This window comes from Nelumbo nucifera, chromosome 1 (assembly GCF_055504915.1).
Source record: "Nelumbo nucifera cultivar China Antique chromosome 1, China Antique-T2T, whole genome shotgun sequence".
Lineage (NCBI taxonomy): Eukaryota > Viridiplantae > Streptophyta > Magnoliopsida > Proteales > Nelumbonaceae > Nelumbo > Nelumbo nucifera.
The window spans coordinates 100,202,207-100,334,889 of NC_142649.1; the positions used below are offsets into that span (position 1 = coordinate 100,202,207).

At 39.6% G+C, this 132,683-nt stretch overlaps 1 long non-coding RNA gene and 2 pseudogenes across 4 annotated transcripts; 2 read left to right on the forward strand and 1 right to left on the reverse strand.

Annotated features, from left to right (window-relative positions):
• Window positions 1-17,205: 17,205 nt before the first annotated feature.
• On the forward strand, window positions 17,206-17,317 carry LOC148803623 (U5 spliceosomal RNA; annotated as a pseudogene).
• Window positions 17,318-20,143: 2,826 nt separating this feature from the next.
• LOC148803624 (uncharacterized) lies at window positions 20,144-90,989 on the reverse strand. 4 transcript variants are annotated; one of them, XR_016077606.1, is made up of 6 exons: window positions 90,825-90,989; window positions 90,333-90,748; window positions 90,199-90,257; window positions 72,476-72,540; window positions 21,806-22,044; window positions 20,144-21,293 (listed from the first exon to the last, which is right to left on the reverse strand). It is a non-coding gene; the product is annotated as an uncharacterized LOC148803624 (long non-coding RNA). The 4 variants fall into 4 exon arrangements; XR_016077607.1 differs by lacking the exon at window positions 21,806-22,044 and having other exon boundaries at window positions 20,144-21,220; XR_016077605.1 differs by lacking the exon at window positions 21,806-22,044 and having other exon boundaries at window positions 90,825-90,988.
• A 36,994-nt stretch (window positions 90,990-127,983) lies between these two features.
• LOC148803625 (U5 spliceosomal RNA) lies at window positions 127,984-128,096 on the forward strand (annotated as a pseudogene).
• The last annotated feature ends 4,587 nt before the right edge of the window (window positions 128,097-132,683 follow it).

Here is a 132,683-nt window from a genome sequence, read left to right on the forward strand (position 1 = left end):
TCACAAGCTGAATACTGATCCTGTAGTTAGGCCCGTTAGATAGAAGAAACACAACCTAGCCCCGGAGCGGTGGAAAGCGGTCGACGAGGAGGTCGAGAAGCTCCTCACAGCTGACTTCATAAGAGAAGTCCACTACCCTAGCTGGGTGGCCAACCCCGTCCTGGTAAAGAAGGCCAACGGCAAGTGGCGCATGTGCGTTGGCTACACCGACCTGAATCGAGCTTGCCCAAAAGACTGCTTCCCGCTCCCTAGAATTGATCGCTTGGTGGACGCGACCTCAGAGCACGAGTTACTAAGTTTCTTAGACGCCTATTCGAGCTATAACCAAATCAAGATGGACCCGGTGGACGAAGAAAAGACTGCCTTCATCATGGAGTTCGGTCTATACTATTACAAGGTTATGCCCTTCGGGTAGAAAAACGTAGGGGCAACCTTCCAAAGACTTGTGAATAAGTTGTTTGCGCCATTAATTGGTAGAAAAATAGAATGTTGTGTAGACGACATGGTCGTCAAAATTCAATTTTCACATGAATTAATACAAGATTTGTATTCTGTTTTTGAAATTTTGCGCAAGTTTAATATGAGACTGAACTCAAACAAGTGTGTATTCGGTGTGACCTCGGGCAAGTTCCTAGGATACATCGTTAACCGACACGGCATTGAGGCCAACCCAGACAAAATTAAGGCCATCTTAGATATGAGACCACCCCGAAAGTTGAAGGAGGTTCAGAGGTTGAATGGCCGCATAGCCGCCCTGAGCCGCTTCATGTCCAAATCGGCGGACCGCTGTCTGCCGTTCTTTAAGGCAATCAAGAGCAAAAAGTTCGAATAGACCCAAGACTGTCAGCTCGCGTTTGACGAGCTCAAGAAATACCTTACTAGTATGCTGATCTTAACCCAACTTGAGGAGGGCGATGTTTTAGAACTGTACCTCTCGGCAAGCGACGGAGTAGTCAGTTCGGTACTAATAAAGGAAGTAGATCGGGTTCAATGACCCATCTATTATGTTAGTAAAGTGTTGTAGGGAGCTGAGACGAGATACCCAGAGATAGAAAAGATATGTAATTGCAGCTCGGAAGCTCCGCCCGTACTTCCAGGCTCACACTGTTATCGTTCTCATTGACAAACCTCTGAGGCAAGTCTTACTTAAGCCCGAGGTCTCTGGTCGGCTGACGAAGTGGGTCATTGAGCTCAGCGGGTACGACCTCCAGTACAAGTCACGGACTGCCATTAAGGCCCAAGCCTTAGCAGATTTCATCGCTAAGTGCACATTCAGCTCTGAAGTCCCCAGGCCGGTTGAGCAAGAGGCTCCCAGCTTGGGTGAGCCTGAAGCTCTCAGGCAGGTCGAGTCCGAGCTCCGTGAGGTAGCAGCCAGTGTGGCATCTCTCCTAGTTCGACCAAGCGCGAGCTGGGATGAGGAGCCCTGGATCCTTCACGTAGATGTCTCCTCGAACCAACAGGGCAGTGGAGCCGGAATAGTTATGCACGGCCCAAGTGGAATGAAACTGGAGTACGCTACGCTTCGAGTTCACGACATCTAACAATAAAGCGGAGTACGAAGCGTTGATAGCTGGATTAGCTCTAGCCAGAGAAGTAAAAGCCAAGCACATAGTTATCTGCAGCGACTCCCAACTCGTGCTCAACCAGGTCATCGGCGAGTACGAAGCTCGCGAGCCAACCATGATCGCCTACTTAGCCAACCAGTCACACTTTATTAGGAAAATCCCAAGGTCCGAGAACGCTGAGGCTGACGCCCTATCCAGATTAGCCAGCGCCAGGGACATCGCCATGAGAACCGTGTACATAGAGGACTTGCCTCGACCTAGCATTCTCGGGGGGCAAAGGAGGTCGCTCCCGTCGTTCAAGCAGAGCCGAGCAGGATTGACCCGCTCGCAAGCTTCTTGCTACACGGGACCCTCCCTGCAGATCGCAATGCAACCAGAAGGGTGCAGCGCCAGGCAACCAAATACGTCATGATAGACGAACGGCTGTACCGGTGATCCTACACGCTCCCCTACCTGCGTTGCTTGCGATCTATCGAAGCCGAGCTCGTACTCCGCGACACTCATGAGGGGTTGTGCGGCGGGCACTTGGGGGGCAGGGCCCTCGCCCAGAAGGCACTTCGACAGGGATATTATTGGCCAACAAAGAAGACAGACGCTATTGAGCTCGTCAGAAAATGTGATAAATGCCAGAGACATGCCAATTTTCACCACCAACCCGCTGCCGACCTCAAGTATCTCACCAGCCCGTGGCCCTTTGCACAGTGGGGCATCGATCTTCTCGGGCCATTCCCACCAGCAACGGGTGGGAGGAAGTTCTTAGTAGTAGTAGTGGACTACTTTATCAAGTGGGTAGAAGCCGAACCCCTTGTAACGATCACAATCCGAAATGTTCAAAACTTCTTTTGGAAGAACATCATGTGCCACTTCGGATTACCTCGGGTATTGATTTCTGACAACGGCAAGCAGTTCGAGGACATCAAATTTCAAGACTGGTGCCAAGACATGGGAATCCGACAAAAATTTACTTCAGTCACACACCCTCAAGCAAACAGCCAGGCAGAAGTTACGAATAGAGCCATCCTCCGCGGACTAAAGGCACGGTTGGACCGAGCTAAAGGATTATGGCTAGATGAACTACTCAATGTTCTATGGGCCTACTGGACCACGGAGAAGACCGCCACGGGAGAAACACCCTTCAATCTTACCTACGACACTGAAGCAGTGATCCCTGCAAAGATCGAAGTACCTACGCTGCGACTAGAAGCATAGAAATGAGCTACGTACCAACCTCGATCTACTCGACGAAGTAAGGGACCTTGCGTACATCAGGACCGCAGCCTACCAATAGAGAGTAGCTCGGTACTATAACGCCAGGGTCAAGAAGCGGAACCTCCGTGTGAGTGACCTGGTCCTTCGTAAAGTTATGGTACCGGAGCCCGGTGCTGGCAAGCTCGGGTCCAACTGGGAAGGTCCTTACCGAGTGAAACGAGTGCTCGGGGAAGGAACATACGAGCTTGAGACCCTTGAAGGGAAACAAGTACCTCGGGCATGGAATATGGTCAACTTAAGACAATACTATCTTTAAGAATTGGATAGGCCATGAGCCACTCCCAAAGCCTAAGGGACAGAATACTGAGCTAACATGACCTCGGCACAACAGGACCCAGTCGCTTCTATGGCATGGGCAGACTCCGAGAGAGGGCCACGAGCCACTCCTCCAGCCTAAGGGCTGAAACGCCAAGCTAATAAAGAAACCTCAGCAGCATACAAGACTTAGTTGCTCCATCAGCATGAACTAAGTACTTGTAGCGCCCAAGGTGCAGGCGGCTTGGGCACGAACCTTGTAACGAATAGCCCGCCCTGGCATGCAACGAGTTGAACCCGTTAAGGACAACTGATGGCAACCTACCCCGAGTGCAGACAGGTCGGGCATATACCCTACTATGTCACTCACCTCGGTGTACACAAGGCTACCCCTACTAAACAGTTCAGGACCACGATAGCAGTTAAGGAACACCTACTCCGGGAGTTCAACTCGGTAGATTAACAGCTTGGGGCGAGACAACCATTTCGGCAAAAATAAATTGCACAAACACTTGGCAAAAAATATTTCTTCATTACATAAATTTCATTAAAAAAGTCTTGATTACAAGAAAGAGAAAGGGATAAGACTAAGTTTGTAAATACAGGGACCAAGCTATTTTGGAAGCCCGTTGTCTTTGCTAGGGGCCTCCTCGGGGGCAATAACTGGGCCTGCATCCTCTGCTTCATCTTCAGCGCCTTCGTCCTCAGAATCTGGATCATCTTTTGACTGACGCACAATGTCGTCAGTGATCCGCGAAGTGGTGATGGCACTCGTATCCAGGTCGGGGTAGAGATGCCTGATTAGCCACCGACTGAGCTTGAAGCCCCTGCGATAGGCCTCGGTCATCACATCGTCAAACCTTGAAGATCTGACATAGTCGGTGATGGCCTGAGCTTTGGCCTCCTTGAGAGCATCCTCGAAGATCACGGCCTTCTCTTTAATTTCTTCTTGGAGGTACTCCACCTCGCGCTCCAGCTTCCCCTTTGCCTCCTTGAGGCCCTGCATGTCGAGCTTCAGGGCGTCCCGCTCAGCCTTGAGGCTGTCCACCTCGAGCCCCAAGGCCTCTTCGATGACCTTGAGCCCACTCACCTCGGCCCTCAACCTGTCCTTGTCTCGGGCCAGCTCGCCCTTCTCCGCCATTAGCACCTCGATGAAGCTCTTCTGAGCCAAGGCGTCACTCTCTAGGCGGTGGATCTGACCGCGAACTGCCCTCAGTTCGGTATGGGCTGCGCGGGGTGACTTCTCACCCTCCAGAGCCCGCCTCAGATGCCGATCTGATTGAAGGGTCAAGGCGCGAATGGCGGAGTTCATCCGCAAAAGGGAAATCAGTCAAAAGGGAAACCAGTAAAAAAACAAAACTCACCACCATAGTATGGGTGGCAGCTCGGGCCCCGAGCTGACTAGGAGTGAGATCAGCCCACTCGATGACCTCCCCCAGGTATGCAGCCAGCTTGCTCTTCTTCAGGCTGCATTGGGGATTCAAGACGGTTTGGCTCCCATGACCCTCCGAGCTGGACGCCGTCATCTCTACATCGCAAGTGGACTCCTCAGAAGCCTCAGCGGCAGCTTCAGCAGGATGAGCCCCGATAGCAGCCTCTGTAGCACAAGCCTCGGCAGCGCTTTCAGCAGCAGGTTCGGTGGGCTTAGCAGAGGGCTCTGCTACCACCTCGGGCCCCTGAGGCACCGCGTCTCCTTCTAGGTCGATGACAGGTGGAGTGCCTGGGAGCTCGGGCTCTAGAGCTGAAGCCTGCGGAGGTTGAGTCTCAGCTGAGGCCTGTGGAGACTCAACGTGTGCCTTCTTGGCTACGCGCTTCTTCCTCTTCATCTGGCGGAAGTCTTTGGTTGTCAATCTTCTTCGCCTCCATGGGACCTGCAGTGAAGTTCAACGTTAGCAATACCAAAGTAAACATACAAACAAAGGCCCGAAGTAAGGAAAAACCTACCTGAGCTCAAGCCGGCCTGGATGAGCTTCTCCTCGGATGTGAACTCCTTATAATTTAACCCGAGCTGAGCCAGCGACTGGAGCTCATTCTTGGTCTTCCCATCTAGCATGACGCCGGGCTCTTGAACGGCCACCCTCCAGTCAGTAGGGAAGGGTCACCCTCGAACTATGAAGTAGTCCCGCTTCCAGGCTGGGACTTTACTCGGGAGTCTGTGCATAAGCTTGAAACCCGGGCGGGGAGACAGGTAATAAGACCGTCTGTGCCCGGGGAGAGTGCCCGAAGCACTCTTCTTTATGGCCAAAATGGTGCTAAGAACGTCCAGGTTGATGAGGAGGGATCAGTCAAAGCAAAGAGAAATGGTCCCAACTATATTCCGTATGGAATTCGGGTGAAGTTGGTCTAAAGTAATGTTGAAGTGCACCAGCACCTCGGTAATTAAGTGGTGAAGAGGGAGTCGGAGTCCGGCTACTAACTGCTCCCTGAAGACCACGATCTCATCAGGACCATGCTCCCATGGGAAGTTGCCGGTAGGGAGACTGTATGAGTACTCCCTGGGAAGATGGAACCTTTGTATGAGGTCCTAGAGCCTCTCCGAGGTCATGAGGGAAGAGCTGAACTGGTCCGACACCCAACCTCGGTTGGAGGTGGATGCCAGATTACTCGAAGCCACCCGTGCATCGGGTGGTGGAGCAGCCGAAGAGCCAGCCTGGGCCGAGGTACCCACCTCGAGCTCATCGACTAAGCTACCTACGCTAGACGACAGGACAGGCAGAAAGGAAAGCAACGAACTGGAGGGAAAAAGGAAGCTTGGGAGAACTCACCAAAGGAACGCGATCGGACTGGGAGAACGGGACGAACTGGAAGACCCGAGCTAAGAGACCTCTAGTGCGAGCTCAAACACTGACGCTGAAGACTTTGTGGCAAAGAAATGGCTAAGGGTCCCCCCTATTTATAGCCACAGCTACGGGCTCCTCGAGGCGAAAACGGTTTAGCGCGCTTTTGACGTCCGCGAAGTCCAAATCGCGTGAGGTCTGCGCGTAAACTGGATGCGACTCGGGTCTCTCTTGATCAAGCCGGGCACTGGACCAATTTAGCTAGATGGGGCGCACGACGGAGTGGCATCAATGCCGACGCCAAATCCACCCGGCGCGTCATGACCTCCCCGCGCTGGGTCATCGCCGCCAGTGCAAGGAGTGGGGGCAATTGATGGAGGGTGATTTGGGCCGACCTCACAGCACGGGTACACGTGGGCATGACCTTGCTCAAACAGTGACTCAGCGTGACAGCGCAACAGATGCTACCCCAACTCGGAGGGAAGGTCCCGCCGAGTTCGGCTCGGCGACTGGGCGGATAAACTACTTGCCGGGAGCCACCTTACCTGCACCTCCTCCCCAGGGTTAAGGCACTCCGGGGTACCCCGAGTTCGGGGTACCCTGACCTCTCTTGATGCCCGAGCTCCCCCTAATGGACCTCGGGCCACTCCTAGACAGGAACGCACCGATCCATCTCTGGACACCCCGAGGCATAGACACCTCGAGTCAGCCAGTTCGGCATAACTTGCTACAAACAGCTCGTCACTCAAGAGACAACCCGACGCAAGGTAATTCATGGAAGGGTAGTTCAATATACCACGGGAAGGCTTCCTGCTCGACCACCGTACCCGAGAAATCTGAGACAACCGCCATGTCCCTTGTCAGATAGTGTTGTGCCTGCCACCTCTAGAAGGTGTCTTGTACCTGACAGGCACGTACCCTGTAGTGACGATCCCGTGCGTGCCACCTCAGCCCTGTCTGTAACAGCTGTGGCAGGTAGACAATGGCGGTTGTACCTGCCCTGTCAGAGGTCAGTGGGCCTGATGCAACGGAATTCTATTATAAGGGGCCTATTATCAGAGAACAGGGGTATCTTGAAATCTCTTGCGCTACCTCACTCTTAGCTTTTATCTTCTCTTTGCTTCTTACTCAGGATACTGACTTAATCATCAGAGCGTTCCCGCCGGGCGAACCCCCCGGGGATTCTTCTCCTTCCTCATCTCAGGTACCACTCGGGAGCCACGCGAGTGCCAGCTAGGAGTGACCGGATTGCGCACCATCAGTAACTAACTGTCGATTTATGTAGTGACATTGGTTTCTATTCATTCTGTTCTCCACATTTTTGACGGATACCCTTTTTGTTTTCATTGTGCAAGATGCGTGGTCGATTGTTCTTTCGGAAGTTTCAAGGTGTGGCTCGACCAACAAATGGCCACTCAACGTAGGTCCGTCAATGGGTTGGGTCCGACTCGAGTCTAGGAAGACGCATTCCCAAACTGGTTGTTAATCGGCCCACAAACATAGACCCAGAACCGTTCTTGGAAGAATAAAAGCTAAGTTCAAATAACCACCAAACCGATTATGCTAAAAACTATTAGTGCTCTATTTAACTAGGAACTTAAAATTTAAAAGTTTATAACATAACCTTAATAAAAATTGAAGGAGAAAGATTAAACTAGATATAAGCTAGGAAAACAAAAACTTTTAACTAGTATTATTATACATAAAATTTGACATTTTAAGTGTACAATATGATAAAATGAAAAGAATATTAACAATATATCACATATAATTAATACAACGAACGACTTTGGGTCCGAATCAGTTTGGGACTATTGAGAGCGAGAACCGACCCGATTCTTCGACAGGATAAACTTACTGAACCAGAACCGTTATTAATGGTTCGGTCTACGTGGATCCGTTGGGAAGACCCGACCCGTTGATAGCCCTAGTTCAAGAATAAGGTATGGGTGAAGACACGTACGATATCAACATCGGTTTTTCCTTTTCTTCCCCACTCGGATCTACTTATCTTGGTTAGGAGATTTGCAACCCCTAGTAAATGTTCAAGGTTTGGCTATTGCAAGGGATGATTCTAATGTAAGATGTTGATTATGGACTGACACATCTTAATGAGTGCTTCAAAAGCAATGTCGACCATGCCACTACAAGCACATTACTTGGAGCTCCTGTTGAAAGCTAAGGAACCAAGAGTGACTGCGATCATGTAAGTCCTCACATTCCTTTTACATGCAAAAGCTTTTTAGATTCAGGAATTTTATTTTGGTAATTGGTATTGTAAGGTATTTTCTTTTCTTGTTTTATAAAATTGTTCTTGGTTATCTCTAGGAATTGATACTGCTACAAGATTATTTAGCAAATACGATTCAAGTGTACGAAGTGGAGTACCAATGGGCCAATCAATGCACCCAAAATAACCCACTATACCCTGCATGTCCTGTTTTGTTTTCTAGAATTGTTTTTCTCCTATTTCTTACTCGATATTCTTGGGCAGGTCAATGCTTTGAACACGCAGAGACTTGGCCGTGATATAGATTTTGAATAGCCAATGTTATGTGCTAATTGAAAGTCTTTCACAATTTTTGACACTTCATCTCGAGATCATATATGGTAAACCCAGGTGTATCTAGAATAATCATCAATCATGGTAATGAAGTACTTATATCCAGCCTTAATGGGTAGAGTAACAGGGCCCCAACATCAAAATAAACAATATGAAATGGAAATCCAGATCTTTTATTTTGCAAAGGTAAAGAACTTCTACAATATTTACTCAATTGACATGTCTGACACTGTAACTGACTCACTAACAAGGACTCAAACAACTTTGGAAACATAACTTTTAATGACTCAAAAAAAAAATGACCTAGACGACTATGCCATAAATAGGCTTGACTCTCACTTGACAAACTCATGGACACTGTAGCCACAAGACCAACTTTATTCTCCAACACGTAGAGACCATCCACCATGCTTCCTCTACCAATCGTCTTCCCCGAGGCCAAATCCTGAAACACACATGAAGACGGAAAAAAAAGTGACTGAACAGTTCAAGGAATGAGTTATACTACTAATGGACAACAAATTAATAGGTAATTTCGGAACATGCAGTACATTAGGAAGGGTAAGGCCAAGTGGGAGAGGTATGGTACCTCGGCCTGCTATGGTAGAAAAAGAACCATCAGCTAGTCTCACCTTATCTCTCCCAGAGAGAAGGTTATATGTATGAAATAAATTTGACTTACCGGTCATGTGGTTTGAGGCTCCGGAGTCAATAACCCAAGGAGAATCAGTGGTATAAGATGACACATGGAAGGCAGTGGCAGCATTACCTGATGTAGACGCAAAGAGAGCAGAACGGGATGACATCAGCAATGGATAGACATTTCAGCTCTTGGTCGGACGCTCCTCGGCCTGCTCAGGAACCTCAGTAACACTACCCTCCTTGCCAGGCATAGGGGTATCGTATGGATCCAGACCCTCTGCAACTTCGACAGCAACAAGAAGTCGACACACAATCCTCTTTCGGCAAAGTTCGAACCCCCTCCTCCCAGGAACGAGAAGACCAATCGTCTAGTGAAAAACTGGTGGGCCTCCAAGGCCTTGTACTTGGTGACCCCTTCTTCCTCTACCCGGGCAACCTTCTCCTCGACCTCCTTCCTTAGGGCATCCCATTCCTCCTTCATCTTAGTGACGCAACCCTTTAGCTTGCGAACAATACCGTTCTGGTCATCGATTCCGCGCCTTGGTCCAGAATTCTTGGCCTCAGGCTCTGCAACCCGAGACCTCGACTGTTCAGCCTCAGCCTCAGCCTCCTGTGCCTCATAAAGGCGTCGCAATGTACAAAGGCGGTCAACCAGGCCAATGACCTAGCAAACATTCTGCAAGAAAAAGACGAACTATCGGTACAACAGAAGCAATAATCAACCGAAGTAAAGCGATCGAAGAAATAAGAAGACTTACCATCACGGCCTGCCGCAAAGCAACGCTCTCCAAGGAGCTGCTCATCATGTCAGAGACCTCCTGTTTGATGAAGGGCATCATCAGACCCCGAGCAAGCTCCTCAGGAACGTCCTCCGTTTCGAGCCCATGAGTCGAACCCTCCACTGCGACACATAGACGTCCGCAGCATCGCTCTTCAGCACTCTCTCCCTCGGCGGCGAGGGGTGATCAGCCCGAGCACCCTCCTCTGGGTCGACCACCACCACTTCTTCTGTCTACCTCAGCCTCTTCAGCTGTCGATGTGTGCGCTCCATAGATCTCAACTGCGGCTCAACAACCCAGGGTTGTGTGCCCTTGGCCCTTCCAGACCACGCTCTCTCTGTTGTGGCCCTCATATGACAATCTACCTCCTCGCTGCTAGCCATCTCAGAACTTGTGCAAGACAAACACCGAGTTAGTCACCAAGTAAAGAGCTCAAATACAAGAAGCCTGGAAAGATCAACATGACACACAGACCGATCTCACTCATCAACTGGTGCGGATTAATATCGAGAAGGACGTGCACTCCATCACGTCAATCCTCTCGATCAACCTAATCGACGCCTTCTCCTCCTTGGTGAGCTCAATCGCACTTGGCGCCTTCACCTTAGTCCTCAGATTTTGAGGCTCGACAAAGAGATGCCAGCCTCGAGGGCAGCACACAAAGAAGAACCTTCCCTTCTAGCGCTTCACTAAAGACGGGGCCCTGACCAACACCTTGTTATTCTACAGAGCCGAGAAGTAATAATACCCTTGCTGGTGATGCTTCAGTTGCAAGAATTAAACGAACATCGGCAGGGTAATCTCTAGGCCGTGGGCTGAGCAATAACATTAAAGAGTGACTACGTACCTAAAGGAGTTTGACATCAACTGAATGGGTAGGACCCAAAACCACCTAAACAGCGCGACGATCCCCTCACTTAACGGAAACCTCAACCCAACCATCAAGCTATGCTCGTATACACAAAGCTCACCTGGCCGAGCCAAGGTGGCTCTCTCACCATTGAAAGTTAGGCAGCATGGAGTGGTTCCTAACTGGTTGTCAGACCGTGGAGGGAGTTTGTCCCCCTCCTCAAACACTGCTTCGACTTCAGCCTCCTCGACTTTGGCCCCCCAGACCACAGACTCATCCAACTCTATGGTCTCAACCCTAAACTCGTTGACCTCGGCCCCCTGGCCATCGGCCTCATGGACAGAAGCGTGGTTGCCTCTACAAGAGAACTCGACTCAAACCCACTACTGGAGGAAGAAAAGGAAGAAGATGAGCAAGAAGAGTTAGTGGACGAGGAAGAAGACATCTTATCGGGTGAATAACGAAATTTTATACTGTAGAACTGAAGCAAAAACCGAGCCGAAGACTACTTCTCGCTGAGCTCTACAAGGATTCCCTTCGCAAATGACAAAGTGAAAATGCTCTTCACTCCCCTTTTATAGGGTTCCCAATGATCCAAATCAAGGCAAATCAACGACATAGACCAAACTATGCCCTCTTACAACTCGAGAAGATGAAACGACGCCACCACCCTTCGCACACGCGTAGCCTCGAGGAAACGAAACGACGCTTGTATTGGCTCGTCTCGAAAATGGTACGAGCATCAAACCGACCGGTTCACTCAAACTGGTTGCACCTCGAGTCATTCAGCTTGGAAAGAGATACACTTCAAAGAGTTCCTCAATTGAAGACCTAAGAGCTCTACCATGCCACACCGCGGTCGAGTGCTATACTCCTCGACTTTGGAACTGGGGGAGTGGTGTTTGGGTTATGGTTGAGTTGGCCCCAGGTGCCACGTGTCACCTTTGCAGCCATCTTATCACTTCGGCCACATCAGCACCACGTAAGATGAATAAGCACAACCAAGAAAGGAGAACCCCGTACGGATAAGGAGGACAGCTCTGTCGAGGATTAGGACTTATCCCGAAGACCTCAATGGACAACCTCATCCCGACTAACCCGGAAGCCTCATCTGAATAGGACATAGATCTTCCGCTATAAATAGGTAACCCCCACTCAAGGTAAGGGACTTTTGACTCTTCAGCCTTCATATTGTTACTCTGTCCCTGCTCGAACTAGCACGTTTCTCTCAACTGCTCGGCCCGACCACCCATCTTTCGTTATTGACTTGAGCGTCAAAGTGCCTACTCGGGTAACAACTCCTCGAGGCTCTGATCACTTTATTGTTTGATCTTGCTATGCGGCTTCATCCTTCCACCTCGGCTTTGCTAGTTGGCAAGATTATCAGACTGCAGTCTTGGTTCGAGATGCCTCAGATAAGACAACATCAGGAATGTTATTTTTGGAGGGAACATTCCACTTTAATACCCTAAACTTTGAGCATAGTGTCAAGTTAGTACCCTAACTTTCAAACATGTCATAGTATCTAAACTTTCAAAAAGTGTCAATTTGGTCCCTACCGTTAATCGACCGTCAGTTATCTATCGAAAATATCAATACTACCATTCAGAAGAAGACATTGACCATTGTCTTCTACCTTGAGACTGAACCGGTTGAGATGTTTGAGATTCTAGACTAATGAAGTCATTGTCTTCTACCTTTAGATCTGAAACACATTATTGTCTAGTTATTTCTTTGCTTTCAATTATTGTTTCCCTCTATCATATTTCATGTTTTTTCTCTCATTTTCTTTGAAGATAACCAATTCAATCTCAAGGTAGAAGACAATGAACAATGTCTTCTTTTGAAGGGTAGTTTTGACATTTTCAACAAAAAACTGGCATTTTTTGTAAGTTTGGGTACTAACTTGACACTACCCCCAAAGTTTAGGGTACTAATGTGAAATTTTCCCTATTTTTTAAGAAGGAAACATGTTATCTAGAAGAAGGGACATTGTTTGGTGCAATGGTAAAGCATCTAACTGAATTGATGGATAGCGAGAACTAACATTAAGAAATGAAAATTAGGTTAGTTTGCATACATTCCATCTATACCGAAACTAGGATAGCTAGGACCAACATTAGGAACTGGCACTTGTCCATGTTATACCAAATGTAGTTTTGAATGAATGGATACAATAAGATACCACTTGTATAAAAACTCAACAATAACTATAAAAAGGAAGAATGCAATAAAAAACAAGACAAGCTTGACTTCAATCAGACACACTTGTTTCCTATGCCAGCAGTCTGGATGAGCTATAATACAACTTAGTATGGCACACATTATGCAAAATGATATTGTGTATCTTTGCATGCAGTCTATATTAGTTGTATAACTTGGCAAGCATGTTTCCTAGGTGAGAAGCAATCTGCCATTTCCCACTTAAGGAAGTGAGTTTTGCAAGTTGAATGAGTTAAGAAAGGTTAGGGATAGACCAAAAAGAAAATGGATAGATATAGTAAGAAATGATTTAAGCACCAATAATGTAATAATTAATATGACATCAAATAGAATGGAATGGAAAAACAGGATTCATGTAGCCGGTCCCATATTGTGGATGATTGCTAGGTGGACATTTTCATATCAAGAAAACAAAAACAATTATCAAGAAAAGCCTCAAAAAGTAATCACTTCACTATAAATCAATGGTTTGGCACAATCAGATCATGGTTAGAATGACACCATGAATACATTTCTCAATCATTGCCATTGTCATTGATGTAAAAAAATAGAAAGAATGAGATTGATGAAGCATCGGAAATAGGCATCATTCTTTGCCTTAACCATTAGATTACCATGTTACAATTCAAGCTTTTGATTACCAAGCTGACTGAATAAGATAGTTGTATCCATCCATTGGATCATTGTAGGCACCAATGTTTTCGAACTATTGTTGACTCAGCATTATATATTTTATAAAATATATAATATGTATTTTATATATTATATAAAATATATAAATAATATATATTTATTAAAATATATATATTTATAATTTAATATGTACATTTTTTATTCTTTTCTTTATAATTTCTCTCTATCTCTCTCTCTCTCTCTCTCTCTCTCTCTCGGGATTTGTCAATATTAATTCTACTGATATTTTACTAATTTACCATCGGGTTTAGGGAATTATATGCAAATCCCGTCGCTTTCCCATCCCTAATTTGGAGTAAAAATATTTTTCCCCATCCCCACCTTGTCTCTTCCGCATCCTATTTAAGATTCGAGAAAACTTGCCCTGTTCGGGGTGGGGCATGGTATTATTTTTGTTTCATATACTAATTTTTAATATTTATTTATGTTTTATATACTATTTTTAAATGTTTTCAATATAAAAAATTGAATACTAAATCATATTTTAAACATTATTTAAAAAACAAAAAATAGAGTAAATAGCAAAATTCTATAGTAACTTTAATAAGAATATAAAATATAAATAAATGAAAAAATGAATATTATTGAAATAGTGGAAGTAGATTAAACTTATAGGTGTTAAAGCTTTTTATTAGTTATTTATAGTATTTTCGTTATAAATATATTTTTAGAAATTATGTATTTTCGCTATAATTTTTCAATAATTATTGGAGTTTAAACTATTGTTATTTGTTAGATATTGGACTATTAATTTAGTTGAAATTATGAGTGTTCACTAGGAAATTTAGTTCGGTTGGATTGTTTGGCTAGCCAAACTGATCTGGTCGGGTTAGGGAGTTGGTCACTCAACAATAATTTCAATAATTTTTGGAAATTATCATAAAACATTGTAATTGATTTTACTATTAGTTAATTAGTTATAGAAAATTATTAGAATTGTAGGGATGACAATTTTCCCTATAAAACTGAGGCCCTACCCTGCCCCACACCAAATAGGGCAAGTTTTCTCGAATTTTAAATAGTGATGGTGAAAAGATAGAGTTGTTAGGTTTGCATACATTCCACCCATACCGAACCTAGGATAGCTAGGACCAACATTAGGAAATGGCACTTGTACTATAAAAAGGAAGAATGCAATAAAAAACAAGACAATCTTGACTTCAATCAGACACACTTGTTTCCTATGCCGGTAGTGTGGAAGAGCTATTATAATATAACTCAGTATGGCACACGTTATGCAAAAGGATATTGTGTATCTTTGAATGCAGTCTATGTTAGTTGTATAACTTGGCAAGCATGTTTCCTAGGTGAGAAGCAATCTACCATTGCCCACTTAAGGAAGTGAGTTTTGCAAGTTGAATGAGTTAAGAAGGGTTAGGGATTGACCAAAAAGAAAATGGATAGATATAATAAGAAATGATTTAAGCACCAATAATGTAATAATGAATATGACATCAAGTAGAACGGAATGGAAAAACATGATTCATGTAGCCGGTCCCATATTGTTGATGATTGCTAGGTGGACATTTTCATACTAAGAAAACAAAAACAATTATAAAAAAAAAGCCTAAAAAAGTAATCACTGCATTATAAATCAATGGTTTGGCACATTCAGATCATGGATAGAATGACACCATGAATACATTTATCAATCATTGGCATCGTCAATGATGTAAAAAAATAGAAAGAATGAGATTGACAAAACATCGGAAATAGGCAGCACTCTTTGCCTTAACCTTTATATTACCATGTTACAATTCAAGCTTTTGATTACCAAGCTGACTGAATAAGATAGCTGTATCCATCCATTGGATCATTGTAGGCACCAATGTTTTCGAACTGTTGTTGACTCAGGTGGTCAAGCCGTTTGGCCTGGGAACCATTTAGGCAACCAATTCCGTTTTACCCCAAGCCCGACCCCTAACAATAAACCGTTGAATTGGTTAATGACCCAGGCGGTCAAACTATCGACCCATTCAACCTGTTCTAATAGTTTTTGACCTCTTTTATTTTAATTATTGTTTTTTTAATTTTTTAGAATCGGATGATCGAACCATCAACCCAGACCAGTGGTCATAACGGTTCCAGTTCCTGGTCATTTTTTTAAAACACTGGTAAGCACAATTGTTTCATAAGGGCAATCTCGAGAAAAAGCCAGTCTTCCCATACTTCTGTACTCTTTTTATGAAACTTTTGCACTTCTCCTGGCATTTCACACTCATCAGACCTAGCAAACCCCATATTAGAATAATCAACATCACTCGATATAGGAAAAGGAATTTAGTTTATACATTATACTATTTTAGTTATTGAATGGCATTTAAATTTGTTAAAAAACATTAATAGCATAACCTAAGAATTGTTTTTCTATGACCATTAATAAAAATGAGAATGGTCATTCTCATTTTCTTCAAACACATTGATTTTCTTACCCATTTTACCATTCAAGTGCGAAGTTATATTGAGTATATAACAATAAGAAAGAGTGTGCATATAAAAACGAAAATAAAAATTAATGCATGGTTTGGACACTCGACACAAACCACTGCATGTTTTGGACATTTGTGATAGATCAAATGTTAAGCGTTCTCCAATTCTTTTTTAGACGAAAATCAGAGGCTTATAATTTATAATTTTCTTTGAGTGATTTTCATAGATTTGGCAATGAGGATCATGGTGAAAGATCAACGTTTCCTCATGAACCAATTGTAGCTAAGTTGGTCTTTTTCTCGGCAAAGGCTTCCCGCCGTTATTGTGATATATATATACTGGGTTTGGAAGTCGCATGAAGCAAAATATATTCAGAGGGTCTTGGGTGCCAAAAGGCTAGGCCATTCGGAATTCTTAAGTCCCGCTTCTTTTAATTTCATTGCTTGTATCAAACTTTAAAATTACAATTTTTTTTTTGTTTAAACCACTTCTTCTTGAGTTGTGACATTGAACTTTTTATAAGGGATGGTTCTTTGTTTTTTTTTCTTATTTTTTGGTAGAACAATAGTATTTTGGAGATTAATTGTATAGATTACAGGTATGTGTGCTTATTTGCTCACTCTCTCTCTCTCTCTCTCTCTTACACACACATACAGACACACACGATGTGGAGTCCAATAACAACCAAACCAAATTATTTTGCATTTAAAGTCTACATACTGCACTAATCGAAAAATAATGGAGTAATTGTTAAATACTTGGTTTTAAAAATAATTAAAAATGAATTATAATTATTCTTTTTACCCTGTGCATTGCCTGGGCTTTTTACTAGTCTTTTATTAAAAAAGAAAAAACAAAATTGATTTGGTGTCATGTATTTCTGTAAAAGACTAATTATCTTATATGTGGTGGCTAGTGGATCCGTTTTGGTATTGATTCCCACCCTTTCACTTGGGAATCATGAGAGGAAGCCAAACTTCACCAAGTGTTGTGTTGGATTTCTCTCGGATTTACAATAGGAAGTGAACATTGTTGATATGGTTTTGGTATTCATTATTGGGTATTGAGCTATTGGATAGAGTCCCACATCGAAACAGTAGCAAACTTTCCAATAAATAAGCTCATGTAAAATTCCAATCAAAATTGATTCACAACACGCAACCATGCGGTAAGCACAGAGTGAACTATTCTTTTTGCCTTTTACTAAAGAATCCGTGTGCTCTTCGCTGACAGCGCCATATGCCTACTTTTGGAGGGTTTTCTCCAAACCGCACAATTCTAGAGGGGGTGCAAGATTTCCTCTAGAAGCAATAGGAGTTGCCACTTAACATGGCTTATCTCCTTTTTTTTCCACTTATTCTTATTAGGAAACTAACTATTCCCTACTTTCTCTTAAATTATCCCCATCTCTCCCTAATTTCTATTTATCTTCTAAATTATCTCTAATTCCTGTTTGTCCTCTCTCCCACTTTTCATTTATATCCATCTAAAGAAAGTTTCAATTAAAATATTTAACAATTATTTAAATATTATAGTGAAATTATGCTAATAACTTTAGAATATTTGTTAAAAACACAAAAAGTAATTATAATAGGTTTAATAATATTCATATTATTAATAGTTTTATATTTTTATGAAATTCATAAGAAAAATTGTAATAACAATACAAATTATAATTTTATGGATTATTCAATTTAATAACTAAATAATGTTTAGAAAATATAAATAAAAAATTATTTAAATAACAAAATATTAAAAACATCTAAATGATTATGTAACAAAATATTTACATTTACATAATAACTTTAAAGATATAAAATTTAAATAACAAAAATATTAAATATTTTACATATTCTTTAAATATTTAAATAATGAAATATTTAACATAACTACATGTTTAAATAGTTAAAATTTTGAAATTATGTAATAAATATTAAAAAAATTTCTTAAGAGTAGAATAATAATTATAATAGATTTCATAACTTTTGAATTCATAATAATTTTATATTTTACAAAATTAATAACAAAATTATGTAATAATAGTATAAATTTTAATTTCATGGATTATTAAATTTAATAAATAATTAATATTTTAAAATGTTAAATGATGGTATTATTTTATATTTAAATAATATTAATAACTAAATCATATCTTATATATTACTTCAAAAACAAAAAGTATATTAAATAACAAAATTATGTTATACTTTTAAAAATATCAAAAGCACAAAAGTAATTATAACTAGTAGGGCCCATGTGATGCACAAGATGTGGCACTCCTCCCTGTCCCTCGCCCCCATAGTTAAGACACTCTACCCCGTCCCCGTTTTGTCCCTGGTGGCGAGTTGTCAAGGATAGGGAATCCCCATATTTTCCCCACCTCGAGGTAGACCTGTTCATGGGCCGGGTAGCCTGATGCCCCGGCCCGGCCCAACTCGCACCCCGGCCGGACTAGGTCATGTAATTAGGCTCGCAGGCCTAACCTCGGGCCTAACATAGTAAGCCCGACTGTGTTTCGGTCCAGGCTAAGGATTTGTCAAAAAAGCCCGGCCCGACCCGACCCGACTCAACATTATATATTTTATAAAATATATAATATGTATTTTATATATCATATAAAATATATAAATAATATATATTTATAATTTAATATATACATATTTTATTCTTTTCTTTATAATTTCTCTCTCTCTCTCTCCCTCTCTCTCTATTCAACCGCTTCAGTAGTAGTAACAGTGTGGGCTAAATTTCGGGCTTGGGCCCAGGCTCGAGCTTTGGGCTTTTTATGAGGGCTGGGCTCGGGCCCAAGTTGTAGGCCCGATGGTCGGGTTGGGCTCGGGCTCGGGCCTTTGAAAAATCTGTTAATACAGAGTGAAAGCCCGACCTGAGCCCGGTTCGGCCCGGCCAGGCCCATGAACAGGTCTACCCCGAGGCAACCACCTAAAAATAATCTAATTTGTGGATATTTTATAAATAGGATTATAGGAATTTGGTGTATTTTAGGAATTTGATTTTGACAATTTGGGGGCATTTTATAAACGGAATTGTGAGATCCTAGGATTATAAGAATATGAGGAAAAACGAAAAACTTAGAGATATTTTAAAAGTCAATATTAATTTTACTGATATTTTACTAAATTACCATCGGGTTTGGGGAATTATATGCAAATCCTGTCCCTTCCCCATCCCTAATTTGGAGTAAAAATATTTTTCCCCGTCCCCACCTTGTCTCTTCCCCATCCTATTTAAGATTCGAGAAAACATGCCCTCTTCGGGGTGGGGTATTAATTATGTTTTATATACTAATTTTTAATAATTATTTATGTTTTATATACTATTTTAAAAGATTTCAATATACAAAAATGAATACTAAATCATATTTTAAACATTCTTTAAAAAACAAAAAATAGATTAAATAACAAAATTCTGTAGTAGGTTTAATAAGAATAAAAAATATAAATAAATGAAAAAATGAATATTATTGAAATAGTGGAAGTAGATTAAACTTATAGGTGTTAAAGCTTTTTATTAGTTATTTATTGTATTTTTGTTATAAATATATTTGCAGCAATTATGTATTTTCGCTGTAATTTTTCAATAATTATTGGAGTTTAAACTATTGTTATTTGTTAGGTATTAGACTATTAATTTAGTTGAAATTACGAGTATTCACTAGGAAATTCAGTTCGATTGGATTATTTGGCTAACCAAACTGATCTGGTCGGGTTAGGGAGTTAGTTGGTCACTCAACAATAATTTCAATAATTTTTGGAAATGTGGCACTCCTCCCTGTCCCTCACCCCCATAGTTAAGACACTCTACCCCGTCCCCGCTTCGTCCCTGGTGGCGAGTCGTTGAGGATAGGGAATCTCCAAATTTTCCCCACCCCGAGGTAGACCTGTTCATGGGCCGGGTAGCCTGATGGCCGGGCCTAGCCTGGCTCGCACCCCAGTCGGGGGTGCCTGACTGTGTTTTGGGCCGACTGTGTTTTGGGCCGGGCTCGGAATTTGTCAAAAAATCCTGGCCCGACCCGACCCAACTCAACATTATATATATTATAAAATCTGTAATTTGTATTTTATATATTATATAAAATATATAAATAATATAATATTTATTGAAATATATATTTATAAAACTACAAAATGGGAAAGATTGGATGCGAAAATAGGTCTGGGTCGGAATACCCGAAATCCGAACCGTTATAATTACCATCTTCACCCGGAATTGGGTTAGCGCGCATTTCCATTGCAACGGCCAACGGTCATATAAGATTTGATCATGTTCGTTTAGATTCGAAAAGATTTTCTCTTCCAATCATATCTAGGTCTTCAGTCTTTATGCAAACGAACGTTTCCAAGAACCGAACGGACCAGTTTGATGGACTATAGAAATGTGGGCGAAGCCTCCAGATACCACCACTCTGCTCTTCCCCGCCTGCAGAGGTAGAAAGATCAAGATCAAGAACGGTTAAGGCCTCCTGGAAGATTGCCCAACCGGAGCTTTTTCTCCTCCTCCGGAATGCCCAACCCTAGGTCTTCAGTCTTTATGCAACGAACGTTTCCAAGAACCGAACGGACCAGTTTGATGGACTATAGAAATGTGAGCGAAGCTTCCAGATACCACCACTCTGCTCTTCCCCGCCTGCAGAGGTAGAAAGATCAAGATCAAGAACGGTTAAGGCCTCCTGGAAGATTGCCCAACCGGAGCTTTTCTCCTCCTCTGGAATGCCCAACCCTAGGTCTTCAGTCTTTATGCAAACGAACGTTTCCAAGAACCGAACGGACCAGTTTGATAGACTATAGAAATGTGGGCGAAGCCTCCAGATACGACCACTCTGCTCTTCCCCGCCTGCAGAGGTAGAAAGATCAAGATCAAGAACGGTTAAGGCCTTTTGGAAGATTGCCCAACCGGAGCTTTTCTCCTCCTCCGGAATGCCCAACCGGAGCTTTTCGGGATTCCTTCTCATCTCTTGGAGAGACTTTCCAGTTCAGTTCACCTCTTCCTGTAACTCTCATCCAAGCTCTCCTGCTCCTCTCTGATTCAGTCAACTTTGTTTCGAACTCAAAAGTCTTGAAGCCGGTGGCAACCACTCGTCGTCTAAGCTTCATCGTCATCAAATAGGTAAACCAATTTCCTTTGCCGAACCAAGTTTTCCCTTTTGCAAAGCTCCTCTGTATGCATCATAGTGCAAGTTATCAAGGGAATCGTAGTATCAATCATACCATGCGAATTTTCTTCATGTAACTGTACATCAAAGACAAAAACTTAGCAATCACTATAGCCTCATAACATTCCTTAATTGAATCCAAGAACATGAAAAATGCCTTGCTTCCACGAACATCTTGGTTTTTTCATTGTTTAGGTGGATAATGCAATTGCAGTTTTTGGTCTTTCCTTTGTCTTTTAGGCTGTTCAATTTACAGCAAGTTAGCATCTCGCCTTTTATTATTCCTGGTCCATGTGATCATTGTTCTAAATTAGTTTTCTGTATCTTGTCACATTTTGGGCCCAATCAAGGTCCTTTTCTATGCATTATTTATATATTCTTGTTTTTATTTTATCATTTCTTGTTTTACCACTCGTCCATCTTATCAGTTATCATCTCCATCATGGGTGTGTGAATTTCAGGTTAGCATGAACCCATAAAACCCACTGTGGCCTAGGCTAGGGAAGAGTGGTCTAAGCTTAGTTGGGTTAACAGTTAACTCAAGTATCTACATTGCCCTAAACCTAAACTGATCTTGATCTGGCCTCACCCGTTTTACATTGCAATCAATCACTGGCACAGCCCCATACGTCCAAAATATCAATCAAGCTCCTTGAAGCTGACTCTGTCAGGCCATGGTGTAATCTAATGTCACATGTAGTTTGGATTAGGTGTATTCCGATGTCACCTCACCACCTGTTTAACTGAAGAGGACACAACCGCCAATTGCCAATTATGGAAAATGTCATACGTGGAGAGGTGCTCGAAGATCCTTACAGTTTTAGTGTACTGTGTAATAAAACAAAACAAGAAACCATACCATCAACACAACCAGAAAATGAAGGAAAAGAAAAGGTACCTGGTGTTCTCTAATGATATAATTTTTTTTGACAGATAGGTTGATAGATAATGATACCACAATAAATGTTTAAGATCTACCTGGCTACACCACAACAATGTTAGCTCTGAATTAATTAAGGCCTTTCCTCTACAACAATGCCTAAAGCTCCAGCCAAGTCACAGAAAATTTGGAATTCTTATACCATAATAGCTGAATAAACAATTAACAAAATGCCATGTTAAATTTGGTACCTTATTGTGTCATACACTTGAATTGTAGAAAGAAGGCCACGGAATTCAAAGATAAGATCAATTAACAGGAAAGTTGTTTTTTTGGTTTTGCTCAGCATACTGCTGTCTTGCTTTGGAAGCAAGTGATTGATGTTTTGAACTAGTTTGATGGGGTTAGATATCTTGCGTTACTGCTTCCCTCCTGCTTTGAGGGATTTTTTTTGTTGTTCTCTGTTTATGTCTGGATGAATGGAAAATGGCAGCTGAACATAGAATTCTAGAATTTTTCTGAAGCCTATACTTGGATACATATTTCTTTTTGCTAAGTGGATTTCTTATTGCTTTAATTGCTTTCACTTACTGCATGTTGTCCAAGGATGAGTTGTATTTTATTATATGAAGACGGATGAGGTGATCAAGTAGATAGCTTCTAATTGGATCTTATCCTCATTTCTCTGACATAATTCTTGAATTTGGATTGGTTAAGCTGATTGAACTGGAAAACCAAAAGTTGTTTCCTTCCAATTTTTAATCTTTGGATGTGGATAATACCTATAAAACAATGACAACAGCAAATATAGGCAAATATATTAACATTTCAAGAAACAAAGTAATTACTAATCTACATTACATCCAGAAGATGTACAGAAATGGAGAATGCTGCCAAAAAATGCTCATCATGGGTGAGGGAGAGGGAAAAACACATCTCTGCACACTCCCCCTCTTACTAACAAAATCCATAAAAAAGAGATAATGGTGACCATGGACTCCAGATCTGCTACAAATAAGACATTACATAACTGAATCCAGAGTTAAAAAAACAGCGATTCGTACAAGCGGCACCACTGTTAAAGTGGCACCATTATTGTGCCCTTTTTTTTTTTTTTGTAAAAGATTGCCATTCTTAGACTCAAACCTCATTCTTACACTTGTCATCCAAAGAAGTTGAAAAAAGTGGCCACTCTCATTTATTACATCTGAGAATTTCACATCCATGAGAAACCCACTCTGGGAATTTACCCATCTAGGATAGAGAAATTGGCAAGTCAAGTGCTAGATGCAGTGCACATGACAGTAAATCTAACTTTACATTTCGGAAGTCCTAAATTTTATTTTTAAGTTTTTTCAGTTAGATAAACTAACTGGGTAAAGTTTAAAATCCTCTTTTGAGAAAAGATTAGCAAACTGGACCTAATTAACCAATTTTGGAGATACTCCAACATTGAAATAGTTTTTTTTTTTTTTTTCTGAAAAAACTAGATGGAGCTGTCGTGGGGGAGCTGGAGGGGTGGGTTGTAGAATCAATACCACTTGAGAAATTCTCAGTAGCATGCTACTAAAATCTGCTGCTTCTTATAAAAAATTAAAAGAAAAAAATCTAGGTACTACTGAACCAGTTCAACTCAACTCAAATCAGCATTAATCCCAACTCAATTCAAATGTGTGAAGTGGAACAGCAATGGGCCTCGTCCATGCACCCAGAATAAGCCACTATAACCTGCATCTACCGGTTTGTTTTCTAGAACTATTTGTTTTTCTCCTATTTCTTATTCGATATTCTTGGGCAGGTCAATGCTTTGAACACACAGAGACATGGCCGTGATATAGATTCGGAATAGCCAATGTTATGTGCTAGTTGAAGATTGTCAGCAACACAAACTTGCTATAATTTTATGCACTCAACTTTGTTCTTTTTGTAGGTGGCCATCATATCCCCGGGACTTACAAGTGCAGCCACCAACGACGCTTGAATGGCAGGTTTGGTACGCAACTTCTCAAGCTATTGCTATAAAGAAGTTGCTCTCTCAACTCTATGTAAGCTCCTGCATTTACTAATTTGCTTGGGTAGCGTGCGTAGATGCAGATTCCACGACGTCTTGCCCGTCCGTGGAATGGAGTTCTTGACACTTCCACCATACAATTCTGACCGGTTCTTGTTGAAATCGTAAGTAAAAGGCATAACCTAAGCAGCACCTTTTTGTTTTCTTGTAGTACAGTACTTTTCATGGAATTTATGTGACTAAATAAGCGGGTAGAAAAATGATATATAGCTGCATTATGAACACTTTACCTCTGATTTTCATAGGATAGATGTGGTGCAAATGCCGATGTAGCCAGAAAGGAAGAAGTAGGGGTGGATTCAAGCCGAGGCGAGCCGAATAGTATGAGGCTCAAGCTCGGCTCAAGACTATTCTACAAGGCTCGAGCTCGGTTCGAGCCATATCCTTGAGTTGGAGCTCGGCTCGGCTTGGGTCTTTTTATATTTTATAAAAAATATTTTATTATAAAATATATATATTACATATATTTAATATCAACTATATGCATATATATACATATATTCGAGCCGGCTCGTGAGCCTCCCGAGCCAAGCTCTAGTAGGCTCGAGCTAGGCATGTTTAATAATCGAGCCACTGAATTGGGCTCGAGCTCGAGCTCAAGCTCGATTGAAACCGAGCCGAGCTCGAGCAGCTCGTGAAAAGCTTGACTCGTTGTCACCCCTAGGAAGAAGTCAACGGCCACCTTTTTCAGTGCTTTTGTTAGTTCTGATTTTGGCAAGGTAACTAACTGTCGATTTATGTGGTGATGTTGGTTTTTGTTCATTCTGTTTTGCTCATTTTTAACGGATACCATTTTGTTTTCATTGTGCAGGATGCGTGGTTGACTGTTCTTTCGGAAGTTTCACAGTGTGGCTCGACCAGCAAATGGCCACTCTACGTAGGTCTGTCAATGGGTTGGATCCGACTCGGGTCTAGGAAGAAGCATTCCCAAACCGGTTGTTAATCGGCCCAAAAACATAGACCAAGAACCGTTCTTGCAAAAATAAAAGCTAATTTCAAATAACAACCAACCCGCTTATGCTAAAAACTATTAGTACTCTATTTAACTAAGAACTTAAAATTTAAATTTTAAAAATGTGACCTTAATAAAAATTGAGGGAGAAAGATTAAACTAGAGATAAGCTAGGAAAACAAACACTTTTAACTAGTATTATACATAAAATTTGACATTTTAAGTGTACAATATGATAGAATGATAAGAATATTAACAATATATCACAAATATTTAATAAAGTGAACGATTTTCGGTCCGAATCGGTTTGGGAGAGTTGAGAGCAAGAACCGGCCCGATTCTTTATTCAGATAAACTTACTGAACCAGAACCGTTATTAATGGTTCGGTGTGCGAGGATCTGTTGGGAAGACCCGACCCGTTGATAGCCCGAATTCAAGAATAAGTTACGGGTGAAGACCCGTAAGACATCAACACCGGTATTTCCTTTCCTTCCCCACTCGGATCTACTTATATTGGTAAGGAGATTTGCAATCCGTAGTCAATGTTCAAGGTTTGTCTATCGCAAGGAATGATTCTAATGTGGGATGTTGATTTTGGACTGGCACGGCTGAATGAGTGCTCCAAAAGCAATGTCAATCGTGCCACTATAGGCACATTACTTGGAGCTCCCATTGAAAGCTAAGGTATCAAGAGTGACTGCGACCATGCAAGTCCTCACATACCTTTTACATGCAAAAGCTTTCTTAGATTCAGAAATTTAATTTTGGTACTTGGTATTGTAGGGTGTTTTCTTTTCTTGTCTTTAAAAACTGTTCTCGGTTATCTCCAGGAATCAGCGCTTCTACGAGAATATGTGGCAGAGACGATTCAAGTGTACAAAGTGGAGCACTAATGGGCCCAGTCAATGCACCCAAAATAAGCCACTATAACCTGCATCTCCTGTTTTGTTTTCTAGAATTGTTTGTTTTTCTCCCATTTCTTACTCGATATTCTTGGGTAGGTCAATGCTTTGGATACACAGAGACTTGGTTGTGATATATATTTGGAATAGTCAATGTTATGTGCTAGTTGAAGATTGTCAACAATGCAAACTAGCTATAATTTTAGGCACTCAACTTTGTTCTTTCTGCAGGTGTCCATCATATCCCTGGGACTTACAAGTGCAACCACCAACGATGCTTAAATTGCAGGTTTGGTACGCAACCTCTCAAGCTATTCATATAAAGAAGTTGCTCTCTCTACACCTCTACGTAAGCTCCTACATTTACTAATTTGCTTGGGTAGTGTGCGTAGATGCAGATTTCACGACGTCTTGCCCGTCCGTGGAATGGAGTTCTCGACTCTTCCACCATACAATTCTGACCGGTTCTTGTTGAAACCGTAAGTAAAAGGCAGAACCTAAGCAGTACCATTTTGTTTTCATGTAGTACAGTACTTTTCATGGAAATTGTGACTGAATAAGCGGGTAGACAAATGATATACAATTGCATTATGAACACTTTACCTCTGGTTTTCCTAGAATTGATTGGGTGAAAATGCCGATACAGCCAGAAAGGAAGAAGTCAATGGCCACCATTTTTTGTGTTTTTGTCTGTTCTAATTTTGGCAAGGTAATTAACTGTTGATTTATGTGGTGATGTTGGTTCTGTTCATTCAGTTCTGCACATTTTTAACAGATACCCCTTCTGTTTTATTTGTGCAGGACGCATGGTCGATGGTTCTTTCTTAAGTTTCAAGGTGTGGCTTGACCAGCAGATGGCCACTCAATGTAGGGCGGTCAATGGGTATGGTCCGGCTCAGGTCTAGGAAGAAGAATTCCCAAACCAGTTGTTAATCGGCCTAAAACCATAAACCCGTAACTGCTTTTGAATAATAAAAGTTTACTTCAAATAAAAACAAAACCGATTATTCTAAAAACTATTAGTGTATTATTTAACTAGCAACTTAAAATTTAAAATTTAATAATATAACCTTGATAAAAATTGAAGGAGAAAGATTAAACTAGAGATAAGATAGGAAAAAACAATTTTAACTAGTATTATACATAAAATTTAAAATCTTAAGTTTATAATATGATAGAATGAAAAGAATATTAACAACATATCATATATAATTAATAAAGCGAATGACTTTGGGTCCGAATCGGTTTGGGACAGTTGAGAGCAAGAACTGGCTCGATTCTACAGTCAGATAAACTTAATGACTAGAACCGTTATTAATGTTTCGGTCTACGAGGATGTGTTGGGAAGACCCGACCCGTTGATAGCCCTAGTTCAAGAATAAGTTACGGGTGAAGACCCGTATGACATCAACACCGGTATTTCCTTTCCTTCCCCACTTGGATCTACTTATCTTGGAAAGGAGATATGCAACCCCTAATCAATATTCAAGGTTTGGCTATTGCAAGGAAAGATTCTAACGTGGGATGTTGATTTTGGACTGGCACGGCTTAATGAGTGCTTCAAAAGCAATGTCGATCGTGCCACAACAAGCACATTATTTGCAGCTCCCGTTGAAAGCTAAGGTATCAAGAGTGACTGCGACCTTGTAAGTCCTCGCATTCCTTTTACATGCAAAAGTTTCCTTAGATTCAGAAATTTATTTTTGGTAATTGGTATTGTAGGGTATTTTCTTTTCTTGTTTTATAAAACTGTTCTCGGTTATCTATAAGAATTGGCACTTCTACGAGATTATGTGGCAGATACGATTCAAGTGTACTAAGTGGAGCACCAATGGTCCCAGTCAAAGCACGCAAAGTAAGCCACTATAACCTGCATCTCCCGTTTTGTTTTTTAGAATTGTTTGTTTTCTCCATTTCTTACTCGATATTCTTGGGCAGGTCAATGCTTTAGACACACAGAGACTTGGCCGTGAAATAGATTTGGAATAGCCAATGTTATGTGCTAGTTGAAGACTGTCAGTGATGCAAAATTGCTTAATTTTATGTACTCAACTTTGTTCTTTCTGCAGGTGTCCATCATATCCTCGGGACTTACAAGTGCAGCCACCAGCGAAACTTGAATTGCAGGTTTGGTATGCAACCTCTCAAGCTATTGCAATAAAGAAGTTGCTCTCTCTACTCCCTTATATAAGCTCCTGCATTTACTAATTTGCTTGGGTAGTTTGCGTAGATGCAGATTGCATGACGTCATGCCCGTTTGTGGAATGGGGCTCCCGACTCTTCCACCATACAATTCTGACAGGTTCTTGTTGAAATCGTAAGTAAAAGGCAGAACCTAAGCAGTACCTTTTTGTATAATTGTAGTACAATATTTTTCATGGAATTATTGTGACTGAATAAACAGAAAGAAAAATGATATACAGTTTCACTATGAACACTTTACCTCTAGTTTTCCTAGAACAGATGAGGTGCAAATGCCGATGCAACCAAAAAGGAAGAAGTCAACGGCCACCTTTTTCAGTGCTTTTGTTAGTTCTGATTTTGGCAAGGAAACTAACTGTCGATTTATGTAGTGACGTTGGTTTCTATTCATTTTGTTCTCCACATTTTTGACGGATACCCTTTTTGTTTTCATTGAGCAGATGCGTGGTCGATTTTTCTTTCGGAAGTTTCAAGGTGTGGCTCGACCAGCAAATGGCCACTCAACCGGTTGTGAATCATCCCACAAACATAGACCCAGAACCGTTCTTGGAAGAATAAAAGCTAAGTTCAAATAACAACCAAACCGATTATGCTAAAAACTATTAGCGCTCTATTTAACTAGGAACTTAAAATTTAAAAGTTTATAATATAACCTTAATAAAAACTGAAGGAGAAAGATTAAAGTAGAGATAAGATAGGAAAACAAAAACTTTTAACTAGTATTATACATAAAATTTGAAATTTTAAGTGTATAATATGATAAAATGAAAAGAATATTAACAATATATCACATGTAATTAACACAGCGAATGACTTTGGGTCCGAATCGGTTTGGGACTGTTGAGAGCGAGAACCGGCCCGATTCTTTGACCGCTCACCGAACCAGAACCGTTATTAATGGTTTGGTCTACGAGGATCCATTGGGAGGACCCGACCCGTTGAAAGCCCTAGTTCAAGAATAACGTATGGGTGAAGACACGTACGATATCAATATCGGTTTTTCCTTTTCTTCCCCACTCGGATCTACTTATCTTGGTTAGGAGATTTGCAACCCCTAGTCAATGTTCAAGGTTTGGCTATTGCGAGGAATGAATGTAACGTAAGATGTTGATTTTGGACTGACACATCTTAATGAGTGCTTCAAAAGCAATGTCGACCATGCCACTACAAGCACATTACTTGGAGCTCCCGTTGAAATCTAAGGAATCAAGAATACTGCGATCATGTAAGTCCTCACATTCCTTTTACATGCAAAAGCTTTCTTAGATTCTAGAATTTAATTTTGGTAATTGGTATTGTAAGGTATTTTCTTTTCTTGTTTTATAAAACTATTCTCGGTTATCTCTAGGAATCGGCACTTCTATGAGATTATCTAGCAAATACGATTCAAGTGTATGAAGTGAATAAGTAGATAGAAAAATGATATACAGTTGCACTACGAACACCTTACCTCTGGTTTTCCTATAATAGATGAGGTGCAAATGTCGATGCAGCAAGAAAGGAAAAAGTCAATGGCCACCTTTTTCGGTGCTTTTGTTAGTTCTAATTTTGGTAAGGTAACTAACTATCGATTTATGTGGTGATGTTGGTTTCTGTTCATTATGTTATGCTCATTTTTAACGGATACCATTTTGTTTTCATTGTGTAGGATGCATGGTTGACTGTTCTTTCGGAAGTTTCAAGGTGTGGCTCGACCAGCAAATGGCCACTCAACAAAGGTCCGTCAATGGGTTGGGTCTAACTCGGTTCTAGGAAGAAGCATTCCCAAACCGGTTGTTAATCGGCCCAAAAACATAGACCCTGAACCGTTCTTGGAAGAACAAAAACTAAGTTCAAATAACAACCAAACCGATTATGCTAAAAACTATTAGTGTTCTATTTAACTATGATCTTAAAATTTAAAAGTTAACGATATATCCTTAATAAAAATTGAAGGAGAAAGATTAAACTAGAGATAATCTAAGAAAACAAACAGTTTTAACTAGGATTATACATAAAATTTGACATTTTAAGTGTATAATAAGATAAAATGATAAGGAATATTAACAATATATCACATATAATTAATAAAACGAACGACTTTGGCTCCGAATCGGTTTGGGACTGCTGTGAGCGAGAACCGGCCTGATTCTTCGATCGGATAAACTTACCGAACTAGAACTGTTATTAATGGTTTGGTCTGCGAGGATCCGTTGGGAAGACCTGACCCGTTGATAGCCCTAGTTCAAGAATAAGGTACATGTGAAGAAACGTACGATATCAACATCGGTTTTTCCTTTTCTTCCCCACTCGGATCAACTTATCTTGGTAAGGAGATTTGCAACCGCTAGTCAATGTTCGAGGTTTGCCCATTGCAAGGAATGATTCTAACGTGAGATGTTGATTGTGGACTAACACCGCTTAATGAGTGCTTCAAAAGTAATGTCGATCATGCCACTACAAGCACATTACTTGGATCTCCCGTTGAAAGCTAAGGAATCAAGAGTGATTGCGATCATGTAAGTCCTCACATTCCTTTTACATGCAAAAGCTTTCTTAGATTCAGGAATTTAATTTTGGTAATTGCTATTGTAAAGTATTTTCTTTTCTTGTTTTATAAAACTGTTCTCGGTTATCTCTAGGAATTGGCACTTCTACGAGATTATCTAGCAAATACGATTCAAGTGTACGAAGTGGAGCACCAATGGGCCCAATCAATGCACCCAAAATAAGCCACTATACCCTGCATCTCCCGTTTTGTTTTGTAGAATTGTTTTTCTCCTATTTCTTACTCGATATTCTTGGGCAGGTCAATGCTTTGGACACACAGAGACTTGGCCGTGATATATATTTGGAATAGCCAATGTTATGTGCTAGTTGAAGATTGTCTGCGATGCAAACTCGCTATAAGTTTTTGCACTCAACTTTGTTCTTTCTTCAGGTGTCCATCAAATCCCCGAGACTTACAAGCGTAGCCACCAACGATGCTTGAATTGCAGGTTGCTCTCTCTACTCCTCTAATATAAGCTCCTGCATTTACTAATTTGCTTGGGTAGTGTGCGTAGATGCAGATTCAACGATGTCTTGACCGTTCGTGGAATGGGGTTCCTGACTCTAGAACCATACCATTCTGAACGGTTGTTGTTGAAACCGTAAGTAAGGGCAGAACCTAAGCAGTACCTTATTGTTTAACTGTAGTACAGTACTTTTCATGTCATTTATGTGACAGAATAAGCGGGTAGAAAAATGAGATACAATTGCATTATGAACACTTTACCTCTGGATTTCCTAGAATAAATGGGGTGCAAATGCCGATGCAGCCAGAAAGGAAGAAGTTGACGACCACATTTTTCAGTGCTTTTGTCAGTTCTGATTTTGGCAAGGTAACTAACTGTCGATTTATGCGGTGATGTTGGTTTCTGTTCATTCTATTATGCTCATTTTTAACGGATACCATTTTGTTTTCATAGTGCAGGATGCGTGGTTGACTGTTCTTTCGGAAGTTTCACGGTGTGGCTCTACCAGCAATTGGCCACTCTACGTAGGTCCGTCAATGGGTTAGGTCCGACTCGGGTTTAGGAAGAAGCATTCCCAAACCGGTTGTTAATCGGCCCAAAAACATAGACCAAGAACCGTTATCGGAAGAATAAAAGCTATTTTCAAATAACAACCAAACCGGTTATGCTAAAAACTATTTGTGATCTATTTAACTAAGAACTTAAAATTTAAAATTTAATAATGTAACCTTAATAAAAATGAGGGAGAAAGATTAAACTAGAGATAAGCTAGGAAAACAAACACTTTTAACTAGTATTATACATAAAATTTGACATTTTAAGTGTACAATATGATAGAATGATAAGAATGTTAACAATATATCACAAATATTTAATAGAGTGAACGATTTTCGGTCTGAATCGGTTTGGGAGAGTTGAGAGCAAGAACTGGCCCGATTCTTTATTCAGATAAACTTACTGAACCAGAACCGTTATTAATGGTTCGGTGAGCGAGGATCTGTTGGGAAGACCCGACCCGTTGATAGCCCTAATTCAAGAATAAGTTACGGGTGAAGACCCGTACGACATCAACACCGGTATTTCCTCTCCTTCCCCACTCGGATCTACTTATCTTGGTAAGGAGATATGCAGCCCTAATCAATATTCAAGGTTTGGCTATTACAAGGAATGATTCGAACGTGGGATGTTGATTTTGGACTGGCACGGCTTAATGAGTGCTTCAAAAGCAATGTCGAGCGTGCCACAACAGACACGTTATTTGGAGCTCCCGTTGAAAGCTAAGGTATCAAGAGTGACTGCGACCAGGTAAGTCCTCGTATTCCTTTTACATGCAAAAGTTTTCTTAGATACAGAAGATTATTTTTGGTAATCGGTATTGTAGGGTATTTTCTTTTCTTGTTTTATAAAACTGTTCTCGGTTATCTCCAGGAATTGGCCCTTCTATGAGATTATGTGGCAGATACGATTCAAGTGTACTAACTGGAGCACCAATGGAACCAGTCAAAGCACGCAAAGTAAGCCACTATAACCTGCATCTCCCGTTTTGTCTTCTAGAATCGTTTGTTTTTCTCCATTTTTACTCAATATTCTTGAGCAAGCCAATTCTTTTTTCATAATGAGACTTGGCCGTGAAATAGATTCGGAATTGCCAATTCTTTCTACTGGTGTCCATCATATCCTCGCGACTTACAAGTGCAGCCACCAACAATGCTTGAATTGCAGGTTTGGTACACATCCTCTCAAGCTATTGCAATAGAGAAGTTGCTCTCTCCACTCCTTTATATAAGCTCCTACATTTTCTAATTTGCTTGGGTAGTGTGCGTAGATGCAGATTCCACGACGTCATGTACGTCCGTGGAATGGGGATCCCGACTCTTCCACCTTACAATTCTGACCGGTTCTTGTCGAAACCGTTGGTAAAAGGCAGAACCTAAGCAGTACCTTTTTGTATGGTTATAGTACAGTACTTTTCATGGAATTTATGTGACTGAATAAGCAGATAGAAAAATGATATACAATTGCACTATGAACACCTTACCTCTGGTTTTCCTATAATAGATGAGGTGCAAATGCCGATGCAACAAGAAAGGAAGAAGTCAATGGCCACCTTTTTCGGTGGTTTTGTTAGTTCTAATTTTGGTAAGGTAACTAACTATCGATTTGTGTGGGGATGTTGGTTTCTGTTGATTCTGTTTTGCTCATTTTTAACGGATACCATTTTGTTTTCATTGTGCAGGATGCGTGGTTGACTGTTCTTTCGGAAGTTTCAAGGTGTGGCTCGACCAGCAAATGGCCACTCAACATAGGTCCGTCAATGGGTTGGGTCTAACTCGGTTCTTGGAAGAAGCATTCCCAAACCGGTTGTTAATCGGCCCAAAAACATAGACCTTGAACCGTTTTTGGAAGAATAAAAACTAAGTTCAAATAACAACCAAACCGATTATGCTAAAAACTATTAGTGTTCTATTTAACTATGAACTTAAAATTTAAAAGTTAACGATATATCCTTAATAAAAATTGAAGGAGAAAGATTAAATTAGAGATAAGCTAAGAAAACAAACACTTTTAACTAGTATTATACATAAAATTTGACATTTTAAGTGTATAATATGATAAAATGATAAGGAATATTAACAATTTATCACATATAATTAAAAAAGCGAATGACTTTGGCTCCGAATCGGTTTGGGACTGCTGTGAGCGACAACCGGCCTGATTCTTCGATTGGATAAACTTACCGAACTAGAACTGTTATTAATGGTTTGGTCTGCGAGGATCCGTTGGGAAGACCCGACCCGTTGATAGCCCTAGTTCAAGAATAAGGTACATGTGAAGACACGTACGATATCAACATCGGTTTTCCTTTTCTTCCCCACTCGGATCTACTTATTTTGGTAAGGAGATTTGCAACCCCTAGTCAATGTTCGAGGTTTGGCCATTGCAAGGAATGATTCTAACGTGAAATGTTGATTTTGGACTGACACCGCTTAATGAGTGCTTCAAAAGTAATGTCGATCATGCTAGTACAAGCACATTACTTGGAGCTCCCGTTGAAATGGTATTGTAAGGTATTTTCTTTTCTTGTTTTATAAAACTGTTCTCGGTTATCTCTAGGAATCAGCACTTCTACGAGATTATCTAGCAAATACGATTCAAGTGTACGAAGTTGAGCACCAATGGGCCCAATCAATGCACCCAAAATAAGCCACTATACCCTGCATCTCCCATTTTGTTTTCTAGAATTGTTTTTCTCCTATTTCTTACTCGATATTCTTGAGCAGGTCAAGGCTTTGGACACACAGAGACTTGGCTGTGATATATATTTGGAATAGCCAATGTTATGTGCTAGTTGAAGATTGTCTGCGATGCAAACTCGCTATAAGTTTTTGCACTCAACTTTGTTCATTCTTCAGGAGTCCATCATATCCCCGAGACTTACAAGCGCAGCCACCAACGATGCTTGAATTGCAGGTTCGGTACGCATCCTGTACAGGTTGCGTACTAATTTGCTTCTACTTTTACTAATTTGCTATTGCTATAAAGTAGTTGTACTCTCTACTCCTCTAATATAAGCTTCTGCATTTACTAATTTGCTTGAGTAGTGTGCGTAGATGCAGATTCAATGACGTCTTGACCGTTCGTGGAATGGGGTTCCCGACTCTAGAACCATACCATTATGACCGGTTTTGCTTAAACCGTAAGTAAAGGGCAGAACCCAAGCAGTACCTTATTGTTTAACTGTAGTACAGTACTTTTCATGTCATTTATGTGACAGAATAAGCGGGTAGAAAAATTAGATACAATTGCATTATGAACAGTTTACCTATGGTTTTCCTAGAATAAATGGGGTGCAAATGCCAATGCATCCAGAAAGGAAGAAGTCGACGACCACATTTTTCGGTGCTTTTGTCAGTTCTGATTTTGGCAAGGTAACTAACTGTCGATTTATGCGGTGATGTTGGTTTCTGTTCATTCTGTTTTGTTCATTTTTAACGGATACCATTTTCTTTTCATTGTGCAGGATGCGTGGTTGACTATTCTTTCGGAAGTTTCAAGGTGTGGCTCTCGACCAACAAATGGCCACTCAACGTAGGTCCGTCAATGGGTTGGGTCCGACTCGGGTCTAGGAAGAAGCATTCCCAAACCGGTTGTTAATCGGCCCAAAAACATAGACCCTGAACCGTTCTTGGAAGAATAAAAACTAAGTTCAAATAACAACCAAACCGATTATGCTAAAAACTATTAGTGTTTTATTTAACTATGAACTTAAAATTTAAAAGTTAGTGATATATCCTTAATAAAAATTGAAGGAGAAAGATTAAACTAGAGATAAGCTGAGAAAACAAACACTTTTAACGAGTATTATACATAAAATTTGACATTTTAAGTGTATAATATGATAAAATGATTAAGAATATTAACAATATATCACATATAATTAATAAAACGAACGACTTTGGCTCCGAATCGGTTTGGGACTGCTAAGAGCGAGAACCGGCCTGATTCTTCGATCGGATAAACTTACCGAACCAGATCAGTTATTAATGGTTTGGTCTGCGAGGATCCGTTGGGAAGACCCGACCCATTGATAGCCAGCCCTAGTTTAAGAATAAGGTACATGTGAAGACACGTACGATATCAACATCGGTTTTTCCTTTTCTTCCCCACTTGGATCTACTTATCTTGGTAAGGAGATTTGCAACCCCAAGTCAATGTTCGAGGTTTGGCTATTGCAAGAAATGATTCTAACGTGAGATGTTGATTTTGGACTGACACCGCTTAATGAGTGCTTCAAAAGTAATGTCGATCATGCCACTACAAGCACATTACTTGGAGATCCTGTTGAAAGCTAAGGAATCAAGAGTGACTGCGATCATGTAAGTCCTCACATTCCTTTTACATGCAAAATCTTTCATAGATTCAGGAATTTAATTTTGGTAATTGGTATTGTAAAGTATTTTCTTTTCTTGTTTTATAAAACTATTCTCGGTTATCTCTAGGAATCGGCACTTCTACGAGATTATCTAGCAAATATGATTCAAGTGTACGAAGTGGAGCACCAATGGGCCCAATCAATGCACCCAAAATAAGCCACTATACCCTGCATCTCCCATTTTGTTTTGTAGAATTGTTTTTCTCCTATTTTTTACTCGATATTCTTGGGCAGGTCAATGCTTTGGACACACAGAGACTTGGCCGTGATATATATTTGGAATAGCCAATGTTAAGTGCTAGTTGAAGATTGTCTGCGATGCAAACTCGCTAAAAGTTTTTTTACTCAACTTTGTTCTTTCTTCAGGTGTTCATCATATCCCCAAGACTTACATGTGCAGCCAGCAACGATGCTTGAATTGCAGGTTTGGTACGCAACTTCTAAAACTATTGCTATAAAGTAGTTGCTCTCTCTACTCCTCTATATAAGCTCCTGCATTTACTAATTTGCTTGGGTAGTGTGCGTAGATGCAGATTCAACGACGTTTTGACCGTTCGTGGAATGGGGTTCCCGACTGTAGAACCATACCATTCTGAACGGTTGTTGTTGAAACCGCAAGTAAAGGGCAGAACCTAAGCAGTACCGTATTGTTGAAACCGTTGATAGCCCTAATTCAAGAATAAGTTACGGGTGAAGACCCGTACGACATCAACACCGGTATTTCCTTTCCTTCTCCACTCGGATCTACTTATCTTGGTAAGGAGATATGCAGCCCCTAGTCAATATTCAAAGCTTGGCTATTACAAGGAATGATTCTAATGTGGGATGTTGATTTTGGACTGGCACGGCTTAATGAGTGCTTCAAAAGCAATGTCGAGCGTGCCACAACAGACACGTTATTTGGAGCTCCCGTTGAAAGCTTAGGTATCAAGAGTGACTGCGACCAGGTAAGTCCTCGTATTCCTTTTGCATGCAAAAGTTGTTCTTAGATATAGAAGATTATTTTTGGTAATCGGTATTGTAGGGTATTTTCTTTTCTTGTTTTATAAAACTGTTCTCGCTTATCTCCAGGAATTGGCCCTTCTATGAGATTATGTGGCAGATACGATTCAAGTGCACTAAGTGGAGCACCAATGGAACCAGTCAAAGCACGCAAAGTAAGCCACTATAACCTGCATCTCCCGTTTTGTCTTCTAGAATCGTTTGCTTTTCTCCATTTTTACTCGATATTCTTGAGCAGGCCAATTCTTTAGACATAAAGAGACTTGGCCGTGAAATAGATTCGGAATTGCCAATGTTATGTACTAGTTGAAGATTGAATCAGCGATGCAAACTCGCTATAATTTTATGTACTCAACTTTCTTCTTTCTATAGGTGTCCATCATATCCTTGCGACTTACAAGTGCAGCCACCAACGATGCTTGAATTGCTGGTTTGGTACACATCCTCTCAAGCTATTGCAATAGAGAAGTTGCTCTCTCCACTCCTTTATATTAGCTCCTGCATTTTCTAATTTGCTTGGGTAGTGTGCGTAGATGCAGATTCCACGACGTCATGCCCGTCCGTGGAACGGGGCTCCCGACTATTCCACCATACAATTCTGACCGGTTCTTGTCGAAACCGTTGGTAAAAGGCAGAACCTAAGTAGTACCTTTTTGTATGGTTATAGTACAGTACTTTTCATGGAATTTATGTGACTGAATAAGCAGATAGAAAAATGATATACAGTCGACTCTTCCACCATACAATTCTGACCGGTTCTTGTCGAAACCGTTGGTAAAAGGCAGAACCTAAGTAGTACCTTTTTGTATGGTTATAGTACAGTACTTTTCATGGAATTTATGTGACTGAATAAGCAGATAGAAAAATGATATACAGTTGCACTATGAACACCATTCCTCTGGTTTTCCTAGAATAGATGAGGTGCAAATGCCGATGCAGCAAGAAAGGAAGAAGTCAATGGCCACCTTTTTCGGTGCTTTTGTTAGTTCTAATTTTGGTAAGGTAACTAACTATCGATTTATGTGGTGATGTTGGTTTCTGTTCATTCTGTTTTGCTCATTTTTAACGGATACCATTTTGTTTTCATTGTGCAGGATGCGTGGTTGACTGTTCTTTCGGAAGTTTCAAGGTGTGGCTCGACCAGCAAATGGCCACTCAACGTAGGTCCGTCAATGGGTTGGGTCTGACTCAGTTCTAGGAAGAAGCATTCCCAAACCGGTTGTTAATCGGCCCAAAAACATAGACCCTGAACCGTTTTTGGAAGAATAAAAACTAAGTTCAAATAACAACCAAACCGATTATGCTAAAAACTATTAGTGTTCTATTTAACTATGAACTTAAAATTTAAAAGTTAACGATATATCCTTAATAAAAATTGAAGGAGAAAGATTAAACTTGAGATAAGCAAAGAAAACAAACACTCTTAACTAGTATTATACATAAAATTTGACATTTAAATGTATAATATGATAAAATGATAAGGAATATTAACAATATATCACATATAATTAATAAAGCGAACGACTTTGGATCCGAATCGGTTTGGGACTGCTGTGAGCGAGAACCAGCTTGATTCATCGATCGGATAAACATATCGAACTAGAACTATTATTAATGGTTTGGTCTGCGAGGATCCGTTGGGAAGACCCGACCCGTTGATAGCCCTAGTTCAAGAATAAGGTACAAGTAAAGACCCGTCCGATATCAACATCGGTCTTTCCTTATCTTCCCCACTCGGATCTACTTATCTTGGTAAGGAGATTTGCAACCCCTAGTCAATGTTCGAGGTTTGGCCGTGAAATTTATTTGGAATAGCCAATGTTAAGTGCTAGTTGAAGATTGTTTGCGATGCAAACTCGCTATAAGTTTTTGCACTCAACTTTGTTCTTTCTTCGAGTGTCCATCATATCCCCGAGACTTGCAAGTGCAGCCACCAACGATGCTTGAATTGCAGGTTTGATACGCAACCTCTAAAGCTATTACTATAAAGTAGTTGCTCTCTCTACTCCTCTATATAAGCTCCTGCATTTACTAATTTGCTTGGGTAGTTTGCGTAGATGCAGATTCAACGACGTTTTGACCGTTCGTGGAATGGGGTTCCCGACTCTAGAACCATACCATTCTGAACGTTTTGACAGTACAATACTTTTCAGGTCATTTATGTGACAGAATAAGCGGGAAGAAAAATGAGATACAATTGCATTATGAACACATTACCTCTGGTTTTCCTAAAATAAATGGGGTGCAAATGCCGATGCAGCCAGAAAGGAAGAAGTCGACGACCACTTTTTTCGGTGCTTTTGTCAGTTCTGATTTTGGCAAGGAAACTAATTGTCGATTTATGCGGTGATGTTGGTTTCTGTTCATTCTATAATGCTCATTTTTAACGGATACTATTTTGTTTTTGTAGTGTAGGATGCGTGGTTGACTGTTCTTCGGAAGTTTCACGGTGTGGCTCTACCAGCAATTGGTCACTCTACGTAGGTCCGTCAATGGGTTGGGTCCGACTCGGGTCTTGGAAGAAGCATTCCCAAACCGGTTGTTAATCGGCCCAAAAACATAGACCAAGAACCGTTATCGGAAGAATATAAGCTAATTTCAAATAACAACCAAACCGGTTATGCTAAAAACTATTTGTACTCTATTTAACTAAGAACTTAAAATTTAAAATAAAATAATGTAACCTTAATAAAAATTGAGGGAGAAAGATTAAACTAGAGACAAGTTAGGAAAACAAACACTTTTAACTAGTATTATACATAAAATTTGACATTTTAAGTGTACAATATGATAGAATGATAAGAATGTTAACAATATATCACAAATATTTTATAAAGTGAACGATTTTCGGTCCGAAACGGTTTGGGAGAGTTGAGAGCAAAAACCGGCCCGATTCATTATTCAGATAAACTTACTGAACCAGAACAGTTATTAATGGTTTGGTGAGCGAGGATCTGTTGGGAAGACCCGACCCGTTGATAGCCCTAATTCAAGAATATGTTACGGGTGAAGACCCGTACGACATCAACAACGGTATTACCTATCCTTCCCCACTCGGATCTACTTATCTTGGTAAGGAGATATGCCGCCCCTAGTCAATATTCAAGGCTTGGCTATTACAAGGAATGATTCTAACGTGGGATGTTGATTTTGGACTGGCACGGCTTAATGAGTGCTTCAAATGCAATGTCGAGCGTGCCACAACAGACACGTTATTTGGAGCTCCCGTTGAAAGCTAAGGTATCAAGAGTGACTGCGACCAGGTATGCACACTACCCGAGACTTACAAATGCAGCCACCAACGTTGGTTGAATTGCAGGTTTGGTACGCAACCTCTAAAGCTATTGCTATAAAGTAGTTGCTCTCTCTACACCTCTATATAAGCTCCTGCATTTACTAATTTGCTTGGGTAGTGTGCGTAGATGTAGATTCAACGACGTTTTGACCATTCGTGGAATGGGGTTCCCGACTCTAGAACCAAACCATTCTGAAGGGTTCTTGTTGAAACCGTAAGTAAAGGGCAAAACCTAAGCAGTACCTTATTGTTTAACTGTAGTACAGTACTTTATGTGATAGAATAAGCGGGTAGAAAAATGAGATACAATTGCATTATGAACAGTTTACCTCTGGTTTTCCTAGAATAAATGGGGTGCAAATGCCGATGCAGCCAGAAAGGAAGAAGTCGACGACCACATTTTTCAGTGCTTTTGTCAGTTCTGATTTTGGCAAGGTAACTAACTGTCGATTTATGTGGTGATGTTGGTTTCTGTTCATTCTATTATGCTCATTTTTAATGGATACTTGTTTTCATAGTGCAGGATGCGAGGTTGACTGTTCTTCGGAAGTTTCACGGTGTGGCTCTACCAGCAAATGGCCACTCTACGTAGGTCCGTCAATGGGTTGGGTCCGACTCGGGTCTAGGAAGAAGCATTCCCAAACCAGTTGTTAATCGGCCCAAAAACATAGACCAAGAACCGTTATCAGAAGAATATAAGCTAATTTCAAATAACAACCAAACCGGTTATGCTAAAAACCATTTGTACTCTATTTAACTAAGAACTAAAAATTGAAAATAAAATAATGTAACCTTAATAAAAATTTTGGGAGAAAATTTAAACTAGAGATAAGCTAGGAAAGCAAACATTTTTAACTAGTATTATACATAAAATTTGACATTTTAAGTCAACGATTTTCGGTCCGAATCGGTTTGGGAGAGTTGAGAGCAAGAACCGGCTCGATTCTTTATTCAGATAAACTTACTAAACCAGATATATTGTTAATGGTTCGGTGAGCGAGGATCTGTTGGGAAGACCCGACCCGTTGATAGCCCTAATTCAAGAATAAGTTACGGGTGAAGACCCGTATGACATCAACACCGGTATTTCCTTTCCTTCCCCACTCGGATCTACTTATCTTGGTAAGGAGATATGCAGCCCCTAGTCAATATTCAATGTTGGGCTATTACAAGGAATGATTCTAACGTGGGATGTTGATTTTGGACTGGCACGGCTTAATGAGTGCTTCAAAAGCAATGTCGAGCGTGCCACAACAGACACGTTATTTGGAGCTCCAGTTGAAAGCTAAGGTATCAAGAGTTACTGCGACCAGGTAAGTCCTCGTATTCCTTTTACATGCAAATGTTTTCTTAGATATAGAAGATTATTTTTGGTAATTGGTATTGTAGGGTATTTTCTTTTCTTGTTTTATAATACTGTTGTCGGTTATCTCCAAGAATTGGCCCTTCTATGAAATTATGTGGTAGATACAATTCAAATGTACTAAGTGGAGCACCAATGGAACATGTCAAAGCACGCAAAGTAAGCCACTATAACCTGCATCTCCCGTTTTGTCTTCTAGAATCGTTTGCTTTTCTCCATTTTTACTCGATATTCTTGAGCAGGCCAATTCTTTAGACATAAAGAGTCTTGGCCGTGAAATAGATTCGGAATTGCCAATGTTATGTGCTAGTTGAAGATTGTCAGCGATGCAAACTCGCTATAATTTTATGTACTCAACTTTGTTCTTTCTATAGGTGTCCAGCATATCCTTGCGACTTACAAGTGCAGCCACCAACGACGCTTGAATTGCAGGTTTGGTACACATCCTCTCAAGCTATTGCAATAGAGAAGTTGCTCTCTCCACTCCTTTATATAAGCTTCTACATTTTTTAACAATATATCACATATAATTAATAAAGCGAACGACTTTGGCTCCGAATCGGTTTGGGACTGCTGTGAGCGAGAACCGGCCCGATTCTTCGATCGGATAAAATTACCGAACTAGAACTGTTATTAATGGTTTGGTCTGCGGGGATCCGTTGGGAAGACCCGACCCGTTGATAGCCCTAGTTCAAGAATAAGGTACAAGTGAAGACACGTACGATATCAACATCGGTTTATCCTTTTCTTCCCCACTCGGATCTACTTATCTTGGTAAGGAGATTTGGAACCCCTAGTCAATGTTCATGGTTTGGCCATTGCAAGGAATCATTCTAACGTGAGACGTTGATTTTGGACTGACACCGCTTAATGAGTGCTTCAAAAGTAATGTCGATCATGCCACTACAAGCACATTACTTGGAGCTCCCGTTGAAAGCTAAGGAATCAAGATTGACTGCGATCATGCAAGTCCTCACATTCCTTTTACATGCAAAAGCTTTCTAAGATTCAGGAATTTAATTTTGGTAATTGGTATTGTAAGGTATTTTCTTTTATTGTTTTATAAAACTGTTCTCGGTTATCTTTAGGAATCAACACTTCTACGAGATTATCTAGCAAATACGATTCAAGTGTACGAAGTGGAGCACCAATGGGCCCAATCAATGTACCCAAAATAAGCCACTATACCCTGCATCTCCCGTTTTGTTTTCTAGAATTGTTTTTCTCCTATTTCTTACTCGATATTCTTGGGCAGGTCAATGCTTTGGACACACAGAGACTTGGCCGTGATATATATTTGGAATAGCCAATGTTAAGTGCTAGTTGAAGATTGTCTGCGATGCAAACTCGCTATAAGTTTTTGCACTCAACTTTGTTCTTTCTTCGGGTGTCCATCATATCCCCGAGACTTACAAGTACAGCCACCAACGATGCTTGAATTGCAGGTTTGATACGCAACCTCTAAAGCTATTGCTATAAAGTAGTTGCTCTCACTACTCCTCTATATAAGCTCCTGCATTTACTAATTTGCATGGGTAGTTTGCGTAGATGTAGATTCAACGACGTTTTGACCGTTCGTGGAATAGGGTTCCTGACTCTAGAACCATACCATTCTGAACGATTCTTGTTGAAACCGTAAGTAAAGGGCAGAACCTAAGCAGTACCTTATTGTTTAACTGTAGTACAATACTTTTCATGTCATTTATGTGACAGAATAAGCGAGAAGAAGAATGAGATACAATTGCATTATGAACACATTACCTCTGGTTTTCCTAGAATAAATGGGGTGCAAATGCCGATGCAGCCAGAAAGGAACAAGTCGACGACCACATTTTTCTGTGCTTTTGTCAGTTCTGATTTTGGCAAGGTAACTAATTGTCGATTTATGCGGTGATGTTGGTTTCTGTTCATTCTATTATGCTCATTTTTAACGGATACCATTTTGTTTTCATAGTGCAGGATGCGTGGTTGACTGTTCTTCGGAAGTTTCACGGTGTGCCTCTACCAGCAATTGGACACTCTACGTAGGTCTGTCAATGGGTTGGGTCCGACTCGGGTCTAGGAAGAAGCATTCCCAAACCGGTTGTTAATCGGCCCAAAAACATAGACCAAGAACCGTTATCGGAAGAATATAAGCTAATTTCAAATAACAACCAAACCGGTTATGCTAAAAACTATTTGTACTCTATTTAACTAAGAACTTAAAATTTAAAATAAAATAATGTAACCTTAATAAAAATTGAGGGAGAAAGAATAAACTAGAGATAAGCTAGGAAAACAAACACTTTTAACTAGTATTATACATAAAATTTGACATTTTAAGTGTACAATATGATAGAATGATAAGAATGTTAACAGTATATCACAAATATTTAATAAAGTGAACGATTTTCGGTCCGAATCGGTTTGGGAGAGTTGAGAGCAAGATCCGGCCCGATTCATTATTCAGATAAACTTACTGAACCAGAACCGTTATTAATGGTTTGGTGAGCGAGGATCTGTTGGGAAGACCCGACCCGTTGATAGCCCTAATTCAAGAATATGTTACGAGTGAAGACCCGTACGACATCAACACCGGTATTTCCTTTCCTTCCCCACTCGGATCTACTTATCTTGGTAAGGAGATATGCAGCCCCTAGTCAATATTCAAGGTTTGGCTATTACAAGGAATGATTCTAACGTGGGATGTTGATTTTGGACTGGCACGGCTTAATGAGTGCTTCAAAAGCAATGTCGAGCGTGCCACAACAGACACGTTATTTGGAGCTCCCGTTGAAAGCTAAGGTATCAAGAGTGACTGCAACCAGGTAAGTCCTCGTATTCTTTTACATGCAAAAGTTTTCTTAGATACAGAAAATTATTTTTGGTAATCGGTATTGTAGGGTATTTTCTTTTCTTGTTTTATAAAACTGTTCTCGGTTATCTCCAGTAATTGACCCTTCTATGAGATTATGCGGCAGATACGATTCAAGTGTACTAAGTGGAGCACCAATGGAACCAGTTAAAGCACGCAAAGTAAGCCACTATAACCTGCATCTCCCGTTTTGTCTTCTAGAATCGTTCGCTTTTCTCCATTTTTACTCGATTTTCTTGAGTAGGCCAATTCTTTAGACATAAAGAGACTTGGCCGTGAAATAGATTCGGAATTGCCAATGTTATGTGCTAGTTGAAGATTGTCAGCGATGCAAACTCGCTATAATTTTATGTACTCAACTTTGTTCTTTCTATAGGTGTCCATCCTATCCTCGCGAGTTACAAGTGCCGCCACCAATGATGCTTGAATTGCAGGTTTGGTACACATCCTCTCAAGCTATTGCAATAGAGAATTTGCCCTCTCCACTCCTTTATATAAGCTTCTGCATTTTCTAATTTGCTTGGGTAGTGTGCATAGATGCAGATTCCACGACGTCATGCCCGTCCGTGGAACGGGGCTCCCGACTCTTCCACCATACAATTCTGACCGGTTCTTGTCGAAACCGTTGGTAAAAGGCAGAACCTAAGCAGTACCTTTTTGTATGGTTATAGTACAGGAGTTTTCATGGAATTTATGTGATTGAATAAGCAGATAGAAAAATGATATACAGTTGCACTATGAACACCTTACCTCTGGTTTTCCTATAATAGATGAGGTGCAAATGCCGATGCAGCAAGAAAGGAAGAAGTCAAAGGCCACCTTTTTCGGTGCTTTTGTTGGTTCAAATTCTGGTAAGGTAACTAACTATCGATTTATGTGGTGATGTTGGTTTCTGTTCATTCTGTTTTGCTCATTTTTAACGGATACCATTTTGTTTTCATTGTGCAGGATGCGTGGTGGACTGTTCTTTCGGAAGTTTCATCGTGTGGCTCGACCAGCAAATGGCCACTCAACGTAGGTCCGTCAGTGGGTTGGGTCTGACCCGGTTCTAGGAAGAAGCATTCCCAAACCGGTTGTTAATCGGCCCAAAAACATAGACCCTGAACCGTTCTTGGAAGAATAAAAACTAAGTTCAAATAACAACCAAACCGATTATGCTAAAAACTATTAGTGTTCTATTTGACTATGAACTTAAAATTTAAAAGTTAACGATATATCCTTAATAAAAATTGTAGGAGATAGATTAAACTAAAGATACGCTATGAAAACAAACACTCTATACTAGTATTATACATAAAATTTGACATTTAAATGTATAATATGATAAAATGATAAGGAATATTAACAATATATCACAGATAATTAATAAAGCGAACGACTTTGGATCCGAATCGGTTTGGGACTGCTGTGAGCGAGAACCAGCTTGATTCATCGATCGGATAAACATATCGAACTAGAACTATTATTAATGGTTTGGTCTGCGAGGATCCGTTGGGAAGACCCGACCCGTTGATAGCCCTAGTTCAAGAATAAGGTACAAGTAAAGACCCGTCCGATATCAACATCGGTCTTTCCTTATCTTCCCCACTCGGATCTACTTATCTTGGTAAGGAGATTTGCAACCCCTAGTCAATGTTCGAGGTTTGGCCGTGAAATTTATTTGGAATAGCCAATGTTAAGTGCTAGTTGAAGATTGTTTGCGATGCAAACTCGCTATAAGTTTTTGCACTCAACTTTGTTCTTTCTTCGAGTGTCCATCATATCCCCGAGACTTGCAAGTGCAGCCACCAACGATGCTTGAATTGCAGGTTTGATACGCAACCTCTAAAGCTATTACTATAAAGTAGTTGCTCTCTCTACTCCTCTATATAAGCTCCTGCATTTACTAATTTGCTTGGGTAGTTTGCGTAGATGCAGATTCAACGACGTTTTGACCGTTCGTGGAATGGGGTTCCCGACTCTAGAACCATACCATTCTGAACGTTTTGACAGTACAATACTTTTCAGGTCATTTATGTGACAGAATAAGCGGGAAGAAAAATGAGATACAATTGCATTATGAACACATTACCTCTGGTTTTCCTAAAATAAATGGGGTGCAAATGCCGATGCAGCCAGAAAGGAAGAAGTCGACGACCACTTTTTTCGGTGCTTTTGTCAGTTCTGATTTTGGCAAGGAAACTAATTGTCGATTTATGCGGTGATGTTGGTTTCTGTTCATTCTATAATGCTCATTTTTAACGGATACTATTTTGTTTTTGTAGTGTAGGATGCGTGGTTGACTGTTCTTCGGAAGTTTCACGGTGTGGCTCTACCAGCAATTGGTCACTCTACGTAGGTCCGTCAATGGGTTGGGTCCGACTCGGGTCTTGGAAGAAGCATTCCCAAACCGGTTGTTAATCGGCCCAAAAACATAGACCAAGAACCGTTATCGGAAGAATATAAGCTAATTTCAAATAACAACCAAACCGGTTATGCTAAAAACTATTTGTACTCTATTTAACTAAGAACTTAAAATTTAAAATAAAATAATGTAACCTTAATAAAAATTGAGGGAGAAAGATTAAACTAGAGACAAGTTAGGAAAACAAACACTTTTAACTAGTATTATACATAAAATTTGACATTTTAAGTGTACAATATGATAGAATGATAAGAATGTTAACAATATATCACAAATATTTTATAAAGTGAACGATTTTCGGTCCGAAACGGTTTGGGAGAGTTGAGAGCAAAAACCGGCCCGATTCATTATTCAGATAAACTTACTGAACCAGAACAGTTATTAATGGTTTGGTGAGCGAGGATCTGTTGGGAAGACCCGACCCGTTGATAGCCCTAATTCAAGAATATGTTACGGGTGAAGACCCGTACGACATCAACAACGGTATTACCTATCCTTCCCCACTCGGATCTACTTATCTTGGTAAGGAGATATGCCGCCCCTAGTCAATATTCAAGGCTTGGCTATTACAAGGAATGATTCTAACGTGGGATGTTGATTTTGGACTGGCACGGCTTAATGAGTGCTTCAAATGCAATGTCGAGCGTGCCACAACAGACACGTTATTTGGAGCTCCCGTTGAAAGCTAAGGTATCAAGAGTGACTGCGACCAGGTATGCACACTACCCGAGACTTACAAATGCAGCCACCAACGTTGGTTGAATTGCAGGTTTGGTACGCAACCTCTAAAGCTATTGCTATAAAGTAGTTGCTCTCTCTACACCTCTATATAAGCTCCTGCATTTACTAATTTGCTTGGGTAGTGTGCGTAGATGTAGATTCAACGACGTTTTGACCATTCGTGGAATGGGGTTCCCGACTCTAGAACCAAACCATTCTGAAGGGTTCTTGTTGAAACCGTAAGTAAAGGGCAAAACCTAAGCAGTACCTTATTGTTTAACTGTAGTACAGTACTTTATGTGATAGAATAAGCGGGTAGAAAAATGAGATACAATTGCATTATGAACAGTTTACCTCTGGTTTTCCTAGAATAAATGGGGTGCAAATGCCGATGCAGCCAGAAAGGAAGAAGTCGACGACCACATTTTTCAGTGCTTTTGTCAGTTCTGATTTTGGCAAGGTAACTAACTGTCGATTTATGTGGTGATGTTGGTTTCTGTTCATTCTATTATGCTCATTTTTAATGGATACTTGTTTTCATAGTGCAGGATGCGAGGTTGACTGTTCTTCGGAAGTTTCACGGTGTGGCTCTACCAGCAAATGGCCACTCTACGTAGGTCCGTCAATGGGTTGGGTCCGACTCGGGTCTAGGAAGAAGCATTCCCAAACCAGTTGTTAATCGGCCCAAAAACATAGACCAAGAACCGTTATCAGAAGAATATAAGCTAATTTCAAATAACAACCAAACCGGTTATGCTAAAAACCATTTGTACTCTATTTAACTAAGAACTAAAAATTGAAAATAAAATAATGTAACCTTAATAAAAATTTTGGGAGAAAATTTAAACTAGAGATAAGCTAGGAAAGCAAACATTTTTAACTAGTATTATACATAAAATTTGACATTTTAAGTCAACGATTTTCGGTCCGAATCGGTTTGGGAGAGTTGAGAGCAAGAACCGGCTCGATTCTTTATTCAGATAAACTTACTAAACCAGATATATTGTTAATGGTTCGGTGAGCGAGGATCTGTTGGGAAGACCCGACCCGTTGATAGCCCTAATTCAAGAATAAGTTACGGGTGAAGACCCGTATGACATCAACACCGGTATTTCCTTTCCTTCCCCACTCGGATCTACTTATCTTGGTAAGGAGATATGCAGCCCCTAGTCAATATTCAATGTTGGGCTATTACAAGGAATGATTCTAACGTGGGATGTTGATTTTGGACTGGCACGGCTTAATGAGTGCTTCAAAAGCAATGTCGAGCGTGCCACAACAGACACGTTATTTGGAGCTCCAGTTGAAAGCTAAGGTATCAAGAGTTACTGCGACCAGGTAAGTCCTCGTATTCCTTTTACATGCAAATGTTTTCTTAGATATAGAAGATTATTTTTGGTAATTGGTATTGTAGGGTATTTTCTTTTCTTGTTTTATAATACTGTTGTCGGTTATCTCCAAGAATTGGCCCTTCTATGAAATTATGTGGTAGATACAATTCAAATGTACTAAGTGGAGCACCAATGGAACATGTCAAAGCACGCAAAGTAAGCCACTATAACCTGCATCTCCCGTTTTGTCTTCTAGAATCGTTTGCTTTTCTCCATTTTTACTCGATATTCTTGAGCAGGCCAATTCTTTAGACATAAAGAGTCTTGGCCGTGAAATAGATTCGGAATTGCCAATGTTATGTGCTAGTTGAAGATTGTCAGCGATGCAAACTCGCTATAATTTTATGTACTCAACTTTGTTCTTTCTATAGGTGTCCAGCATATCCTTGCGACTTACAAGTGCAGCCACCAACGACGCTTGAATTGCAGGTTTGGTACACATCCTCTCAAGCTATTGCAATAGAGAAGTTGCTCTCTCCACTCCTTTATATAAGCTTCTACATTTTTTAACAATATATCACATATAATTAATAAAGCGAACGACTTTGGCTCCGAATCGGTTTGGGACTGCTGTGAGCGAGAACCGGCCCGATTCTTCGATCGGATAAAATTACCGAACTAGAACTGTTATTAATGGTTTGGTCTGCGGGGATCCGTTGGGAAGACCCGACCCGTTGATAGCCCTAGTTCAAGAATAAGGTACAAGTGAAGACACGTACGATATCAACATCGGTTTATCCTTTTCTTCCCCACTCGGATCTACTTATCTTGGTAAGGAGATTTGGAACCCCTAGTCAATGTTCATGGTTTGGCCATTGCAAGGAATCATTCTAACGTGAGACGTTGATTTTGGACTGACACCGCTTAATGAGTGCTTCAAAAGTAATGTCGATCATGCCACTACAAGCACATTACTTGGAGCTCCCGTTGAAAGCTAAGGAATCAAGATTGACTGCGATCATGCAAGTCCTCACATTCCTTTTACATGCAAAAGCTTTCTAAGATTCAGGAATTTAATTTTGGTAATTGGTATTGTAAGGTATTTTCTTTTATTGTTTTATAAAACTGTTCTCGGTTATCTTTAGGAATCAACACTTCTACGAGATTATCTAGCAAATACGATTCAAGTGTACGAAGTGGAGCACCAATGGGCCCAATCAATGTACCCAAAATAAGCCACTATACCCTGCATCTCCCGTTTTGTTTTCTAGAATTGTTTTTCTCCTATTTCTTACTCGATATTCTTGGGCAGGTCAATGCTTTGGACACACAGAGACTTGGCCGTGATATATATTTGGAATAGCCAATGTTAAGTGCTAGTTGAAGATTGTCTGCGATGCAAACTCGCTATAAGTTTTTGCACTCAACTTTGTTCTTTCTTCGGGTGTCCATCATATCCCCGAGACTTACAAGTACAGCCACCAACGATGCTTGAATTGCAGGTTTGATACGCAACCTCTAAAGCTATTGCTATAAAGTAGTTGCTCTCACTACTCCTCTATATAAGCTCCTGCATTTACTAATTTGCATGGGTAGTTTGCGTAGATGTAGATTCAACGACGTTTTGACCGTTCGTGGAATAGGGTTCCTGACTCTAGAACCATACCATTCTGAACGATTCTTGTTGAAACCGTAAGTAAAGGGCAGAACCTAAGCAGTACCTTATTGTTTAACTGTAGTACAATACTTTTCATGTCATTTATGTGACAGAATAAGCGAGAAGAAGAATGAGATACAATTGCATTATGAACACATTACCTCTGGTTTTCCTAGAATAAATGGGGTGCAAATGCCGATGCAGCCAGAAAGGAACAAGTCGACGACCACATTTTTCTGTGCTTTTGTCAGTTCTGATTTTGGCAAGGTAACTAATTGTCGATTTATGCGGTGATGTTGGTTTCTGTTCATTCTATTATGCTCATTTTTAACGGATACCATTTTGTTTTCATAGTGCAGGATGCGTGGTTGACTGTTCTTCGGAAGTTTCACGGTGTGCCTCTACCAGCAATTGGACACTCTACGTAGGTCTGTCAATGGGTTGGGTCCGACTCGGGTCTAGGAAGAAGCATTCCCAAACCGGTTGTTAATCGGCCCAAAAACATAGACCAAGAACCGTTATCGGAAGAATATAAGCTAATTTCAAATAACAACCAAACCGGTTATGCTAAAAACTATTTGTACTCTATTTAACTAAGAACTTAAAATTTAAAATAAAATAATGTAACCTTAATAAAAATTGAGGGAGAAAGAATAAACTAGAGATAAGCTAGGAAAACAAACACTTTTAACTAGTATTATACATAAAATTTGACATTTTAAGTGTACAATATGATAGAATGATAAGAATGTTAACAGTATATCACAAATATTTAATAAAGTGAACGATTTTCGGTCCGAATCGGTTTGGGAGAGTTGAGAGCAAGATCCGGCCCGATTCATTATTCAGATAAACTTACTGAACCAGAACCGTTATTAATGGTTTGGTGAGCGAGGATCTGTTGGGAAGACCCGACCCGTTGATAGCCCTAATTCAAGAATATGTTACGAGTGAAGACCCGTACGACATCAACACCGGTATTTCCTTTCCTTCCCCACTCGGATCTACTTATCTTGGTAAGGAGATATGCAGCCCCTAGTCAATATTCAAGGTTTGGCTATTACAAGGAATGATTCTAACGTGGGATGTTGATTTTGGACTGGCACGGCTTAATGAGTGCTTCAAAAGCAATGTCGAGCGTGCCACAACAGACACGTTATTTGGAGCTCCCGTTGAAAGCTAAGGTATCAAGAGTGACTGCAACCAGGTAAGTCCTCGTATTCTTTTACATGCAAAAGTTTTCTTAGATACAGAAAATTATTTTTGGTAATCGGTATTGTAGGGTATTTTCTTTTCTTGTTTTATAAAACTGTTCTCGGTTATCTCCAGTAATTGACCCTTCTATGAGATTATGCGGCAGATACGATTCAAGTGTACTAAGTGGAGCACCAATGGAACCAGTTAAAGCACGCAAAGTAAGCCACTATAACCTGCATCTCCCGTTTTGTCTTCTAGAATCGTTCGCTTTTCTCCATTTTTACTCGATTTTCTTGAGTAGGCCAATTCTTTAGACATAAAGAGACTTGGCCGTGAAATAGATTCGGAATTGCCAATGTTATGTGCTAGTTGAAGATTGTCAGCGATGCAAACTCGCTATAATTTTATGTACTCAACTTTGTTCTTTCTATAGGTGTCCATCCTATCCTCGCGAGTTACAAGTGCCGCCACCAATGATGCTTGAATTGCAGGTTTGGTACACATCCTCTCAAGCTATTGCAATAGAGAATTTGCCCTCTCCACTCCTTTATATAAGCTTCTGCATTTTCTAATTTGCTTGGGTAGTGTGCATAGATGCAGATTCCACGACGTCATGCCCGTCCGTGGAACGGGGCTCCCGACTCTTCCACCATACAATTCTGACCGGTTCTTGTCGAAACCGTTGGTAAAAGGCAGAACCTAAGCAGTACCTTTTTGTATGGTTATAGTACAGGAGTTTTCATGGAATTTATGTGATTGAATAAGCAGATAGAAAAATGATATACAGTTGCACTATGAACACCTTACCTCTGGTTTTCCTATAATAGATGAGGTGCAAATGCCGATGCAGCAAGAAAGGAAGAAGTCAAAGGCCACCTTTTTCGGTGCTTTTGTTGGTTCAAATTCTGGTAAGGTAACTAACTATCGATTTATGTGGTGATGTTGGTTTCTGTTCATTCTGTTTTGCTCATTTTTAACGGATACCATTTTGTTTTCATTGTGCAGGATGCGTGGTGGACTGTTCTTTCGGAAGTTTCATCGTGTGGCTCGACCAGCAAATGGCCACTCAACGTAGGTCCGTCAGTGGGTTGGGTCTGACCCGGTTCTAGGAAGAAGCATTCCCAAACCGGTTGTTAATCGGCCCAAAAACATAGACCCTGAACCGTTCTTGGAAGAATAAAAACTAAGTTCAAATAACAACCAAACCGATTATGCTAAAAACTATTAGTGTTCTATTTGACTATGAACTTAAAATTTAAAAGTTAACGATATATCCTTAATAAAAATTGTAGGAGATAGATTAAACTAAAGATACGCTATGAAAACAAACACTCTATACTAGTATTATACATAAAATTTGACATTTAAATGTATAATATGATAAAATGATAAGGAATATTAACAATATATCACAGATAATTAATAAAGCGAACAACTTTAGCTCCGAATCGGTTTGGGACTGCTGTGAGCGAGAACTGGCCTGATTCTTCGATCGGATAAAATTACCGAACCAGAATTGTTATTAATGGTTTGGTCTGCGAGGATCCGTTGGGAAGACCTGACCCGTTGATAGCCCTAGTTCAAGAATAAGGTACAAGTGAAGACACGTACGATATCAACATCGGTTTTTCCTTTTCTTCCCCACTCGGATCTACTTATCTTGGTAAGGAGATTTGCAACCCCTAGTCAATGTTCGAGGTTTGGCCATTGCAAGGAATCATTCTAATGTGAGACATTGATTTTGGACTGACACCGTTTAATGAGTGCTTGAAAAGTAATGTCGATCATGCCACTACAAGCACATTACTTGGAGCTCCCGTTGAAAGCTAAGGAATCAAAAGTGACTGCGATCATGTAAGTCCTCACATTCCTTTTACATGCAAAAGCTTTCTTAGATTCAGGAATTTAATTTTGGTAATTGGTATTGTAAGGTATTTTCTTTTCTTGTTTTATAAAACTGTTCTCGGTTATCTTTAGGAATCAGCACTTCTACGAGATTATCTAGCAAATACGATTCAAGTGTACGAAGTGGAGCACCAATGGGTCCAATCAATGCACCCAAAATAAGCCACTATACCCTGCATCTCCCATTTTGTTTTCTAGAATTGTTTTTCTCTTATTTCTTACTCGATATTCTTGGGCAGGTCAATGCTTTGGACACACAGAGACTTGGCCGTGATATATATTTGGAATAGCCAATGTTAAGTGCTAGTTGAAGATTGTCTGCGATGCAAACTAGCTATAAGTTTTTGCACGCAACTTTGTTCTTTCTTCGGGTGTCCATCATATCCCCGAGACTTACAAGTGCAGCCACCAACGATGCTTGAAATGCAGGTTTGGTACGCAACCTCTAAAGCTATTGCTATAAAGTAGTTGCTCTCTCTACTCCTCTATATAAGCTCCTGCATTTACTAATTTGCTTGGGTAGTGTGCGTAGATATAGATTCAACGACGTTTTGACTGTTCGTCGAATGGGGTTCCCGACTCTAGAACCATACCGTTCTGAACGGTTCTTGTTGAAACCGTAAGTAAAGGGCAGAACCTAAGCAGTACCTTATTGTTTAACTGTAGTACAGTACTTTATGTGACAGAATAAGCGGGTAGAAAAATGAGATAGAATTGCATTATGAACAGTTTACCTCTGGTTTTCCTAGAATAAATGGGGTGCAAATGCCGAGGCAGCCAGAAAGGAAGAAGTCGACGACCACATTTTTCGGTGCTTTTGTCAGTTCTGATTTTGGCAAGGTAACTAACTGTCGATTTATGCGGTGATGTTGGTTTCTGTTCATTCCATTATGCTCATTTTTAACGGATACCATTTTGTTTTCATAGTGCAAGATGCGTGGTTGACTGTTCTTCAGAAGTTTCACGGTGTGGCTCTACCAGCAAATGGCCACTCTACGTAGGTCCGTCAATGGGTTGGGTCCGACTCGGGTCTAGGAAGAAGCATTCCCAAACCGGTTGTTAATCGGCCCAAAAACATAGACCAAGAACTGTTATCGGAAGAATATAAGCTAATTTCAAATAACAACCAAACCGGTTATGCTAAAAACTATTTGTACTCTATTTAACTAAGAACTTAAAATTTAAAATAAAATAATGTAACCTTAATAAAAATTGAGGGAGAAAGTTTAAACTAGAGATAAGCTAGGAAAACAAACACTTTTAACTAGTATTATACATAAAATTTGACATTTTAAGTGTACAATATGATAGAATGATAAGAATGTTAACAATATATCACAAATATTTATTAAAGTGAACGATTTTCGGTCCAAATCGGTTTGGGAGAGTTGAGAGCAAGAACCGGCCCGATTCTTTATTCAGATAAACTTACTGAACCAGAACCGTTATTAATGGTTTGGTGAGCGACGATCTGTTGGGAAGACCCGACCCGTTGATAGCCCTAATTCAAGAATATGTTACGGGTGAAGACCCATACGACATCAACACCGGTATTTCCTTTCCTTCCGCACTCGGATCTACTTATCTTGGTAAGGAGATATGCAGCCCCTAGTCAATATTCAAGGTTTGGCTAGTACAAGGAATGATTCTAACGTGGGATGTTGATTTTGGACTGGCACGGCTTAATGAGTGCTTCAAAAGCAATGTCGAGCGTGCCACAACAGACACGTTATTTGGAGCTCCCGTTGAAAGCTAAGGTATCAAGAGTAACTGCAACCAGGTAAGTCCTCGTATTCTTGTACATGTAAAAGTTTTCTTAGATACAGAAGATTATTTTTGGTAATCGGTATTGTAGGGTATTTTCTTTTCTTGTTTTATAAAACTATTCTCGGTTATCTCCAAGAATTGACCCTTCTATGAGATTATGCAGCAGATACAATTCAAGTGTACTAGGTGGAGCACCAATGGAACCAGTCAAAGCACGCAAAGTAAGCCACTATAACCTGCATCTCCCGTTTTGTCTTCTAGAATCGTTTGTTTTTCTCCATTTTTACTCGATATTCTTGAGCAGGCCAATTCTTTAGACATAAAGAGACTTGGCCGTGAAATAGATTCAGAATTGCCAATGTTATGTGCTAGTTGAAGATTGTCAGCGATGCAAACTCGCTATAATTTTATGTACTCAACTTTTTCTTTTTATAGGTGTCCATCATATCCTCGCGACTTACAAGTGCATCCACCAACGATGCTTGAATTGCAGGTTTGGTACACATCCTCTCAAACTATTGCAATAGAGAATTTGCTCTCTCCACTCCTTTATATAAGCTTCTGCATTTTCTAATTTGCTTGGGTAGTGTGCATAGATGCAGATTCCACGACGTCATGCCCGTCCATGGAACGGGGCTCCCGACTCTTCCACCATACAATTCTGATTGGTTCTTGTCAAAACCGTAAGTAAAGGGCAGAACCTAAGCAGTACCTTATTGTTTTACTATAGTACAGTACTTTATGTGACAGAATAAGCGGGTAGAAAAATGAGATATAATTCCATTATGAACAATTTACCTCTGGTTTTCCTAGAATCAATGGGGTGCAAATGCCGATGCAGCCAGAAAGGAAGAAGTCGACGACCACATTTTTCGGTGCTTTTGTCAGTTATGATTTTGGCAAGGTAACTAACTATCAATTTATGTGGTGATGTTTGTTTCTGTTCATTCTATTAAGCTCATTTTTAACGGATACCATTTTGTTTTCATAGTGCAGGATGCGTGGTTGACTGTTCCTTCGGAAGTTTCACAGTGTGGCTCTACCAGCAAATGGCCACACTACGTAGGTGCGTCAATGGGTTGCGTCCGACTCGGGTCTAGGAAGAAGCATTCCCAAACCGGTTGTTAATCGGCCCAAAAACATAGACCATGAACCGTTCTTGGAAGAATAAAAACTAAGTTCAAATAACAACCAAACCGATTATGCTAAAAACTATTAGTGTTTTATTTAACTATGAACTTAAAATTTAAAAGTTAGTGATATATCCTTAATAAAAATTGAAGGAGAAAGATTAAACTTGAGATAAGCTAAGAAAACAAACACTTTTAACTAGTATTATACATAAAATTTGACATTTTAAGTGTATAATATGATAAAATGATTAAGAATATTAACAATATATCACATATAATTAATAAAACGAACGACTTTGGCTCCGAATCGGTTTGGGACTGCTAAGAGCGAGAACCGGCCTGATTCTTCGATCGGATAAACTTACCGAACCAGATCTGTTATTAATGGTTTGGTCTGCGAGGATCCGTTGGAAAGACCCGACCCGTTCATAGCCCTAGTTTAAGAATAAGGTACATGTGAAGACACGTATGATATCAACATCGGTTTTTCCTTTTCTTCCCCACTCGGATCTACTTATCTTGGTAAGGAGATTTGCATCCCCAAGTCAATGTTCGAGGTTTGGCTATTGCAAGAAATGATTCTAACGTGAGATGTTGATTTTGGACTAACACCGCTTAATGAGTGCTTCAAAAGTAATGTCGATCATGCCACTACAAGCACATTACTTGGAGATCCCGTTGAAAGCTAAGGAATCAAGAGTGAATGCGATCATGTAAGTCCTCACATTCCATTTACATGCAAAATCTTTCATAGATTCAGGAATTTAATTTTGGTAATTGGTATTGTAAAGTATTTTCTTTTCTTGTTTTATAAAACTGTTCTCGGTTATCTCTAGGAATCGGCACTTCTACGAGATTATCTAGCAAATACGATTCAAGTGTACGAAGTGGAGCACCAATGGGCCCAATCAATGCACCCAAAATAAGCCACTATACCCTGCATCTCCCGTTTTGTTTTCTAGAATTTTTTTCTCCTATTTCTTACTCGATATTCTTGGGCAGGTCAATGCTTTGGACACACAGAGACTTGGCCTTGTTATATATTTGGAATACCAATGTTAAGTGCTAGTTGAAGATTGTCTGCGATGCAAACTCGCTATAAGTTTTTGCACTCAACTTTGTTCTTTCTTCAGGTGTCCATCATATCCCCGGGACTTACATGTGCAGCCACCAACAATGCTTGAATTGCAGGTTTGGTACGCAACTTCTAAAACTATTGCTATAAAGTAGTTGCTCTCTCTACTCCTCTATATAAGCTCCTGCATTTACTAATTTGCTTGGGTAGTGTGCGTAGAAGCAGATTCAACGACATTTTGACCGTTCGTGGAATGGGGTTCCCGACTGTAGAACCATACCATTCTGAACGGTTATTGTTGAAACCGTAAGTAAAGGGCAGAACCTAAGCAGTACTTTATTGTTGAAACCGTTGATAGCCTTAATTCAAGAATAAGTTACGGGTGAAGACCCGTACGACATCAACACCGGTATTTCCTTTCCTTCCCCACTCGGATCTACTTATCTTGGTAAGGAGATATGCAGCCCCTAGTCAATATTCAAAGCTTGGCTATTACAAGGAATGATTCTAACGTGGGATGTTGATTTTGGACTGGCATGGCTTAATGAGTGCTTCAAAAGCAATGTCGAGCGTGCCACAACAGACACGTTATTTGGAGCTCCCGTTGAAAGCTAAGGTATCAAGAGTGACTGCGACTAGGTAAGTCCTCGTATTCTTTTACATGCAAAAGTGTTCTTAGATACAGAAGATTATTTTTGGTAATCGGTATTGTAGGGTATTTTCTTTTCTTGTTTTATAAAACTATTCTCGATTATCTCCAGGAATTGGCCCTTCTATGAGATTATGCGGCAGATACGATTCAAGTGTACTAAGTGGAACACCAATGAAACCAGTCAAAGCACGCAAAGTAAGCCACTATAACCTGCATCTCCCGTTTTGTCTTCTAGAATCGTTTGCTTTTCTCCATTTTTACTCGATATTCTTGAGCAGGCCAATTCTTTAGACATAAAGAGACTTGGCCGTGAAATAGATTCGGAATTGCCAATGTTATGTGCTAGTTGAAGATAGGATCAGCGATGCAAACTCGCTATAATTTTATGTACTCAACTTTGTTCTTTCTATAGGTGTCCATCATATCCTTGCGACTTACAAGTGCAGCCACCAACGATGCTTGAATTCCAGGTTTGGTACACATCCTCTCAAGCTATTGGAATAGAGAAGTTGCTCTCTCCACTCCTTTATATTAGCTCCTGCATTTTCTAATTTGCTTGGGTAGTGTGCGTAGAAGCAGATTCCACGACGTCATTCCCGTCCGTGGAACGGGGCTCCTGACTCTTCCACCATACAATTCTGACCGGTTCTTGTCGAAACCGTTGGTAAAAGGCAGAACCTAAGCAGTACCTTTTTGTATGGTTATAGTACAGAACTTTTCATGGAATTTATGCGACTGAATAAGCAGATAGAAAAAGGATATACAGTTGCACTATGAACACCTTACCTCTGGTTTTCCTAGAATAGATGAGGTGCAAATGCCGATGCAGCAAGAAAGGAAGAAGTCAATGGCCACCTTTTTCGGTGCTTTTGTTAGTTCTAATTTTGGTAAGGTAACTAACTATCGATTTATGTGGGGATGTTGGTTTCTGTTCATTCTGTTTTGCTCATTTTTAACGGATACCATTTTGTTTCCATTGTGCAGGATGCGTGGTTGATTGTTCTTTCGGAAGTTTCAAGGTAAGGCTCGACCAGCAAATGGCCACTCAACGTAGGTCCGTCAATGGGTTGGGTCTGACTCGGTTCTAGGAAGAAGCATTCCTAAACTGGTTGTTAATCGGCCCAAAAACATAGACCCTGAACCGTTTTTGGAAGAATAAAAACTAAGTTCAAATAACAACCAAACCGATTATGCTATAAACATTTAGTGTTCAATTTAACTATGAACTTAAAATTTAAAAGTTAACGATATATCCTTAATAAAAATTGGAGGAGAAAGATTAAACTTGAGATAAGCAAAGAAAACAAACACTCTTAACTAGTATTATACATAAAATTTGACATTTAAATGTATAATACGATAAAATGATAAGGAATATTAACAATATATCACATATAATTAATAAAGCGAACGATTTTGGATCCGAATCGGTTTGGGACTGCTGTGAGCGAGAACCAGCTTGATTCTTCGATCGGATAAACTTACCGTACTAGAACTGTTATTAATGGTTTGGTCTGCGAGGATCCGTTGGGAAGACCCGACCCGTTGATAGCCCTAGTTCAAGAATAAGGTACAAGTGAAGACACGTACGATATCAACATCGGTTTTTCCTTTTCTTCCCCACTCGGATCTACTTATCTTGGTAAGGAGATTTGCAACCCCTAGTCAATGTTCGAGGTTTGGCCATTGCAAGGAACCATTCTAACATGAGACGTTGATTTTGGACTGACACCACTTGATGAGTGCTTCAAAAGTAATGTCGATCATGCCACTACAAGCACATTACTTGGAACTCCCGTTGAAAGCTAAGGAATCAAGAGTGACTGCGATCATGTAATTCCTCACATACTTTTACATGCAAAAGTTCTCTTAGATTCAGGAATTTAATTTTGGTAATTGGTATTGTAAGGTATTTTCTTTTCTTGTTTTATAAAACTGTTCTCGGTTATCTCTAGGAATTAGCACTTCTACGAGATTATCTAGCAAATACGATTCAAGTGGACGAAGTGGAGCACCATTGGGCCCAATCAATGGGCCCAATCAATGCACCCAAAATAAGCCACTATTCCTTGCATCTCCCGTTTTGTTTTCTAGAATTGTTTTTCTCCTATTTCTTACTCGATATTCTTGGGCAGGTCAATGCTTTGGACAAACAGAGACTTGGCCGTGATATATATTTGGAATAGCCATTGTTAAGTGCTAGTTGAAGATTGTCTGCGATGCAAACTTGCTATAAGTTTTTGCACTGAACTTTGTTCTTTCTTCGGGTGTCCATCATATCCCCGAGACTTACAAGTGCAGCCACCAACGATGCTTGAATTGCTGGTTTGATACGCAACCTCTAAAGCTATTGCTATAAAGTAGTTGCTCTCACTACTGCTCTATATAAGCTCCTGGATTTACTAATTTGCTTGGGTAGTTTGCGTAGATGCAGATTCAACGACGTTTTGACCGTTCGTGGAATAGGGTTCCCGACTCTAGAACCATACCATTCTGAACGATTCTTGTTGAAACCGCAAGTAAAGGGCAGAACCTAAGCAGTACCTTATTGTTTAACTGTAGTACAATACCTTTTATATCATTTATGTGACAGAATAAGCGGGTAGAAAAATGAGATACAATTGCATTATGAACAATTTACCTTCGGTTTTCCTAAAATAAATGGGGTGCAAATGCCGATGCAGCCAGAAAGGAAGAAGTCGACGACCACATTTTTCAGTGCTTTTGTCAGTTCTGATTTTGGCAAGGTAACTAACTGTCGATTTATGCAGTGATGTTGGTTTTTGTTCATTCTATTATGCTCATTTTTAACGGATACCTGTTTTCATAGTGCAGGATGCGTGGTTGACTGTTCTTCGGAAGTTTCACGATGTGGCTCTACCAGCAAATGGCCACTCTACGTAGGTCCGTCAATGGGTTGGGTCCGACTCGGGTCTAGGAAGAAGCATTCCCAAACCGGTTGTTAATCGGCCCAAAAACATTGACCAAGAACCGTTATCGGAAGAATATAAGCTAATTTCAAATAACAACCAAACCAGTTATGCTAAAAACTATTTGTACTCTATTTAACTAAGAACTGAAAATTTAAAATAAAATAATGTAACTTTAATAAAAATTGAGGGAGAAAATTTAAACTAGAGATAAGCAAGGAAGACAAACATTTTTAACTAGTATTATACATAAAATTTGACATTTTAAGTGTACAATATGAAAGAATGATAAGAATTTAACAATATATCATAAATATTTAATAAAGTTAACGATTTTCGGTCTGAATCGGTTTGGGAGAGTTGAGAGCAAGAACCGGCCCGATTCTTTATTCAGATAAACTTACTAAACCAGAACCGTTATTAATGGTTCGGTGAGCGAGGATCAGTTGGGAAGACCCGACCCGTTGATAGCCCTAATTCAAGAATAAGTTACGGGTGAAGACCCGTACGACATCAACACCTGTATTTCCTTTCCTTCCCCACTCGGATCTACTTATCTTGGTAAGGAGATATGCAGCCCCTAGTCAATATTCAAAGTTTGGCTATTACAAGGAATGATTCTAACGTGGGATGTTGATTTTGGACCGGCACGGCTTAACGAGTGCTTCAAAAGCAATGTCGAGCGTGCCACAACAGACACGTTATTTGGAGCTCCCGTTGAAAGCTAAGGTATCAAGAGTGACTGCGACCAGGTAAGTCCTCGTATTCCTTTTACATGCAAAAGTTTTCTTAGATACAGAAGATTATTTTTGCTAATCTGTATTGTAGGGTATTTTCTTTTCTTGTTTTATAAAACTGTTCTCGGTTATCTCCAGGAATTGGCCCTTCTATGAGATTATGTGGTAGATACGATTCAAGTGTACTAAGTGGAGCGCCAATGGAACCAGTCAAAGCACGCAAAGTAAGCCACTATAACCTGCATCTCCCATTTTGTCTTCTAGAATCGTTTGCTTTTCTCCATTTTTACTCGATATTCTTGAGCAGGCAAGTTCTTTAGACATGAAGAGACTTGGCCGTGAAATAGATTCGGAATTGCCAATGTTATGTGCTAGTTGAAGATTGAATCAGCGATGCAAACTCGCTATAATTTTATGTACTCAACTTTGTTCTTTCTATAGGTGTCCATCATATCCTTGCGACTTACAAGTGCAGCCACCAACGATGCTTGAATTCCAGGTTTGGTACACATCCTCTCAAGCTATTGCAATAGAGAAGTTGCTCTCTCCACTCCTTTATATTAGCTCCTGCATTTTCTAATTTGCTTGGGTAGTGTGCGTAGATGCAGATTCCACGACGTCATTCCCGTCCGTGGAACGGGGCTCCCGACTCTTCCACCATACAATTCTGTCCGGTTCTTGTCGAAACCGTTGGTAAAAGGCAGAACCTAAGCAATACCAATTTGTATGGTTATAGTAAAGTACTTTTCATGGAATTTATGTGACTGAATAAGCAGATAGAAAAATGATATATAGTTGCACTATGAACACCTTACCTCTGGTTTTCCTAGAATAGATGAGGTGCAAATGCCGATGCAGCAAGAAAGGAAGAAGTCAATGGCCACCTTTTTCGATGCTTTTGTTAGTTCTAATTTTGGTAAGGTAACTAACTATCGATTTATGTGGTGATGTTGGTTTCTATTCATTCTGTTTTGCTCATTTTTAACGGATACCATTTTGTTTTCATTGTGCAGGATGCGTGGTTGACTGTTCTTTTGGAAATTTCAAGGTGCGGCTCGACCAGCAAATGGCCACTCAACGTAGGTCCGTCAATGGGTTGGGTCTGACCCGGTTCTAGGAAGAAGCATTACCAAATCGGTTATTAATCGGCCCAAAAACATAGACCCTGAACCGTTCTTGGAAGAATAAAAACTAAGTTCAAATAACAACCAAACCGATTATGCTAAAAACTATTAGTGTTCTATTTGACTATGAACTTAAAATTTAAAAGTTAACGATATATCCTTATTAAAAATTGAAGGAGAAAGATTAAACTAGAGATAAGCTAAGAAAACAAACACTCTATACTAGTATTATACATAAAATTTGACATTTAAATGTATAATATGATAAAATGATAAGGAATATTAACAATATATCACATATAATTAATAAAGCGAACGACTTTGGCTCCGAATAGTTTTGGGACTGCTGTGAGCGAGAACCGGCCTGATTCTTCGATCGGATAAACTTACCGAACCAGAACTGTTATTAACGGTTTGGTCTGCGAGGATCCGTTGGGAAGACCTGACCCGTTGATAGCCCTAGTTCAAGAATAAGGTACAAGTGAAGACACGTACGATATCAACATCGGTTTTTCCTTTTCTTCCCCACTCGGATCTACTAATCTTGGTAAGGAGATTTGGAACCCCTAGTCAATGTTCGAGGTTTGGCCATTGCAAGGAATCATTCTAACGTGAGACGTTGATTTTGGATTGACACCGCTTAATGAGTGCTTCAAAAGTAATGTCGATCATGCCACTACAAGCACATTACTTGGAGCTCCCGTTGAAAGCTAAGGAATCAAGAGTGACTGCGATCATGTAAGTCCTCACATTCCTTTTACATGCAAAAGCTTTCTTAGATTCAGGAATTTAATTTTGGTAATTGGTATTGTAAGGTATTTTCTTTTCTTGTTTTATAAAACTGTTCTCGGTTATCTCTAGGAATCAGCACATCTACGAGATTATCTGGCAAATACGATTCAAGTGTACGAAGTGGAGCACCAATGGGCCCAATCAAAGCACCCAAAATAAGCCACTATACCCTGCATCTCCCGTTTTGTTTTATAGAATTGTTTTTCTCCTATTTCTTACTCGATATTCTTGGGCAGGTCAATGCTCTGGACACACAGAGACTTGGCTGTGATATATATTTGGAATAGCCAATGTTAAGTGCTAGTTGAAGATTGTCTGCGATGCAAACTCGCTATAAGTTTTTGCACTCAACTTTGTTCTTTCTTCGGTTGTCCATCATATCCCCGAGACTTACAAGTGCAGCCACCAACGATGCTTGAATTGCAGGTTTGGTAGGCAACCTCTGAAGCTATTGCTATAAAGTAGTTGCTCTCTCTACTCCTCTATATAAGCTCCTGCATTTACTAATTTACTTGGGTAGTGTTATTAGATGTAGATTCAACGACGTTTTGACCGTTCGTGGAATGCGGTTCCCGACTCTAGAACCATACCATTCTGAACGGTTCTTGTTGAAACCGTAAGTAAAGGGCAGAACCTAAGCAGTACCTTATTGTTTAACTGTAGTATAGTACTTTACATGTCATTTATCTGACAGAATAAGCGGGAAGAAAAATGAGATACAATTGCATTATGAACACATTACCTCTGGTTTTCATTGAATAAATGGGGTGCAAATGCCGATACAACCAGAAAGGAAGAAGTCGACGACCACATTTTTCGGTGCTTTTGTCAGTTCTGATTTTGGCAAGGTAACTAATTGTCGATTTATGCGGTGATGTTGGTTTCTGTTCATTCTATTATGCTCATTTTTAATGGATACCATTTTGTTTTCATAGTGCAGGATGCGTGGTTGACTATTCTTTGGAAGTTTCACGGTGTGGCTCTACCAGCAATTGGACACTCTATGTAGGTCCGTCAATGGGTTGGGTCCGACTCGGGTCTAGGAAGAATCATTCCCAAACCGGTTGTTAATCGGCCCAAAAACATAGACCAAGAACCGTTATTGGAAGAATATAAGCTAATTTCAAATAACAACCAAACCGGTTATGCTAAAAACTATTTGTACTCTATTTAACTAAGAACTTAAAATTTAAAATAAAATAATGTAACCTTAATAAAAATTGAGGGAGAAATCTTAAACTAGAGATAAGCTAGGAAAACAAACACTTTTAACTAGTATTATACATAAAATTTGACATTTTAAGTGTACAATATGATAGAATGATAAGAATGTTAACAATATATCACAAATATTTAATAAAGTGAACGATTTTCGGTCCGAATCGGTTTGGGAGAGTTGAGAGCAAGAACCAGCCCGATTCTTTATTCAGATAAACTTACTGAACCAGAACCGTTATTAATGGTTTGGTGAGCGAGGATCTGTTGGGAAGACCCGACCCGTTGATAGCCCTAATTCAAGAATATGTTACGGGTGAAGACCCGTATGACATCAACACCGGTATTTCCTTTCCTTCCCCACTCGGATCTACTTATCTTGGTAAGGAGATATGCAGCCCCTAGTCAATATTCAAGGTTTGGCTATTACAAGGAATGATTTCTAACGTGGGATGTTGATTTTGGACTGGCACGGCTTAATGAGTGCTTCAAAAGCAATGTCGAGCGTGCCACAACAGACACGTTATTTGGAGCTCCCGTTGAAAGCTAAGGTATCAAGAGTGACTGCAACCAGGTAAGTCCTCGTATTCTTTTACAAGCAAAAGTTTTCTTAGATACAGAAGATTATTTTTGGTAATCGGTATTGTAGGGTATTTTCTTTTCTTGTTTTATAAAACTGTTCTCGGTTATCTCCAAGAATTGACCCTTCTATGAGATTATGCGGCAGATACGATTCAAGTGTACTAAGTGGAGCACCAATGGAACCAGTCAAAGCACGCAAAGTAAGCCACTGTAAGCTGCATCTCCCGTTTTGTCTTCTAGAATCGTTTGCTTTTCTCCGTTTTTACTCGATATTCTTGAGCAGGCCAATTCTTTAGACATAAAGAGACTTGGCCGTGAAATAGATTCGGAATTGCCAATGTTATGTGCTAGTTGAAGATTGTCAGCGATGCAAACTCGCTATAATTTTATGTACTCAACTTTGTTCTTTCTATAGGTGTCCATCATATCCTCGCGACTTACAAGTGCAGCCACCAACGATGCTTGAATTGCTGGTTTGGTACACATCCTCTCAAGCTATTGCAATAGAGAATTTGCTCTCTCCACTCCTTCATATAAGCTTCTGCATTTTCTAATTTGCTTGGGTAGTGTGCATAGATGCTGATTCCACGACGTCATGCCCGTCCATGGAACGGGGCTCCCGACTCTTCCACCATACAATTCTGACCGGTTCTTGTCGAAACCGTTGGTAAAAGGCAGAACCTAAGATGTACCTTTTTGTATGGTTATAGTACAGTACTTTTCATGGAATTTATGTGATTGAATAAGCAGATAGAAAAATGATATACAGTTGCACTATGAACACCTTACCTCTGGTTTTCCTACAATAGATGAGGTGCAAATGCCGATGCAGCAAGAAAGGAAGAAGTCAATGGCCACCTTTTCGGTGCTTTTGTTAGTTCTAATTTTGGTTAGGTAACTAACTATCGATTTATGTGGTGATGTTGGTTTCTGTTCATTCTGTTTTGCTCATTTTTAACGGATACCATTTTGTTTTCATTGTGCAGGATGCGTGGTTGACTGTTCTTTCGGAAGTTTAAAGGTGTGGCTTGACCAGCAAATGGCGACTCAACGTAGGTCCGTCAATGGGTTGGGTCTGACCCGGTTCTAGGAAGAAGCATTCCCAAACCGGTTATTAATCGGCCCAAAAACATAGACCCTGAACCGTTCTTGGAAGAATAAAAACTAAGTTCAAATAACAACCAAACCGATTATGCTAAAAACTATTAGTGTTCTATTTGACTATGAACTTAAAATTTAAAAGTTAACGATATATCCTTAATAAAAATTGAAGGAGAAAGATTAAACTAGAGATAAGCTATGAAAACAAACACTCTATATTAGTATTATACATAAAATTTGACATTTAAATGTATAATATGATAAAATGATAAGGAACATTAACAATATATCACATATAATTAATAAAGCGAACGACTTTGGCTCCGAATCGGTTTGGGACTGCTGTGAGCGAGAACCGACCTGATTCTTCGATCGGATAAACTTACCAGACTAGAACTGTTATTAATGGTTTGGTCTACGAGGATCCGTTGGGAAGACCCGATCCGTTGATAGCCCTAGTTCAAGAATAAGGTACAAGTGAAGACACGTACGATATCAACATTGGTTTTTCCTTTTCTTCCCCACTCGGATCTACTTATCTTGGTAAGGTGATTTGGAACCCCTAGTCAATGTTCGAGGTTTGGCCATTGCAAGGAATCATTCTAACGTGAGACGTTGATTTTGGACTGACACCGCTTAATGAGTGCTTCAAAAGTAATGTCGATCATGCCACTACAAGCACATTACTTGGAGCTCCCGTTGAAAGCTAAGGAATCAAGAGTGACTGCGATCATGTAAATCCACACATTCCTTTTACATGCAAAAACTGTTCTCGGTTATCTCTAGGAATCAGCACTTCTACGAGATTATCTAGCAAATACGATTCAAGTGTACGAAGTGGAGCACCAATGTGCCCAATCAATGCACCCAAAATAAGCCACGATACACTGCATCTCCCATTTTGTTTTCTAGAATTGTTTTTCTCCTATTTCTTACTCGATATTCTTGGGCAGGTCAATGCTTTGGACACACAGAGACTTGGCCGTGATATATATTTGGAATAGCCAATGTTAAGTGCTAGTTGAAGATTGTCTGCGATGCAAACTCGCTATAAGTTTTTGCACTCAACTTTGTTCTTTCTTCGGGTGTCCATCATATCCCCGAGACTTACAAGTGCAGCCACCAACGATGCTTGAATTGCAGGTTTGGTACGCAACCTCTAAAGCTATTGCTATACAGTAGTTGCTCTCTCTACTCCTCTATATAAGCTCTTGCATTTACTAATTTGCTTGGGTAGTGTTATTAGATGTAGATTCAACGACGTTTTGACCGTTCGTGGAATGCGGTTCCCGACTCTAGAACCATACCGTACCATTCTGAACGGTTCTTGTTGAAACCGTAAGTAAAGGGCAGAATCTTAGCAGTACCTTATTGTTTAACTGTAGTATAGTACTTTACATGTCATTTATCTGACAGAATAAGCGGGAAGAAAAATGAGATACAATTGCATTATGAACACATTACCTCTGGTTTTCATAGAATAAATGGGGTGCAAATGCCGATGCAGCCAGAAAGGAAGAAGTCGACGACCACATTTTTCGGTGCTTTTGTCAGTTCTGATTTTGGCAAGGTAACTAATTGTCGATTTATGCGGTGATGTTGGTTTCTGTTCATTCTATTATGCTCATTTTTAACGGATACCATTTTGTTTTCATAGTGCAGGATGCGTGATTGACTATTCTTCGGAAGTTTCACGGTGTGGCTCTACCAGCAATTGGACACTCTATGTAGGTCCGTCAATGGGTTGGGTCCGACTCGGGTCTAGGAAGAGTCATTCCCAAACCGGTTGTTAATCGGCCCAAAAACATAGACCAAGAACCGTTATCGGAAGAATATAAGCTAATTTCAAATAACAACCAAACCGGTTATGCTAAAAACTATTTGTACTCTATTTAACTAAGAACTTAAAGTTTAAAATAAAATAATGTAACCTTAATAAAAATTGAGGGAGAAATATTAAACTAGAGATAAGCTAGGAAAACAAACACTTTTAACTAGTATTATACATAAAATTTGACATTTTAAGTGTACAATATGATAGAATGATAAGAATGTTAACAATATATCACAAATATTTAATAAAGTGAACGATTTTCGGTCCGAATCGGTTTGGGAGAGTTGAGATCAAGAACCAGCCCAATTCTTTATTCAGATAAACTTACTGAACCAGAACCGTTATTAATGGTTTGGTGAGCGAGGATCTGTTGGGAAGACCCGACCCGTTGATAGCCCTAATTCAAGAATATGTTACGGGTGAAGACCCGTACGACATCAACACCGGTATTTCCTTTCCTTCCCCACTCGGATCTACTTATCTTGGTAAGGAGATATGCAGCCCCTAGTCAATATTCAAGGTTTGGCTATTACAAGGAATGATTTCTAACGTGGGATGTTGATTTTGGACTGGCACGGCTTAATGAGTGCTTCAAAAGCAATGTCGAGCGTGCCACAACAGACACGTTATTTGGAGCTCCCGTTGAAAGCTAAGGTATCAAGAGTGACTGCAACCAGGTAAGTCCTCGTATTCTTTTACATGCAAAAGTTTTCTTAGATACAGAAAATTATTTTTGGTAATCGGTATTGTAGGGTATTTTCTTTTCTTGTTTTATAAAACTGTTCTCGGTTATCTCCAGGAATTGACCCTTCTATGAGATTATGCGGCAGATACGATTCAAGTGTACTAAGTGGAGCACCAATGGAACCAGTCAAAGCACGAAAAGTAAGCCACTATAACCTGCATCTCCCGTTTTGTCTTCTAGAATCGTTTGCTTTTCTCCGTTTTTACTCGATATTCTTGAGCAGGCCAATTCTTTAGACATAAAGAGACTTGGCCGTGAAATAGATTCGGAATTGCCAATGTTATGTGCTAGTTGAAGATTGTCAGCGATGCAAACTCGCTATAATTTTATGTATTCAACTTTGTTCTTTCTATAGGTGTCCATCATATCCTCGCGACTTACAAGTGCAGCCACCAATGATGCTTGAATTGCAGGTTTGGTACACATCCTCTCAAGCTATTGCAATAGAGAATTCGCTCTCTCCACTCCTTTAAATAAGCTTCTGCATTTTCTAATTTGCTTGGGTGGTGTGCATAGATGCAGATTCCACAACGTCATGCCCGTCCGTGGAACGGGGCTCCCGACTCTTCCACCATACAATTCTGACCGGTTCTTGTCGAAACCGTAAGTAAAGGGCAGAACCTAAGCAGTACCTTATTGTTTAATTGTAGTACAGTACTTTATGTGACAGAATAAGCGGGTAGAAAAATGAGATACAATTGCATTATGAACAGTTTACCTCTGGTTTTCCTAGAATAAATGGGGTGCAAATGCCGATGCAGCCAGAAAGGAAGAAGTCGACGACCACATTTTTCGGTGCTTTTGTCAGTTCTGATTTTGGCAAGGTAACTAATTGTCGATTTATGCGGTGATGTTGGTTTCTGTTCATTCTATTATGCTCATTTTTAACGGATACCATTTTGTTTTCATAGTGTAGGATGCGTGCTTGACTGTTCCTTCGGAAGTTTCACGGTGTGGCTCTACCAGCAAATGGCCACTCTACGTAGTTCCGTCAATGGGTTGGGTCCGACTCGGGTCTAGGAAGAAGCATTCCCAAACTGGTTGTTAATCGGCCCAAAAACATAGACCAAGAACCGTTATCGGAAGAATATAAGCTAATTTCAAATAACAACCAAACCGGTTATGCTAAAAACTATTTGTACTCTATTTAACTAAGAACTTAAAATTTAAAATAAAATAATGTAACCTTAATAAAAATTGAGGGAGAAAATTTAAACTAGAGATAAGCTAGGAAAACGAGCATTTTTAACTAGTATTATACATAAAATTTGTCATTTTAAGTGTACAATATGACAGAATGATAAGAATGTTAACAATATATCACAAATATTTAATAAAGTTAACGATTTTCGGTCCGAATCGGTTTGGGAGAGTTGAGAGCAAGAACCGGCCCGATTCCTTATTCAGATAAACTTACTAAACCAGAACCATTATTAATGGTTCGTTGAGCGAGGATTTGTTGGGAAGACCGGACCCGTTGATTGAACAACAGGCCAAGCAACCAGACAATAGAATTATCCTCAACCTCAAAGCTTTTGGTGTTTGAAGGAGGACACCATGTCGAAACTATGAAAGCACCAACCTCTCAAATTTAATGCCAAGATCTCTGCTTCAACTTCACCCAGATCAAGCAAGGCCTTGCATGTTTCATAATGTGTAATAACAATCAGATTTGTCATTTTTAATTCTCTTGCTATCGCCTGTGCAATCCTTTTCCAGTCTTTTGGTGGGTTTGATGTTTCCACCACATATTTCTTCCCCCACTCCTTTCCTCCTTTGGCTATCAGTTTACAGCTTCTTCCCTTTTCCACAATTACCAAATTCTTTAGTTTCTTCCTTTCCATTTCGTCTAGCCACTTCTCTTTGCCATTCTAAAGCTTATGTTTGTTTTGTTTTCAGCCAGAGTACAAAGTCACTCAATAGCTCAGCCACTTCCTTCCAGCCTTGACCTCTTTTACCTTCTGGGAAGAAAACTGCTTCTTTTTTCCTCCTAAAAACTCCTGTAGTGTAATGTAGAGACCTTTGGCATTCTTCTTGCATTCCAGCTCATATCTCTTTCTTCCATCTAAGTCGAAATCCATATAGTTCAACTGCTTACCTTTAGAGATTGCTCCCATTACAAACTTCAGAAGCCACTAAATCACTTCGGCACCTTCCAGCAGCACCATGGATTTCTTTGCCTCCCTGGTCATCAAATTCTGCAACCCTTTGATCCTTATCTCTTCAAAGATGAAATCTTTCACTTCAATCTTCAAAGCTTTCCTCCATCTTGCAGCTTCCACAAACCTTTCCTCCACTCTCCACAACTTCTTTTAGATGTTGCAGCTTTATGCTTAGATTATTCTAAAGTTTGTAATGCATTGATAAGAGATTGGCCCAACCCTTTCCTAGGAGGATCAACGACAGCAGCATCTGTTCCCTCAAGCCAAGATAGAGGTTCCTGATTCATGTAAGACCATCCTGATTTCTAATCCGATGGATAAGATTTGATTCAAATTCAATCTATTTATAGCCCTATCAACAATATTTACTGTCCTATATTTATAGCTCTATCAACAATATTAACTGTCCTATAAATGTAACATAGTAACCAAATCATTAATTTTTTCAAAAAGAAGTACATAGAAACATATGAGATGATGACCAATCAATACCAAAACTGGTGGTTTGCTGAGAAAGATCTATGTGACCCACTGCTACTTGTGCAGATAAATCTATGTAAATGCACATTTCATTAAATAATGTCTTTCTTTTCTAATATTAAACACTTGCAAACAAGATAGAATCAATATTATGCTACTACCTTGCCTTAAAGTATGCAGCAATACAACATTTAAAGGATGTTGTATCATTATCAAAAATTATTTTATAGTCGTTCATGATGAATGTTATTACATTGGCACTCACCTAGTGATATATGAGTCATTTGTTGTATTAATAACTACTTCATCTGTTCTGATGAAGGATGGCACCTGGAGTATGTCAAATTTGCTCAGTAAGAAAACTTGTATGTATTAATAACCATAAAGCCATTTTGCATTTGAAAGATGATAAAATGTTACAACATTGTAGTGGAAAGCAGATAGCAGATTACTATAAAGAAGATGACAAAGACACATGAGTTACAATGACTAAACATAAAAGTAAAATAAAAAGCATGTAGAAAAATGGAAGGAAAATTATAAAATGGTAAGTTTCCTTTTACCTCTTTCTACTATGCTAATAAGATCATGCATGGGTTAAATGAATAAATTACAAGACACAAGTTCTGAGTGTTCACTATAAATGAAACTACAGCTAAGTGACAGAGACTGAGGAAGAGCAGGTGAAGAGCAAGAATGGAAGCAATGAGTATCAAATTTGAAAAGAAAGAATTAGCCCCCATGTGCCATTTGAGCATTTATGTATTACTAGTAAATTTGCAGATGCTTTGCACGTGACAATTTTAGATGATGAAAATAGTAATATACATCCAAATTATTTTAAATTTTGTATATATTTCTATGTGTACAAAATAATTCTATATTATAGATGTCCCAAATGTGCATGTTTTCTACAAATATTTTGTATTTTTTGTGTTCTTATCTTTCTTTAATTTTTATTATTTAATTATGACATCATGGAATGACCCATTTGACCTAGATGGCTGACCTTACCCACCCCCTAGACAAAAGGACAATTTCATTTTTTGGTTCAACTTTGAAAAAAAAATGTGATTTATATTGTTAAAAGTATTGGAACATAACTAATTGGTGAGAAAATATCTTAAATATATCATTTAATGAGAGAGAATGGACGTTAGTACCTCAAATATATGACTTAATGAGAGGGATTTGAATGAGGTGAAAAATAATAGTTCAAATTACATTTTTTTACCCTCGCAATTAAAAAGGGACTAAATTCAAATTACATTTTTTAATTTTTTTTCCATGTGTATAAAAATAATTCTTATTTATGACACATGCTTTTGTTTATATGATAAATATACAATATTAGGTATGCACCGAAATGATTTTTTTTCTTTTGCAAAATTTATGTATTTTTTTCATTTTTTTTATTTTTTTATCATGTTTTTAATTTTTATTATTTAATTATGACATCAAATATTAACACATTAGACCTAAAAGTTGAACTGCTGACGGCTGACCTGAACCAAATAGGAAATCAGTATCATTTTTTTCGTTGGTTTTAAAATTTGTATTTCATTCGGATCATCAATGAAAACATTTTTTGTTTATGACACTTTTTTCTTTAATATGATCAATATAAAATATTAGAGAAATGGCCCATTTTTTCTACATCTTTTATTTAACTATGACATCATGGATTCACCCAATTGGCCTAGATGGTTGAATTGGCTTACCCACCACTCAAATGGAAGAATGGTTCCATTTTTTTTTTTGTTAATTTGAAAAAAAGGTAAATTACTGAAACCTCCCTTGAAGTTTCTAACCGTTGCTGAAATCTCCCCTGAAGTTTGGTGATTGCAATCACCACCCTTGAATTTTCTAATACAGTTGCAAGTAGACCCCCCCCCCTTTCAACTAATTTTATGCATCTTTATTCTTCTTAATATAAAAGATTTTTATTAAAAATAAAGAAAAAATGAGATCCCCCCTTACTCTTCATCCTCCTCCTAACCCCCCTCCTCTTAAGGAGGCTTACGCCTCCTTGTGTTCGGGAGGCTTACGCCTCTTGCGTTCTGTACTACTCCTCACGCTTTAGGTAGTGGAATGTCTCACGTCACGCCTCCGCGTTTTAAAACATTGGTAGATTGTTATATACATGAACATATATGATCTACACATATAATGTTCCATCATCTTCAGTGAAGCCTTGTACCAAATACATGGGGTTGGCTACATAGATCCTATTTTGCCATTCTGATATTCAGATGACACCAATGTTTTAGCAACCCAATCGGGAGGCTTGAAGCAAATATGAACTAGGACAGATTCCTCTGGTTATATAGTTATTGAACCAAACTAGTTTCTTAACCAGATGGAATCTATAAACCTGGCATTATGACTATGAAAACTAGTACAAACTTCTTGTTCGATGGCAGGCCAACTTATATACTATGTTTCCCAGATATGGCAAGGAAACGGCTGGACAGAGTGTCAGAAACTGAATTTACACTAAAAACTAGAGCACCAGACATGGCACAGCACCCATATACAGTATTTAGGTATCATAGTTTACATATCTGTGTGTGTGTTGCCTTTTTCTAATGTCCGACCTCAAGCAAATCAAATGCAGATTAACGGGAACCACCCTCATTCCTGGTTCACTGATTGGTTCCGTTTTTTACACATTGAATGAAAATGACCATAGAACTTCGTAGAATTAATGTTCTTTCTAAGATTCCCACCTTACCATATAACAAATTTCAACTGTAACATACCATCACACTTCCACAGCAGCATCTCGGTGGCTTAACACTAGGCAGCTCTCACTCTAGCAACAAGTAGCCCCCTCCATGAGGGCTCTCATAGGTTGCTGCCTACCTCAAGGTTCCTTCGAGGGGAACCAACCACCTGAAGAAGAGAGAGGGAGAGAGGGAGAGAGAGAGAGTGAGTAAGTGAGCAAAGAAAGGATTCTTATTATTCTCATTTCTTGGTAGAGGGTTCAGCTTATATAACTGTAGCTGACCGTTACACGGCAATTCTAACAAACTCGGTTGTGATTCCCTCGATCGTGGTCTGGAGCTGCTGAGGTGCAGGGCAGAGGTTATTCTTCTTTCGAGTATACACCATCGTAACCAGGGGTCGTGGGCCATAGCATAACGGGCTGGACTTGGGTCGGCCCTTGGGTTCTCATCATCTCCTCCCTCCTTCAGATCGACCTTGGCCTCGAGGTTGAGATTGGGGAACTGAGTTTTCAACTCCCAATAAGGTTTCCAAGTGGCATTGATGGCAGGTAGCCCATCCCATTCTACCAGGGCCTCCTAGATGACCCGCTTCCCTTTCTTAACCCATCTAAAATCTGTGATGTGCTTGGGCTCAATAACTAGACCTCCGTCGTCAGTGAATGTGGGCAATGTTGGGCTGACGATGGACTGTGGGCTGGGTGCATTTCTTGAGCAAGGATACATGGAAGACTAGGTGAAGGTGGGAGGTGGGGGGAAGCTCCAAATTTATAAGCAACTTGGCTAAGTTTCCAAAATCCTGTAGGGTTGAAGCTTTAGGTAAACATATTCCCCAACCCCATACTCCATCTCCCGGTGCTTCTTGTCATAGTAGCGCTTCATTCTCTGTTGGTTGGTTCAAGTTAAACTAAAGATCCTATAGGACTTCAATTTTGTTGATCAATTGTGTCTCAACGGCAGCCACGCTGGTGGATCCCAATTCATATGGCAGAATGGCGAGGGGATTCCTCCCATACACGACCTTGAAGGCAGTCATGGCTGCTGCTCCTTGGTATGTGGAGTTGTACCAATATACGGCCCAACATAACCACTGGACCCATTGTCATAGCCTGTCCCCTGTAAAGCATCTCAAATATATCTCTAAGCACCTGTTCACCACCTCAGTTTGGCCGTCGGATTGTGGGTGGTAGCTGGTGGACCGGTGTAACTTAGTCCCCTGAAGCCGGAAATGTTCCCTCCAAAACTGGCTAAGGAAGGCCGGATTGCAATCCGAAACAATCGACTTGGGAGTTCCGTGTAACTTGGCCATGTCCATGATAAAAACTTCAACAACCATTGCAGCAGTATAGGGGTGCAGAAGTGATGAGAAGTGCACATATTTGCCAAGGCAATCGACGGCCACCATTATAACTGACTGCCTGTTGGACTTGGGCAACCCAGTAATGAAGTCCATAGAGATCTCCTCCCACACCTATGAGGGTATTTTGAGAGGCTGCATCAATCCAGAAGGTACCTGAGAGTCATACTTCTGCTGTTGGCAAGCGGGACAGGCAGCCACATATTGTTAGACCTTGTTTTTCATACCAGCCCAATAGCAGTGTGAGGCCAGCCGTTTATAAGTCCTCAGAACTCCAGAGCGCCCCCACGCGCGGTGAGTCATGAAATAGTTGTAAGAGAGCAGTAATGTGTTGGAAGGAGGGAGGTAACACATACCGCCCTTTATAGAGCAGATATGGGCCCATCATGGTGTATCCTGGTATTACAGTTGGATCCTGCTAATAATGGGCTTGTATCTGGGCCAACTCTGGTGCATCGCGAGCTTCCAACCTGATTGCTTCAAATAATGGGTGAATGGGTTGAGAGCCCGCCAACTTATGTAACTCGACTACACTAGAGAGGGCATCTGCTGCCTTATTGATGGGCCCATGTTTGTATTCAATAGAGTAGTCATACCCAAGAAGCTTAGAGATCCATTTTTGCTGGTCTTCTGTGTGGGCCCATTGCTCCAACAAGAACTTGAGTCTCCTCTGGTCTGCTTGAATAATGAAGTGCCAGCCCAATAGATAGGCCCGCCATTTCTGGACGGATAAGGCAACAAAAATGAATTCCTTTACATAAGCAGAAAAATTTTGGGCCTGGGCTGACAAGGCCTTACTATAATAAGGAAGGGGCTTCCCCTTTTGCGACAGAACTGTCTCTAAGCTGGTCCCCGAGGCGTTGCACTCTAGCACAGAAGTCTCATTGAAGTCCGGTAGGGCCAAAACTGGAGGTGTGCATACAGCCCTCTTCAGGTTTTCAAAGGCATGATGAGCTTCGGGTCCCCAGATAAAGGAGTCCCACTTCAACAACTGAGTTAATGGGACTGCCATCAGCCCGTATCCAGGAATAAAACGTCTGTAATAGCCCGTGGGACCGAGAAAACCTTTGAGAGCCTTCATTGTAGTGGGAGTGAGCCAGGCCTGAATACAAGTAATCTTCTCCCAGTCGGCCATAACCTGCCCTGTTGTGACTATGTGGCCTAAATAATGGACCCTAATCTGGTCAAACCTGTATTTAAACAATTTGGCATAGAACCCATTCTCTTGCAACACCTCCAAGGTTCTTTCAAGATGTTGTAAGTGTGTGGACCAATCATGGCTGTATACCAAGATGTCATCGAAGAACACCAATATGAAACACCTTAGAAAAGGCCTAAATATGTCATTCATAATGGACTGAAAAGTGGAGGGCGCATTGGTTAGCCCAAATGGCATAACCTGGAATTCATAATGACCATCATGGGTACGGAAGGCCGTCTTGGGTACGTCTTCCGGGTGGACCCTTATCTGATGGTACCCCGATCGCAAGTCCATTTTGGAAAAGAACTAGACTCCTCCCAACTCATCTAGAAGCTCATCTACCACCAAAATTGAGAACTGATCTTTGATGGTAATTTTATTTAGGGCCCTGTAATCAACACAAAATCTCCAGGATCCATCTTTCTTTTTTACTAATAACATGAGAGATGAAAACGGGCTGGTGCTCGGTTGTATGTGCTTCTTCTCCATCAGCTCCCCCACAATTCTTTCTATTTCTGACTTTTCGTAATGTAGGTAATGGTAGGGGCGTACATTAGTGGGTGCTGGCCCCGGAAGTAAGGGTATACAGTCGTCTTGTGCTAGAGTGGGTGGTAGGTGATCAAGTTCCTCAAAAACATCTGCATATTGGTTTAGAAGGGTCTGCAAGTTTGCCACATCTTGGTCCCTTGGTTCCAATTCGGGTCTAGGTTGAGTGTTGGGCCTATGGATTCATGACCCATATGCATGAGTACAGGATACCCGTTTCCCTGGCTCAACTTTAATAGGGTTCGAGCATCACCAGATCCCAGGGTCAGAGGGCCAAGGCCTTGTAGATGGCAGGGATTCCCCCTAGTTCGAAGTCCATGGTCATCTGAGCCCAGTTACACATTACTGGGCCTGGTTGGCACAACCATTGCACCCCTAACACCACATTTGCCCCACTAAACTCTTGGGGTGGAGATCCACTATAAATTTATGCCCCTAAATGAAGAGCTTCTCATCTCTACAGATACCATCACATATAATTTTGTTTCCGTCCGCAACATGAACGAAAAAGGAAGGATAATAGTGGATAGCCATACCTAGTTGGTGGACGAGAATCCGAGCTATAAAGTTGATAGTGCTGCCGCTATCTATCAGAACAGTCACTGGGCATCCCCAAAGCTATCCATTTACCTTCATAGCCTTGGAGGATGTCGATCCATTTAATGCATTGAGAGATATCTCTGGATCAGTTACGGTGATCATGGGTTCTTCTTCGCCAAATTCAAGAACCTCCATTTCTCTTTAGGAATCTTCTGTTTGCAAGAGGAATACCTGTCAGACTTTACATTTATGGTCTGGACCGAATTTCTCCTCATAATTGTAACACAAATCTTTCTCTCGTCGGGCCTGTATCTCACCCCAAGATAGACGTCTGAAAGGCATTTTGGGCCTCTTAGCAGTGGCTCTGTCTAGTCCGGTACAGGCAAAAGCCCATCTGACCTAGGAGGCAGAGACTTAAGAATCGGCCCTGTGTCCCGATTTACTCGCCTCGTCTGGTCCAGACGTTCCTCCTGAAGACGGGATAAACCCACGGCTGCCAATAAGGTGGAAGGTCTCCAAGCTTTTACTTCTACCTTGATGTCTTCCCTTAACCCTTCGACGAAACTCCCAACCAGCGCCTTCTCCGTCCAGCCATCGACATGGGTTGCGAGTCTCTCAAATTCGACTTGGTACTTCTTGACAGTGTGGCCGGCCAGAAATAAGAGGAAGAGAAGAGAAGAGAAGAAGAAGAGAGAAGGGAGAAGAGAAGAGAAGGGATTGGCAATGTAACAGTGCTGGCAGCGCCAGCTTTTATTATAATATATATAGGGCGGCAGAAATAAGAAGGGAAAAGACCCTTGTGCCCCTGCTATAAGTGAGTACAATAACAGACATAACAGAAGTAAAAAAATAGAAATAAAAAATGCTTTAACTAGCCAAACAGACCCTAACACCAACAACTAAATTATTTCAACACTCCCCCTCAAGTTGGAGCATAGATGTCAATCATGCCCAACTTGTCACACAAGTCTTTGTACCGCACATGATGAAGACCTTTGGTGAAGATATCTGCAAGTTGTTCTTCTGAGCTGACATATGGAGTACACACTTCTCCATTAACAAGTTTCTCTCTAATAAAATGCTTGTCCACTTCAATGTGTTTCGTCCAATCATGCAGGACTGGATTAGCAGCAATATTGATGGCAGCTTTATTGTCACAGTAGAGTGACATAGGATTGCTCACTGCAAAACCCAGTTCACCTAACAGATTTCAGCAACCCCATGAGACATTGCTCTATACTCTGCTTCAACACTAGATCTAGCCACCACACTTTGTTTTTTACTTCTCCATGTGACCAGGTTTCCTCCTACAAAGGCACAATACCCACTGGTAGACTTTCGGTTATTGACTGCTCCTGCCCAATCTGCATCAGTATATACTTCCACCTTTAAGTGACCATGTTTCTGGAACAACAAATTAGCTCCGGGAAACTTCTTGAGGTATCTCAGGATCCTCTCTGCAGCTTCAAAGTGAGTTGTCCTAGGATTGTGCATGAACTGACTAAGGACACCCACTGCATAAGCAAGCCCGAGGTGATTGTTTCAACCCATATAAAGATTTTTTTAACCTGCACACCTTTTGTTCATTGCCTTTGGCACAGAACCCTGGAGGTTGGGTCATGTACACTTCCTCTTCCAAGTCACCATTTAAGAAAGCATTTTTTATGTCCAATTGGTGAAGTTCCAAGTCAAGATTTGTTGCCAATGAAAGAAGGATCCTGATAGAGTTCATCTTGGCTACTGGAGCAAAAGTCTTCGCATAGTCCACACTCCATATACCTGTGTAAAGCCTCTTGCTACCAGTCTAGCCTTGTACCTTTCAACAGTTCCATCAGCCTTGTGTTTCACTGTGAACACCCACTTGCAACCCACTGGTTCCTTCCCTTCAAGAAGGTCCACCAACTCCCAAGTGTCATTTTTGTGTAAAGCATCAATTTCTTCCTACATTGCATCTGTCCATTCAGGTTTAGACAAAGCTTCTGCCACATTCTTAGGAACGGGGACACTGTCCACAGAAGAGAGGAATGCATGGAATGAAGGTGAAACATGATCATAGGGCACAAAATTAGATATAGGATGATTAGTGGTACAAGACCTAACACCCTTTCTCTTAGCAATAGGAATATCAAGATCATTGATGACAGGTGAATCAACATTTAGAGGAACAGACATATCAATAGGAGCAAGTGTACCTGGCTGATGAGACGGATCTGCCTCTGGTGAATCCGATGATGTTGGTTGCATAGTGTCAGGTTCCACGGCTCTTGAACTCTGCTGGCTTTTATGGCGATGATGAAAAACCCGGAATGGAGGAGGATCGGGTAAAAGAGGTAGTTGAGTTTGAGTCGCCTATTTCTCCTCAACCCTACTCTCCCCCTGAGGAGAAACCGAGAAAAAATGTTGATTCTAAAAGAATGATACATCAATGGAGACATAGTACTTGCGAGAGGTAGGATCATAGCAGCGATACCCCTTTTGAGATAAAGGGTAACCAAGAAAAACACAAGGAATAGCCCGAGGATCAAACTTACCTCGAGTAGGGGACAGGTTATGGACAAAGCAACGACACCCAAAAACACGCATCGGAATGGTGGACAACGGAGCTGTAGGAAACAAAAGCTGATTGGGGCCTTATACTCTAGTAACCGAGAGGGCATGCGGTTGATGATGTATGTATCACACAAGACTGCATCCATCCAAAAACGTTTTGGCACATTCATAAGAATTAATAAGCCATGAGTTACTTCGAGAAGGTGATGGTTCTTTCGTTCAGCAACACCATTTTGTTGGGGTGTCCTAGCACAAGAGCTTCGCTGAAGTGACCCACTCGAAGCAAAAAATTCCATGAGATCACTATGGAAGTATTCCTTCGCATTGTCCGACTGGAAGATATGGATTTCCGTTTGGAACTGAGTGAACACCATGCGTTGAAAGTCTTTTACAATTTTTGACACTTCATCTCGAGATCGTATAGGGTAAACCCAGGTGTATCTAGAATAATCATCAATCAAGGTAATGAAGTACTTATATCCAGCCCCAGTGGGTTGAGTAACAGGGCCCCAAACATCAGAATAAACAATATGAAATGGAAATCCAGATATTTTATTTCGCAAAGGTAAAGAACTTCTACAATGTTTACTCAATTGACATGTCTGACACTGTAACTGATTCACTGACAAAGACTCAAACAACTTTGGAAACATAACTTTTAATGACTCAAAAGAAAGATGACCTAGACGACTACACCATAAATAGGCTTGACTCTCACTTGACAAACTCATGGACTCTGTAGCCACAAGACCAGCTTTATTCTCCAACACGTAGAAACCATCCACCATGCTTCCTCTACCAATCGTCTTCCCCGAGGCCAAATCCTGAAACACACATGAAGACGGAAAAAAATTGACTGAACAGTTCAAGGAGTGAGTTATACTACTAATGGACAGCAAATTAATAGGTAACTTCGGAACATGCAGTACATTAGGAAGGGTAAGGCCAAGTGGGAAAGGTATGTACCTCGGCCAGCTATGGTAGAAAAAGAACCATCAGCTAGTCTCACCTTATCTCTCCCAGAGAGAAGGTTATATGTCTGAAATAAATTTGACTTATCGGTCATGTGGTTTGAGGCTCTGGAGTCAATAACCCAAGGAGAATCAGTAGTATGAGATGACACATGGAAGGCAGTGGCAGCATTACCTGATGTAGACGCAAAAGAGGTAGAGGGAGTAGGACCAGAATCCATCTGGCGGAGAGTCCTACCATACAATTCCAAATGTTCACGAAAGGAGTTGATAATTTCTTCCTTAGGGTCAGAACTGGGATGCTTCTCTTGAGTTACAAAGGACTAGTCTCTGTCGATGCAATATTAGCTGAGTTATACTTTTTCTGATTCTACTAGCTTGGTTTCTTGCCCTGATCAGGTGTTGACTTCTTACCCAAATCCTGTGCCCATTTAGGTTTTCCATGGAGATCTCAACATGTATCTCTCGTGTGTCGTGTCTTCTGGCAGTGAGTGCACCAAAGTTTACTCTTATCATCTATTTTTTTCTGAGAGTCACCTTTTTTAAAAACACCTCCGACATTTGTATCTGAATTTCCCCGGACAGCTAGGGCAACTGACTCCCCTTCTACACAATTCATCACACTTCTTCTACTATCTTCTGACTGCACTAAGGCATACACCTCCTGAACTGATGGAAAGTCTTTACTACCCAAGATTTGCACCCTGATGGACTCATATGAAGGATTCAACCCTAGGAGAAAGGCAAAGACCTGTTGCTGAGATACAAGTGACTTATACGCCTTTGCATCTTCATCACACTTCCAATTCACATTCTGATAGTGATCAAGTTCTTTCCATATCGATGTCAAATCAGAATAGTACATCGAGAGACTCCTCTCCCCCTGCTTGCAAGTAGAGGATTCAGCTTGTAGTTGATATATCTTGGCATAGTGTCTCTGCTCTGAATAGGTGGACTTCGCTTGTTCCCACATCTCACAAGCAGTTTCAGCCCACATAAAAGTCTTCATTACCTGTGGCAGCATGGAAACCAAAAGCCAAGACATCATCATACTATTCTCTTGGTTCCACCTATCATATTCAGCACTTCCGTACTTCGGTTCCTTCACTCTCCCATTGATGTATCCTATTTTCCCCCTAGCAGTGATGTAGAGTTTTATTCCCCTAGACCACTCAAGGTAGTTCAGACCATCAAAGGGAATAACAGCCATGGGGAAACTCATATCCATTCCCCCACTCACTCCATTGTGGCACCCTGAAATCTCTGAAGTAGCAGAATTCTCAGACGGAATGGTCAAAACAGACAATTAGTCCCAAACACCGAACTTAGAACCCCCCCTTACTCCACAAAAAAATGCTCCACTCAGTCCACACCCACACACTTGGGTTTGAAAACAGTCTGAGCACAAACAGTACTAATTTCATGACAAAAAAAGGCAATATTCGGCAAATTTCAGACATGTACGGTTTAACAGTCCCAACCTACCAGCCTTCCAGAATGTCTAAGAACATTAATCAGCAGGAGAGATCCTTAGCACTTATAATCAAGCCAAATAATTGAGATAACAGGTCATCCTTGACCTACAGTTGCCTTAACATAGGAACAGGATCACACGATCCCAAAAAACAGAGGTATAAAGATCTGACAGCATTCAACAGCCCAGATTCATTTGGTTTTTTCACTTGGTACACGACCAAGGAGGGTAAGGAAGAGAAAAAGGAAGGACTGTACCAGTTGTAGATCTGTTTTCCTCAGTCCAGATTCAGATCTTTGTTCCGCCCAGATTCAGCAAGTTGGAAGAGTGAAGTTTGTTCGATCTGTTCTCTCAGTGAAGTTTGTCCGATCTGTTCTCTCAGTCAGTATTCCCGCTCTGGTACCATCTTGACAGTGTGGCCGGCCAGAAATAAGAGGAAGAGAAGAGAAGAGAAGAAGAAGAGAGAAGGGAGAAGAGAAGAGAAGGGATTGGCAATGTAACAGTGTTGGCGGCGCCAGCTTTTATTATAATATATATAGGGCAGCAAAAATAAGAAGGGAAAAGACCCTAGTGCCCCTGCTATAAGTGAGTACAATAACAGACATAACAGAAGTAAAAAAATAGAAACAAAAAATGCTTTAACTAGCCAAACAGACCCTAACACCAACAACTAAATTATTTCAACAGTACTCTCGAACAGGCCCTATTTGTTTAAGCTTCAAGAGAACCTCGTCCCAGTCTTCATATGCAGTCGGCCCAAAACGAACACAGAGGGTGTCAGACTTCCAAGCGGTCCATCCGGTCATCTAAAGAAGCTGATCGAGTATTAGGCATGGTGAAATGTTGTGCTCTGGTACCAGATGATAGGTTGCTGCCTACTTCAAGGTTCCTTCGAGGGGAACCGACCTCCTGAAGAGAGAGGGAGAGAGGGAGGAGGTTCTTCTTCTTTTGTGTATAAACCATCGTAATCGGGGGTCGTGGGCCATTGTATTCTGTTAGCATTGAACGTTAAGATCATATAATTTTTTTAACTGTTAAGTTAATGGCTTTTCAAATGGTGAGTCCCAACAAAATTCATAGGTATAGTTACTCTGTAAAACAGGGTGGTCATTAACTAGTAATTAGTGTGAAGAGATCCAATCCAGTTGATACATTTCCCCGCTATTTCTTTTTTCTCCCTAGTCCCCACATCCCCATCCTTTTATTTTCTGGTGAGCAAGTGGGTTAGCAATTTGGAAGTCCACAAGCGAAGGACCCAGGTCTGTGGCACAAACCAGACCCTTCCACCTCAACAAACTGTCATCTTCATGAAAAGCAGTCTGAGTAAGGTAGGTAGTTTGAGACAAATAACATGTTTGGGGGTTCCAAAAAGCAACAAAAGACCACTAGTGAAACACTAGTTTGAATCACACGTTACAATATTTTAAGTTGGAAACCTTTTCTTTTTCCTTTAAGGAAGCATAAAAAGATAACTTAGAAGCATAAATCAGAGGTTACATTGTGGGGTTTTGCTGCATAATGGACTGAGTTTCTTTAGTGCTCTATTAGAATTTGATTTTGGGTGCCAGCCTGTGCATTCCAAGCTCCCCATATGTTCCATTTCAAGTGATTCATCTTCTCTGCTTCTTATGCTCCCTACCAGCCTGTGCATTCCAATCTCCCCATATGTTCAATTTCAAGTGAGTCATTTCCTCTGCTTCTCATGCTCCCTAAGCAGAAACCTTTGGTAATGACTGACCATACATAAACGCTAATCAAACACATAACAACCGAGGTTGCCTGATTTCAACATGTTAAGGAGAACAACCAGGGACTATTATTTTCTAAAGTTTAGCTTAGCTTTATGCAAATATTTACCTCAAATTTCTCATCTGATTAGCCTTCACACTGAGCATAAGAATACCTTCAAAATCCAGAAGTAGGCTGAAGATGCAAATTTAATATGGAATTTATGTCTGCAAAAGTTAACTGCAGTGCCCTCAGCTTAGAATGAAAAACTAAGAAAAATTAAGGAAAGATGTTTTCTTATTTCCTTTCTCCTCCAATTATGGATCTAAGTCAATCCTAGACAGGACCATTTACTACCAGTTGATACAAGATGTTTTTAGGCAGTTGTGTTACTTCAGAGTCTATTGTGTCTCTTAAAATCTCAGAAAGTACTTCATATTCTCCATTGTACTGGACAACATAATGCATTTAAGGTTCTGGAGCACAGCTCATTATTACAGATAGATCATTTACAGCCAGTTGATCTGAGATATATTTGTGCTATTGTGATACACCAGTTCATTCCCTCTCTTATAATCCCATAAAATAGCTTGTCTTCTACCAAACAACAATACAGCATATGCATTTACAGTTCTAGAATAAAAATAGCTGTTAACTGCAACTAGAGTTTTGAGTCTTCCTTTTTCTTATCCTGCCTTCTTTCTCTCATTAGCTTTCTATCATCAGATATAGAATTCCAAGTATGGTTATAGGTGTATTAGGGATCTAAGATATGGACAAGGAAATGTAGAAAATGATTATTTATATGGATAAACCTAGTAAGATTTTGGGTCACACATCTATGATTATGACTAAGAAATGGAGAAAAAAAACAAATTTTTGGTTCAATATTTCTAGATAGAACATCAGATAAAGGGCTTCACCACATGACATCATCTGCTACACGATTAAATAAATGGGTAAAGAAAAACTTATCACTTCTCTATTTGTAAATTCCCATCAATCCTCCATCTCTCTATTCGTTCCTATCCAAAATTTAGTTTATCGCCTTTTCTGAACTGATATTGATATGAATTGTAATTAGGTAAAGACTAGTGGTTCAGATATGATTCATGATTGTTGAGTTAAATTCTTTTACTGCAGACTAGGGGACACAATTTTACCTCAGAAGCCTACTTGGCTAGAATTCTCTTCAAAGACTTGTGTCTTCCAGAAAAATTATCATATTTTTTTTATCATGAAAAGATGTAGAATCCATCTTGTTTTCAATGATAGAAATTCAAATGAATTCAGTATGTTGTATCACATAACATATAAAACTATGATGCAGATATAGACATGAACATGGACACAGATATGGGAAATGGGGATATCCTGGACATTGATATGTATATAGCATGTGATATGATTATGTCATGAATTTGTATCTAATTTTTGAAACCAAATGTCATTTTGGAAATTCAATAACATAATTTGTTAAGAAAATACCATTTTACATAATATAGAAGTGTTAATGCTACAAGGTACTCTAAAGTATCCATGCAGTATCTGGCATTGTATCCAACAAGTATTGCATCTGATACCTCTATGCTAGGCATGGATAGGTATTTGGGTATCTTGGGTATAAAGCATGGGAGCCTCCATCCACGTGAAGATGATCACATAGTATGTTGATCATGTTCCTCAAATAAAATATCTAATTTCCTTTTTGGGTATTCTGATGCAGCTCTGGCTCTCATAGAGGCAAACAAAATATACAAGTCAATTGCATATTTTGTTTCTTCTAAGGAAGGTGGTTTTTGAGGCTTTGATTTTAGGAAAGGTTTTCTTGTCTCAAATTTGTTGTTTCTAAGTCCATTTAATGGGAGACAGGGAGAGATGAAATTGCTGTTGTCAGGGTTTATGTTGATAAATAAAATGGTAGAACTTAACATTGATGCCTATGTTCATAGAATGAGAAGCTCCCCACCCCCCCCCACCCCACGAGTTGTCACGGTTAAAACCATAGTACTAAGTCAACTGGGATTTCCCTTAATAACTATTGCATCTTAGTTAGGTTTAGAGTTGGCAAATGAGGCACTGGAAAACCCTACACTTATTTTCTTATATCCTGCTTTCTTCAATTGGAAGCTCATTTAAATTAATAAGATTTACTTGGTAGACTCATCAACTTCTCTTTTCTGTCTCTTCACCACTATCTCTCTCCCTCTCTCTCTCTCTCCATGAAAATGCATCTTTAGATCTTTACCCTTTAATCTTATCTAAAGCCCTTTTTCGCATACCCCAACATTTAACAGATGCATGCAATTCCAATTGGTCTAACTTCTTCATCGACCTTCATGTATATTTCTCAGGTTCCATTAGTTTCTACTATTTAATATAAAGTTCTCATGATTTTTTGCTTTGATTTGAACCAGTTTTTTTTTTTATTTATAGGTTTTGTTACCTGAATTTATATTGGCCAATTTTGAAAGACATGGAAGAATTTTTCCAAAATTCTTTATATTCTTCATCATTTCTGAGATATCTATCAACAAAAGAAGATAGGTCTGTAGGAAACTTTAGTACACAGAATTTCCTTAAACCTAAGTTATTGATGTGGATGGTTCATTCATATTATTTTTCGGGATAAGTAATAAAAAAAATGCTTAAACCTTTTCATGGTGACTTTCTTGAACAGCACAGAAATGATAAAAATTTGTAGAAAGACAGATTTATACAAACAATCAAGGAAATTTCTAGAATTTATGCTGATTCCAACTTTTTATTAGTTAATTATTAATCAATTGAATTTGTTCCAATTGTTCTTCCTTCTGTTAGGAGAATGAATATGAATTTCCCCCTCCCCCTCTCTCTCTCTCTCATATACATTAAAAAATTAAAATGCTAACATAAAGAATTTTCCTTATCATGGGTTTGTGTGTTTATAGGGCAAGAAGAGGAGAGGAAGGGGATCTCTGCTGATCAAAAAAAGAAAAAAGAGTGGAGGACAAAGGAAATTCACTAAGAAGACTGAAATCTAGGGCTGTTACACATAAAACGTTCAAAACCCTTCATATAACCTTCTCTTTGTAAGAACTGAAATAAAACTGCATTCAAGAAGAAATGTTGTCTATTTATTGTTTCCCATTGTTTGTACTTGTATGGTTTTTCCTTGAAGTTCTACTTGAGATGCATAGTAATTGAAATTCTATCCTTTTCATTGTTATTCACCACTAATCCAATCTATCCTACCAAGTTAGGATCTCATTTTTCACTACCCAAAATTGGTCTCTTTTTTTTTATTTTCCTTACTTGTATGGTTTTTTCCTTGAAGTTCTACTTGAGATGCATAGTAATTGAAATTCTATCCTTTTCATTGTTATCCACCACTAATCCAATCTATCCTACCAAGTTAGGATCTCATTTTTCACTACCCAAAATTGGTCTCCTTATTTTTATTTTCCTTATGATTTCAGCATGTAATTTTAACCCTTGGAGTTGTGATTTCCAACTTTGTGGTGTCCTGGTGCAAAATCCTTGGTGAGCTTGGTAGATCTACTTTCTTTTGGCTCCTAGTAAATTTGTAATTTCTATTTGATTATGTTTTTGCTTTATTCATTGTATTTTTTCCATTGAAGTTTCATGGGATTCGGATTTGATGTAAATTAATGTATTAATAATTTTGATTAGTTCACAACCCACCTAGGCTTACCTTGTCATGTTTGAATTAGTGAATTTGAAGTTCACAATCCACCAAGGTTCGCTCATGCATGCCTGCTAGAACCTAACCAACTGAACTGATAATGTCATCAAAATTGACATTTCCCATGAGATACTACACCCTTTTTCTATTGTCAATCTCATAAATGTTAATGAACTTTCTTTTTCTTTTTTATGGTGCACCTTTTAAGGAACCATGACATCATGGTCTCTTTATATCTCACTTTAAAGACCACATATTAATAATTTTCAAGAAACTGCTTTTTTAAGTAGTAATGAATGCAAGTCCAATCCAGCCCTTGCGAAGCAGGGGCCCCTACGCTAGTATAAGAAAAAAGCCTAAAATACACAACTTGTCAAGCGAAAAATACTCAATTATTTTGGCACTCAAAATTTCTACCAAGTAAATGTACTGGAGCCCAACCACCACCAGGTAAACTTCAAATCATCTAAGCGACTAAATCACAGTGCAGTTTTCATTTCTCATTTTGATTGGTTTTGGATTCCACTCTTTGTTGTTTTGGATTCCTATCTTTGTTGTTTGGATTCCTCTCTTTCTCGCTTTATTCTCGCGCAGAAAGAAACGTAAAGACGCAGGGAAAGACGCGTGGTAGCCAAACTAGCTTCGGGCTGCTCAGATCTTCATGCAAAAGCTCAATGCGTCTTTTGACTGTCAGAGCAATCAGAAGATCTTCCCGAAAAGACTTGCCAAATGGCCCTCTAGCTTTTGTTTGTCTTCACCTTCATTACTTTGTAATTAATTTGTTGTTGCTTGTTTCTACTTGTTTCCTGTAATTTGCTGGATTACTCGACTCTCTACTCTAGAATGGACAAAATACATGTATATATAAATAATGATTTGCTTTGGCTAGTGTTACTATTGTGTCATTATTCATCCTCTTCCTATCCAGTTAAAAAACAAAAGCAAATTAAAATACATGTATATATACTACTCTCTTAATTTTACAGTAGAGCAAGTACGTATGTATATGGAATTGATGAAAGAAGGGCATCTGATCATCAGCTGAACACAACCATTTGATGCGAGTAGTGATTAATGCAAATGTAGATCATTCTCAAACACATACGGAATACCAAAAATGCAGATCTACTGGAAACTCCAAAAAAGCAATGGATGGTAAAAACATACGAGAAAGTATATAAAAATAAAAAAGAATAGAAGATTTACATACCAGAACACAGTTGAAAGTTTCTTCGGTGGAGGTGGAGAAGCAACGATAAGTCCTTACTACTGAACTACAGGAAATCGTAGATGAGTCTCTTTCCATCCACAGATCTGAAAGAAAACAAAGAAATAATAGCTTACCTGAGAGCCAGCAGGAAGAGGATTTCTTCGATGGAGAACAATGGCAATGAGAAGAAAGCCGTTTCAACATATGCTGGCGTGAGAGAACAATGACAATGAAAAGAAGAACCGTTTCAGCATATGCTGGTGTTAGAGAAGCACAGAATCACAGTGAGAGAAGCACCGAATCGCAAAGGGGTGGGGCTCGTCCCAGAACACAACATTTTGGCGTGGCTGCAATGACGAGGGATTTTCATTCCAGTTACCGAACGCCCCCTAAATCAGTTGACCATTAATGAAAATTGGATTCACCCGAGTTTGGACCTGCTGTGAGTCTGTGACCACTTCGCTCAGTCGCTGTGGTGTCATGACTCATGACTGATGACCGACCATTTCGCCTTGTCGCGTTGATAGAGATGAGTTTTGCCTTCACTAGTCTTCACACGTAATAAAACACTAACATAAATTTGGGACAGATGGAAAAATCAAATCAGGGGACAGAAGTTTATTTACCGACTGCTCCAATTTCCTGGGGGAGATCATCCATGAGAGGCCTACTAGTGGCGTTGTATGAGATTTTCTCTGAATTCTTTTCTTAACAAGTTGTTCAAAAAAGGAAAGAAAAAATGCATAAGGAACATAATAGAGCAGAGGGGAATTGTTTGGGTTATGTTTTACTAGCCCGGGTACTACATGTCACTTCTGTAGCCGTTTTATCACTTCGGTCATGTGGGAATCACGTAACATGGATAAGTGCAACCAAGAAAGGAGAACCTCGTATGGATAAGGAGGACAGTTCCGCCGGGGATTAGGACTTATCTCGAAGACCTTAGCGAACAACCTCAACCCAACAACCCCGAAAGCTTCATCCAAATAGGACACGGATTCTCGGCTATACATAGGTAACCCCCACTCAAGGTAAAGGACATTTGACTCTTCAGTCTTCACATTGTTACTTTGCCCCTGCTCGAACCAACATGTTTCTCTCAACTGATCGGCCCGACCACCCATCTTTCATTACTAACTTGACCAGCAGACTCGACCGACTTGAAACGGTCGAAGCCCGAAATGGGAACGACGCCCCCGCCTCCTAAGGCAAAAGGGCAGCCATCGAACTCCACACACCGAGTTGACGAACCGTCAGAGCAAAGCCAGCTGAGGAACACAGCTTGTCCAAAAAGAGCATGAGGCTCCCTAAGACCAGGCGCCACCGAGCATCCCTAACACGACGAGAACTCAAAAGCACCTCGGCCAACTCGAAATCTTTACATGTAACAAGTCTTTGTAGGTAAAAAAGGCTCGGCATACCGAGCCATGTACATCAACAAAAAAAAAGACAACACAAAGAGAGCAAAACGGGATGACAACAGCAATGGACAGACATTTTAGCTCTCAGTCGGACGCTCCTCGGCCTGCTCAGGAACCTCAGTAACACTGCCCTCCTCGCCAGGGATAGGGGTATCGTATGGATCCAGACCCTCTACGACTTCGACAGCATCAAGAAGTCAGTGCACAATCCTCTTTCGGCAAAGGTCGAACCCCCTCCTCTCAAGAACGAGAAGACCAATCGTCTAGTTCAAACTGGTGGGCCTCCAAGGCCTTGTACTTAGTGACCCCTTCTTCCTCTGCTCGGGCAACCTTCTCCTCGACCTCCTTCCTCAGGGCATCCCATGCCTCCTTCAGCTTGGTGACGCGACCCTTTAGCTTGCGAATAATATCGTTCTAGTCATTGATTTCGTGCCTTGGTCCGGAATTCTTGGCCTCAAGTTCGGCAACCCGAGACCTCAACTGCTCACCCTCAGCCTTAGCCTCCTGCGCCTCGTAAAGGCGTCGCAATGTCCAAAGGCGGTCAACCAGGCCAACGACCTAGCAAACATTCTGCAAGAAAAAGAAGAAATGTCGGTACAACAAAGGAAATAATCAACCAAAGTAAAGCGATCGAGGAAATAAGAAGACTTACCGTCATGGCCTGCCGCAGAGCAACGCTCTCCAAGGAGTTGCTCGTCATGTCGGAGACCTCCTGTTTGATGAAGGGCGTCATCAGACCCCGAGCAAACTCCTCAGGAACGCCCTCCGTTTCGAGCCCATGGGTCGAACCCTCCATTGCGGCACATCGACGTCCGCAGCATCGCTCTCCAGCACACTCTCCCTCGGCGGCGAGGGGTATTCAGCCCGAGCACCCTCTTCTAGGTCGACCACCACCACTTCTTCTATCTACCTCGACCTCTTCAGCTGTCGATGTGTGCGCTCCATGATCTCAACGGCGGCTCAACAACCCAGGGTTGTGTGCCCTTGGCCCTTCCAGACCACGCTCTCTCTGTTGTAGCCTTCATACGGCGATCTACCTCCTCGCTGCTAGCCATCTCAGAAACTGCGCAACACAAACACCGAGTTAGTCACCAAGTAAAGAGCTCAAATACTAGCCTGGAAAAATCAACATGACACACAGACCGATCTCACTCATCAACTGGTGCGGATTAATATCGAGAAGGGCGTGCACTCCATCACGTCGACCTCTCGATCAACCTAATCGACGCCTTCTCCTCCTTGGTGAGCTCAATCGCACTTGGCGCCTTTCAGTTATTGTTTCCCTCTATCATATTTCATGTTTTTTCTCTCTTTTTCTTTGAAGATAACCAATTCAGTCTCAAGGTAGAAGACAATGAACAATGTCTTCTTTTGAAGGGTAGTTTTGACATTTTCAACAAAAAACTGGCACTTTTTGTAAGTTTAGGTACTGTAGTGACACATTTGAAATTTGGGTACTAACTTGACACTACCCCAAAAGTTTAGGGTACTAATGTGGAATTTTCCCTATTTTTTAAGAAGGAAACATGTTATCTAGAAGAAGGGACATTGTTCGGTGCAATGGTAAAGCCTCTAACTGAATTGATGGATAGCGAGAACTAACATTAAGAAATGAAAATTAGGTTAGGTTTGCACACATTCCACCTATACCGAAACTAGGATAGCTAGGACCAACATTAGGAAATGGCACTTGTACATGTTATACCAAATGTTGTTTTGAATGAATAGATACAATAAGATACCACTTGTATAAAAACTCAACAATAACTATAAAAAGGAAGAATGCAATCAAAAACAAGACAAGCTTGACTTCAATCATACACACTTGTTTCCTATGCCTGCAGTCTAGATGAGCTATAATATAACTCGGTATGGCACACGTTATGCAAAATGATATTGTGTATCTTTGCATGCAGTCTATATTAGTTGTATAACTTGGCAAGCAAGTTTCCTAAGTGAAAGGCAATCTACCATTGCCCACTTAAGGAAGTGATTTTTGCAAGTTGAATGAGTTAAGAAATGATATAGACCAAAAAGAAAATGGATAGATATAGTAAGAAATGATTTAAGCACCAATAATGTAATAATGAATATGACATCAAATAGAACGGAATGGAAAAATAGGATTCATGTATGGTTATAATGACACCATAAATATATTTCTCAATCATTGCCATTATTGTCATTGATGTAAAAAAGTAGAAAGAATGAGATTGATGAAGCATCGGAAATAGGCATCATTCATTGCCTTAACCATTAGATTACCATGTTACAATTCAAGCTTTTGATTACCAAGTTGACTGAATATAGCGGTATCCATCCTTTGGATCATTGTAGGCACCAATGTTTTCGAACTTTTGTTGACTCAGGTGGTCAAGTCGTTTGGCCTAGGAACCATTTAGGCAACAAATTCCGTTATACCCCAAACCCGGCCCCTAACCAAAAAACGTTGAATTGGTTAATAATCCATTAACCGAGGCGGTCAAACTATTGACCCGTTCAACCTGTTCTAATAGTTTTTGACCTATTTTATTTTAATTATTGTTTTTTAATTTTTTAGAACCGGACGATCGAACTATTTAACCCAGACCAATGGTCATAACGGTTCCAATTCCTGGTCATTTTTTTAAAACACTAGTAGGCACAATTGTTTCATAAGGGCAATCTCGAGAAAAGCCAGTCTTCCCAAACTTTTGTACTATTTTTATGAAACTTTTGCACTTCTCATGGCATTTCACACTCATCAAACCTAGCAAACCCCATATTAGAATAATCAACATCACTCGATATAGGAAAAGGAATTTAGTTTATACATTATATTGTTTTAGTTATTGAATGGCATTTAAATTTGTTAAAAAACATTAATAGCATAACCTAAGAATTGTTTTTCTATGACCATTAATAAAAATGAGAATGGTCATTCTCATTTTCATCAAACACCTTGATTTTCTTACCCATTTTACCCTTCAAGTGCGAAGTTATATTGAGTATATAACAATAAGAAAGAGTGTGCATATAAAAACGAAAATAAAAATTAATGCATGGTTTGGACACTCGACACAAACCACTGCATGTTTTGGACATTTGTGATAGATCAAATGTTAAGTGTTCTCCAATTCTTTTTTGGACGAAAATAAGTGGCTTACCAACAAAACTAAGACAATTTAACATGGGATACATGCTTTGATACCCAAACATTTTCAATGTTGTCAAATTCTTAATGGCAAAGGTCATTCTCAAGTTAACAATCAACGTTGTCAAATTCTTATGCCTACTTTTGGAGGGTTTTCTCCAAACCGCACAATTCTAGAGGGGGTGCAAGATTTCCTCTAGAAGCACTAGGAGTTGCCACTTAACATGGCTTATCTCCTTTTTTTCCACTTATTCTTATTAGGAAACTAATTATTCCCTACTTTCTCTTAAATTATCTCCATCTCTCCCTAATTTCTATTTATCTTCTAAATTATCTCTAATTCCTATTTATCCTCTCTCCCACTTTTCATTTATATCCATCTAAAGAAAGTTTCAATTAAAACATTTAACAATTATTTAAATATTATAATGAAATTATGTTAATAACTTTAAAATATTTTTTAAAAGCACAAAAAATGTATAATAGGTTTAATAATATTCATATTATTAATAGTTTTATATTTTTATGAAATTCATAAAAAAATTGTAATAACAATACAAATTATAATTTTATGGATTATTCAATTTAATAACTAAATAATGTTTAAAAAATATAAATAAAAAATTATTTAAATAACAAAATATTAAAAACATCTAAATAATTATGTAACAAAATATTTACAATTACATAATAACTTTAAATATATAAAATTTAAATAACAAAAATATTAAATATTTTAGATATTATTTAAATATTTAACATAACTAAATTCTAAATAGTTAAAATTACGAAATTATGTAATAAATTGTAAAAAATTTTCTTAAGAGTAGAATAAGAATTATAATAGATTTCATAAATTTTGAATTAATAATAATTTTATATTTTACAAAATTAATAACAAAATTATGTAATAATAGTATAAATTATAATTTCATGTATTATTAAATTTAATAAATAATTAATATTTTAAAATGTTAAATAATGGTATTATTTAATAATTAAATAATATTAATAACTAAATCATATCTCATATATTATTTCAAAAACAAAAAATATATTAAATAACAAACTTATGTTATACTTTAAAAAATATCAAAAGTAGAAAAGTAATTATAACTAGTAGGGCCCATGTGATGCACGAGATGTGGCACTCCTCCCTGTCCCTCACCCCCATAGTTAAGACACTCTACCCCGTCCCCGCTTCGTCCTTGGTGGAAAGTCATCGAGGATAGGGAATCCCCAAATTTTCCCCACCCCGAGGTAGACCTGTTCATGGGCCGGGTAGCCTGATGGCCCGGCCCAGCCTGGCTCGCACCCCGGTCGGGCTGGGTCATGTAATTAGGGCCGCGGGCCTAACATAGTAAGCCTGACTGTGTTTCCGGCCGGGTTTGGGATTTGTCAAAAAAGCCCGGCCCGGCCCGATTCAGCATTATATATTTTATATAAAATATATAAATAATATAACATTTATTGAAATATATATTTATAATTTAATATATACATTTTTTATTCTTTTATAATTTCTCTCTATCTCTCTCTCTCTCTCTCTCTCTCTCTCTCTCTCTCTCTCTCTCTCTCTCTCTCTCTCTCTCTCTCTATTTAGCCGCTTCAGTAGTAGTAACAGTATGGGCTAAATTTTGGGCTCGGGCCCAGGCCTAGGCTTCCGACTTTTTATGAGGGCCGGGCTCAGGTCCAAGTTGTAGGCCCGATGGTCAGGCCAGGCTCGAGCTCGGGCCTTAGAAAAATCTATTAATACAGAGTGAAAGCCTGGCCTGAGACCGGCTTGGCCCGGCCCATGAACAGGTCTACCCTGAGGCAACCACCTAAAAATAATCTAATTTGTGGATATTTTATAAATAGGATTATAGGAATTTGGTGTATTTTAGGAATTTGATTTTGACAATTTGGTGGTATTTTATAAATGGAATTGTGAGATTCTAGGATTATAAGAATATGAGGAAAAACTTAGAGATGTTTTAAAAGTCAATATTAATTCTACTGATATTTTACTAATTTACCATCGGGTTTGGGGAATTATATGCAAATCCCGTCCCTTCCCCATCCCTAATTTGGAGTAAAAATATTTTTCCCCATCCCCACCTTGTCTCTTCCCCATCCTATTTAAGATTCGGGAAAATTTGCCCTGTTCGGGGTGGGGCAGGGTATTATTTATGTTTTATATACTAAATTTTAATAATTATTTATGTTTTATATACTATTTTTAAATGTTTTCAATATAAAATATTGAATACTAAATCATATTTTAAACATTATTTAAAAAACAAAAAATAGATTAAATAACAAAATTATGTAGTAAGTTTAATAAGAATATAAAATATAAATAAATGACAAAATGAATATTATTGAAATAGTGGAAGTAGATTAAACTTATAGGTGTTAAAGCTTTTTATTAGTTATTTATAGTATTTTTGTTATAAATATATTTTCAGCAATTATGTATTTTCACTATAATTTTTCAATAATTATTGAAGTTTAAAATATTGTTATTTTTTATAGATTGGACTATTAATTTAGTTGAAATTGTGAGTGTTGACTAGGAAATTCAGTTCGGTGGGATTGTTTGGCTAGCCAAAATGATCTGGTCGGGTTAGGGAGTTGGTCACTCAACAATAATTTCAATAATTTTTAGAAATTATCATAAAACATTGTAATTTATTTTACTATTAGTTAATTAGTTATAGAAAATTATTAGTATTGTAGGGGTGACAATTTTCCCTATAAAACTAAGGCCCTACCCTGCCCCACTCCAAACAGGGCAAGTTTTCTCGAATTTTAAATTGGGATGGTGAAAAGATAGAGTGGTTAGGTATGCTGCGTACATTCCGCAGCACAACCAGGATGCATTGGTGAAGGTGTGGCTCATCCTGCACGAGGCGGTGGTGGACCCGAAAGAAGAGTCATTCGTGAAGGCGGATGTTGAGCTGGCATACTTGTACTACGAAGACAAGTCAGAGATGAACGAGCTAATGCAAAAGGCCATGTCGAGGGTATCCATGCCGTTCATGAAGGCAATATTGGAGAGCTACGATGAGTTCAAAGGGGTGGAGCGCCTAGTGGATGTGGGCAGAAGCGCCGGAGATTGCCTGCGGATGATACTACAGAAGCATCCCCATGTCCGAGAAGGTGTAAAAGGGATTTATAGTTATAACTTTCTGGGACGTGAAGAGCATTTCTGGTTATAACTTGGTTGGAATCTTATGATCCATTCGCATGAATACAGAATAGAGGAAGACGAACAACAATGCCCTTTCTTGATATTTCTCCAAAAAAATTACCCTATTTTAATTTTTATATAAAAATATTACTTTTTATTGATATTAAGGGCAAAAAAGTTGCCCTTATCCGCAAGAAACCCAATGGACAACCATCCCCACTTATTTTTGAGGTGGTTTATGTGTTTTCTAAGGCATATATCACAGTAGCGGGACCAATGCAATGGATGGGATTTGTCAAGGCAAAGTGATAGTTTCTTTGAAGAAATTAAAATTTAATAATATAAATATATTTTGAAATGTTTTCAATATATTGACTAATACATGATTTAAATAATGTATTTAATACTTAAAAAATAACTTTTAATACTTATTTAATAAATAATTATTAAATGAGTGAGGCAAAATATTGTGCAAATAATTATTTTATAATTATTTATGAAATGATTATTTAATAATCATTTATAAACAAAAAAGATGAACTATTATGCAAATAATTATCGAAATATTTTTAAATAATTAAAAAACTTATTCCAAGAAATAAAAATTTTATAATTAGGGGAAATTAATTTTATGAAAGCAAATTTATTCCAATTTAATAATTTCCAAGAAATTAAAATTTAATTATTTAAATATATTCTGAAATAATTTACAATATGTTCGGGAATCCATTATTTAAATAATGGATTTAATAATTTCCTGTAATTGTTGAATAAATAATTACTGAATAAGTGAGGTAAAATATTATGTAAATAATTTTTTATTTAATACTTATTTTTTAAAACAATAAAGATGAACTATTATGTATAGTTTCTGAAATAATTATTAAGTAATTAAATAATTTACCACAAGAAATTACAATTTTAGAACTCGGGAAATTAATTTCCTGAAAATTAATTTTTTCTAAATTAATACTTAATTCCAAGAAATTAAAAGTTAATAACTCAAATAATTTCTTAAATAATTTTCAATAATTATTAATTAAGTGAGGTAAAATATTATGTAAGTAATTAAACAATAAAGATGGACTATAATGTAAATAATTTCTGAAATATTTATAAATAATTAAATAATTTATTTAAGAAATTAAAATTTTATAAGTTGGGTATTATAATTTAATAATTTCTTCCAAGAAATTGTTTTTTAATAATTTAAATATATTTTGAAATAATTTTCAGTATATTCCGTAATCTATTATTTAAATAATGGTTTTAATAATTATTAAATATTGAGGTAAAATTTTTTGTAAATAATTATTTTCTAACTGATTCTTTAGTAATTATTTTTTAATAGTAAAGATGGACTAATTTCAAATGTTAAGTGTTCTCCAATTCTTTTTTGGACGAAAATAAGAGGCTTACCAACAAAACTAAGACAATTTAACATGGGATACATGCTTTGATACCCAAACATTTTCAATGTTGTCAAATTCTTAATGGCAAAGGTCATTCTCAAGTTAACAATCAACGTTGTCAAATTCTTATGCCTACTTTTGGAGGGTTTTCTCCAAACCGCACAATTCTAGAGGGGGTGCAAGATTTCCTCTAGAAGCACTAGGAGTTGCCACTTAACATGGCTTATCTCCTTTTTTTCCACTTATTCTTATTAGGAAACTAATTATTCCCTACTTTCTCTTAAATTATCTCCATCTCTCCCTAATTTCTATTTATCTTCTAAATTATCTCTAATTCCTATTTATCCTCTCTCCCACTTTTCATTTATATCCATCTAAAGAAAGTTTCAATTAAAACATTTAACAATTATTTAATAATTATAATGAAATTATGTTAATAACTTTAAAATATTTTTTAAAAGCACAAAAAACGTATAATAGATTTAATATTCATATTATTAATAGTTTTATATTTTTATGAAATTCATAAGAAAATTTGTAATAACAATACAAATTATAATTTTATGGATTATTCAATTTAATAACTAAATAATGTTTAAAAAATATAAATAAAAAATTATTTAAATAACAAAATATTAAAAACATCTAAATAATTATGTAACAAAATATTTACAATTACATTATAACTTTAAAGATATAAAATTTAAATAAAAAAATATTAAATATTTTAGATATTATTTAAATATTTAAATAATGAAATATTTAACCTAACTAAATCTTAAATAGTTAAAATTACGAAATTATGTAATAAATTTTAAAAAAAAATTCTTAAGAGTAGAATAATAATTATAATAGATTTCATAACTTTTGAATTAATAATAATTTTATATTTTACAATATTAATAACAAAATTATGTAATAATAGTATAAACTATAATTTCATGGATAATTAAATTTAATAAATAATTAATATTTTAAAATGTTAAATAATGGTATTATTTAATAATTAAATAATATTAATAACTAAATCATATCTTATATATTATTTCAAAAACAAAAATATATTAAATAACAAAATTATGTTATGCTTTAAAAAAAATATCAAAAGCACAAAAGTAATTATAACTAGTAGGGCCCATGTGATGAACAAGATGTGGCACTCCTCCCTGTCCCTCGTCCCCATAGTTAAGACACTCTACCCCATCCCCGCTTCGTCCCTAGTGGCGAGTCGTCAAGGATAGGGAATCCCCAAATTTTCCCCACCCCGAGGTAGACCTGTTCATGGGTCGGGTAGCTTGATGGCCCAGCCCGGCCCAGCTTGCACCCCGGTTGGGCTGGGTCATGTAATTAGGTCCACGGGCCTAACCTCGGGCCTAACATAGTAAGCCTGACTGTGTTTCGGGCCGGGTTCGAGATTTGTCAAAAAAGCCCTGCTTGGCCCAACTCAACATTATATATTTTATAAAATATATATATATGTATTTTATAAATTATATAAAATATATAAATAATATATATTTATTGAAATATATATTTATAATTTAATATATACATTTTTATTCTTTTCTTTATAATTTCTCTCTCTCTCTCTCTCTCTCTCTCTCTCTCTCTCTCTTTCTCCCTCTCTCTCTATTCAACCGCTTCAGCAGTAGTAACAGTATGGGCTAAATTTCGGGCTCGGGCCTAGGCCCGGGCTTCGGGCTTTTTATGAAGGCCGGGCTCGGGCCTTAGAAAAATCTGTTAATACAGAGTGAAAGCTCGGCCTGAGCCCGACCCGGCCCATGAATAGGTCTACCCCAAGGCAACCACCTAAAAATAATCTAATTTGTGGATATTTTATAAATAGGATTATAGGAATTTGGTGTATTTTAGGAATTTGATTTTGACAATTTGGGGGTATTTTATAAACGGAATTATAAAAATATTTTTCCCGTCTCTTACCCATCCCTAATTTGGAGTAAAAATATTTTTCCCCATCCCCACCTTGTCTCTTCCCCATCCTATTTAAGATTCGAGAAAATTTGCCCTGTTCGGGGTGGGGCAGGGTATTATTTATGTTTTATATACTAATTTTTAATAATTATTTATGTTTTATATACTATTTTTAAATGTTTTCAATATAGAAAATTGAATACTAAATCATATTTTAAACATTATTTAAAAAACAAAAAATAGATTAAATAACAAAATTCTTTAGTAACTTTAATAAGAATATAAAATATAAATAAATGAAAAAATGAATATTATTGCAATAGTGGAAGTAGATTAAACTTATAGGTGTTAAAGGTTTTTATTAGTTATTTATTGTATTTTCGTTATAAATATATTTTCAGCAATTATGTATTTTCACTATAATTTTTCAATAATTATTGAAGTTTAAATTATTGTTATTTGTTAGAGATTGGACTATTATATTAGTTGAAATTATGAGTGTTGACTAGGAAATTCAGTTTGGTTGGATTGTTTGGCTAGCCAAACTGATCTGGTCAGGTTAGGGAGTTGGCCACTCAACAATAATTTCAATAATTTTTAGAAATTATCATAAAACATTGTATTTTATTTTACTATAAGTTAATTAGTTATAGAAAATTATTAGTATTGTAGGGATGACAATTTTCCCTATAAAACTAAGGCCCTACCGTGCTCCACTCCAAACAGGGCAAATTTTCTCGAATTTTAAATTGGGATGGTGAAAAGATAGAGTGGTTAGGTATGCCACGTACATTCCGTAGCACAACCAGGATGCATTGGTGAAGGTGTGGCCCATCCTGCACAAGGCGGTGGTGGACCCGAAAGAAGAGTTGTTTGTGAAGGCGGATGTTGAGCTGGCGTACTTGTACTACGGAGACAAGCCGAAGATGAATGAGCTAATGCAGAAGGCCATGTCAAGGGCATCCGTGCCGTTCGTGAAGGCAATATTGGAGAGCTACGATGAGTTCAAAGGGGTGGAGCACCTAGTGGATGTGGGCGGAAGCGCCGGAGATTGCTTGTGGATGATACTATAGAAGCATCCCCATGTTCGAGAAGGTGTAGAAGGGATTTATAGTTATAATTTTCTGGGACGTGAAGAGCATTTGTGGTTATAACTTGGTTGGAATCTTATGATCCATTCGCATGAATAAAGAACAGAGGAAGACAAACAACAATGCCCTTTCTTGATATTTTTCCAAAAAAAATTACCCTATTTTAATTATTATATAAAAATATTATTTTTTATTGATATTAAGGGCAAAAAGTTGCCCTTATTTGCAAGAAACCCAATGGACAACCATCCCCACTTATTTTTGAGGTGGTTTATGTGTATTCTAGGGCATATATCACACTAGTGGGACCAATGCAATGGATGGGATTTGTCAAGGCAAAGTGATAGTTTCTTTGAAGAAAATAAAATTTAATAATATAAATATATTTTGAAATGTTTTCAATATATTTACTAATACATGATTTAAATAATGTATTTAATACTTATAAAATAACTTTCAATACTTATTTAATAACTAATTATTAAATAAGTGAGGCAAAATATTATGCAAATAATTATTTTATAATTATTTATGAAATGATTTTTTAATAATCATTTATAAACAATAAAGATGAACTATTATGCAAATAATTTTCGAAATATTTTTAAATAATTAAAAAACTTATTCCAAGAAATAAAAATTTTATAATTAGGGGAATTTAATTTTATGAAAGCAAATTTATTCCAATTTAATAATTTCCAAGAAATTAAAATTTAATTATTTAAATATATTCTGAAATAATTTTCAATATGTTCCTGAATCTATTATTTAAATAATGGATTTAATAATTATTAAATAATTTCCTGTAATTGTTGAATAAATAATTACTGAATAAGTGAGGTAAAATATTATGTAAATAATTTTTTATTTAATAATTATTTTTTAAACAATAAACATGAACTATTATGTATATTTTCTGAAATAATTATTAAGTAATTAAATAATTTACCCCAAGAAATTACAATTTTAGAACTTGGGAAATTAATTTCCTGAAATTTAATTTATTCTAAATTAATAATATATTCCTAGAAATTAAAAGTTAATAACTCAAATAATTTCTTAAATAATTTTCAATAATTATTAATTAAGTGAGATAAAATATTATGTAAGTAATTAAACAATAAAGATGGACTATTATGTAAATAATTTCTGAAATATTTATAAATGATTAAATAATTTATTTAAGAAATTAAAATTTTATAAGTTTGGGAAATTAATTTTCTGAAAATTAATTTATTATAATTTAATAATTTCTTCCAATAAATTGAAATTTAATAAGTTAAATATATTTTGAAATAATTTTCAGTATATTCCGTAATCTAATATTTAAATAATGGTTTTAATAATTATTAAATAATGAGTTAATTTTTTTTTTGTATATAATTATTTGCTAACTGATTATTTAGTAATTATTTTTTAATAGTAAAGATGGACATTGACTATTATGTAAATAATTTCAAAAATAATTATTGAATAATTTAATAATTTAACTATATTGTGAAATAGTTTTCAATCTATTCTCGAATCCATTATTTAAAACAATGGATTTAATATTATTAAATAATATAGTTATTTAATAAGTAAGGTAAAATATTATGTGAATAATTATTTAATAACAATTTATCGTACTAATAATAAGCATTGCAATAATTTTATCGTAATCTAATATTAATAATTTTCCATTATGCAATAATTACAATATTGTAGTAATGGAAATTATTATTATTATTATTATTATTATTATTATTATTATTATTATTATTATTACATATTTTCCATTATTACTTTTTTGAACATTATTGAATAATGGAAATTATTTGAGACCAAATTTATTTGAGGGAGATTAATTTTAATTATTTGATTTAATGAAATAAATGATAAAACAATATTTAATAAAACTAAAAATTGGGAAAGGATTGGATGTGGAAATGGGTATGGGCCGGAATACCCAAAATCGGAATCAGTTTCTTTTAATAAATTGAGACCAAATTTATTTGAGGGAGATTAATTTTGATTTAATGAAATAAACGATAAAACAATATTTAATAAAACTAAAAATTGGGAAAGGATTGGATGTGGAAATGGGTATGGGCCGGAATACCCAAAATCGGAATCAGTTTCTTTTAATAAATTGAGACCAAATTTATTTGAGGGAGATTAATTTTGATTTAATGAAATAAACGATAAAACAATATTTAATAAAACTAAAAATTGGGAAAGGATTGGATGTGGAAATGGGTATGGGCCGGAATACCCAAAATCGGAATCAGATTCATTTAGTAAAAGTATAAAACTACAAAATGGGAAAGGATTGGATGCGGAAACAGGTGTGGGTCGGAATACCCGAAATCCGAACCGTTATAGTTACCATCTTCACCTGGAATTGGGTTAGCGCGCATTTCCATTGCAGCGGCCAACGGTCATATAAGATTTGATCATGTTCGTTTAGATTCGAAAAGATTTTCTCTTCCAATCTAAGATATCTAGGTCTTCAGTCTTTATGCAAACGAACGTTTCCAAGAACCGAACGGACCAGTTTGATGGACTATAGAAATGTGGGCGAAGCCTCCAGATACCACCACTCTGCTCTTCCCCGCCTGCAGAGGTAGAAAGATCAAGATCAAGAACGGTTAAGGCCTCCTGGAAGATTGCCCAACCGGAGCTTTTTCTCCTCCTCCGGAATGCCCAACCCTAGGTCTTCAGTCTTTATGCAAACGAACGTTTCCAAGAACCGAACGGACCAGTTTGATGGACTATAGAAATGTGGGCGAAGCTTCCAGATACCACCACTCTGCTCTTCCCCGCCTGCAGAGGTAGAAAGATCAAGATCAAGAATGGTTAAGGCCTCTTGGAAGATTGCCCAACCGGAGCTTTTCTCCTCCTCCGGAATGCCCAACCCTAGGTCTTCAGTCTTTATGCAAACGAACGTTTCCAAGAACCGAACGGACCAGTTTGATAGACTATAGAAATGTGGGCGAAGCCTCCAGATACCACCACTCTGCTCTTCCCCGCCTGCAGAGGTAGAAAGATCAAGATCAAGATCGGTTAAGGCCTCTTGGAAGATTGCCCAACCGGAGCTTTTCTCCTCCTCCGGAATGCCCAACCGGAGCTTTTCGGGATTCCTTCTCATCTCTTGGAGAGACTTTGCAGTTCAGTTCACCTCTTCCTGTAACTCTCATCCAAGCTCTCCTGCTCCTCTCTGATTCAGTCAACTTTGTTTCGAACTCAAAAGTCTTGAAGCCGGTGGCAACCACTCGTCGTCTAAGCTTCATCGTCATCAAATAGGTAAACCAACTTCCTTTGCCAAACCAAGTTTTCCCTTTTGCAAAGCTCCTCTGTATGCATCATAGTGCAAGTTATCAAGGGAATCGTGGTATCAATCATACCATGCGATGATAATATTCTCATCCCTTTCCAGCTTTATATGCCACACTAGAGAGGATTAGTGAAGACTAACGATGATAATATTACCTTCTTAAATATTCTCAGCGAAGATTAAATATTCTCATCCCTTGCTTTGCTGGAACCTTTTTAACTGACAGGCACAGGTATTAAACATCAGTCATGTTGGGACAAGTAGGCTGATCTATGAAGAACTTACGATGTATGACAATACTTATCCAGAAACCATATCCTGCATGGCTACATTAGGTCAATGCACCACTTGGTGGCTAAATTTAATATAAGACAATCCCACATGTAGACTTTTCACATGCTGCATTCACAGACTTAAACCTTTAAGGAAGCTCAAGATAAACACTAGATGTGAATGAGCTTTCAAATGGTATTGAGAGAAAGTGAAAGATTAAGCTACTAACGAGAGTGTGTGAAAATGATTCCAATGTATATAAATGATAGTTCAGACTTCAAAACACTAATGATATATATTATCGATCACTCATGCATAAGAGTGAATAATATCAGTCAATTTTCTGCCATCCCATCACCTGTTGAGGTTACTCCAAAGTCCCACTACTCCAAATTAAGGTAGCCATTCAGATGTTAGTCAAATAAATTGATCTACCGACCTAGAAACTCTACATCTAAGGCAATCCTCACAAATAAAATCCAATCCCCACCTAATATTTCTTATTCTTCCATAATCAAATTTAATTTCACCAAACTAATAAAGAAATTATGAGCTTATGGAATGATAGAACATCTGGGTCAATCTCAGATTTCAGGAATAGGAAGGTTCCTTATTCCATTGGCAGAGAAAGCTTACTGTGAGAAGTTTTATTCCTGTGTTTGAATTAATTTTGTGGCCATGTTTTGAGCTTAGGTACTGATGGGTTATAGTCCTTGCTGTTTTTCCTTTCTTGTTTGCTCTGTAAAATAAAGGAAGGTAATTTCAGTTTTGGGTTCTCAGTTGGTTTGTTTTATGCCCTGTTTGGCAAGTCTTTTTAAATGATCTTCTGGGCTTTAGAAGCCCGATGGACCAAAAATGGCCTTTTTTCTGTTTGGCTACTGAAAACCCACTAGACCAAGACAGATCCCAAGAAAGACCCTAAAAGACCAAAATGATCTGGATCTGAGAAGCTCCAAGCCAAGCTTATGGTCAATTCGTGCATCTCAGCTTCCGGATACTTTTGACAAAAGGTATGTTCTCCTCCTCACACTAACTAATCATAACTTGCTGTTCACTTTTTCTCCTTTCCTTTCTGATTAATGTTTGTTGTTCTTCACCGTATTCAGGTATAACCAACCAACATCTCTCATTTTTTTTTTTCAAATTCCATTGATGCATTAGGGTTTGAACTGGTACCGATGCATAGATTTCTAGCATAATGAATTTATCAGAATGTAAATTTTGATCTGTAGCTTGACGTGCCTTCATCCTCTCATTGCAATTTGTCTTGTTTAATAGCCAATGTCATGTCTCTTTATTTTGTGTCAGGTAACAAACGTTTTTCTGGTTTTGAATTTGAATTATTCTGATCTAAGAAATTCTGAAATCAGATCTGTTCCTCTATCTGATCACAGTGACATTCCCTGACAACTCATTTGGTATGGACAGGCAGTGACATTCTCATCTTTCACTAGAAATCCAGAACACTTACGTTATTTACCCTTTTTGCTTCCACCAGTACCTCACTCCATGGGTGTTATTTATGCAATCCAAAGCCATCTTGTATAAGTGGAGTCTTCAAAAACAGTTAAGGAAATATAATGGCACATTTTCTCTAGCCCTATAGGCTACAGGAATATCACAAGGGCTAAATTGTTGGCTGCTTCATGGACTGAGACTAGTAAAAGTTCTTGATTATAGAGCTTTTGTGGTGGAAGGGGAGTAAATGGTAGTTGTGGGCTGGCTCGAAAATAACAGTAATGGTTCTTGGATTTATAGGTATATGTTGAGAGAAACATAATTGCTAGCAAGGTAGTTCCGGGTAACATTTTGGTGGATCCAAAGATTGGCCAATATTCTGGTTAATACATTAGATAAGTAAGGGATAAACAGGAATTTCGTAGCCCCTCCCGAAGTTGCTTTTCTGATGTGGGCTGCAACTTTGGGGAAATGTCTAACAGTAGATATATTGGCAAGAAAAGACCAAGTTTGTATCCATAAAATTTAACTGTTAGCTCTGAATTAATTAAGGCCTTTCCTCCACAACAATGCCTAAAGCTCCAGCCAAGTCCAGAAAATTTGGAATTCTTATACCATAATAGCTGAATAAACAATTAACAAAATGCCATGTTAAATTTGGTACCTTATTGTGTCATACACTTGAATTGTAGAAAGAAGGCCACGGAATTCAAAAATAAGATCAATTAACAGGAAAGTTTTTTTTTTTTTTTTTTTTTTTTGGTTTTGCTCAGCATACTGCTGTCTTGCTTTGGAAGCAAGTGATTGATGTTTTGAACTAGTTTGATGGGGTTAGATATCTTGCGTTACTGCTTCCCTCCTACTTTGAGGGATTTTTTTTGTTGTTCTCTGTTTATGTCTGGATGAATGGAAAATGGAAGCTGAACTTAGAATTCTAGAATTTTTCTGAAGCCTATACTTGGATACATATTTCTTTTTGCTAAGTGGATTTCTTATTGCTTTAATTGCTTTCACTTACTGCATGTTGTCCAAGGATGAGTTGTATTTTATTATATGAAGACGGATGAGGTGATCAAGTAGATAGCTTCTAATTGGATCTTATCCTCATTTCTCTGACATAATTCTTGAATTTGGATTGGTTAAGCTGATTGAACTGGAAAACCAAAAGTTGTTTCCTTCCAATTTTTAAGAACATCTAATCTTTGGATGTGGATAATACCTATAAAACAATGACAACAGCAAATATAGGCAAATATATTAACATTTCAAGAAACAAAGTAATTACTACTCTACATTACTTCCGGAAGATGTACGGAAATGGAGAATGCTGCCAAAAAATTCTCATCATGGGTGAGGGAGAGGGAAAAACACATCTCTGCACACTCCCCCTCTTACTAACAAAATCCATAAAAAAGAGACAATGGTGACCATGGACTCCAGATCTGCTACAAATAAGACATTACATAACTGAATCCAGAGTTAAAAAAACAGTGATTCATACAAGCGGCACCACTCTTAATGTCTTGTTTGTCGATCTCACCTACTTACTACTCCCAATGCCTAAAGACTTCAAGCTCCCCCCTCTTGACAAGTATGACGGGTTGTTTGACCCAAATGATCACGTAGATGCCTTCTAGTCGCAGATGCACCTGGCGAGAGCCAATGAGTCGTGCATGTGTGTGGCATTCTCCACCACTTTCAGAGGAGTAGCCCGTACATGGTACCGGAACTTGGCACCTGCATCAATAAGAAGTTGGGCGCATTTTGCGCAAGCCTTCGCGTCCCACTTCGTCACTAGCAAGTGGTGCCTGCGAACTGAAGAAAGCCTCCTCAACATAGTGCAGAGAGAGGGAGAATCCATCCGGGGCTATATCAAGCGGTTCGTCGATGCGTGCATGCAGATACCGCGTCTGGACCTCGCCGTGCGCATCGCAGCAGCCAAGAAAGGCGTGACGCATAAAGAGTTCAAATAGCACATGGTCGTCAACCAACTGGTGACCATAACCGAGTTTCTTAAGCTCGCGGACAGGTTTATAGCCACGGAGGAAGAGATCAACCAGAAGGGCGAGGGCGTGCCCGAGAAGAGGAAAAGGGAAGGAGAACCTTCCAGCCAAGGGGACAGTCGAAAGAAAAAAGATGCAACTCGGGGGGCAAAGTCAGGTCAGTCGTTCCGAGCTCCTGTAGCGGACCGAACTGATTACACCCCATTGAACGCGAAGCAGGCCGAAATCCTGATGGCGATCAAGGATGCCCTATACGTGAAGTGGCCACCCCGTCTGAGGGGGAATCCCAATGAGAGAAATCTGTATTGCAGTTTTCATAGAGATCACGGTCACAGTACCGAGAGTTGTAAAAACCTCTACGACGAGATAGAGGAGCTCATCTGTCGCGGATATTTGAGAAACTTTGTACAAAATAATAATAATAATAGTAATAAAATAGATCGAAAAGGGGAGCACGGTAGGGATGCTCCCGAGTCCAGCAGCAGGCTGACCAAACAGTCACAGAGGCAGCCTCCGGAGGAGAGGCCGGTTCGGGGGACCATCTACATGATAGTGGGAGGTTCGATCGTTGCGGGTTGTACTTCAGCAGCAGCTCGGATGGCAGTTCGCGAGGCCGCCCGGGAAGAACAGAATCCTCCAAAGCGGCCGAGGACAGAGGAGCCAATTTTCTTCACAGAAGATGATGCGCGAGGGGCCCACTACCCCCACAATGATGCACTCGTGGTAAAACTGAGAATACACGACTTTGAGGTCAGGCGCGTACTCGTTGACTCGGGCAGTTCAACCGATATCTTCTTCAAAGCCGCGTTCGACCAGCTTCAGTTGCAGAGAAGTGACTTGAAGCCCGCATACACTCCTTTGGTGGGCTTCAGCGGAGAAGAAGTCCGGCCCCTTGGGAAAATAATAGTACCTGTGGAAGTCGGCACATGGCCTTGCGTAGCCAGATTCAACCATGACTTCCTGGTGGTCACGACCCCCTCCCCATACAATGCCATAATAGGCCAGCCGATCACCCATGTCCTACGGGCGGTGGTTTCCACCTATCATTTGGCTATGAAGTTCCCAACAGACTTCAGTGTGGGAGTAGCGCGGGGCGACCAGCTCGAATCCCGCAAGTGCTATGTCACCGCCCTGAAGGGAAAGACGCCGACGACCTCGAATTGGAGTGGCCTATGGAGCAAGGCGAAGAATGAGCCGCGCCCATGGAAGAAACAGTTGCAGTCCCGATCTCAGCAACCGACCCAGCTCGGACGCTTCAGATCGGTGCTTCCGTCCAGGAACCTGTACGATCCAAACTGGTAAGCTTCTTACTTCAAAATTTAGATATTTTTGCATGTTCCGCGGCAGAGATGCCCGGTATAGACCCCGACCTTATAACTCACAAGATGAATACTGATCCTGTAGTTAGGCCCGTTAGATAGAAGAAACACAACCTAGCCCCGGAGCGGTGGAAAGCGGTCGACGAGGAGGTCGAGAAGCTCCTCACAGCTGACTTCATAAGAGAAGTCCACTACCCTAGCTGGGTGGCCAACCCCGTCCTGGTAAAGAAGGCCAACGGCAAGTGGCGCATGTGCGTCGACTACACCGACCTGATTCGAGCTTGCCCAAAAGACTGCTTCCCGCTCCCCAGAATTGACCGCTTGGTGGACGCGACCTCAGAGCACGAGTTACTAAGTTTCTTAGACGCCTATTCGGGCTATAACCAAATCAAGATGGACCTGGTGGACGAAGAAAAGACTGCCTTCATCACGGAGTTCGGTCTATACTATTACAAGGTTATGCCCTTTGGGTTGAAAAACGCAGGGGCAACCTTCCAAAGACTTGTGAATAAGTTGTTTGCGCCATTAATTGGCAGAAAAATAGAATGTTGTGTAGACGACATGGTCGTCAAAACTCAATTTTCACATGAATTTTGCATTCATGTTTTTGAAATTTTGCGCAAGTTTAATATGAGACTGAACCCAAACAAGTGTGTATTCGGTGTGACCTCGGGCAAGTTCCTAGGATACATTGTTAACCGACACGGCATTGAGGCCAACCCAGACAAAATTAAGGCCATCTTAGATATGAGACCACCCCGGAAGTTGAAGGAGGTTCAGAGGTTGAATGGCCGCATAGCCACCCTGAGCCGCTTCATGTCCAAATCGGCGGACCGCTGTCTGCCGTTCTTTAAGGCAATCAAGAGCAAAAAGTTCGAATAGACCCAAGACTGTCAGCTCGCGTTTGACGAGCTCAAGAAATACCTTACTAGTATGCCGATCTTAACCCAACCTGAGGAGGGCGATGTTTTAGAACTGTACCTTTCGACAAGCGACGAATTAGTCAGTTCGGTACTAATAAAGGAAGTAGATCGGGTTCAACGACCCATCTATTATGTTAGTAAAGTGTTGCAGGGAGCAGAGACGAGATACCCAGCGATAGAAAAGCTAGCATACGCACTGGTAATTGCAGCTCGGAAGCTCCGCCCGTACTTCCAGGCTCACACTGTTATCGTTCTCACTGACAAACCTCTGAGGCAAGTCTTACTTAAGCCCGAGGTCTCTGGTCGGCTGACAAAGTGGGTCATTGAGCTCAGCGAGTACGACCTCCAGTACAAGCCACGAACTGCCATTAAGGCCCAAGCCTTAGCAGATTTCATCGCTTAGTGCACATTCAGCTCTAAAGTCCCCAGGCCGGTTGAGCATGAGGCTCCCAGCTCGGGTGAGCCCGAAGCTCCCAGGCCGGTCGAGTCTGAGCCCCGTGAGGTAGCAGCCAGTGTGGCATCTCTCCTAGTTTGACCAAGCGCAAGCTGGGATGAGGAACCTTGGATCCTTCACGTAGATGTCTCCTCGAACCAACAGGGCAGCGGAGCCGGAATAGTTTTGCACGACCCAAGTGGCACGAAACTGGAGTACGCGCTACGCTTCGAGTTCGCGACATCTAACAATAAAGCGGAGTACGAAGCGTTGATAGCTGGATTAGCTCTAGCCAGAGAAGTAAAAGCCAAGCACATAGTTATCTGCAGCGACTCCCAACTCGTGGTCAACCAGGTCACCGGCGAGTACGAAGCTCGTGAGCCAACCATGACCGCCTACTTAGCCAACCAGTCACACTTTATCAGGAAAATCCCAAGGTCCGAGAACGCTGAGGCCGATGCCCTGTCCAGATTAGCCAGCACCAGCGACATCGCCATGAGAACCGTGTACATAGAGGACTTGCCTCGACCTAGCATTCTCGGGGGGCAAAGGAGGTCACTCCCGTCGTTCAAGCAGAGCCGAGCAGGATTGACCCGCTCGCGAGCTTCTTGCTACATGGGACCCTTCCTGCAAATCGCAATGCAACCAGAAGGGTGTAGCGCCAGGCAACCAAATACGTCATGATAGATGAACGACTATACCGGTGATCCTACACGCTCCCCTACCTGCGTTGCTTGCGACCTATCGAAGCCGATCTCGTACTCCACGACACTCATGAGGGGTTGTGCGAAGGGCACTTGGGGGGCAGGGCCCTCGCCCAGAAGGCACTCCGACAGGGATATTATTGGCCAACAATGAAGACAGACGCTATTGAGCTCGTCAGAAAATGTGACAAATGCCAGAGACATGCCGATTTTCACCACCAACCCGCTGCCGACCTCAAGTATCTCACCAGCCCGTGGCCCTTTGCACAGTGGGGCATCGATCTACTCGGGCCATTCCCGCCAGCAACGGGTGGGAGGAAGTTCTTAGTAGTAGTAGTGGACTACTTTACCAAGTGGGTAGAAGCCGAACCCCTTGTAACGATCACAGCCCGAAATGTTCAAAACTTCTTTTGGAAGAACATCATGTGCCACTTCGGATTACCTCGGGTATTGATTTCTGACAACGGCAAACAGTTCGAGGACATCAAATTTCAAGACTGGTGCCAAGACATGGGAATCCGACAAAATTTTACTTCAGTCACACACCCTCATGCAAACAGCCAGGCAGAAGTCACGAACAGAGTCATCCTCCGTGGACTAAAGGCACGGTTGGACCGAGCTAAAGGATTATGGCTAGATGAACTACCCAGTGTTCTATGGGCCTACCGGACCATGGAGAAGATCGCCATGGGAGAAACACCCTTCAATCTTACCTACGACACCGAAGCAGTGATCCCTGCAAAGATCGAAGTACCTACGCTACGACTAGAAGCATACAATGATCAGACTAACGAAGATGAGCTACGTACCAACCTCGATCTACTCGACGAAGTAAAGGACCTCGCGTACATCTGGACCGCAGCCGACCAATAGAGAGTAGCTCGGTACTATAACGCTTGGGTCAAGAAGCGGAACCTCCGCGTGGGTGACCTGGTCCTTCGTAAAGTTATGGTACCGGAGCCCGGCGCTGGCAAGCTCGGGTCCAACTGGGAAGGTCCTTGCCGAGTGAAACGAGTGCTCGGGGAAGGAACATACGAGCTTGAGACCCTCGAAGGGAAACAAGTACCTCGGGCATGGAATATGGTCAACTTAAGACAATACTATCTTTAAGAATTAGGTAGGCCACGAGCCACTCCCAAAGCCTAAGGGACAGAATACCGAGCTAACATGACCTCGGCACAACAGGACCCAGTCGCCTCTATGGCATGGGCAGACTCCGAGAGAGGGCCACGAGCCACTCCTCCAGCCTAAGGGCTGAAATGCCGAGCTAATAAAGAAACCTCGGCAACATACAAGACTTAGTTGCTCCATCAGCATGAACTAAGTACTTGCAGCGCCCAAGGTGCAGGCGGCTTGGGCACGAACCTTGTAACGAATAGCCCGCCCTGGCATGCAACGAGTTGAACCCGTTAAGGACAACTGATGGCAACCTACCCCGAGTGCAGACAGGTCGGGCATATACCCTACTATGTCACTCACCTCGGTGTACACAAGGCTACCCCTACTAAACAGTTCAGGATCACGATAGCAGTTAAGGAACACCTACTCCGGGAGTTCAACTCGGTAGGTTAACAGCTTGGGGCGAGACAACATTTCGACAAAAATAAATTGCACAAACACTTGGCAAAAAATATTTCTTCATTACATAAATTTCATTAAAAAAGTCTTGATTACAAGAAAGAGAAAGGGATAAGACTAAGTTTGTAAATACAGGGACCAAGCTATTTTGGAAGCCCGTTTTCTTTGCTAGGGGCCTCCTCGGGGGCAATAACTGGGCCTGCATCCTCTGCTTCATCTTCAGCGCCTTCGTCCTCAGAATCTGGATCATCTTTTGACTGACGCACAATGTCGTCAGTGATCCACGAAGTGATGATGGCACTCGTATCCAGGTCGGGGTAGAGATGCCTGATTAGCCACTGACTGAGCTTGAAGCCCCTGCGATAGGCCTCGGTCATCACATCGTCAAACCTTGAAGATCTGACATAGTCGGTGACGGCCTGAGCTTTGGCCTCCTTGAGAGCATCCTCGAAGATCACGACCTTCTCTTTAATTTCTTCTTGGAGGTACTCCACCTCGCGCTCCAGCTTCCCCTTTGCCTCCTTGAGGCCCTGCATATCGAGCTTCAGGGCGTCCCGCTCAGCCTTGAGGCTATCCACCTCGAGCCCCAAGGCCTCTTGGACGACCTTGAGCCCACTCACCTCGGCCCTCAACCTGTCCTCGTCTCGGGCCAGCTCGCCCTTCTCCGCCATTAGCACCTCGATGAAGCTCTTCTGAGCCAAGGCGTCACTCTCCAGGCGGTGGATCTGACCGCGAACTGCCCTCAGTTCGGTATGGGCTGCACGGGATGACTTCTCAACCTCCAGAGCCCGCCTCAGATGCCGATCTGATTGAAGGGTCAAGGCACGAATGGCAGAGTTCACCCGCAAAAGGGAAACCAATAAAAAAAAAAAACCTCACCACCATAGTATGGGTGGCAGCTCGGGCCCCGAGCTGACCAGAAGTGAGATCAGCCCACTCGATGACCTCCCTCAGGTATGCAGCCAGCTTGCTCTTCTTCAGGCTGCACTAGGGATTCAAGATGGTTTGGCTCCCATGACCCTCCGAGCTGGATGCCGTCATCTCTACATCGCGAGTGGACTCCTTAGAAGCCTCAGCGGCAGCTTCAGCAGGATGAGCCCCGGTAGCAGCCTCTGTAGCACAAGCCTCGGCAGCACTTTCAGCAGCAGGTTCGGTGGGCTTAGCAGAGGGCTCCGCTACCACCTCGGGCCCCTAAGGCACCGCGTCTCCTTCCAGGTCGATGACAGGTGGAGTGCCTGGGAGCTCGGGCTCTAGAGCTGAAGCCTGCGGAGGTTGAGTCTCAGCTGAGGCCTGTGGAGACTCAACGTGTGCCTTCTTGGCTACGCGCTTCTTCCTCTTCATCTGGCAGAAGAGTCTTTGGTTGTCAATCTTCTTCGCCTCCATGGGACCTGCAGTGAAGTTCAACGTTAGCAATACCGAAGTAAACATACAAACAAAGGCCCGAAGTAAGGAAAAACCTACCCGAGCTCAAGCCGGCCTGGATGAGCTTCTCCTCGGATGTGAACTCCTTATAATTTAACCAGAGCTGAGCCAGCGACTGGAGCTCCTTCTTGGTCTTCCCATCTAGCATGACGCCGGGGTCTTGAACGGCCACCCTCCAGTCAGTAGGGAAGGGCCACCCCGTGCTGCTCCGAACTATGAAGTAGTCTCGCTTCCAGGCTGGGACTTTACTCGGGAGTCTGTGCATAAGCTTGAAACCCAGGCGGGGAGACAGGTAATAAGACCGTCTGTGCCCTAGGAGAGTGCCCGAAGCACTCTTCTTTATGGCCAAAATGGTGCTAAGAACGTCCAGGTTGATGGGGAGGGATCAGTCAAAGCAAAGAGAAATGGTCCCAACTATATTCCATATGGAATTCGGGTGAAGTTGGTCTAAAGTAATGTTGAAGTGCACCAGCACCTCAGTAATTAAGTGGTGAAGAGGGAGTCGGAGTCCGGCTACTAACTGCTCCCTGAAGACCACGATCTCATCAGGACCATGCTCCCATGGGAAGTTGCCGGTAGGGAGACTGTATGAGTACTCCCTGGGAAGATGGAACCTCTGTATGAGGTCCTGGAGCCTCTCCGAGGTCATGAGGGAAGGGCCGAACTGGTCCGACACCCGACCTCGGTTGGAGGTGGATTCCAGATTACCCGAAGCCACCGTGCATCGGGTGGTGGAGCAGCCGAAGAGCCACCCTGGGCCGAGGTACCCACCTCGGGCTCATCGACTAAGCTACCTACGCTAGACGACATGACAGGCAGAAAGGAAAGCAACGAACTGGAGGGAAAAAGGAAGCTTGGGAGAACTCACCAAAGGAACGCGATCGGACTGGGAGAACGGGATGAACTGGAAGACCCGAGCTAAGAGACCTCTGGTGCGAGCTCAAACACTGACGCTGAAGACTTTGTGGCGAAGAAATGGCTAAGGGTCCCCCTATTTATAGCCACAGCTGCGGGCTCCTCGAGGCGAAAACGGTTTAGCGCGCTTTTGACGTCCGCGAAGTCCAAATCGCGTGAGGTCCACGCGTAAACTGGACGCGACTCAGGTCTCTCTTGATCAAGCCGGGCACTGGACCAGTTTAGCTAGACGGGGCGCACGACGGAGTGGCATCAGTGCCGACGCCAAATCCACCCGGTGCGTCATGACCTCCCTGCGCTGGGTTCGCCGCCAGCGCAAGGAGTGGGGGGCAATTGATGCAGGGTGATTTGGGCCGACCTCACAGCACGGGTACACGTGGGCATGACCTTGCTCAAACAGTGACTCAGCATGACAGCGCAACAGATGCAACCACAACTCGGAGGGAAGGTCCCACTGAGTTCGGCTCGGCAACTGGGCGGATAAACTACTTGCCGGGAGCCACCTTACCTGCACCTCCTCCCCGGGGTTAAGGCACTCCGGGGTACCCCGAGTTTGGGGTGCCCTGGCCTCTCTTGATGCCCGAGCTCCCCCTAATGGACCTCGGGCCACTCCCAGACAGGAACACACCGATCCATCTCTGGACACCCCGAGGCATAGACACCTCGGGTCAGCCAGTTCGGCATAACTTGCTACAAGCAACTCGTCACTCAAGAGACAACCCGACGCAAGGTAATTCGTGGAAGGGTAGTTCAATATACCACGGGAAGGCTTCCTGCTCGACTACCGTACCTGACAAATCTAGGACAACCACCATGTCCCTTGTCAGATAGTGTCGTGCCTGCCACCTCTTGAAGGTGTCTTGTACCTGACAGGCACGTACCCTGTAGTGACGGTCCCGTGCGTGCCACCTCAGCCCTGTCTGTAACAGCTGTGGCAGGTAGACAATGGCGGTTGTACCTGCCCTGTTAGAGGTCAGTGGGCCTGATGCAACGGAATTCTGTTATAAGGGGCCTATTATCAGAGAACAGGGGTATCTTGAAATCTCTTGCGCTACCTCACTCTTAGCTTTTATCTTCTCTTTGCTTCTTACTCAGAATACTAACTTAATCGTCAGAGCGTTCCCGCAGGGCGAACCCCCTGGGGATTCTTCTCCTTCCTCATCTCAGGTACCTCTCGGGAGCCACGCGAGTGCCAGCTAGGAGTGACCGGATTGCGCACCATCAGTAACTAACTGTCGATTTATGTAGTGACATTGGTTTCTATTCATTCTGTTCTCCACATTTTTGACGGATACCCTTTTTGTTTTCATTGTGCAAGATGTGTGGTCGACTGTTCTTTCGGAAGTTTCAAGGTGTGGCTCGACCAGCAAATGGCCACTCAACGTAGGTCCGTCAATGGGTTGGGTCCGACTCGAGTCTAGGAAGACGCATTCCCAAACCGGTTGTTAATCGGCCCTCAAACATAGACCCAGAACCGTTCTTGGAAGAATAAAAGCTAAGTTCAAATAACAACCAAACCGATTATGCTAAAAACTATTAGCACTCTATTTAACTAGGAACTTAAAATTTAAAAGTTTATAATATAACCTTAATAAAAATTGGAGGAGAAAGATTAAACTAGATATAAGCTAGGAAAACAAAAACTTTTAACTAGTATTATACATAAAATTTGACATTTTAAGTGTACAATATGATAAAATGAAAAGAATATTAACAATATATCACATATAATTAATACAACGAACGACTTTGGGTCCGAATCAGTTTGGGACTGTTGAGAGCGAGAACCGACCCGATTCTTCGACAGGATAAACTTACTGAACCAGAACCGTTATTAATGGTTCGGTCTACGTGGATCCGTTGGGAAGACCCGACCCGTTGATAGCCGTAGTTCAAAAATAAGGTATGGGTGAAGACACGTACGATATCAACATCGGTTTTTCCTTTTCTTCCCCACTCGGATCTACTTATCTTGGTTAGGAGATTTGCAACCCCTAGTCAATGTTCAAGGTTTGGCTATTGCAAGGGATGATTCTAATGTAAGATGTTGATTATGAACTGACACATCTTAATGAGTGCTTCAAAAGCAATGTCGACCATGCCACTACAAGCACATTACTTGGAGCTCCCGTTGAAAGCTAAGGAACCAAGAGTGACTGCGATCATGTAAGTTCTCACATTCCTTTTACATGCAAAAGCTTTTTAGATTCAAGAATTTTATTTTGGTAATTGGTATTGTAAGGTATTTTCTTTTCTTGTTTTATAAAATTGTTCTTGGTTATCTCTAGGAATTGACACTGCTACAAGATTATTTAGCAAATACGATTCAAGTGTACGAAGTGGAGCACCAATGGGCCAATCAATGCACCCAAAATAACCCACTATACCCTGCATCTCCTGTTTTGTTTTCTAGAATTGTTTTTCTCCTATTTCTTATTCGATATTCTTGGGCAGGTCAATGCTTTGGACACACAGAGACTTGGCCGTGATATAGATTTTGAATAGCCAATGTTATGTGCTAATTGAAAGTCTTTCACAATTTTTGACACTTCATCTCGAGATTCGTATATGGTAAACCCAGGTGTATCTAGAATAATCATCAATCATGGTAATGAAGTACTTATATCCAGCCTTAGTGGGTAGAGTAATAGGGCCCCAACATCAGAATAAACAATATGAAATAGAAATTCAGATCTTTTATTTTGCAAAGGTAAAGAACTTCTACAATGTTTACTCAATTGACATGTCTGATACTGTAACTGACTCACTAACAAGGACAAAAACAACTTTGGAAACATAACTTTTAATGACTCAAAAAAAATGATGACCTAGACGACTATGCCATAAATAGGCATGACTCTCACTTGACAAACTCATGGACTCTGTAGCCACAAGACCAACTTTATTCTCCAACACGTAGAAACCATCCACCATGCTTCCTCTACCAATTGTCTTCCCCGAGGCCAAATCTTGAAACACACATGAAGACGGAAGAAAAAGTGACTGAACAGTTCAAGGAATGAGTTATACTACTAATGGACAACAAATTAATAGGTAAATTCGGAACATGCAGTACATTAGGAAGGGTAAGGCCAAGTGGGAGAGGTATGGTACCTCGGCCAGCTATGATAGAAAAATAACCATCAGCTAGTCTAACCTTATCTCTCATAGAGAGAAGGTTATATGTATGAAATAAATTTGACTTACCGGTCATGTGGTTTGAGGCTCCGGAGTCAATAACCCAAGGAGAATCAATGGTATAAGATGACACATGGAAGGCAGTGGCAACATTACCTGATGTAGACGCAAAGAGAGCAGAACGGGATGACATCAGCAATGGATAGACATTTCAGCTCTTGGTCGGACGCTCCTCGGCTTGCTCAGGAACCTCAGTAACACTACCCTCCTCGCCAGGCATAGGGGTATCGTATGGATCCAGACCCTCTATGACTTCGACAGCATCAAGAAGTCGACGCACAATCCTTTTTCGGCAAAGTTCGAACCCCCTCCTCCCAGGAACGAGAAGACCAATCGTCTAGTGAAAAACTGGTGGGCCTCCAAGGCCTTGTACTTGGTGACCCCTTCTTCCTCAAACCGGGCAACCTTCTCCTCGACCTCCTTCCTTAGGGCATCCCATTCCTCCTTCATCTTAGTGACGCAACCCTTTAGCTTGCGAACAATACCATTCTAGTCATCGATTCCGCGCCTTGGTCCGGAATTCTTGGCCTCAGGCTCTGCAACTCGAGACCTCGACTGTTCAGCCTCAGCCTCAGCCTCCTGTGCCTCATAAAGGCGCCACAATGTCCAAAGGTGGTCAACCAGGCCAATGACCTAGCAAACATTCTGTAAGAAAAAGATGAACTATCGGTACAACAGAAGCAATAATCAACCGAAGTAAAGCGATCGAGGAAATAAGAAGACTTACCGTCACGGCCTGCCGCAAAGCAACGCTCTCCAAGGAGCTGCTCATCATGTCAGAGACCTCCTGTTTGATGAAGGGCGTCATCAGACCCTGAGCAAGCTCCTCAGGAACGTCCTCCGTTTCGAGCCCATGAGTCGAACCCTCCACTGCGACACATAGACGTCCGCAGCATCGCTCTTCGGCACTCTCTCCCTCGGCGGCGAGGGGTGATCAGCCCGAACACCCTCCTCCGGGTTGACCACCACCACTTCTTCTGTCTACCTCGGCCTCTTCGGCTGTCGATGTGTGCGCTCCATAGATCTCAACTGCGGCTCAACAACCCAGGGTTGTGTGCCCTTGGCCCTTCCAGACCACGCTCTCTCTGTTGTGGCCCTCATACGACGATCTACCTCCTCGCTGCTAACCATCTCAAAACTTGTGCAAGACAAACATCGAGTTAGTCACCAAGTAAAGAGCTCAAATACAAGAAGCCTGGAAAGATGAACATGACACACAGACCGATCTCACTCATCAATTGGTGCGGATTAATATCGAGAAGGACGTGCACTCCATCACGTCAATCCTCTCGATCAACCTAATTGACACCTTCTCCTCCTTGGTGAGCTCAATCGCACTTGGCGCCTTCACCTTAGTCCTCAGATTTTGAGGCTCGACAAAGAGATGCCAGCCTCGAGGGCAGCACACAAAGAAGAACCTTCCCTTCTAGCGCTTCACTAAAGACGGGGCCCTGACCAACACCTTGTTATTCTACAGAGTCGAGAAGTAATAATACCCTTGGTGGTGATGCTTCAGTTGCAAGAATTAAACGAACATCGGCAGGGTAATCTCTAGGCCGTGGGCTGAGCAATAACATTAAAGAGTGACCACGTACCTAAAGGAGTTTGACATCAACTGAATGGGTAGGACCCGAAACCACCTAAACAGCGCGACAATCCCCTCGCTTAACGGAAACCTCAACCCAACCATCAAGCTATGCTCGTATACACAAAGCTCACCTGGCCAAGCCAAGGTGGCTCTCTCACCATTGAAAGTTAGGCAGCATGGAGTGGTTCCTAACTGGTTGTCAGACCGTGGAGGGAGTTTGTCCCCCTCCTCAAACACTACTTCAACTTCAGCCTCCTCGGCTTTGGCCCCCCAGACCACGGACTCATCCAACTCTATGGTCTCAACCCTAAACTCGTTGACCACGGCCCCCTGGCCATCGGCCTCATGGACAGAAGTGTGGTTGCCTCTACAAGAGAACTCGACTCAAACCCACTACTGGAGGAAGAAAAGGAAGAAGATGAGCAAGAAGAGTTAGTGGACGAGGAAGAAGACATCTTATCGGGTGAACAACGAAAGTTTATACTGTAGAACTGAAGCAAAAACCGAGCCGAAGACTACTTCTCGCTGAGCTCTACAAGGATTCCCTTTGCAAATGACAAAGTGAAAATGCTCTTCACTCCCCTTTTATAGGGTTCCCAACGATCCAAATCAAGGCAAATCAATGACATAGACCAAACTATGCCCTCTTACAACTCGGGAAGATGAAACGACGCCACCACCCTTCGCACACTCGTAGTCTTGAGGAAACGAAACGACGCCTGTATTGGCTCGTCTCGAAAATGGTATGAGCATCAAACCGACCGGTTCACTCAAACTGGTTGCACCCCGGGTCATTCATCTTGGAAAGAGATACACTTCAAAGAGTTCCTCAATTGAAGACCTAAGAGCTCTACCATGCCACACCGCGGTCAAGTACTATACTCCTCGACTTTGGAACTGAGGGAGTGGTGTTTGGGTTATGGTTGAGCTGGCCCCGGGTGCCACGTGTCACCTTTGCAGCCATCTTATCACTTCGGCCACATCAGCACCACGTAAGATGAATAAGCACAACCAAGAAAGGAGAACCCCGTACGGATAAGGAGGACAGCTCTGTCGAGGATTAGGGCTTATCCCGAAGACCTCAATGGACAACCTCATCCCGACTAACCCGGAAGCCTCATCTGAATAGGACATAGATCTTCCGCTATAAATAGGTAACCCCCACTCAAGGTAAGGGACTATTAACTCTTCAGCCTTCATATTGTTACTCTGCCCCTGCTCGAACTAGCACGTTTCTCTCAACTGATCGGCCCGACTACCCATCTTTCGTTATTGACTTGAGCGTCAGAGTGCCTACTCGGGTAACAACTCCTCGAGGCTCTGATCACTTTGTTGTTTCAGATCTTGCTATGCGGCTTCATCCTTCCACCTCGGCTTTGCCAGTTGGCAAGATTATAAGACTGTAGTCTTGGTTCGAGACGCCTCAGATAAGACAACATCAGGAATGTTATTTTTGGAGGGAACATTCCACTTTAATACCCTAAACTTTGAGCATAGTGTCAAGTTAGTACCCTAACTTTCAAACATGTCATAGTATCTAAACTTTCAAAAAGTGTCAATTTGGTCCCTACCGTTAATCGACCGTCAGTTATCTATCGAAAATATCAATACTACCATTCAGAAGAAGACATTGTCCATTGTCTTCTACCTTGAGACTGAACCGGTTGAGATGTTTGAGATTCTAGACTAATGAAGTCATTGTCTTCTACCATTAGATCTGAAACACATTATTGTCTAGTTATTTCTTTGCTTTCAATTATTGTTTCCCACTATCATATTTCATGTTTTTTCTCTCATTTCATTGAAGATAACCAATTCAATCTCAAGGTAGAAGACAATGAACAATGTCATCTTTTGAAGGGTAGTTTTGACATTTTCAACAAAAAACTGGCACTTTTTGTAAGTTTGGGTACAAACTTGACACTACCCCCAAAGTTTAGGGTACTAATGTGAAATTTTCCCTATTTTTTAAGAAGGAAACATGTTATCTAGAAGAAGGGACATTGTTTGGTGCAATGGTAAAGCATCTAACTGAATTGATGGATAGCGAGAACTAACATTAAGAAATGAAAATTAGGTTAGTTTGCATACATTCCATCTATACCGAAACTAGGATAGCTAGGACCAACATTAGGAAATGGCACTTGTCCATGTTATACCAAATGTAGTTTTGAATGAATGGATACAATAAGATACCACTTGTATAAAAACTCAACAATAACTATAAAAAGGAAGAATGCAATAAAAAAACAAGACAAACTTGACTTCAATCAGACACACTTGTTTCCTATGCTTGCAGTCTGGATGAGCTATAATACAACTTAGTATGGCACACATTATGCAAAATGATATTGTGTATCTTTGCATGCAGTCTATATTAGTTGTATAACTTGGCAACCATGTTTCCTAGGTGAGAAGCAATCTACCATTGCCCACTTAAGGAAGTGTGTTTTGCAAGTTGAATGAGTTAAGAAAGTTTAGGGATAGACCAAAAAGAAAATGGATAGATATAGTAAGAAATGATTTAAGGACCAATAATGTAATAATGAATATCACATCAAATAGAACGGAATGGAAAAACAGGATTCATGTAGCTGGTCCATATTGTTGATGATTGCTAGGTGGACATTTTCATATCAAGAAAACAAAAACAATTATCAAGAAAAGCCTCAAAAAGTAATCACTTCACTATAAATCAATGGTTTGGCACAATCAGATCATGGTTAGAATGACACCATGAATACATTTCTCAATCATTGCCATTGTCATTGATGTAAAAAAATAGAAAGAATGAGATTGATGAAGCATCGGAAATAGGCATCATTCTTTGCCTTAACCATTAGATTACCATGTTACAATTCAAGCTTTTGATTACCAAGCTGACTGAATAAGATAGTTGTATCCATCCATTGGGTCATTGTAGGCACCAATGTTTTTGAACTGTTGTTGACTCAGCATTATATATTTTATAAAATATATAATATGTATTTTATATATTATATAAAATATATAAATAATATATATTTATTAAAATATATATTTATAATTTAATATGTACATTTTTTATTCTTTTCTTTATAATTTCTCTCTATCTCTTTCTCTCTCTCTCGGGATTTGTCAATATTAATTCTACTGATATTTTACTAATTTACCATCGGGTTTAGGGAATTATATGCAAATCCCGTCGCTTCCCCATCCCTAATTTGGAGTAAAAATATTTTTCCCCATCCCCACCTTGTCTCTTCCACATCCTATTTAAGATTCGAGAAAACTTGCCCTGTTCGGGGTGGGGCATGGTATTATTTATGTTTTATATACTAATTTTTAATATTTATTTATGTTTTATATACTATTTTTAAATGTTTTCAATATAAAAAATTGAATACTAAATCATATTTTAAACATTATTTAAAAAACAAAAAATAGAGTAAATAACAAAATTCTATAGTAACTTTAATAAGAATATAAAATATAAATAAATGAAAAAATAAATATTATTGAAATAGTGGAAGTAGATTAAACTTATAGGTGTTAAAGCTTTTTATTAGTTATTTATAGTATTTTCGTTATAAATATATTTTTAGAAATTATGTATTTTCGCTATAATTTTTCAATAATTATTGGAGTTTAAACTATTGTTATTTGTTAGATATTGGACTATTAATTTAGTTGAAATTATGAGTGTTCACTAGGAAATTTAGTTCGGTTGGATTGTTTGGCTAGCCAAACTGATCTGGTTGGGTTAGGGAGTTGGTCACTCAACAATAATTTCAATAATTTTTGGAAATTATCATAAAACATTGTAATTGATTTTACTATTAGTTAATTAGTTATAGAAAATTATTAGAATTGTAGGGATGACAATTTTCTCTATAAAATTGAGGCCCTACCTTGCCCCACTCCAAATAGGGCAAGTTTTCTCGAATTTTAAATAGGGATGGTGAAAAGATAGAGTTGTTAGGTTTGCATACATTCCACCCATACCGAACCTAGGATAGCTAGGACCAACATTAGGAAATGGCACTTGTACTATAAAAAGGAAGAATGCAATAAAAAACAAGACAATCTTGACTTCAATCAGACACACTTGTTTCCTATGCCGGTAGTGTGGAAGAGCTATTATAATATAACTCAGTATGGCACACGTTATGCAAAAGGATATTGTGTATCTTTGAATGCAGTCTATGTTAGTTGTATAACTTGGCAAGCATGTTTCCTAGGTGAGAAGCAATCTACCATTGCCCACTTAAGGAAGTGAGTTTTGCAAGTTGAATGAGTTAAGAAGGGTTAGGGATAGACCAAAAAGAAAATGGATAGATATAATAAGAAATGATTTAAGCACCAATAATGTAATAATGAATATGACATCAAGTAGAACGGAATGGAAAAACATGATTCATGTAGCTGGTCCCATATTGTTGATGATTGCTAGGTGGACATTTTCATACTAAGAAAACAAAAACAATTATCAAAAAAAGCCTCAAAAAGTAATCACTGCATTATAAATCAATGGTTTGGCACATTTAGATCATGGATAGAATGACACCATGAATACATTTCTCAATCATTGGCATCATCAATGATGTAAAAAAATAGAAAGAATGAGATTGACAAAACATCGGAAATAGGCAGCACTCTTTGCCTTAACCTTTATATTACCATGTTGCAATTCAAGCTTTTGATTACCAAGCTGACTGAATAAGATAGCCGTATCCATCCATTGGATCATTGTAGGCACCAATGTTTTCGAACTGTTGTTGGCTCAGGTGGTCAAGCCATTTGGCCTGGGAACCATTTAGGCAACCAATTCCGTTTTACCCCAAACCCGACCCCTGACAATAAACCGTTGAATTGGTTAATGACCCAGGCGGTCAAACTATCGACCCGTTCAACCTGTTCTAATAGTTTTTGACCTCTTTTATTTTAATTATTGTTTTTTAATTTTTTAGAACCGGATGATCGAACCATCAACCCAGACTAGTGGTCATAATGGTTCTAGTTCCTGGTCATTTTTTTAAAACACTGGTAAGCACAATTGTTTCATAAGGGCAATCTCGAGAAAAGCCAGTCTTCCCATACTTCTGTACTCTTTTTATGAAACTTTTGCACTTCTCATGGCATTTCACACTCATCAGACCTAGCAAACCCCATATTAGAATAATCAACATCACTCGATATAGGAAAAGGAATTTAGTTTATACATTATACTGTTTTAGTTATTGAATGGCATTTAAATTTGTTAAAAAACATTAATAGCATAACCTAAGAATTGTTTTTCTATGACCATTAATAAAAATGAGAATGGTCATTCTCATTTTCTTCAAACACATTGATTTTCTTACCCATTTTACCATTCAAGTGCGAAGTTATATTGAGTATATAACAATAAGAAAGAGTGTGCATATAAAAACGAAAATAAAAATTAATGCATGGTTTGGACACTCGACACAAACCACTGCATGTTTTGGACATTTGTGATAGATCAAATGTTAAGTGTTCTCCAATTCTTTTTTAGACGAAAATCAGAGGCTTATAATTTATAATTTTCTTTGAGTGATTTTCATAGATTTGGCAATGAGGATCATGGTGAAAGATCAACGTTTCCTCATGAACCAATTGTAGCTAAGTTGGTCTTTTTCTTGGCAAAGGCTTCCCGCCATTATTGTGATATATATACTGGGTTTGGAAGTCGCATGAAGCAAAATATATTCAGAGGGTCTTGGGTGCCAAAAGGCTAGGCCATTTGGAATTCTTAAGTCCCGCTTCTTTTAATTTCATTGCTTGTCTCAAACTTTAAAATTACAATTTTTTTTTGTTTAAACCACTTCTTCTTGAGTTATGACATTGAACTTTTTATAAGGGATGGTTCTTTGTTTTTTTTTCTTATTTTTTGGTAGAACAATAGTATTTTGGAGATTAATTGTATAGATTACAGGTATGTGTGCTTATATGCTCTCTCTCCCTCTCTCTCTCTTACACACACATACAGACACACACGATGTGGAGTCCAATAACAACCAAACCAAATTATTTTGCATTTAAAGTCTACATACTGCACTAATCGAAAAATAATGGAGTAATTGTCAAATACTTGGTTTTAAAAATAATTAAAAATGAATTATAATTATTCTTTTTACCCTGTGCATTGCCTGGGCTTTTTACTAGTCTTTTATTAAAAAAGAAAAAACAAAATTGATTTGGTGTCATGTATTTTTGTAAAAGACTAATTATCTTATATGTGGTGGCTAGTGGATCCGTTTTGGTATTGATTCCCACCTTTTCACTTGGGAATCATGAGAGGAAGTCAAACTTCACCAAGTGTTGTGTTGGATTTCTCTCGGATTTACAATAGGAAGTGAACATTGTTGATATGGTTTTGGTATTCATTATTGGGTATTGAGCTATTGGATAGAGTCCCACATCGAAACAGTAGCAAACTTTCCAATAAATAAGCTCATGTAAAATTCCATTCAAAATTGATTCACAACACGCAACCATGCGGTAAGCACAGAGTGAACTATTCTTTTTGCCTTTTACTAAAGAATCCATGTGCTCTTCGCTGACAGCGTCATATGCCTACTTTTGGAGGGTTTTCTCCAAACCGCACAATTATAGAGGGGGTGCAAGATTTCCTCTAGAAGCAATAGGAGTTGCCACTTAACATGGCTTATCTCCTGTTTTTTTTCTACTTATTCTTATTAGGAAACTAACTATTCCCTACTTTCTCTTAAATTATCTCCATCTCTCCCTAATTTCTATTTATCTTCTAAATTATCTCTAATTCCTATTTATCCTCTCTCCCACTTTTCATTTATATCCATCTAAAGAAAGTTTCAATTAAAATATTTAACAATTATTTAAATATTATAGTGAAATTATGCTAATAACTTTAAAATATTTGTTAAAAACACAAAAAGTAATTATAATAGGTTTAATAATATTCATATTTTTAATAGTTTTATATTTTTATGGATTATTCAATTTAATAACTAAATAATGTTTAAAATATATAAAAAAATTATTTAAATAACAAAATATTAAAAACATCTGAATGATTATGTAACAAAATATTTACATTTACATAATAACTTTAAAGATATAAAATTTAAATAACAAAAATATTAAATATTTTACATATTATTTAAATATTTAAATAATGAAATATTTAACATAACTACATGTTTAAATAGTTAAAATTTTGAAATTATGTAATAAATATTAAAAAATTTTCTTAAGAGTAGAATAATAATTATAATAGATTTCATAACTTTTGAATTCATAATAATTTTATATTTTACAAAATTAATAACAAAATTATGTAATAATAGTATAAATTTTAATTTCATGGATTTGTAAATTTAATAAATAATTAATATTTTAAAATGTTAAATGATGGTATTATTTAATATTTAAATAATATTAATAACTAAATCATATCTTATATATTACTTCAAAAACAAAAAGTATATTAAATAAGAAAATTATGTTATACTTCTAAAAATATCAAAAGCACAAAAGTAATTATAACTAGTAGGGCTCATGTGATGCACAAGATGTGGCACTCCTCCCTGTCCCTCGCCCCCATGGTTAAGACACTCTACCCCATCCCCGTTTCATCCCTGGTGGCGAGTCGTCAAGGATAGGGAATCCCCAAGTTTTCCTCACCCCGAGGTAGACCTGTTCATGGGCCGGGTAGCCTGATGGCCCAGCCCGGCCCAGCTCGCACCCCAGTTGGACTGGGTCATGTAATTAGGCCCGCGGGCCTAACCTCGGGCTTAACATAGTAAGCCCGATTGTGTTTCAGGCCAGGCTAGGGATTTGTCAAAAAAGCCCGGCCCGACCCGACTCAACATTATATATTTTATAAAATATATAATATGTATTTTATATATTATATAAAATATATATATATTTATTGAAATATATATTTATAATTTAATATATACATATTTTATTCTTTTCTTTATAATTTCTCTCTCTCTCTCTCTCTCTCTCTCCCTCTCTCTCTATTCAGCCGCTTCAGTAGTAGTAACAGTGTGGGCTAAATTTCGGGCTTGGGCCCAGGCTCGGGCTTCGGGCTTTTTATGAGGGCCGGGCTCGGGCCTTTGAAAAATCTGTTAATACAGAGTGAAAGCCCGATCCGAGCCCGGTTCGGCCCGGCTAGGCCCATGAACAGGTCTACCCTGAGGCAACCACCTAAAAATAATCTAATTTGTGGATATTTTATAAATAGGATTATAGGAATTTGGTGTATTTTAGGAATTTGATTTTGACAATTTGGGGGTATTTTATAAACGGAATTGTGAGATCCTAGGACTATAGGAATATGAGGAAAAACGAAAAACTTAGAGATATTTTAAAAGTCAATATTAATTTTACTGATATTTTACTAAATTACCATCGGGTTTGGGGAATTATATGCAAATCCCGTCCCTTCCCCATCCCTAATTTGGAGTAAAAATATTTTTCCCCGTCCCCACCTTGTCTCTTCCCCATCCTATTTAAGATTCGAGAAAACTTGCCTTGTTCGGGGTGGGGTAGGGTATTAATTATGTTTTATATACTAATTTTTAATAATTATTTATGTTTTATATACTATTTTAAATGATTTCAATATACAAAAATGAATACTAAATCATATTTTAAACATTATTTAAAAAACAAAAAATAGATTAAATAACAAAATTCTGTAGTAGGTTTAATAAGAATAAAAAATATAAATAAATGAAAAAATGAATATTATTGAAATAGTGGAAGTAGATTAAACTTATAGGTGTTAAAGCTTTTTATCAGTTATTTATTGTATTTTTGTTATAAATATATTTGCAGCAATTTTGTATTTTCACTGTAATTTTTCAATAATTATTGGAGTTTAAACTATTGTTATTTGTTAGGTATTAGACTATTAATTTAGTTGAAATTATGAGTATTCACTAGGAAATTCAGTTCGATTGGATTATTTGGCTAGCCAAACTGATATGGTCGGGTTAGGGAGTTAGTTGGTCACTCAACAATAATTTCAATAATTTTTGGAAATTATCAGAAAACATTGTAATTTTTTTACTATTAGTTAATTAGTTATAGAAAATTATTAGAATTGTAGGGATGACAATTTTCCCTATAAAACTGAGGCCCTACCCTGCCCCACTCCAAACAGGGCAAGTTTTCTCGAATTTTAAATAGGGATGGTGAGAAGATAGAGTGGTTAGGTTTGCATACATTCCACCCATACCGAACCTAGGATAGCTAGGACCAACATTAGGAAATGGCACTTGTACATGTTATACCAAATGTTGTTTTGAATGAATGGATACAATAAGATACCACTTGTATAAAAACTCAACAGTAACTATAAAAAGGAAGAATGCAATAAAAAACAAAACAAGCTTGACTTCAATCAGACACACCTGTTTCCTATGCTTGTAGTCTGGATGAGCTATAATATAACTCAGTATGGCAGACGTTATGCAAAATGATATTGTGTATCTTTGCAAGCAGTCTATATTAGTTGTATAACTTGGCAAGCATGTTTCCTAGGTGAGAAGCAATCTACCATTGCCCACTTAAGGAAGTAGTTTTGCAAGTTGAATGAGTTAAGAAGGGTTAGGGATAGACCAAAAAGAAAATGGATAGATATAGTAAGAAATGATTTAAGCACCAATAATGTAATAACGAATATGACATCAAGTAGAACGGAATGGAAAAATAGGATTCATGTAGCCGGTCCCATATTGTGGATGATTGCTAGGTGGACATTTTCATATCAAGAAAACAAAAACAATTATCAAGAAAAGCCTCAAAAGGTAATCACTTCACTATAAATCAATGGTTTGGCACAATCAGATCATGGAAAGAATGACACCATGAATACATTTCTCAATCATTTCCATCATCAATGATGTAAAAAAATAGAAAGAATGAGATTGACGAAGCATCAGAAATATGCAGCACTCTTTGCCTTAACCTTTAGATTACCATGTTACAATTCAAGCTTTTGATTACCAAGCTGACTGGATAAGATAGCCGTATCCATCCATTGGATCATTGTAGGCACCAATGTTTTCGAACTGTTGTTGACTCAGGTGGTCAAGTCGTTTGGCCTGGGAACCATTTAGGCAACCAATTCCGTTTTACCCCAAACCCAACCCCTGACCAAAAACCGTTGAATTGGTTAATGACCCATTGACCCAAGCGGTCAAACTATCGACCCGTTCAACCTGTTCTAATAGTTTTGACCTCTTTTATTTTAATTATTATTTTTTTTATTTTTTAGAACCGGACGATCGAACCATCAACCCCGACCAATGGTCATAACGGTTCCAGCTCTTAGTCATTTTTTTTAAAACACTGGTAGGCACAATTGTTTCATAAGGGCAATCTCGAGAAAAGCCAGTCTTCCCAGACTTCTGTACTCTTTTTATGAAACTTTTGCACTTCTCATGGCATTTCACACTCATCAGACCTAGCAAACCCCATATTAGAATAATCAACATCACTCGATATAGGAAAAGGAATTTAGTTTATACATTATACTGTTTTAGTTGTTGAATGGCATTTAAATTTGTTAAAAAACATTAATAGCAAAACCTAAGAATTATTTTTCTATGACCATTAATAAAAATGAGAATGGTCATTCTCATTTTCATCAAACACCTTGATTTTCTTACCCATTTTACCCTTCAAGTGCGAAGTTATATTGAGTATATAACAATAAGAAAGAGTGTGCATATAAAAACGAAAATAAAAATTAATGCATGGTTTGGACAGCATGTTTTGGACATTTGTGATAGATCAAATGTTAAGTGTTCTCCAATTCGTTTTGGACGAAAATCAGAGGCTTACCAACAAAATTAAGACAATTTAACATGGGATACATGCTTTGATACCCAAACATTTTCAATGTTGTCAAATTCTTAATGGCAAAGGTCATTCTCAAGTTAACAATCAACTTTGTTTGATTTACTAATTGGAGGTTCGTATTTTGTTCTTTGTTCTTTCTTTTTTTAGTAATCTTTGGCTTTCCTAGTGGATTGATTGAGACAATTTTTTTTATTCCAAAAAAATGAAAATGAAGGGGGAAGAAGATGCCGGGATTAAATGGTTATTTAATCAATTAGTAAAAGAGGTAAGTTTGTTCTACAAATCAATTCCCTTTGTATTATAATCTTATATATTTAAATAATTTTCATTG